The sequence below is a fragment of the Elephas maximus genome, chromosome 4, assembly GCF_024166365.1.
Source record: "Elephas maximus indicus isolate mEleMax1 chromosome 4, mEleMax1 primary haplotype, whole genome shotgun sequence".
NCBI classification, from domain to species: domain Eukaryota; kingdom Metazoa; phylum Chordata; class Mammalia; order Proboscidea; family Elephantidae; genus Elephas; species Elephas maximus.
In genome coordinates, this window is record NC_064822.1 from 112,736,331 (window position 1) to 112,880,509 (window position 144,179).

Genomic DNA, 144,179 nt, shown 5'->3' on the forward strand with positions numbered 1-144,179 from the left:
GAGGGAATATTTTAAAGCAATTTTAAATCTTCCATATAATAAACTAATTGGATACTCCAAGGAAAATTTCCTTTTTGGGAATTACTGATGCAATTTTGAAAATGTTTGAGTAGCTGGTGTAATATTTAATTTGTGTTCGTCACAAAAACATCTATACAGAAAACATTGCCACAAATTTAGAATGGTAAAGGACATAAGTTCTGGTGTTAATATGCTACTGAGAGATGACTCAGGGAGGCAAAGGCAGCATCAATGAACATACAACATTTCCTCTGTTTGGCAGATAAGGCAAGGAGAAATCAGTTATCACTTTTGTCAGGAGTGAAGGTAATAGATATAATCAAAGGAGTGCTTCTTCTGGGTAAGACTTACTTCAATAGACCAAAATAAAAAAGTCAAAATGTTAAACTCAGATGTAGAGTAAGTTCAATATCCCAGCAGTTTTTAGATACATCCCAAATAAAAAATAATACATACAGATTTGGGTGGGAAAATTGACTTAGATTTTTTTGCCAGTTCATTTTTTTTAAGCTTCGAATATATGTCTGGAACTGTGTTACTTATGGATGCAACTCTAGCAAAAAAAAAGTCTCAATCTCAAACAATGTACATTCTCCGAGTGGTGCTAAGATAGCAGTATGAATTGCTTGCTATAAACAATACCCATCCCATATATTACTTTCATCAGTTTCCCAGAAGAATGATACTTAAACTAAAAACCATTCACGGAGTATTTGCATCGCAGATGAGACTGAGTTTGGGGTACAGCTGTAAGTGAGGAAACAGAAAGTATCAGAAGAAAGTCTACTCCAGATAGATAATATGTTCAATGTGATTAATTCAATACCTGGCAGAACACAGTCATCTGATTTTAAGAAACTGAGGGGAGCAAGTAAGTTGGAGGTGTAGACTTTGATATTTGAGTTGTATTTGACCATATTCCCAAGATTGTGGGGAACGACCATATTCCCAAGATTGTGGGGAACGACCATATTCCCAAGATTGTGGGGAACAACCATTTTGGGAGATTAAATATCAAGTGTTCAAGAAAATATACACTGAGAGTATATTTGTTGAGAGAAGACTGAGAAGTATAAACATAAGGAGACTAGCAAGAAAGGAAACACTCAGAAATTATAAATTGATAAGGTGAGAGGAAAAACGTGTGTGATGATAGGTAAGTTATGAAAGAATGTCATGAATAGTGTATGGTCAAAGGATACATTCCACATAAAAGTCTGGTATTGAATACTGAAAAAGGAGGTCTTTGATAGCCATTCACGAAAGCTGTTGCATTTGAATGGTGGGGGCAAAGTGTAACTACATGTGATGAAGAGAGAATGGATGGTGACTAACAAAAGGAAAACCAATGTGGATCAGGTCACCGAGATCGTTAATATGTATTTATTAGTCATTATGAGCCAGGCACTTTTCTAAGTTCTATCTACAGTAAGGAAAACCTGATGGTGTAGCAGTTGAGAGCTACGGCAGCTAAGAAAAAGGCCTGCAGTTCGAATCCACCAGGCAGTCTTTGGAAACCCTACGCGGAAGTTCTACTATGTCCTATATGTCGCTATGAATCAGAATCGACTCGACAGCAATGGGTTTGGTTTTTTGGTATATGTCAGTAAAATCTATGGAAAGCTAAAGCCTGTGTAAGGTGGAAACTTGTCAAAGAAAAACTAAGATATTTTCCACCAATAGAGAGTGGTAGAAAGTGGTAAGACTGCACCCTGTCAAAGGCTAAAAATTTGTGAAACCCGGAAAAACAAGGCAGTCCTGTTGATTTCCGGCTATCACAGGTTTCAGTGTGTATGTATTCACTGGTTAAATTTTCAACAATAGTACATGAAGGATACTATTAGTAATTCCATTTTGTAGATGACTGAACAACAGAGAAAGCAAACAGTGTTTGGAAAATGTGATTACTATTTTAAATTTGATATATATAGATACAGATATGTGGTACTTAATGACATTAATACTCAGATGTTGAGGTGTGTTTCAATCTTAGCTAAACAGATGGAAAATATAAAACTACTGTGATGATGTTGTACAACCATATTCCTGTTACACCCAACATAGTTGAGCATTCTGTACAATATTCTGCACAACAGGAGGCAATGAGAATAAATTTTAAACGGAAAGTCACGAGGGAAAGAAATGGGACGGAGCAAATGAGAATAAAGTTGGTTAGAGAAGAAATCACAAATTCGAAAAATTGTAATAAGTGTACATATTTCTTGACTAAAATTGCTTAAGTTTTTTTTTTGATTCATCTTCATTTTGCAATCCAATATAACCGTATGGGTATTTCTCATCTAACATGTGTAAAAAAATGAAATAGAAATTAGGCAAAAAAGTAGTGAAAAAACTCAGAAAGTGTTGGAATGTGATATGCATAAAGTAATCTGATTTTTAAGAAATATGCATTGAAATTGCAAAAACATACAACTGTAGAACCTATCCTACTAGTGTGATATTATTTATAAATAAATTAGTAGAAAAATTGCATGTGACATGGTTTGCATAGTTTGTTGAGCCATAAATTATTCCTATATGGTGTTAACACCATTCTCCTCATATCGCATATCTCCCCATTATAAATGCAGGTAGATTAGAACTCAGAAGCCAATGATGAGAAACCAGACAATAACAATTTTTCTCCTGCTGGGACTGACCGATGACCCCCAACTGAAGGTTGTGATTTTTTTTTTTAATTAACTTTTATTAAGCTTCAAGTGAACATTTACAAATCCAATCAGTCTGTCACATGTAAGTTTACATACATCTTACCCCCTTCTCCCACTTGTTCTCCCCCTATTGAGTTAGCCCTTTCAGTCTCTCGTTTCGTGACAATTTTGCCTGCTTCCCTCTCTCTCTGTCTTCCCATCCCCCCCTCCAGTCAAGAGTTGCCAACACACTCTCCCGTGTCCACTTGATTTAATTAGCTCACTCTTCATCAGCAGCTTTCTCCCCCCCGCTGACCAGTGCTTTTCATGTCTGATGAGTTGTCTTCGGGGATGGTTCCTGTCCTGTGCCAACAGAAGGTCTGGGGAGGATTGCTGTCGGGATTCCGCTAGTCTCAGTCAGACCATTAAGTATGGTCTTTTTATGAGAATTTGGGATCTGCATCCCACTGATCTCCAGCTCCCTCAGGAGTTCTCTGTTTTGCTCCCTGACAGGGCAGTCATCGATTGTGGCCGGGCACCAACTAGTTCTTCTGGTCTCAGGATGATGTAGGTCTCTGGTTCATGTGGCCCTTTCTGTCTCTTGGGCTCTTAGTTGTTGTGTGACCTTGGTGTTCTTCATTTTCCTTTGCTCCAGGTGGGTTGAGACCAATTAATGCGTCTTAGATGGCCGCTTGTTAGCATTTAGGACCCCAGATGCCACATTTCAAAGTGGGATGCAGAATGATTTCATAATAGAATTATTTTGCCAATTGACTTAGAAGTCCCCTCAAACCATGTTCCCCAGACCCCCGCCCCTGCTCCGCTGACCTTTGAAGCATTCATTTTATCCCGGAAACCTCTTTGCTTTTAGTCCAGTCCAATTGGGCTGACCTTCCTTGTATTGAGTGTTGTCTTTCCCTTCACCCAAAGCAGTTCTTATCTACTGATCGATCAATAAAAAACCCTCTCCCTCCCTCCCTCCCTCCCCCCTTCGTAACCACAAAAGTATGTGTTCTTCTCAGTTTTTTCTATTTCTCCAGCTCTTATAATAGTGGTCTTACACAATATTTGTCCTTTTGCCTCTGACTCATTTCACTCAGCATAATGCCTTCCGGGTTCCTCCATGTTATGAAATGTTTCAGAGATTCGTCACTGTTCTTTATCGATGCGTAGTATTCCATTGTGTGAATATACCACAATTTATTTAGCCATTCATCCATTGATGGACACATTGGTTGCTTCCAGCTTTTTGCTCTTGTAAACAGAGCTGCAATAAACATGGGTGTGCATATATCTGTTGGTGTGAAGGCTCTTGTATCTCTAGGGTATATTCCGAGGAGTGGGATTTCTGGGTTGTATGGTAGTTCTATTTCTAACTGTTTAAGATGACGCCAGATAGATTTCCAAAGTGGTTGTACCATTTTACATTCCCACCAGCAGTGTATGAGAGTTCCAATCTCTCCGCAGCCTCTCCAACATTTATTATTTTGTGTTTTTTGGATTAATGCCAGCCTAGTTGGTGTGAGATGGAATCTCATCGTAGTTTTAATTTGCGTTTCTCTAATGCCTAATGATCGGGAGCATTTTCTCATGTATCTGTTGGCTGCCTGAATATCTTCTTTAGTGAAATGTGTGTTCATACCCTTTGCCCACTTCTTGATTGGGTTGTTTGTCTTTTTGTGGTTGAGTTTTGACAGAATCATGTAGATTTTAGAGATCAGGCGCTGGTCTGGGATGTCATAGCTGAAAATTCTTTCCCAGTCTGTAGGTGGTCTTTTTACTCTTTTGGTGAAGTCTTTAGATGAGCATAGGTGTTTGATTTTTAGGAGCTCCCAGTTATCTGGTTTCTCTTCATCATTTTTGGTAATGTTTTGTATTCTGTTTATGCCCTGTATTAGGGCTCCTAGGGTTGTCCCTATTTTTTCTTCCATGATCTTTATCGTTTTAGTCTTTGTGTTTAGGTCTTTGATCCACTTGGAGTTAGTTTTTGTGCATGGTGTGAAGTATGGGTCCTGTTTCATTTTTTTGCAAATGGATATCCAGTTATGCCAGCACCATTTGTTAAAAAGACCGTCTTTTCCCCAATTAACTGACACTGGTCCTTTGTCAAATATCAGCTGCTCATACATGGATGGATTTATATCTGGATTCTCAATTCTGTTCCATTGGTCTATGTGCCTGTTGTTGTACCAGTACCAGGCTGTTTTGACTACTGTGGCTGTATAATAGCTTCTGAAATCAGTAGAGTGAGGCCTCTCACTTTCTTCTTCTTTTTCAGTAATGCTTTGCTTATCCGGGGCTTCTTTCCCTTCCATATGAAATTAGTGATTTGTTTCTCTATCCCCTTAAAATATGACATTGGAATTTGGATCGGAAGTGCGTTATATGTATAGATGGCTTTTGGTAGAATAGACATTTTTACTATGTTAAGTCTTCCTATCCATGAGCAGGGTATGTTTTTCCACTTAAGTATGTCCTTTTGAATTTCTTGTAGTAGAGCTTTGTAGTTTTCTTTGTATAGGTCTTTTACATCCTTGGTAAGATTTATTCCTCAGTATTTTATCTTCTTGGGGGCTACTGTGAATGGTATTGATTTGGTTATTTCCTCTTCGGTGTTCTTTTTGTTGATGTAGAGGAATCCAAGTGATTTTTGTATGTTTATTTTATAACCTGAGACTCTGCCAAACTCTTCTATTACTTTCAGTAGTTTTCTGGAGGATTCCTTAGGGTTTTCCATGTATACGATCATGTCATCTGCAAATAGTGATAGCTTTACTTCCTCCTTGCCAATCCGGATACCCTTTGTTTCTTTGTCTAGCCTAATTGCCCTGGCTAGGACTTCAAGTACCATGTTGAATAAGAGCGGTGATCAAGGGCATCCTTGACTGGTTCCCGTTCTCAAGGGAAATGCTTTCAGGTTCTCTCCATTTCGAGTGATACTGGCTGTTGGCTTTGCATAGATGCCCTTTATTATGTTGAGGAATTTTCCTTCAATTCCTATTTTGGTAAGAGTTTTTATCATAAATGGGTGTTGAACTTTGTCGAATGCCTCTTCTGCATCAATTGATAAGATCATGTGGTTTTTATCTTTTGTTTTATTTATGTGATGGATTACATTAATGGTTTTTCTGATATTAAACCAGCCTTGCATACCTGGTATAAATCCCACTTGATCAGGGTGAATTATTTTTTTGATGTGTTGTTGGATTCTATTGGCTAGAATTTTGCTGAGGATTTTTGCATCTATGTTCATGAGGGATATAGGTCTATAATTTTCTTTTTTTGTAATGTCTTTACCTGGTTTTGGTATCAGGGAGATGGTAGCTTCATAGAATGAGTTGGGTAGTATTCCGTCTTTTTCTATGCTTTGAAATACCTTCAGTAGTAGTGGTGTTAAATCTTCTCTGAAGGTTTGGTAGAACTCTGCAGTGAAGCCGTCTGGGCCAGGACTTTTTTTTGTTGGAAGTTTTTGGATTACCATTTCAATCTCTTTTTTTGTTGTGAGTCTATTTAGTTGTTCTACTTCTGAATGTGTTAGTTTAGGTAGGTAGTGTTTTTCCAAGAATTTATCCATTTCTTCTAGGTTTTCAAATTTGTTAGAGTACAATTTTTCGTAGTAATCTGAAATGATTCTTTTAATTTCATTTGGTTCTGTTGTGATGTGGTCCTTCTCGTTTCTTATTCGGGTTATTTGTTTCCTTTCCTGTATTTCTTTAGTCAGTCTAGCCAATGGTTTATCAATTTTGTTAATTTTTTCAAAGAACCAGCTTTTGGCTTTGTTAATTCTTTCAATTGTTTTTCTGTTCTCTAATTCATTTAGTTCAGCTCTAATTTTTATTATTTGTTTTCTTCTGGTGCCTGATGGGTTCTTTTGTTGCTCACTTTCTATTTGTTCAAGTTGTCGGGACAGTTCTCTGATTTTGGCTCTTTCTTCTTTTTGTATGTGTGCATTTATCGATATAAATTGGCCTCTGAGCACTGCTTTTGCTGTGTCCCAGAGGTTTTGATAGGAAGTGTTTTCATTCTCGTTGCATTCTATGAATATCCTTATTCCCTCCTTGATGTCTTCTATAACCCAGTCTTTTTTCAGGAGGGTATTGTTCGTTTTCCAAGTATTTGATTTCTTTTCCCTAGTTTTTCTGTTATTGATTTCTAGTTTCATTGCCTTGTGGTCTGAGAAGATGCTTTGTAATATTTCGATGTTTTGGACTCTGCAAAGGTTTGTTTTATGACCTAATATGTGGTCTATTCTAGAGAATGTTCCATGTGCATTAGAAAAAAAAGTATACTTTGGAGCAGTTAGGTGGAGAGTTCTGTATAAGTCAATGAGGTCAAGTTGGTTGATTGTTGTAAGTAGGTCTTCCGTGTCTCTATTGAGCTTCTTACTGGATGTCCTGTCCTTCTCCGAATGTGGTGTGTTGAAGTCTCCTACTATAAATGTGGAGGTGTCTATCTCACTTTTCAATTCCGTTCAAATTTGATTTGTGTATCTTGCAGCCCTGTCATTGGGTGCATAAATATTTAATATGGTTATGTCTTCCTGATCAATTGTCCCTTTTATCATTATATAGTGTCCTTCTTTATCCTTTGTGGTGGATTTAAGTCTAAAGTCTATTTTGTCAGAAATTAATATTGCTACTCCTCTTCTTTTTTGCTTATTGTTTGCTTGATATATTTTTTTCCATCCTTTGAGTTTTAGTTTGTGTCTCTAAGTCTAAGGTGTGTCTCTTGTAGGCAGCATATAGATAGATGGTGTTTCTTTATCCAGTCCGTGACTCTCTGTCTTTTTATTGGTGCATTTAGTCCATTTACATTCAGCTTAATTATAAGTAAATAAGTTTTTAGTGCTGTCATTTTGATGCCTTTTCATGTGTGTTGTTGGCCATTTCATTTTTCCATATACTTTTTTGTGCTGAGATGTTTTTCTTAGTCAAGTGTAAGATCCTCATTTTCATAATGTTTAACTTTATGTTAGTTGAGTCATCACGTGTTTTCTTGGCTTTTTTCTTGAGTTATGGAGTTGTTATACCTTTTTGTGGTTACCTTATTATTTACCCCTATTTTTCTAAGTAAAAACCTAACTTGTATCGTTCTATATCGCCTTGTATCACTCTCCATCTGGCAGTTCAATGCCTCCTGTATTTAGTCCCTCTTTTTGATTATTGTGATCTTTTGCCTATTGACTTCCATGATTCCCTGTTATGTGCATTATTTTATTTATTTATTTATTTTTTAGAATTAATCTTAATTTGTTTGTTTTTGTGCTTTCCCTATTTGAGTTGATATCAGGACGTTCTGTTTTGTGACATTGTATTGTGCTGGAACCTGATATTATTGGTCATCTGACCAAACAATCTCCTTTAGCATTTCTTGTAGCCTTGGTTTGGTGTTTGCAAATTCTCTAAACTTGTGTTTATCTGTAAATATCTTAATTTCTTCTTCATATTTCAGAGAGAGTTTTGCTGGATAGATGATCCTTGGCTGGCAGTTTTTCTCCTTCAGTGTTCTGTATACGTCGTCCCATTCCCTTCTTGCCTCCATGGTTTCTGCTGAGTAGTCTGAACTTATTCTTATTGATTCTCCCTTGAAGGAAACCTTTCTTTTCTCCCTGGCTGCTTTTAAAATTTTGTTTATCTTTGGTTTTGGCAAGTTTGATGATAATATGTCTTGGTGTTTTTCTTTTTAAATCAATCTTAAATGGGATTCGATGAGCATCCTGGATAGATATCCTTTCATCTTTCATGATGTCAGGGAAGTTTTGTGTCAGGAGTTCTTCAGCTATTTTCTCTGTGTTTTCTGTCCCCCCTCCCTGTTCTGGGACTCCAATCACCTGCAAGTTATCCTTCTTGACAGAGCCCCACATGATTCTTAGGGTTTCTTCATTTTTTTTAATTCTTTTATCTGATTTTTTTTCAGCTATGTTGGTGTTGATTCCCTCGTCCTCCAGATGTCCCAGTCTACATTCTAATTGCTCGAGTCTTCTCCTCTGACTACCTATTGCGTTGTCTAATTCTGTAATTTTATTGTTAATCTTTTAGATTCCTACATGCTGTCTCTCTATGGATTCTTGCAACTTGTTAATTTTTCCACTATGTTCTTGAATAATCTTTTTGAGTTCTTCAACAGTTTTATCAGTGTGTTCCTTGACTTTTTCTGCAGTTTGCCTTATTTCGTTTGTGATGTCTGAAAGCATTCTGTAAATTAGTTTTTTATATTCTGTATCTGATAATTCCAGGATTGTATCTTCATTTGGGAAAGGTTTTGATTCTTTTGTTTGGGGGGTTGTAGAAGCTGTCATGGTCTGCTTCTTTATGTGGTTTGATGTGGACTGCTGTCTCCGAGCCATCACTGGGAAACTAGTTTTTCCAGAAAATCCGCTGACTGGTATGCTGGCTCCTGGCTCTGAAAACAATCGCTGTCTCCCCGTATTTGTTCGTTCTCCGTCTCTAAATCTGTGTTTGTTGTTCAGAGTTCATAGATTGTTATGTATGTGGTCGATTCACTTGTTTTTCCGAGTCTTTGTTGCAAGAGGGATCTGCGGTAGCGTCCACCTAGTCCGCCATCTTGGCCCCGCCTCTGTACTTGCTACTTTCATTTCATCTGCGTATAGATCTTGCCCTTTGAAGATTTTCTGCAATTATTCTGCCTTGGAGAACCTGCATGTCATTTGCCAAGTTCACCTTCTTCAGATGATGATGGGTGGTCCTCAGCACAAGAGCTGCCTTCAGAATCTTCTCTAGAGAAAGAGCTCTGGGAGGAAGGGATATGCAGAGAAGCAGAGATAAGGTGGCAGCGGGCGAAGGTAGTGATTTTTATCTTTTTATTTCTCACCTACATATTGAGTGTAACTGGGAACCTGACAATCATCTCCCTCACCTTCATGTATTCTCACCTTAAAACTGCCATGTACTTTTTCTTGCAAAATTTCTCCTTCTTAGAAATCTCCTTTACATCTGCTTGCATTTACAGATACCTCTACAACATATCAACGGGTGACAGGACAATCACATATGATAATTGTGCTATTCAATTTTTTTTACTGACCTCTTCGGTGTAACAGAATTTTTTCTTCTGGCCACCATGTCCTATGACCGATATGTAGCCATCTGCAAACCCCTACATTATGTGACCATCATCAACAACAAGGTCTGTAGAAGACTCATCTTGTATTGCTGGACAGCTGGCTTGTTAATCATACTCCCACCACTTAGCCTGGGCCTAAATCTAGAATTTTGTGACTCTAAGGTCATTGACCATTTTGCTTGTGATACATCCCCTCTCCTAAAGATCTCATGCTCAGAAACATGGCTCATAGAGCAGGTGGTCATAGTTTGTGCTGTGTTGACCTTTATCATGACCCTTATATGTGTTGTCCTGTCCTATGTATATATCATCAAGACCATTCTTCAATTCCCTTCTGCCCAGCAAAGGAAAAAGGCATTTTCTACCTGCTCTTCCCACCTGATTGTGGTTTCCATCACCTATGGCAGCTGCATCTTCATCTATGTCAAACCTTCAGCAAAGAATTCAGTGGCCATTAATAAGGGTGTGATGGTGCTCACTACGTCCATTGCCCCCGTGCTGAACCCCTTCATTTATACCCTGAGGAACAAGCAAGTAAAAGAAGCCTTCAATGACTCAATCAAAAGGATTGCATTGTTCTTAAAGAAATAAATTTGCTGATGTAGAGCGATCACATTTTTAACTAAAAGGTGACTAGTCCTTAAAAGTGTGTGTGTGTATATATATATATTTTTAAGGTTTTGGTTCTTTGCTTTCCTGGAAAGGAATCTGTTTCAGGATATTTCTCAATAAGAGAATATAATGCATTTTTAAGAAGCAAAATAATGACTTCACATTTAAATAAGCCTTGGCAAAGCTGCAAACAAAACAAAATTATATAAACAGATTCAGTGAGTTTATTATATATTTTGGATCCACTCATTGTGCTCATTGCCTTTCCAATTCTAAATTCTGAGGGCTTTTTTCTTTTTTTATGCCAGCTACCATTTTAGACACTGGGGATGCAATAGACAACAACACTCTCAAATTTCTTATCCTTTCGTGACATATTTTATCAAGTAGAATGATCAGAAATCAAAATGATTAAGGGGTTGCAAACACATCTAGATGCTTGTCTTTGTCATCTGCTGCTGACCTATCCCTTATCAGCCAGCTAAAATCCACTAATTTGTTCACCATTTATATACTATTATCACTTCAAGAAGGACATCATGTGGAATTATCTAAAACATAATTTTTTTTAACCCTCTGAGATTATATTTTTTCATGCAGCAAAATTTACTGGATATTCATTTGAGTTGTTACATGTTTCGACTGTCTATTCCTTTTTATGTCTGAGTGATATTCCATGGTATAGATGTATCACAGTTTGTTTAATGATTTTTTCATTGTACGATAGCTGCATCGTTTCCAGAAATTTGCAAAAGTAGATCAAGTACATTTTTATAAAAAGATCAGAAGTTTCTATGCTGTAACTTTAAATGTTTATTCATTTCCCCTGTAATAAGGGAGCAGCTTTATCAGGATAGCATTTCTCAATAAGAGAATATATTATATTTTCAGGTAAATAAATGATGTCTCAGACCAGCCCTAGTCTTAATAAAACAAAACGAATAGAATCTATAAGCTCATCTTAATAAATGTTTTGAACTGAGTGTGCTTATTGCCCACCACAATTCCAGCGTTTTAGGGACTTTGTGACTACAGGCACCATTCCAGGTTATTTTACTTCTGACTTTAAACAATAAGCTAGGAAAGAAGAACTGTTTAGGGCCAGTGGGTTTAATATTAGAGATAAACTTTAAATCCTGAAGTAATGATACTATTAAAGTAGTAATGACTACTATGATTACTGCAGCTACCACTAGACAAATTGCTAGAGATTTATATATTTTTATTACTTGTAATAATATATTTAAAGAGATACTTTATCTTCACATTTTATCTTTACTTCCCAGATAGGTAAATTAAAGCTCAGTAAAGTTAAATATTGCTACTCAAGGGTGAAATTGTGATGCAAATCCATTTTTGTCTGACTCGAAGCCTGTGTTTTTACAGTGTGTGAAGTTTCAGTGACACACATTTCTGCATTAAGACCTCCTCAACGGACACATTATAAAAGTCTACACATAAATCAAATAAAGTGTAATTTAATTAGTACAGAGTGAAAAATTATATGATTTTTAAGAGACAAAATATTCAAAATACTGCATGTCATTTTAATTCATAATGTAAAAAGAAGAATGGGAAATATTTATCATCTGAGAAAATATTTCAAACTTAACAAAATATTTACCAAAAGAAAGCTTATACTTTAACATAGACCCATGAAGAACAAAAAGGCTGGACTAAAAAGCGAGGTCAACAGCATATACACGCTTTTGCTGAGAATGTTGCTGCAAGCGGAATTGGTATTGAGTACATGAATATAATGATTGAGTACCTTACCACTGACCATGATAAATAACCTTTAAAGGATGCAGGAATGAGTATTAAACACAGGCCACCTTGAGCCACAGATGTTCCTCCACGTCTTATGTACATGCTCTACCTACTGGCTCATCAAGCTTGTTCCCTGAATTAGGCTCCTTTGATCAGTTTTTTTTTTTTAATTTTTATTGTGCTTTAAGTGAAAGTTTACAAATCAAGTCAGTCTCTCATGCAAAAACTTATATACACCTTGCTATCTATGCTCCTAGTTGCTCTCCCTCTAATGAGACAGCACACTCGTTTCCTCCTCTCTCTATTTCCGTCTCCATTCAGCCAGCTTCTGACCACTTTCTGCCCTCTCATCTCTTCTCCAGACAGGAGCTGCCCACATAGTCTCATGTGTCTACTTGACCCAAGAAGCCCACTCTTCACCACTATCATTTTCTATCCTATACTCCAGTCCAATCCCTACCTGAAGAGTTGGCTTTGAGAATGGTTCATATCTTAGGCCAACAGAAGATCTGGGGACCATGACCTCCAGGGTCCTTCTAGTCTCACGCAGACAATTAAGTCTGGTCTTTTTACAAGAATTTGGGTCTGCATCCCACTGCTCTCCTGTTCCGTAAGGGGTTCTCAGTTATGTTCCCTGGTAGGGCTGTCATCGGTTGTAGCTGGGCACCATCTAATTCTTCTGGTCTCAGGCTGATGTAGTCTCTGGTTTATGTGGTCCTTTCTGTTTCTTGGACTCATAATTACCTTGTGTCTTTGGTGTTCTTCATTCTCCTTTGCTCCAGGTGGGCTGAGACCCATTGATGCATCTTAGATGGCCACTTGCTATCGTTTAAGACCCCAGACACCACTCTCCAAATTGGGATGCAGAATGTTTTCTTAATAGATTTTATTATGCCGATTGACTTGAGATGTCCCCTGAAAACATGATCCCCGAACCCTGCCCTACTAGGCTGGCCTTTGAAGTGTTCCGTTTATTCAGGAAACTTTTTGCTTTTAGTTTAGTCCAATTGTGCTGACCTCTCCTATATTGTGTGTTGTCTTTCCCTTCACCTAAAATAATTCTTGTCTACTATCTAATTAGTGAAGACCCCTCTTCTTCCCTCCCTCCCTCCCTCTCCCGCTCCTAACCATCAGGAATATTTTCTTCTCTGTTTAAACTATTTTTCAAATTCTTATAATAGTTGTGTTATATAATATTTGTCCTTTTGCAACTGACTAATTTCATTCAGCATAATGCCTTCCAGATTCCCCCATGTTATGTAATGTTTCATGGATTCATCGTTGTTCTTTATAGATGCATAGTATTCCATTGTGTGAATATACCATAGTTTATTTATCCATTCATCCATTGATGGGTACCTTGGTTGCTTCCTTCTTTTTGCTATTGTAAACAGTGCTGCAATGAACATGGATGTGCATATATCTGTTCACGTAGAGGCTCTTAATTCGCTAGGATATATTTCAAAGAGTAGGATTGCTGGATTGTATGGTATTTCTATTTCTAGTTTTCTAAGGAAGCTCCAGATCAATTTCCAAAATGGTTGTACCATTCTACATTCCCACCAGCAGTGTATAAGTGTTCCACTCTCCACAACCTCTCCAACATTTATTATTTTGTTTTTTTGGATTACTACCAGCCTCATTGGAGTAAGATGGAATCTCATTGTACTTTTGATTTGCATTTCTCTAATGGATAATGATGGTGAGCATTTCCTCAGGTATCTGTTAGCTGCTTGAATGTCTTTGTGAAGTGTCTCTTCATATCCTTTGACCATTTTTTAATTGGGTTGTATTTTTGTAGTTGAGTTTTTGCAGTATCATGTAGATTTTAGAGATTAGCTGCTGACGGGAAATGTCATAGCTAAAAACTTTTTCCCGGTCTGTAGATAATCTTTTTACTCTTTTGGTGAAGTCTTTGGATGGACATAGGTGTTTGATTTTTAGGAGCTCCCAGTTACCTAGTTTCTCTTTTACATTGTTAGTAATGTTTTATATACTGTTTATGCCATGTATTAGGGCTTCTAGCAATGTCCCTATTTTTTCTTCCATGATCTTTATCGTTTAAGATTTTATATTTAGGTCTTTGATCCATTTTGAGTTAGTTTTTTTGCGTAGTGTGGGGTATGGATCTTGTTTAATTTTTTTACAGATGGGTATCCAGTTATGCCAGCATGATTTGTTAAACAGACTGCCTTTTCCCCATTTAACAGACTTTGGTCCTTTGTTAAATATCAGTTGCTCATATGTGGTTAGATTTATGTTGGGATTCTCAATTCTGTTCCATTGATCTATGTATCTATTGTACCAGTACCAGGCTGTTTTGACTACTGCGGCAGCATAATACGTTCTAAAATCAGGTGGAGTGGGGCCTCCCACTTTGTTCTTCTTTTTCAGTAATGCTTTGCTTATCTGGGGCCTCATTCCCTTCCATATGAAGTTGGTGATTTGTTTCTCCAACTCATTAAAAAATGTCGTTGGAATTCGGATCAGAATTGCATTGTATCTATAGATCGCTTTTGGTAGAATAGATATGTTTACAATGTTAAGTCTTCCTATCCACAAGGAAGGATATCCATTTATGTAGGCCTCTTTTGGTTGCTTACAGTACTGTATCATAGTTTTCTTTGTGTAAGTCTTTTACATCTCTGGTAAGATTTATTCCATAGTATTTTATCTTTGTGGGCTACTGTAAATGGTATTGATTTGGTGATTTCCTCTTTGATGTTCTCATTGTTTGTTTAGGGGAATCCAACTGATTTGTGTATGTTTATCTTGTATCCTGATACTCTGCTGAACACTTCTATTAGTTTCAGTAGTCTTCTTGAGGATTCTTTAGGGTTTTCTGTGTATAAGATCATGCCATCTTCAAACAGAGATACTTTTACTTCTTCCTTGCCAATCTGCTGTTGATTTTGTTTCTGCCGAGTCCCTTCTTTTTTCTCGTATTTTATTTTAATGAGTGGGATAGTTACCCTCTTTGTGGTTACCTTATATTTGCCTGTATCTTTCTAAATTTAAACTTAACTTACATTTCTTTATATTGCCTTGTTTTCCTCTCCATATGAAAGATCTATGGCTAATTTCTTAGTCCTTCATTATTGTTTTAATGTTGTCTTCTTTTACATAATAACATCACTGTTTCCCTGTTTTGAGCATTTTTTTAATCTCATTTTTTTTTTTTTTTTTTTTTGTGATTTCATTGCCTGGGTTGACCTCTGATTGCTCTGTCTGGTGCTCTAGTCTTGGGTTGATACCCGATATCACTGATCCTCTAGCCAAAGAACACCCTTTAGTATTTCTTGTAGTTTTGGTTTGGTTTTTATGAATTCCCTAACCTTCTGTTTACCTGGAAATGTCCTAATTTCACCTTCATATTTGAGAGACAGTTTTGCCGGATATATGATTCTTGGCTGGCAATTTTTTTTTTCTTTCAGTGCTTTATATAAGTCATCCCATTGCCTTCTTGTCTGCCTGGTTTCTGCCGAGTAGTCCAAGCTTATTCTTGTTGACTCTCCCTTGAAGGTGACTTTCCATTTATCCCTAGCTGCTCTTAAAATTATCTCTTTATCTTTCATTTTAGCAAGTATGATTTTAATATATCTTGGAGACTTTGTTTTAAAATCTACCTCATGTGGAGTTCGATGATAATCTTGGATAGATAACTTCTTGTCTTTCATGATATCAGGGAAGTTTTCTGCCAACAAATCTTCAACAATTCTCTCTATATTTTCTGTTATCCCTTCCTGTTCTTATACTCCAATCACTCATAGGTTATTTCTCTTGATAGAGTCCCACATGCTTCTTAAGTTTTCTTCATTTTTTTAAATTCTATTACCTGATTTTTCTTCAAATATATTGGTGCCAAGTGCTTTATCTTCAATCTCCTCAATCCTGCCTTCCACTTACTGAATGCTGCTCCTCTGACTTTCTACTGAGTTGTCTACATCTGTAATTTTATCATTAATCTTCTGAATTTCTAATTGCTGTCTCCCTATGCATTCTTATAGCTTATTAAATTTTTCATTTTGTTCTTGAATAACCTTCTTAATTTCTTCAACTACTTTATATGTGTCTTCCTTGGCTTGTTGTGCATATTGCTTGATCTCCTTCCTAATATGGTTCCTGATGTCTTGAAGCATTCTGTATATTAATCTTTTGAATTCTGCACCTGGTAATTCCAAGAAGGCACCTTCATCCAGAAGATCCACTGATTCTTTGTTTTGAGAGGTTGTTGAAGCGATCATGGTCTGTTTCTTTATGTGACTTGGTAGAGACTGTTGTCTCTGAGCCATTTATAAATTATTGTAATAGTTTATTTTATGTTTGCTTATTGTATCCTGGCTTGTTGCTTTGTTTTGTCGTGATATGCCCCAATGAGTTGCTTGAGTGAGCTGGCTTGATTATTTTTGCCTTTGAAACTCTGATGTCCTGTCACCAAATGGCTAGAGCTCTTATCAGGTATATCAGTCTAGGAGTCCATTCACTTTCTTGTATGAATTCAGCTCAGGTGTCCAGGTAGCTGACCATCAAGTGTGTGGTACAGGTTCTGTTCTATAGTCTTAGAGGAGCAGGGGTGATTGGTGTACATACCAGTATTTGGTTGCAGCACGGGATCACACTCTGAACAAGGCAAGGGCCTGAGAACCATCCCCCAAGTGTCTGTGAGGAAAGCGCATTCCTGTTCCCTAGAGTATACAGGTGGGTCGGTTCTGCAGGCAGACCATGGGCACCCAATCTTTTTAGCTGTGAGGATTGAGAGGTACCAGTTATCCTTGGACCCCTCTCATGGGTAGCTGGGTAACTCGAGTGGAGCCATCAGTCCTTAGGCTCCTGATGTGGGTAGGTGAGGACCCTGTTTAGTAGGCAAAATGGTATCAAACATCAAACACCCACCTCTCCACTGCACAGCTGAAATGGTTGGAGTCTGCCAACAAGGGCCTATTCTCCTGAAATCGGCCCACACAGGTCCATGCAGGGGAAAAAGGTATTCAAAGTCCATGGACTATTTATGCCTGGACAAGAGCCGCTTCTGTCCTCAGTTCCCACGGTTAGTGGAGCTGGCAAATTATTTTTCCCACATTTGTGAATTTATTCCTATTCCAAGGCCAGGAGGTAGCTCCAGGTGCTCAACAGGGCCTATCTCAGGCCCAGGGAAATCAACAGCCACTGACGCCAGCTTGAGGGGTGGGCATGGGAAAATATATGGAAGTGCTTAGCTTTTGCCCAGAGCACCATTCTTCTCTAGTTCCGGAGGTGAGAGTAGGCTGTGTAGCTGGCTGCTTCTCGCTGAGGAAATTGTTCTGAACACTACCACCAGTCTGCCACCACTGTTCCCAGGAGTGGTGCCTGAGGGATCCCAGTGATTCAAGTCTGGTAACTCCTTTTTGCTTCTGAACCATCTCTCCCACCCACTGCCAGTTAGTCTATTTTCTAACTTTGCCTCTGATGTTCAGGGCTCCTAGCTTGTCATAAATATAATCAATTCACTTGCTTTTTTGGGTCTTTGTTGTAAAAGGGATAGCAGAAAGCATCTGGCTGTTCTGCCCTCTTGGCCCCGCCTCCCTCCTTTGATCGATTTAAGTCCTGAGATCACTAGCTCATCCTTTTTTCATGAAATTATATGAGCCTTCATTTAATGAAGTCGATTTCTTTTCGTATTGACACAACTAGTGAAATTGATCAAACATGCAGTCAAGATGCATTGATAATTACTGGTGTTGTAATGCAAATGTTGGAAACAAAGAAGGATCAGTAATTGTAAAATATGGCCTTGGTGATAGAGACAATGCCAGAGGTTGAATGATAGAATTTTGCAAGACCAATGACTTCTTCATTGCAAATGCCTTCTTTCACCAATATAAATGGTGACTATACACATGGACCTCGCCAGATGGAACACATGGAAATCAAATTGACTACATCTGTGGAAAGAGACCATGGAAAAGCTCAATATCATCAGTCAGAACAAGGAGCCGACTGTGGAACAGACCATCAATTGCTCATATGCAAGTTCAAGCTGAAATGGAAGAAAATCAGAGCAAGTCCATGAAAGCCAAAGTATGACCTTGAGTATATCCCACGTGAATTTAGAGACCATCTGAAGAATAGATTTGAAGCATTCAGTACTAGTGACCGAAGACCAGACGAGTTGTGGAATGACATCAAGGATATCATACATGAAGAAAGCAAGAGGTCATAGAAAAAACAGGAAAGAAAGAAAAGACCAAGATGAATGTCAGAGGGGACTCTGACTCATATTAGTCCATGATTTAATTAAGGCAATAATTATATAAAGGAAAAAAAGGTACACATTCCTAATGACCATTTGTACAGACACTCATATACACTTCACTTGAAGGAACCTATTAATTACTACATATTTTAGTATTAACATACCACCCATCTTTCACTTTGTGATACTGCAGTGGCTTGTGTGTTGCTATGAGACTGGAAGCTGTGTCACTCATATTTCGAACAGCTGCAGGGTCACCATGGTGGACAAGATTAAGTGGAGATTTCAGACTAAGACAGACTAGGAAGAAAGGCCTGGCAATCTACTTCCAAAAATTAGCCAATGAAAACTTTAAGAATCACAACAAAATATTATGCAACTCATTTACTTTGGACATGTCGTCTGGAAGGATCAATTGCTAGAGGAGCACATCATATTTGGTGAAATAGAAGGTCAATGAAGGCAACAGACACCTTCAGTGAGGGAGACTGTCAGTGAGATGAATTGACACAGTAGCTACAACAAAGGACTCAAGCATGCCAGTGATTGTGAGGATGAGGCAGGACCAGGCAACCTTCTGTTCTGTTGTACGTAAGGTCACCATGAGTTGGAGTCAACTCGACAGCAGCTGTCTATCTATTTATAATAATAATGTTATTGTTCTAAATATGAACACCAATTTTTTAAAGAAATTTCACTTCTAGCAATTATTCTGACAATGTGCAAAAAATGTTTTCATAAGGATTCGTCCTGCAGGTTTTTCTATAATTGTGGAAATTGTAAAATAATCTAAAAAGATTTTAGGTAGTGATTGAATAAATAATTGGATATCCATAGAGTGATATTTTAAATGGTGAAACATTGAGGACAGCATAAATTTACAACAATAAATTCTGGTTTAAACTCTGAAGTTATATTGATACAATGGACTGAGATTAAACAGAATTAAAATGACACATATTAATAGTTTAATTGTATAAATAAAAACCAAAAAAAAAAACCTTTTGCCATCGAGTCGATTCCAACTCATATTGACCCTACAGGACAGAGTAGAACAGCCCCACAGAGTTTCCAAGGAGTGGCCGGTAGGTGCAAACTGGCGACCTTTTGGTTAGCAGCCATAGTATTTAATGACTATGCACCAGAGCACCAATTATACAAATAGGTTCATATATATTTAAGGTTAAAAAGCTCTATATCACAATATGTAAATATTTTTTGATTTAATGTTCATTTACTTGTAAATATTATATATAACATGTGTGGGTGCATTTGCAGCAAGAAAATTATGGAAAGATATGTTCAGAAACACCAGTTTTTGGTACATCTACTTTAAACCATTTTCCTAGTTGTTTTCCCTTCATTTTTTCTATTTTTACTTATCTAATCAAATGCCTTAAGAATATATAATTTATACATTTTATGAAAAATCGGTAAATAAAAAATAAAGGTTTATGATCTGTTAGCTACCTTACATGATAGGAATGAATTTAAAAAAGAAAAAAAAAAAACACTGGACGAGGTTTTTTTTGTTTTTGTTTTTTTCAAGCTACGTTCTTACTCTTTTCCTACCAACCCGTTTTAAATGCCTTTGATGCCATATCCTGCCTCTAAAGGGTATGTCTCCAAGTAATCATGCTAAGTTTGTTTCCCCAAAGTTCATTACACAGATGATTCATTAGTGATTTTCAAATCTCATCACTAAGGACATTTTTTGTTTATTAACTTGTCACAGATTTAACAATTAAAAAAAGATCAGACTTGAGACTGGAAAACCCTTCTCTGAGCAAAGATAGTTCAGAACATCTGCCCTTCCAAAGGAACTAGCTTTTCTTTTCAGTGATGAGGAATAAAAGAAAATATTTTCTGAGCCTGTGATAGTGAGATATCTATTGTAAGGGACTTCATGCAATTGAGTGCATTTTGTCAGTCATTCTACATACACCATACTTTGCAATTGATAGCAAATTCAAGGGGATTATGCACTCCCAGGCTGTTGTGATTTGGAAAGTGACCAGATTCAATGAGTAGTGACCAGAAACCCTCATGCTAGCTTCCAATATTACATTCATTTTTAAATTCTAACTGTAAATATGGCTATAATTAAATAACTCATAGAATAAGACAATGATTAGCTGCCAGAAGGGTAAGTATGATAAATTCTGTCATTACAGTTACATTTTCTCTTTTGAGACTTGGGTCATATTTGTTGCTAATAAATGCTTTCTTTCCCAACTGTATAAAATTTAGAAATGTGAGTTCTAATGTGAATATTAATGAAATATCATTTTTTAGAGTGCTTTAAACTTGAATAGTGAGTAGTCATTAAGATTATTTTAAGCGACAATGATTAGGAGGTCATTCAGAAGTGGTATAACTTCTTAATATGAAGAAGTAACTCCCACACACAAATTTATGACTGGATACTGGACACAGGGATGGAGTGGGAAAACAGAGTTGGAGAGGAGACAGATAATTCATGTAAAGAGTTTATTTGAATATCTACCGTAACAACATTTATCCTTTAAAGTCTCAGTAAGTATTACTTATGACTTTTATTATAGAGAACACAGAAGAAATAGGATGAGTTCCAATTCAGACTTTAAATGTTTGGATTTCACACTTTGCACTTCATAATGTTTGGCTATATGACTGAGATTCTAAAGAGCAAACATTTTTTGGAGATCAAGGGTTCAAGAAAATGCCCCAAGACAGTGAGTATTGTTAGGAAGTGAAGAAGTACTAAGAAAAGAGCCTGACGACTATCAACTCAATTAAGGCAAGAAAGAAAATAAATGTCTAGAAATTGTTGCTGTTGTTGTTGTTAGGTGTCATCGAGTTGGTTCCGATTTACAACGAACCTGTGTACAACAGAATGGAACGCTCTCCAGCCCTGCACCATCCTCACAATTGTTGCTATGTTTGAGCCCACTGTCTCAGCCGCTATGTCAACCCATCTTATTCAAGGTCTTCCTCTTTTTTGCTGAGCCCCTACTTTACTATGCATAATGTCTTTCTCCAGAGACTAGTCTCTCCTGATAACATGTCCAAAGTAAGTAAGGCTAGAAAGCAAATAGGTGACAGAAAATACTGTATGTTGTGTTAAGGTAAATTATGAGAGAATGTTATGAATAGTGTGTGATAAAAAGTACATATTCCACTTAGAAATTTCCTAAACTTATATAGCAAAAAGGAAGTCTTTGATAAACTTTGGTGTAAACTGTTTTATTACAGTGTTTGGGATACAAAGATGATGACAATATGCTGAAGACTGAATGTATGATGACTGAAAATCAAAAATCATTATCAGACAGGAAAGTTTATAAGTGCCTTATATAGAAAACATTTTAATCTTTAAACATTTTTTAAATGACAAAAATGAATCACAGTGAAAGCAAGTATGCTGGGAAAAATCTAATTTTTAGGCTTAGTAGTATTAGTAATAAGCTGTTGGAAGTGTTTTTCAGTCTTGACTAAACAGATTAAAAGCTAGAAATATTTGTGATGATGTCATATATCTGCATGAATTTTGGATTCCACATATGTTAACGTTCTATACAATACATTTCTCATAAAAAAAGATCCTTATCTTCTGCAGCAGAGTAGGATAGAAGTTTAAAAGTTTAAATTGTAAACTGGAAATCATAAGGGAGAGTCAGGGGAAGTGGTGACAAAAGGAAGTTGTTTAAAGAAAACCTGATTTTTAAAATTGCACTAATGCTAGATCTCAAAATCTTATGCAATGGATGTGGAGAGCCCCTACATAAAAAAAAAAAAAAAAAAAAAATCCTCAAAGCTGTTGCCATCGAGTTGATTCCAAGTCATAGAGACCATATAGGACAGAGTAGAACTGCCCTGTAGGGAGAGTATGCAAGGAACACCATGTGGATTTGAACTGCCAACATTTTGTTAGCAGCCATAGCTCTTGACCACTACGCCACCTGGGTCAGAACCTCTATAGTGAGCGCCAAACTACTTGTGTTATATTTGCACCTTATCAACAACAAAACTTTAAACACATAAAGGTGATCATGAAGCTTTACAATTCAGCTTTATAACTCAGTCTATGAGTGTGGAAGAGCACTTGATTTTACAAATATTAGCAGTCAGTTCTAACTATATGGAAAATTCAAATGCAAGATGTAGATAAAATATAAATTGCAAAGGAAATATGATGACATGGATGAACCAGTAATATGATGGACTGTGGAGTAGATAAAGCAATTTGATTTTTTTAATCTATTCTGAAATAACCAAAAATACATAATTATAGAGCTTATACAACCAGTGTATTGATAATATTTGTAATCAAATTTTTAATATATGTGAGATAATTTACATATTATTTTACACCATTAATTACCACTGTACTTCTATCAAAAATCTTTAATGTCAAATGCAGATTGATTAGAAGTCAGAAGCCAATGATGAGAAACAACACAATAACATTTATCCTGCTGGGACTGACTGATGACCCACAACTGAAGGTTGTGATTTTCAACTTTCTCTTTCTCACCTACATGTTGAGTGTAACTGGGAACCTAATAATCATTTTTCTCACCCTCAACAATTCTCACCTTAAAACTGCCATGTACTTTTTCCTACAAAATTTCTCCTTCTTAGAAATTTCTTTTACATCTGCTTGTATTCCCAGATACCTCTACAACATGTCAGTTGGTGACAGGACAATCACATACAACGATTGTATCATTCAAATGTTTTTTACTGACCTCTTTGGTGTAACAGAATTTTTTCTTCTGGCCACCATGTCCTATGACCGATATGTAGCCATCTGCAAACCCCTACATTACGTGACCATCATCAACAACAAGGTCTGTAGAAGACTCATCTTGTATTGCTGGACAGCTGGCTTGTTAATCATACTCCCACCACTTAGCCTGGGCCTAAATCTAGAATTTTGTGACTCTAATGTCATTGACCATTTTGCTTGTGATGCATTTCCTCTCCTAAAGATCTCATGCTCAGAAACATGGCTCATAGAGCAGGTGGTCATAGTTTGTGCTGTGTTGACCTTTATCATGACCCTTATATGTGTTGTCCTGTCCTATGTATACATCATCAAGACCATTCTTCAATTCCCTTCTGCCCAGCAAAGGAAAAAGGCATTTTCTACCTGCTCTTCCCACCTGATTGTGGTTTCCATCACCTATGGCAGCTGCATCTTCATCTATGTCAAACCTTCAGCAAAGAATTCAGTGGCCGTTAATAAGGGTGTGATGGTGCTCACTACGTCCATTGCCCCCGTGCTGAACCCCTTCATTTATACCCTGAGGAATAAGCAGGTAAAACAAGCCTTCAATGACTCAATCAAAAGGATTGCATTGTTCTTAAAGAAAAAAATAAATTTGCTGATGTAGAGCAATCACATTTTTACTAAAAGATGACTAGTCCTTAAACGTGTGCTTGTGTGTGTGTGTATATATATATATATACACACACATATATATATATTTTTTGAGATTTTTGTTCTTTGCTTTCCTGGAAAAGAATCTGTTTCAGGATAACATTTCTCAATAAGAGAATATAATGCATTTTTAAGAAGCAAAATAATGACTTCACATTTAAATAAGCCTTGGCAAAACTGCAAACAAAGCAAAATTACATAAACAGATTCAGTGAGTTTATCATATATTTTGGATCCACTCATTGTGCTCATTGCCTTTCCAATTCTAAATTCTGAGGGCTTTTTTCTTTTTTTATGCCAGCTACCATTTTGGACATTGGGGATAGAATAGAAAACAATACTCTCAAATTTCTTATCCTTTCATGACGTATTTTATCAAGTAGAATGGTCAGAAATCAAAATGACTAAGGGGTTCCAAACACATCTAGATGCTTGTTTTAGTCATCTCATGCTGGCCTATCTGTTATCAGCCAGCTAAAATCCACTAATTTGTTCACCATTTATATACTATTATCACTTTAAGAAGGACATCATATGGAATTATCTAATACGTAACCCTCCGAGATTATATTTTTTCACTCAGCAAAATTTACTGGATATTCATTTGAGTTGTTACATGTTTCAACTGTCTATTCCTTTTTATTTCTGAGTAATATTCCATGGTATAGATGTATCACAGTTTGTTTAATGATTTATTCATTGTACAATAGCTGCATCGTTTCCAGGTTTGGGCTATTATAGGTAAGCTTCTATCAACATCCATATACAAATTTTTATGTAATATACATTTCCTTATCTCTGGAATAATATTCAAAAGTGCAATTGCTGGGTTGGATTGTAGAAGCCCTGACAGCACAAAAATTAAGTGCTCAGCTGCTAACCAAAAGCTCAGTGGTTTGAAACCACAGCCACTCTGGGAGAGAAAGATTTGGCGGTCTTGGAAAGATTACAGCATTGGAAACCCTATGGGGCATTTCTACGCTGTCTTATAAGGCTACTATTGGTCAAATCCATTCGATGGCAATGGGTTTTTATGACGTGGCTAGTTTTGTTTTGTTTTTAGGCAACTAACAATTGAAACTCATTTATTTAATTGCATAGTTAATTGTTTTTTAGTTTGTTAGCTTGGTTTTGCTTTTTAAAGCCCCATAAAAGTAAGTTCTTTAATCCTATCTACACTTCACAGATAGGTAAATTGAAACTCAGGAGAATGAAATAATTCTAGTAAGTGATGCGGTTTGGATGGAAATCCATTTTTTTTTAATAATTTTTATTGTGCTTTAAGTGAAAGTTTACAAATCAAGTAAGTCAGTCACATATAAGCTTATATACACCTTACTCCATACTCCCACTTCCTCTCCCCCTAATGAGTCAGCCCGCTCCCTCCTTCCAGTCTCTCCTTTCGTGACCGTTTTGCCAGTTTCTAACCCTGTGTACCCTCCCATCTCCCCTCCAGACAGGAGATGCCAACATAGTCTCAAGTGTCTACCTGATACAAGTAGCTCACTCTTCATCAGCATCTCTCTCCAACCCATTGTCCAGTCCCTTCCATGTCTGATGAGTAGTCTTCAGGAATGCTTCCTGTCCTGGGCCAACAGAAGGTTTGGGGACCATGACTGCCAGGATTCTTCTAGTCTCAGTCAGACCATTAAGTCTGGTCTTTTTATGAGAATTTGGGGTCTTCATCCTACTGTTCTCCTGCTCCCTTAGGGGTTCTCTGTTGTGCTCCCTGTCAGGGTAGTCATCGGTTGTGGCCGGACACCATCTAGTTCTTCTGGTCTCAGGATGATGTAAGTCCCTAGTTCATGAGGCCCTTTCTGTCTCTTAGGCTCATAGTTATCATGTGACCTTGGTGTTCTTCATTCTCTTTGATCCAGGTGGGTTGAGACCAATTGATGCATCTTAGATGGCCGCTTGGTAGCACTTAAGACCCCAGACGCCACATTTCAAAGTGGGATGCAGAATGTTTTCATAATAGAATTATTTTACCAATTGACTTAGAAGTCCCCTAAGCCATAGTCCCCAAACTCCTACCATTGCTCTGCTGACCTTCAAAGCATTCAGTTTATCCCGGAAACTGCTATTGGTCTAGTCCAGTTGAGCTGATCTTCCCTGTATTGAGTATTGTCCTTCCCTTCACCTAAAGTAGTTCTTATCTACTAACTAATCAGTAAATAACCCTCTCCCACCCTCCCTTCCTCCCCCTCCTCGTAACCACAAGAGTATGTGTTCTTCTCAGTTTATACTATTTCTCAAGATCTTATAATAGTGCTCTTATACAATTTTTGTCCGTTTGCCTCTAATTTCACTCAGCATAATACCTTCCAGGTTCCTCCATGTCATGAAATGTTTCACAGATTCGTCACTGTTCTTTATCGATGCATAGTATTCCATTGTGTAAATATACCACAATTTATTTAACCATTCATCCGTTGATAGACACGTTGGTTGCTTCCAGCTTTTTGCTATTGTAAACAGAGCTGCAATAAACATGGGTGTACATATACCTGTTGGTGTAAAGGCTCTTATTTCTCTAGGGTATATTCCAAGGAGTGGGATTTCTGGGTTGTACGGTAGTTCTATTTCTAACATTTTAAGAAAACGCCAGCTAGATTTCCAAAGTGGTTGTACCATTTTACATTCCCACCAGCAGTGTATAAGAGTTCCAATCTCTCCGCAGCCTCTCCAACATTTATTGTTTTGTGTTTTTTGGATTAATGCCAGCCTTGTTGGAGTGAGATGGAATCTCATCGTAGTTTTAATTTACATTTCTCTAATGGCTAATGATCAAGAGCATTTTCAAATGTACCTGTTAGCTGTCTGAATATCTTCTTTATTGAAGTGCGTGTTCATCTCCTTTGCCCACTTTTTGATTGGGTTGTTTGTCTTTTTGTGGTTGAGTTTTAACAGAATCATATAGACTTTAGAGATGAGGCACTGGTCGGAGATGTCATAGCTGAAAATTCTTTCCCAATCTGTAGGTGGTCTTTTTACTCTTCTGGTGAAGTCGTTAGATGAGCATAGGTGTTTGATTTTTAGGAGCTCCCAGTTATCTGGTTTCTCTTCGTCATTTTTGGTAATGTTTTGTATTCTGTTTTTGCCTTGTATTAGGGCTCCTAACGTTGTCCCTATTTTTTCTTCCATGATCTTTATTCTTTTAGTCTTTACGTTTAGGTCTTTGATCCACTTAGAGTTAGTTTTTGTGCACGGTGTGAGGTATGGGTCCTGTTTCATTTTTTTGCAAATGGATATCCAGTTCTGCCAGCACGATTTGTTAAAAGGACTATCTTTTCCCCAATTAATTGACATATGTGGATGGATTTATATCTGGGTTCTCAATTCTGTTCCATTGGTCTATGTGCCTGTTGTTGTACCAGTACGAAGCTCTTTTGACTACTCTGGCTGTATAATGTGTTCTATAATCAGGTAGAGTGAGGCCTCCCACTTTCTTCTTTTTCAGTAATGCTTTACTTATCCGGGGCTTTTTCCCTTCCATATGAAGTTGGGTGATTTGTTTCTCCATCACATTAAAAAATGTCATTGGAATTTGGATCAGAAGTGCATTGTATGTATAGATGGCTTTTGGTAGAATAGACCTATTTATTATGTTAAGTCTTCCTATCCATGAGCAAGGTATGTTTTTACACTTATGTAGGTCCTTTTTCGTTTCTTGCACTAGTACTTTGTAGTTTTCTTTGTATAGGTGTTTTACATCTTTGGTAAGATTTATTCCTAAGTATTTTATCTTCTTGGGGGCTACTGTGAATGGCACTGATTTGGTGATTTCCTCTTCGATGTTCTTTTTGTTGATGTAGAGGAATCCAAGTGATTTTTGTACGTTTATCTTATAACCTGAGACTCTGCCAAACTCTTCTATTAGTTTCAGTAGTTTTCTGGAGGATTCCTTAGAGTTTTCTGTCATCTGCAAATAGAGAAAATTTTACTTCTTCGTTGCCAATACGGATGCCCTTTGTATCTTTGTCTAGCCTAATTGACGTAGCTAGGACCTCTAGCACAATGTTGAATAAGAGCGGTGATAAAGGGCATCCTTGTCTGGTTCCCGTTCTCAAGGGAAATGCTTTCAGGCTCTCTCCATTTAGAGTGATGTTGGCTGTTGGCTTTGTGTTTTTTTTTTTTTTTTTTTGTATAGACGCCCTTTATTATGTTGAGGGATTTTCCCTCAATTCCCATTTTGCTGAGAGTTTTTATCATAAATGGGTGTTGGACTTTGTCAAATGCCTTTTCTGCATCAATTGATAAGATCACGTGGTTTTTGTCTTTTGTTTTATTTATATGGTGGATTACATTAATGGTTTTTCTAATATTAAACCAGCCTTGCATTGCATATGGGGTATAAATCCCACTTGGTCGTAGCGGATTATTTTTTTGATATATTGTTGAATACTATTGGCTAGAATTTTGTTGAGGATTTTTGCATCTATGTTCATGAGGGATATAGGTCTGTAATTTTCTTTTTTTTGTGGTGTCTTTACCTGGTTTTGGTATCAGGGATATGGTGGCTTCATAGAATGAGTTAGGCAGTATTCCATCATTTTCTATGCTTTGAAATACCTTTAGTAGTAGTGGTGTTAACTCTTTTCTGATAGTTTGGTAGAAGTCTGCAGTAAAGCCGTCCGGGCCAGGGCTTTTTTTTGTTGGGAGTTTTTTGATTACCATTTCAATCTCTTTTTTTGTTATGGGTCTATTTAGTTGTTCTACTTCTGATTGTGTTAGTTTAGGTAGGTAGCGTTTTTCGAGGAATTCATCCATTTCTTCTAGGTTTGCAAATTTGTTAGAGTACAATTTTTCATAACAATCTGATATAATGCTTTTAATTTCAGTTGGGTCTGTTGTGATGTGGCCCATCTCGTTTCTTATTCGGGTTATTTGTTGCCTTTCCTATATTTCTTTAGTCAGTCTGGCCAATGGTTTATCAATTTTGTTAATTTTTTCCAAGAACCAGCTTTTGGCTTTGTTAATTTTTTCAATTGTTTTTCTGTTCTCTAATTCATTTAGTTCAGCTCTAATTTTTATTATTTGTTTTCTTCTGGTGCCGGATGGATTCTTTTGTTGCTCACTTTCTATTTGTTCAAGTTGTAGGGACAGTTCTCTGATTTTGGCTCTTTCTTCTTTTTGTATGTGTGCATTTATCGATATAAATTGGCCTCTGAGCACTGCTTTTGCTGTGTCCCAGAGGTTTTGATAGGAAGTGTTTTCATTCTCATTGCATTCTATGAATTTCTTTATTCCATCTTTAATGTCTTCTATAACCCAGTCTTTTTTCAGGAGGGTATTGTACAGTTTCCAAGTATTTGATTTCTTTTCCCTAATTTTTCTGTTATTGATTTCCACTTTTATGGCCATATGGTCTGAGAAAATGCTTTGTAATATTTCAATGTTTTGGATTCTGCAAAGGTTTGTTTTATGACCTAATATGTGGTCTATTCTACAGAATGTTCCATGTGTGCTAGAAAAAAAAGTATACTTTGCAGCAGTTGGGTAGAGTGTTCTGTATAAGTCAATGAGGTCAAGTTGGTTGATTGTAGCAATTAGGTCTTCCGTGTCTCTATTGAGCTTCTTATTGGAAGTCCTATCCTTCTCTGAAAGTGGTGTGTTGAAGTCTCCTACTATAATTGTGGAGGTGTCTATCTCCCTTTTCAGTTCTGTTAAAGTTTGTTTTATGTATCTTGCAGCCCTGTCATTCATTGCATAAATATTTAATATGGTTATATCTTCCTGGTCAATTGTCCCTTTAATCATTATGTAGTGTCCTTCTTTATCCTTTGTGGTGGATTTAACTTCAAAGTCTATTTTGTCAGAAATTAATATCGCTACACCTGCTCTTTTTCGCTTGTTGTTTGCTTGATATATTTTTTCCATCCTTTGAGTTTTAGTTTTTTGTGTGTCTAAGTCTAAGGTGTGTCTGTTGTAGGCAGCATATAGACGAATCGTGTTTCTTTTTCCAGTCTGAGACTCTGTTTATTGGTGCATTTAGTCCGTTTACACTCAGCGTAATTACAGACAAGTATGTGTTTAGCGTTGTCATTTTGATGCCTTTTTGTGTGTGTTGTTGACAATTTCGTTTTTCCACTTACTTTTTTGTGCTGAGACATTTTTCTTTGTAAATTGTGTGTTCCTCATTTTCATAGCACTTGAACTTATATTTGCTGAGCCATTATTTTTTTCTTGAGTTATGGAATTGTTATACCTCTTTGTGGTTACCTTAATATTTACCCCTATTTTCCTAAGTAAAAACCTAACTTGTATTGTCCTATATCGCCTTGTTTTCCTCTCCATATGGCAGTTCTATGCCACCTGTATTTAGTCCCTCTTTTTGATTATTGTGATCTTTTACATATTGACTTCAATGATTCCCTGTTTTGAGCATTTTTTTTTCTTTTTAAAATTAATCTTAAATTGTTTTTGTGATTTCCCTATTTGAGTTGATATCAAGATGTTCTCTTCTGTGACCTTGTGTTGTGCCGGTATCTGATATTATTGGTTTTCTGACCAATTTCCTTTAGTATTTCTTGTAGCTTTGGTTTGGTTTTTGCATATTCTCTAAGCTTGTGTTTATCTGTAAATGTTTTAATTTCACCTTCGTATTCAAGAGAGAGTTTTGCTGGATATATGATCCTTGGCTGGCAGTTTTTCTCCTTCAGTGCTCTATATATGTCATCCCATTGCCTTCTTGACTGCATGGTTTCCACTGAGTAGTCTGAACTTATTCTCATTGATTCTCCTTTGTAGGAGACCTTTCTTTTATCCCTGGCTGCTTTCAAAATTTTCTCTTTATCTTTGGTTTTGGCAAGTTTGATGATAATATGTCTTGGTGATTTTGTTTTTGGATCAATGTTATGTGGGGTTCGATGAGCATCTTGGATAGATATTTTTTCATCTTTCGTGATGTCAGGGAAGTTTTCTGCCAACAGATCTTCAGCTATTCTCTCTGTATTTTCTGTTATCCCTCCCTGTTCTGGGACTCCAGTCACACACAAGTTATTCTTCTTGATAGAGTCCCACATGATTCTTAGGGTTTTTTCATTTTTTAAAATTCTTTTACCTGATTTTTCCTTAACTATTATATTGGTGTCAATTGCCCTTTTCCTCCATCTCTCCCACTCTGCATTCCAATTGCTCAAGTCTGCTCCTCTGACTTCCTATTGAGTCGTCTAATTCTGTAATTTTACTGTTAATCTTTTGGATTTCTGAATGCTGTCTCTATGGATTCTTGCAACTTATTAATTTTTCCACTATGTTCTTGAATAATCTTTTTGAGTTCTTCAACTGCTTTATCAGTGTGTTCCTTGGCTTTTTTCTGTAGATTGCCTTATTTCATTTATGAGGTCATCCCTGATGTCTTGAAGCATTTTAAAATTAGTTTTTTGTATTTTGCATCTGGCAATTCCAGGATTGTGTCTTCATTTGGGAAAGATTTTGATTCTTTAGTTTGGGGGAGTTGTAGAACCAATCATGGTCTGCTTCTTTATGTGGTTTGATATCGACTGCTGTCTCTGAGCCATCTCTAAGATGTTGTAGTGATTTATTCTATATTTGCTCATTGAGTCTTATCTTTTCTTTCAATATGCGTCGAGGGGCTACTAGATTGCGCTGTCTTGATTGTTGTAGCCCTTGAATCACTTATGTCCTTTTACTAGCTGGTTTGGGCCGTTACCAGATATATAAGCCTAAGAATCCATTCACTGTTCTTGAGTAGAAACTGATTTTGGGTCACCAAATGTGTGGTGCAGACTGTCACCTATCCACCTAGAGGAGTAGTGGTGCTAGTTGTGTGCACCAGATTCTAGTAGCAGTAGGGGGTCACACTCCAGGGGAGGCAGGATGCTGACAGGCTTCCCCTAAGTGCCAGTGAGGTAGATGTGTCTCTATTCCTAAAGCACTTTGGGGGGTGGGCTCTGCAGCTGTACCTTAGGCACCCAGTGCATGTATCTCTATAGATTGGTAGGTGTCACCCTCCTCAGACCCCTAAGGCAAGAGGCTAGGTGGTCTGGGGGTAGGTTCAGCCCTCAGTTTCCCATTGTGGGTCAGTGAGGGCTCTGTTGAATATGCAGAGGTATCAGACCTGGGAAACTTGTCTTTCCAGTAATCCACTAAAACCATTACAGTCAGATCCCTATCAGAATTGCCTTTGCATTATAATAGCCACCTTGTTCTCTGTAGGGATGAAAGCCCAAGACTGTGGATCTCATATTCTTGGCTGGAGCTGGTTCTGTATTTTTAGTCCAATTTTGGGAAGTCAGGGAAGGATTTTTGGTCCCTGGGTTTTTTGTAGTTGCTTCTCTCAGGCCAGGAGAATGGGTTAGAAAAAGACCAAAAAAAAAAAAGGAAAAAAGCCGCAGAGCACTTCACTCTCTGGCTCAGGAAATTCCAATGTTAATGAAGCCGCCTGGGAAGGGGAAGGGAGGGATCAGAGAGATAGGAGAGAGTAGCGCCCCGGAATATAGACAAAGTTACCTATCTTGTTTGGTGATGACTGTTTTATCTGAGATTCCCGAGGGGTGTGTAGCCTGTGCGCGTTGGCTGGGTCAAGATTGCCCCCGAGAGTCAGGCCCACTTCCTGTGTTTGTGCTGTCTCAGAAGCCATGGTCAGTTCCTCTGCTCCCAGTCCAAAGCCCAGTGCCCAGGTTCCCTGGCTGGGATGCTGCACTCCAGGCTCCAAAACCAGTGACCACCTTCCAGTGACTTCTCCTCCAGTCAGCTGCGTCACTGCGCTGACTGTGTGCACTGGCTGGGCTTCCCCCGAGGTCATTTTTGGGGGCTAGGGCTGCGTCCCATGTTTTCATCATCTCAGGATGTTGTGCTCAGGTCCCCTGGGCCCAGTCCAAAGCCTGGCGCCAAGGTTTTCTGACCAGGACACTGGCTCCTGGCTCTGAAAACAGTTGTTGGTTCCCTGTGGTTGTTTGTTCTCAGTCTCTGTCACTAAGGTCAACTCTTTAGATCTGTGTTTGATGGTCACGGTTCGTAGATTGTCACGTATGTGATTGATTCACTTGTTTTTCTGAGTCTTTGTTGCAAGAGGGATCTGAGGTAGCTTCTACCTAGTCAGCCATCTTGGCCGGGCCTCCTACAAATCCATTTTTATCTGACTTCTCCACTTGTCCTTTCTGGGACACTACAGTGATACATTCTTCAGCATTAAGATGTCCTTAACAGGCACCTTAGAAATGTGTACATATTCAAAATGCAGGCATTGTTTAAATCATGAAAACTGCAAAATAGGCATGTGATTTTTTGAGGAAAAACTGTAATTAGATGAAATATAGCCCATCAGACAATGTCTAGAAAGGTGGCATGAGGAACTTTGCAAGTCTTCTCCCTAATGAAACATCCACAACTTGTAAAAATTATTTTTTAATTGACCATTTAAGTCTCAGGAAGTGTATAAGCAAATGAAATATTAATTCAAGAAAACCTATTAAGTCTTAGTAAGAAGCATGAGAGCCTATGGCATTAGAGGCACACTGTGCTACTTCCCTACTCACACCATCCAATTTAGCTGCCGGTTGGAAGCTCCATTCCAGAGTGGCCAATAAGATGGGGCTCCCTCCCCCAACAGTTCCGGTATTGTAACTCCTAAGAGGGACAGGCAGCCGGAGTTTCTCATCCTCCTCAGCTCCATGTTACAGAAAATGTAATCCAGGAAAGGGCAAGGGAAACGTATGAGGCATTCTTTTTCTACCGAATCCTGACTTGTAGAATGAGAAGCTCTACCCATATTAAAAAAAAAAAAAAACCTGTTGAGTCTATTCCAACTCACAGTGACCTGATAGGACAGAGTAGAACTGCCCCATAAGGTTTCCAAATAGTGGCTGGTGGATTGGAACTTTCAACATTTTGGTTAGCAGCTATCTTAGTTATTTTTTATCTAGTGCTGCTATAAAAGAAATACCACAAGTGGACAGCTTTAACAAAGAGAAATTTATTTTCTCACAGTCTAGGAGGCTAGAAATCCGAATTCAGGGTGCCAGCTCCAGGACAAAGGTATCTTTCTCTGTCAGCTCTGGAGGAATGTCCTTCTCATCAATCTTCCCCTGGTCTAGGAGCTTCTCAGGCCAGGGACTTTGGGTCCAAATGATGTACTCCACTCCTGGTGCTGCTTTCTTGGTGGTATGAGGTCCGTCTCTCTCTCTGCTTGCTTCTCTCTTTTGTATCTCAAAAGAGGTTGACTTAAGACACAACCTAATCGTGTAGATTGAGTCCCGCCACAGATCCAGCCTCATTAACATCATAGAAGTAGGATTTACAACACACAAGAAAATCACATCAGATGGCAAAATGGTGGACAGTCACACAATACTGGGAATCATGGCCTAGCCAACTTGACACACATTTCTGGGGGACTCAATTCAATCCATAACAGCAACAGTAGCTCTTAACCACTGAGCAACCCGGGCTCCTGTGCATAGCAAAGCAGGTCAGAAACACCAGGGTCCCAACTGCCCTCTCTCCAAATAATTTATATGGCAGAAATTCTATGCCAGGGGAGGAAAGTCAAGAAGGACAGAAGCTACTGCCTCTACCCAGCACACTAACAATAAAGTAAGGGTGTTTCTCTGAGATAAATGGGTCATTGTCCTTGCCCCCAAAGTCAGAGCAATGGGATAGAGATTCTCCCTAAGGAGAAGCAGACCATGGGTACAGAGAGCTCTGAAGCTTTCCTCAAGGGAATTGGCTTTATTTGAAACAGGAAGTTCAAGTCTAAGGACACTCTTGAGAATAATGCAATTAAGAAGAGACTGGTGTCTCCATGAGAGTAAAAGCCTAAATCAAAGACCAGCTATAATTTTACCAGATGGAACCAGGGAAAGAGACAACTAGGAAGTGCCTTCCTAGGATCAGAACAAACCTCAAAGACTGACTTCAAAGGCTCCCCTGCAATAGGAACCCATTTCAATTGGTTAAGGCTGTGGAGCAATTAACATCCCAGGGCAATATCAAAAGCAATAGCTCAATCAGCAGGCATTGAATGATCTGAGTATGATACCTACAGAGACAGACAGCTTAACAAAGATATCAGGGAAAGAGACCATCAAACGAGCCCTGCAAAAACCCCTGTGATCCCAAGGTGACTGCACATGTCCAAGACTGTACTCTATAAGGAACTACAACAGAGCCTGTTCACTGCAGAGAAGATAGACATTATGAGAATATTCCATTCAAGTCACTAAACAAATAAAACAACAGCAAGCCTTACTGGGGAATGAGGGGTTCTCATATTCATAGTAACTACAATATATTATCTAAAATGTTTAGCTTTCAAAAAAATATTATGAGACACGCAAAGAAACAAGAAGGCTTAACGCATACACAGAAAGAAAAAATAAAAGCAAGCAAGAGAAACTACCTTTGAAAGGGTCCGTAAATTGGATTTCGAAGCAGTTATTACGACTGTTTTTAAAGAACTAAAAAGGAAAAGAGACTTAAAGAATTAAAAGAAGTAGGCAGGGTGACAAGGTCTTATCAAATAGAGAATATCAATAAAGAGAAATCATTTCAAAAAGAACCCATTGCAAATTCTGGAGTTTAAAAGTTTAATAAGAAAAATTCACAGGAAGAAATAGAAAAATTCGATCAACCCATAACAGTCAAAGAGGTTGAAACGCCAAAGCCCAGATGACTTTATAGAGTTCTACCAAATACTTATTCATCATAAGAATTCTTCTATTTATTTTGAGAGAAATAATAATGTATTTTACTTTCTTGCTAAGTCCTTTCCAATTTTGGTATCAAAGTTATACTCACCATATAAGCAAATTAATAATTTTTCTTTTTTCTCTTCCCTGGATGAGTTTATGTAAAAATGTGTATTTTTTCTTATCTTTAAGTGTTTGGAAGAATTTACTAGTGAAATCACCTGAGTCTTAATTCTCTTTGTGAGAATGATATTGATTCAATGACTTAAACAGATTGAAATACTCATATTTTCTGTTTAGTTTTCTCTCAGTTTTGCTTTTCAATGATTATTTACGTAACTGGTCAAATTCTTTAGCCTGATGTTTTTATGACGTTCCCTTAAGATTCTTTTAATACTTATTCTGTCTATTGCAATGACTCCTTTTATGACTAGGAAAATTTCTGGTTTTTCTCTTTTATTTTCTTGACTACATCTACGAAAATAGTTTATCAATTTAATCCCTTTCCAAAAAATATTTATTTTATTTTATTTTATATTTTTTCTATATAATTGCTTTCTGCTTTTCATCCTTCCATTTTATGTGGTTCAACTCACTCATTTTTCAGCCTCTTAAAATGAAAATTTAAGTCTCTGATTGTTTTCAACACCTCATATTTCTAAAATGTAAATTTTCTTCTAAGCACTGCTTTATCTAAATTCCACAAATTTTAATAGGTCATATTTTATTATAATTAAGTTCAAAATACAATCCGACATACAATGTGATTTTTTTTCTTTGGCCCAAGTTATTTAGAGCTTGTTAATTAGTTTCCATATTTGTCTTTCTGCTGTAGAACGCTAGTTGCACAATAGTCAAGCACTTAGCTGCTACCTGAAAGGTTGGTAGTTGGAACCTACCCAGTGGCTCTGCAGTAGGAAGGCCTGGTGATGTGTTTTGGTAAAGATTACAGCCAAGAAAACGCTATGGGGCAGTTCTGTTCCGTCACGTGGGGTTGCTGTGAGTCAGAATCCACTTGACAGCACCCAACAACAGCAACGTCTTTCTGCTATTGATTTCTAGTTTGATTCCACCCTGGTCAGAAACCATGCTCTGTAACACTTCAATTCTTTTTTTATTATTTTGAAAATGTTGAGATTTTTGTTCTTGCCTTGCCTATGGATTCTTTTAATAAATGTCCCATGTGTATTGGAAAAGATATATATTCAGCATTTGTTAAGATTAGTGCTCTAAACATGGCTATAATGTCAAGTTATTCAAATCATCTGTATCCTAGCTGATTTTTGCTTTTCTTCTCTTGCCTTTTACTAAGAAAGCTGTGATCCAATATCCAGCAATGCTAGTGAATTGGTTTTTCTTCTTTTAGTTCTGACAACTTTGGCTTTATATGCTTTGAATCTATAAGATGCTTACAAAATTACATTTGTTATGTCTTCTTGTTAGATTGATCCTTTGACATTACAAAATGTATCTCTTAACCTCTAGTAGAATTTAGTGCTTAAAGTTTCCTTTGCCTGATAATGGTATAGCAACCAAAGACTTCTTTTGATTAGTGTTTGCACAATACATCTTGCCATAATTTTTTATCATTTTAGTCCTCTTGTGTGCTTACGGAAAATGTCCTTATGAACCACAAATTGTTACCTGGGGCCTCTTATAAACATTATACAGCTGGGTTTCGCTTTCTTTCTAGTCTGGCAATCTTTAATACATCATTACCTGTAATTACTACTATAAATATGTTTAAAACTACACTCTTACTATTTTTTTTTCTTGATCTATTTCTTATTTGTTATCTCTTATGTGTTTCTCTCTCTTTCTCTCTCTCTTTTTTCCTCTCTCCTCAAACTTTTAATTCTTTGGAAAATGTATTTTGGACAAGGCAAACAAAGCAAAAAATTATTCATATTTGAGACAAAATAAAAAGAATTTCCAAGATGAATGAATAGTCACTATTCACAACCAGTCTCATGAAATCACTAAGCGTATACCACAATTTTATAAAAGGCATAGTGAATCCAAGAAAAGCGGAAGTGATCACGGAGGCCAGTGTTTATTCTGAAAAGAAAGTACAAATATCTTGATATCAATCTCTGTACAATAGCATCCAAAATTAAGTTTATTATTAAAAAAAAAGTTTATAACTATCTTGATGTGAAGCCCTATATAACCATATCTTAAAAAGTGGTGAAAGGGGAAGAAGAGGATGGCAACAATAAGGTGTACAAAAAAATATGCTAAGCATCTTTCTTCTTTGGGAGGAGGGTAAAAACAGTGACTATTTCAACAAACCGATATTTTAAAAAGTCTTAAATATTTGGGTCAAATATTCAGGGTAACACTAAAAAAATACAGCAGTGAAATAGGTAAATTCTGTAGAAGGAATTTTAGATAGGTAGAAAATTATAAAATTAATATTAACAATAATATCTTTCTTATTAAAAAGCAAGATCTTATTAAAATAGTAATGACATAAAATTCAGAGAAATTAACATGAAAATATATGTCTTTTTAGAAAAAGGTAAAAAAAAAAATTCCTAAAGGAAGTACCAGTTTCCGTATATCAAAAACAGCATAATACAAAGTTAAAATATACGACAAACTGATGAAAAAAATTCACATCATACACACCCATAAAACTTATGGATATAAGTATATTAAAAAAAAAGTATAGACCCATAAAAAAATTTAGCTTTGTATTTTGGTATGATCTTTCTGAAGGTATTTAGGTAACTTAATCTAAAATCTTTGAAATGTGAATATATTTTGATCCTGATACACCGCTTCTAGAATTTCATCTAAATGTTGTTTCTCTAGAAATTGTTAGTTGTGAAAAAGACATAGTAAACAAAATATATGAGAATGTGATGTTGTTTTTAATTGCCATCAAGTTGATTCCCTCTCAAAGCAACCCCATACCCCATAGGCTTTTCAAGGCTGTGAAATTTCCAAAGCCCAACCCAGGCCTGTCTCCCAAGGCACCTCTGGGTGGGTTTGAACACCAACCTTCCAGCTAGAAGTAGAGCATTTAACCCATTGTACTACCCGGGGATTTCTATGAGAATACAATAGAATCGTGCAATTGAATACTATGAAACTCTTTTTAAATAATAAGGAAAACTGCACATATGCTTAATATTAATAAGATTGGTTTAAAAAGACAAACGGGATACCCCAAAACACATATTATATATGGTGCAACACTTCTATGATTATTGATATAATTCCAGGTTACAAATGTAATGAGTATTGTTGTTTTATAAATATTTGTTTACAAAACACATATATTTCCTTAAATTCTAAAAAGAACTATCACTTGCTTTGAGTTTTCTAATATTATCCAGTTTTGTTATCTTTTCTAATATTTGAGAAAAAAAAATGGCAGATGAGGAAGTCAACAAATCTACCTTTCCTGCATTTTTTTATACCACTTATCAGTCACCATAGGTGATATAAAAAAAAAAAAAAAAAAAACAGGAAAGAAAGACTTGTTCTTTACCACCCAATTTTTTTGTTGTAGTATCTTGGCCAGTCTGTTGCTATTGTTGCCTCTTTGTGTCTCTCAGGACACTGCCCCCTCTGATGCACCTTGCAAGATATTTGCCCAAATTCATTATAAACAGGACTCATTAGTGACTTCTGAGCTTGAGTCACCAAGGACCCATTTGTTTATTATTTACTTTCAGGTTTACCAAATAAATCCAATGTAAATCTTGTGTAAAAGTCCGTCACCCTATCCAGGGAGGTCATAGAATCAACTCTTTCAAAACCAGAGAGGTAAATGTTTGAACAATGTTTTATTTTCAAACAAAAGAGCTCAAAAATATTTCCTAGACATAAAAGGAACCAAAGTCCTTATTTAGACAGTCTTCTTTTTTTCTCAATTGTGTTGGAGAAGAAGAAACTCAGAGTTGTAGGTCCGTCCAGAGCACCAGTGAGTGTAAGTAGGGTTCCTAAGCAGAAAGACAAGTAGATCCCACACAAGTCTTTTCTAAGGGGGTCCTCTTCATCAGATCAGCCTTTAGAAATATTGACTTTAAAGAATTACCCAAAGCTATTACTAACTCTCAGAAGAGTAAGGACAGTGGTTATGATTTTGCTTACTTTCAACTTTGGGAGATATATGTAGTAATTTTCTCTGAGAAACAAACTGATATAATTTACCAAAATCAGATGTAACTAGCTATATGAATTATTACATAAAGATCCACAGATCTTTCTGAGTTTTTTTTTTTTTTTTTTTAATGCTGGTTTGAATATCTTACTAGCAGAATCTTCAAGCAAACACAAACAGCAATCAACAAAGATTCAACTATCTACCAGCTTGGCACTAAAGCAAGGAGCGATGCCAGTTAACAGTTTGGTCAGCAAAGAAGGTAATCAACATAAGCAGAGAGGGTAATAGTTGGTATGGCTTTATTCATGGTATGGCTTTATTCACTAGCAAAGTCCTGATTCAAATGCAAAATAAAACCTCAATATTAAAGATAGAACATTAAAAATTTAAGTAATAAAATCATTGACAAAGCAGTTGTAAAATGGAATCCAAAAATGACAGAAAATAGCATTGATTATGTCTGCAAATGAATTAGATAAGTATTTTTATACAAGAACTATTTCTTAGGCATTGAATATAAGTCTGAGATTGTGTTAGTTATGGTAGTTCTCCCAGTAAAAAAAACCATTAGTCATCTGATTTCAACAAACTTTCTCAGAGGAAGCACTCAGATAAAAGTGACAGCTATATGATAGGAGCACAAATGAGGGGTAGTCGACACAGATAGTAGCATTTTAGAAGACAGTCTACTGGGAGTTATGCTCAGACTGAAAATTACAAATAAGTGGTTGTGTCCACACAACTTGTGAGAGTGAGGAATAAAAATGAGTGGAGAAGGGGAAAGAATAGGAAGGGAGTTTTTTTTGTCTGTTTTTTTTCAGACAGATAATCCATGTGAAGTGCTTACTACAAGATCTATCACATGGTAAGTTTTCAATAAATATAATCTATTAGTTTTATTATAAGGGACCTAAAGTCAGAGGAGGAAGATATGGGATACACAGAGCATAAGATTTACTTTGGGTTTTATGATTTTGAGTTCAGATTACATGAATTATCTGTGATAAACCAGAAAATAGTAAGAGCTGACATACATGAAGTAATTCCTATGTACCAGATTGTTTTATAAACGTGTTATCTGTATTACCCTTTTTAATCACTTTAACTGTATGTTGTAGATACTATTATTATCCCCCTTTTTCTGTACAAAAACTGGGGGCCTGAGAGGTTGAAAGCTTGCCCAAGATCTTACAGATGTAAGTGGAAAGCCGGGTATTGAACTGTAGAGATTTGGCTGCAGAAGGTCTGCCCTTAATCACCGGTGCAGGTAAGACCCAGGAAGTGAGTGAAGACAGGCAGTGCTTGGAGAGCATATGTACTATTCTGCTTGATTTTGAACTTGGTGATACTGATAACAAGGTATGAGACTGTGTGCCATACTTAACTAAATATACTAAAAACATAAGAGAAACATGTTTTTTGTTTTTTTCCAATTGTATATCCTTGGACCAAACATTTCTTCATTACACCAAATGAATTGTGCATTAAAATATTTTCTGCACTGTGTATACCAGAGGACATTGAGTGTGAAATACAGACTATCAGGGAATCATAGAAAGAGTCAAAGGAGTAATCCAATGATGTAGAATTTTCATTAAAACATAAAATAAAGCAACATAAGCACATGCTTTGTCATAGTGATGGATTAGAAAACACAAGTTGCAGAGGGATTAACAAAGGCTATGTAAGGACACCAAATTCTTTGTTACACACTCACATTTTATCAAACACCGAGTCTTAAAGGAATGACATGAAACAAATGATTAGGTTTAAATATTCACCTTAAAATCGAGAATAATACTTATATGTAAAAAAAAAAAAAAAAAGTGTAATTTTGTTGAATCACACTGTACTGTGCACCAAATCTAATCATGTGGGAAACTCCAATCCTAAGTGTTGATTAAAATATGAAATAAAAGGATTGTTAGAATGGTAAATTGATTTTTTTAAATATTTTTAAAAATCTATCACAGAAATACAAAAAAGTAAAATCAACTACACAATTGAGAAGCCAAGCCCATCAGAGTATTGACAATATTAATTACCAATAAATAGAAGGTACTACATATGAATTAGCAACCACAAGCATGTAGCACCCCCCTAGCCACCACAATACAACAAATTGACAAATGTGTCATCCCTTGTAGTCATCGTTTATCACTCTCTGACTTTGATAGCATCCTATTCAATTAAAATATCTCTAAACTTAACATGAATATTGGATAAAATTTAGAAGTCAGTTATGAAAAACCACACAATAACAACCTTTATCCTGCTGGGACTGACAGATGACCCAAAACTTCAGATTCCAATTTTTATTTTTCTATTTCTTGCTTATATGTTGAGTATAACTGGAAATCTGACCATCATATCCCTCATTTTAATGGACTCCCACTTCAAAACACCCACGTACTTTTTCCTACAAAACGTCTTTTTAGAAATTTCATTCACATCTGCTTGTATTCCTAGATATTTGTACAACATAGCAACAGATGACAGATCAATTACTTATCATATTTGTGCGATTCAACTATTTTTCACTAATGTCTTTGGAGTGACAGAATTTTTTCTTCTCACTATCATGTCCTATGCCCGCTACGTGGCCATCTGCAAACCACTGAATTACGTGACCATCATGAGCACCAGAATCTGCAAGACACTTGTCCTCTGCTGTTGGATGGCTGGTTTATTGATCGTATTCCCACCACTTACTTTTTTCAAAACCTTGAAATTCTGTGACTCAAATCTCATTGATTATTTTTATTTTGATGCGTCTCCTATCCTGAAGATTTCCTGCTCAGACACATGGTTCATAGAGCAATTAGTTATTGTCTATGCTGTGCTCACTTTCATTCTGACGCTTATATGTGTTGTTCTGTCCTACATATACATTGTGAAGACCATTCTAAGGTTCCCCTCTGCCCAGCAAAGAAAAAGGGCCTTTTCTACCTGTTCTTCCCACATGATTGTGGTTTCCATCACCTATGGCAGCTGTATCTTTATCTATGTCAATCCTTCAGTGAAGCAATCAGTGGCTATTAACAAAGGTGTGACAGTGCTAATGACATCCATTGTTCCCATGTTGAACCCAATCATTTACACTCTGAGAAAAAAACAAGTGAGACAAGCCTTCAGTGATTCCTTCAAAAGAATTGCATTTGGAGGCGGGGCCAAGATGGCGGACTAGGTAGACACTACCTTGGATCCCTCTTGCAACAAAGACTCGGAAAAACAAGTGAATCAATCACATACATAACAATCTGCGAACCCTGAACAACAAACACAGATTTAGAGACGGAGAACGAACAAATATGGGGAAACAGCGATTGTTTTCAGAGCCTGAAGCCAGTGTACTAGTCAGATAACCTTTGGCGCCCGATTTGGGGCAGAGCCCAGGGGAGCAGACGGCACAAACAAGGGGCCCAGCCCTAGCCCCCAAACTCACTCCAGGAGGGGGCCCAGCCAGTTCATGAGGGTGGTGTGGCGACGCAGCCGGTGGGAGAAGTCCCCGGGAGGCAGCGACTGGTCTTGGAGCGGGCAGAGCAGCGTCTCAGCCGGGACATGCGGTTATGGCACAAGCATGGGGAGCTGCTCCACTCAACTGAACTAACCCTGGGAGGGGGCCCAGTCGGTTTTCGGGGGCGGCACGGCAACGCGGCTGGCGGGACGAGAAGTCCCCGGGAGGCAGGGACGGATTTTGGAGTCGAGAGTGCACCGTCCCAGCAGGGGAACCTTAACGTTGGGCGTGGGGCTGGCAGCGGAGGATCTGACCGTGACTCCAGCGGGCCAGACCCCCCGGGGGCACTCTCCACACAGCCAGCACACATAGGCGACGCGCCCCTCAGGAATCTCAGGTATAATAGTCATTCCAAGCAAGACAAGCAACTCTGGCTATATTCTGAGGTGCTACTCTCCTATCTCTCTGATCCCTCCCCCACCCTCCCCAGGCAGCTTCATTAACATCCGAATAGCCTGAGCCAGAGGGAGAACTCTGATAGGGATCTGACTGCATTTTTTTTTTTTAGCGGATTTTCTGGAAAAACTAGTTTCCCAGTGATGGCTCGGAGACAGCAGTCCATATCAAACCACATAAAGCAGCAGACCATGACAGCTTCTCCAACCCCCCAAACAAAAGAATCAAAATCTTTCCCAAATGAAGATACAATCCTGGAATTATCAGATACAGAATATAAAAAACTAATTTACAGAATGCTTCAAGACATCACAAACGAAATAAGGCAAACTGCAGAAGTCAAGGAACACACTGATAAAACTGTTGAAGAACTCAAAAAGATTATTCAAGAACATAGTGGAAAAATTAATAAGTTGCAAGAATCCATAGAGAGACAGCATGTAGAAATCCAAAAGATTAACAATAAAATTACAGAATTAGACAATGCAATAGGAAGTCAGAGGAGCAGACTCGAGCAATTAGAATGCAGACTGGGACATCGGGAGGACCAGGGAATCAACACCAACATAGCTGAAAAAAAATCAGATAAAAGAATTAAAAAAAATGAAGAAACCCTAAGAATCATGTGGGACTCTATCAAGAAGGATAACTTGCGGGTGATTGGAGTCCCAGAACAGAGAGGCGGGACAGAAAACACAGAGAAAATAGTTGAATATCTGCTGACAGAAAACTTCCCTGACATCATGAAAGACAAAAGGATATCTATCCAAGATGCTCATTGAACCCCATTTAAGATTGATCTAAAAAGAAAAACACCAAGACATATTATCATCAAACTCGCCAAACCAAAGATAAACAGAAAATTTTAAAAAAAGCCAGGGAGAAAAGAAAGGTATCCTTCAAGGGAGAATCAATACGAATAAGTTCAGACTACTCAGCAGAAACCATGGAGGCAAGAAGGGAATGGGACGACGTATACAGAGCACTGAAGGAGAAAAACTGCCAACCAAGGATCATATATCCAGCAAAACTCTCTCTGAAATATGAAGGCGAAATTAAGATATTTACAGATAAACACAAGTTTAGAGAATTTGCAAAAACCAAACCAAAGCTACAAGAAATACTAAAGGATATTGCTTGGTCAGAAAACCAATAATATCAGATACCAGCACAACACAAGATCACAAAACAGAACATCCTGATATCAACTCAAATAGGGAAATCACAAAAACAAATTAAGATTAATTAAAAAAAAAAAAAATACACATAACAGGGAATCATGGAAGTCAATAGGTAAAAGATCACAATAATCAAAAAGAGGGACTAAATACAGGAGGCGTTGAACTGCCAGATGAAGAGTGATACAAGGCGATATAGAACAATACAAGTTAGGTTTTACTTAGAAAAATAGGGGTAAATAATAAGGTAACCACAAAAAGGTATAACAACTCCATAATTCAAGATAAAAGCCAAGAAAAACGTAACGACTCAACAAACGTAAAGTCAAACACTATGAAAATGAGGATCTCACAATTTACTAAGAAAAATGTCTCAGCACAAAAAACTATGTGGAAAAATGAAATTGTCAACAACACACATGAAAAGGCATCAAAATGACAGCACTAAAAACTTATTTATCTATAATTACACTGAATGTAAATGGACTAAATGCACCAATAAAGAGACAGAGAGTTACGGACTGGATAAAGAAACACGATCCATCTCTATGCTGCCTACCAGAGACACACCTTAGACTTAGAGACACAAACAAACTAAAACTCAAAGGATGGAAAAAAATATATCAAGCAAACAATAAGCAAAAAAGAAGAGGAGTAGCAATATTAATTTCTGACAAAATAGACTTTAGACTTAAATCCACCACAAAGGATAAAGAAGGACACTATATAATGATAAAGGGACAATTGATCAGGAGGGCATAACCATATTAAATATTTATGCACCCAATGACAGGGCTGCAAGATACACAAATCAAATTTGAACGGAATTGAAAAGTGAGATAGACACCTCCACAATTATAGTAGGAGACTTCAACACACCACTTTCAGAGAAGGACAAGACATCCAGTAACAAACTCAATAGAGACACGGAAGACGTACTTACAACAATCAACCAACTTGACCTCATTGACTTATACAGAACTCTCCACCCAACTGCTCCAAAGTATACTTTTTTTTCTAGTGCACATGGAACATTCTCTAGAATAGAACACATATTAGGTCATAAAACAAACCTTTGCAGAGTCCAAAACATCGAAATATTACAAAGCATCTTCTCAGACCACAAGGCAATAAAACTAGAAATCAATAACAGAAAAACTAGGGAAAAGAAATCAAATACTTGGAAAATGAACAATACCCTCCTGAAAAAAGACTGGGTTATAGAAGACATCAAGGAGGGAATAAGGAAATTCACAGAATGCAACGAGAATGAAAATACTTCCTATCAAAACCTCTGGGACACAGCAAAAGCAGTGCTCAGAGGCCAATTTATATCGATAAATGCACACATACAAAAAGAAGAAAGAGCCAAAATCAGAGAACTGTCCCTACAACTTGAACAAATAGAAAGTGAGCAACAAAAGAATCCATCTGGCACCAGAAGAAAACAAATAATAAAAATTAGAGCTGAACTAAATGAATTAGAGAACAGAAAAACAGTTGAAAGAATTAACAAAGCCAAAAGCTGGTTCTTTGAAAAAATTAACAAAATTAATAAACCATTGGCTAGACTGACTAAAGAAATACAGGAAAGGAAACAAATAACCCGAATAAGAAACGAGAAGGACCACATCACAACAGAACCAAATGAAATTAAAAGAATCATTTCAGATTACTATGAAAAATTGTACTCTAACAAATTCGAAAACCTAGAAGAAATGGATGAATTCCTGGAAAAACCCTACCTACCTAAACTAACACATTCAGAAGTGGAACAACTAAATAGACCCATAACAAAAAAAGAGATTGAAATGGTAATCCAAAAACTCCCAACAAAAAAAAGCCCTGGCCCAGACGGCTTCACTGCAGAGTTCTACCACACTTTCAGAGAAGAGTTAACCCCACTACTACTGAAGGTATTTCAAAGCATAGAAAAGGACGGAATACTATCCAACTCATTCTATGAAGCCACCATCTCCCTGATACCAAAACCAGGTAAAAGACATTACAAAAAAAGAAAATTATAGATCGATATCCCTCATGAACATAGATGCAAAAGTCCTCAACAAAATTCTAGCCAATAGAATCCAACAACACATCAAAAAAATAATCCACCATGATCAAGTGGGATTTACACCAGGTATGCAAGGCTGGTTTAATATCAGAAAAACTATTAATGTAATCCATCACATAAATAAAACAAAAGACAAAAACCACATGATCTTATCAATTGATGCAGAAAAGGCATTTGACAAAGTCCAACACCCATTTATGATAAAAACTCTTACCAAAATAGGAATCGAAGGAAAATTCCTCAACATAATAAAGGGCATCTATGCAAAGCCAACAGCCAATATCACTCTAAATGGAGAGAACCTGAAAGCATTTCCCTTGAGAACGGGAACCAGTCAAGGATGCCGTTTATCACCGCTCTTATTCAACATCATGCTTGAAGTCCTAGCCAGGGCAGTTAGGCTAGACAAAGAAATAAAAGGTATCCGGATTGGCAAGGAGGAAGTAAAGTTATCACCATTTGCAGATGACATGATCTTATATACAGAAAACCCTAAGGAATCCTCCAGAAAACTACTGAAACTAATAGAAGAGTTTGGCAGAGTCTCAGGTTATAAAATAAACATACAAAAATCACTTGGATTCCTCTACATCAACAAAAAGAACACCGAAGAGGAAATAACCAAATCAATACCATTCACAGTAGCCCCCAAGAAGATAAAATACTTAGGAATAAATCTTACCAAGGATGTAAAAGACCTATACAAAGAAAACTACAAACCTCTACTACAAGAAATTCAAAAGGACCTACTTAAGTAGAAAAACTTACCTTGCTCATGGATAGGAAGACTTAACATAGTAAAAATGTCTATTCTACCAAAAGCCATCTATACATATAACGCACTTCCGATCCAAATTCCAATGTCATATTTTAAGGGGATAGAGAAACAAATCACCAATTTCATATGGAAAGGAAAGAAGCCCCGGATAAGCAAAGCATTACTGAAAAAGAAGAAGAAAGTGGGAGGCCTCACTCTACCTGATTTCAGAACCTATTATACAGCCACAGTAGTCAAAACAGCCTGGTACTGGTACAACAACAGGCACATAGACCAATGGAACAGAATTGAGAATCCAGATATAAATCCATCCACGTATGAGCAGCTGATATTTGACAAAGGACCAGTGTCAGTTAATTGGGGAAAAGATAGTCTTTTTAACAAATGGTGCTGGCAGAACTGGATATCCATTTGCAAAAAAATGAAACAGGACCCATACCTCACACCATGCACAAAAACTAACTCCAAGTGGATCAAAGACCTAAACATAAAGACTAAAATGATAAAGATCATGGAAGAAAAAATAGGGACAACGTTACGAGCCCTAATACAAGGCATAAACAGAATGCAAAATATTACCAAAAATGACGAAAAGAAACCCGATAACTGAGAGCTCCTAAAAATCAAACACCTATGCTCATCTAAAGACTTCACCAAAAGTGTAAAAAGACCACCTACAGACTGGGAAAGAATTTTCAGCTATGACATCTCCGACCAGCGCCTGATCTCTAAAATCTATATGATTCTGTCAAAACTCAACCACAAAAAGACAAACAACCCAATCAAGAAGTGGGCAAAGGATGTGAACACACACTTCACTAAAGAAGATATTCAGGCAGCTAACAGATACATGAGTAAATGCTCTCGATCATTAGCCATTAGAGAAATGCAAATTAAAACTATGATGAGATTCCATCTCACTCATTAAACCAAAAAGGACAAAATAATAAATGTTGGAGAGGCTGCAGAGAGATTGGAACTCTCATATACTGCTGGTGGGAATGTAAAATGGTACAACCACTTTGGAAATCTATCTGGTGTTATCTTGAACAGTTAGAAATAGAACTACCATACAACCCAGAAATCCCACCCCTCGGAATATACCCTAGAGATACAAGAGCCTTCACACCAACACATATATGCACACCCATGTTTATTGCAGCTCTGTTTACAATAGCAAAAAGCTGGAAGCAACCAAGATGTCCATCAACGGATGAATGGCTAAATAAATTGTGGTATATTAACACAATGGAATACTAAGCATTGATAAAGAACAGTGACGAATCTGTGAAACATTTCATAACATGGAGGAACCTGGAAGGCATTATGCTGAGCGAAATGAGTCAGAGGCAAAAGGACAAATATTGTATAAGACCACTATTATAAGATCTTGAGTAATAGTAAACCTAAGAAGAACACATACTTTTGTGGTTACGAAGGGGAGAGGGAGGGAGGGAGGGAGAGGGTTTTTTTTATTGATTAATCAGTAGATAAGAACTGCTTTAGGTGAAAGGAAATACAACACTCAATACATGGAAGGTCAGCTCAATTGGACTGGACCAAAAGCAAAGAAGCTTCCGGGATAAAATGAATGCTTCAAAGGTCAGTGGGAGCAAGGGCGGGGGTCTGGGGAACATGGTTTGAGGGGACTTCTAAGTCAATTGGCAAAATAATTCTATTATGAAAACATTCTGCATCCCACTTTGAAAGGTGGCGTCTGGGGTCTTAAATGCTAACAAGCGGCCATCTAAGATGCATCAATTGGTCTCAACCCACCTGGATCAAAGGAGAATGAAGAACACCAAGGTCACATGACAACCAAGAGCCCAAGAGACAGAAAGGACCACATGAACCAGAGACCTACATCATCCTGAGACCAGAAGAACTAGTTGGTGCCCGGCCACAATCGATGACTGCCCTGTCAGGGAGCACAACAGAGAACCCCTGAGGGAGCTGGAGATCAGTGGGATGCAGACCCTAAATTCTCATAAAAGGACCAGACTTAATGGTCTGACCGAGACTGGAGGAATCCCGGCGGCCATGGTCCCCAGACATTCTGTCGGCACAGGACAGGAACCATCCCCAAAGACAACTCATCAGACATGAAAGGGACTGGTCAGTGGGTGGGAGAGAGATGCTGATGAACAGTGAGCTAATTATATCAGGTGGACACTTGAGATTGTGTTGGCATCTCCTGTCTGGAGGGGGGATGGCAGGATAGAGAGAGAGGGAAGCTGGCAAAATTGTCACGAAAGGAGAGACTGAAAGGGTTGACTCAATAGGGGGAGAGCAAGTGGGAGTACGGAGTAAGATGCATGTACACTTATATGTGACAGACTGATTGGATTTGTAAACGTTCACTTGAATCTTAATAAAAGTTAATAATAAAAAAAAAAAAAAGAATTGCATTTGTTACAAAGAAGTAAGAGGATAGTCAAGTCCAGGAATAAATTATCAAGCTAGGAATAAAATATCAAGCTAAGAATAAACAATGGCATTCCAAATCTGTTTGTCTCTTCTTATTCTATTCACGGTAACCTTCCCAAACACTTATTACACCCAGGAGAAACACCCAGCACCACATAAGTGCCCTCCTTTTTGCTTCTCACAAAGCCTTTCAGGATAATATCCCTAATCAGAAGACATGATAATTTTTTTTTTAGTAAATGTAAGCCTGATTTTATTTCCAATCTAGCAAACAAAAATTGAAAATGAAACAAAATATAAAAAATGCAAACCAAATAGGAAAATAGCTTACCTTGAATTTTCTTGTACTCCCAGGAAAATACTTTATTTAAAATGTTTATTACCTCTTCTAATCTAAAATTGCCGAAATTTTTAATAATTGATTAAAACTTTTGAATGTCTAGTTGTTGGTAGGCCTTGTTCCAAGCAGAGACTAAAAATTGATAATATCCCTGAATTTCGTCAGCTCCTTAATAATTCTGTATAACTAAAATTTTAAAAGCATGCCACTTCCACTAAAAAGTAACAGTATATACTGTAAAAATAAATATAACAAAAATAAATGTATGTCCAAATAAATGTATGTGTTTTGAATAGAAGCAGAATTTAAGTGTTCATACACATATACATATAAACATAAAATACTGAAATTTTAAAATTAAAAAATTCATAGATCATACAGAAAATATCTTAAATAAGGTAAGTAAAAGCTTTTCCAAAAAAGCCATGAAAGTAAAAGCATAATGTCAAAATGATGATTACAGTTGAGAAAATAAAGTTATTAAGATTGGAAAAAATATCGAATTGCTCAAATAGAGTATAAATATCTGTTACAGGTTTGAGTCTCCAGAAACATATGTTCAAGCCCCAATCCCTGGTACCAGTAAATGTGACCTTATTTGGAAATAAGGCCTTAGCAGATGTAATTAGTTGGGTTAACACGAGGTCCTGCTGGAGCAGGGTGGGCCCTAATGCAATATGGCCACATTCTTATAAGACAAGGAGCCAGAAAGATGCAGAAGGAAAATGGAGGAGGGCATTGGAATTATACTCCCACAACCCAGAACAGTGACAAACTATTTGAAAATTTCTGTTGTTTTAAACCATCCAATTTTATGGTACTTTGTTAAGGCAGTCCTAGGGAGGAAATACAATGCCCAAACTCAAAATGTAACTAAATTAAGCAGTAATTATTTGTACATCATGGAAACTTACCATTTAAAAGAAATCAGGGAAACCAAACCAACAATATACATGGCTGTCTCAGGCAATTGGTTTAAAGCGCTTGACTGCTAACCAAACGTTGGTAGTTTGAAACCACCAGTGGGTCTGAGGGAGAAAGATGTAGCAGCCTGCCCCCATAAAGATTTACAGCCGTGGAAACCCTATGGGTTCAATAGGAGTCAGAATCGCCTCAATAGCAGTTGATAACAAAATTAATAGGTGCCCTGGTGGCACAATGGTTAAGCACTCAGCTGTTAACTGAAAGACTGGTGGTTCAAACCCACCTAGTGGCTCCACAGAAGAAAGGCCTGACAATTTGTGAAAAGACTACAGACCTCTTAAAGTTTACCTCCTAAAAAACATCCTATGGAGCAGTTCTACTGTGTCACATGCAATCCCTAGAGTTGCAATCAACTCCACGGCACCTGACAACAATAAGAAAAAGATAATTAGAAAAGAAAGTCCACATGAAAGTTATACTTAATTTTTGTCAATGAAATAAATGGCTTATAGATTAGAAGAACACAAAAAGTCCATTAATTTTCCTCAGAGAAAAGAACTCAAACAACTACTTAATAAAATTTCTTATGGATAAGATATCTTCCATCTTTCTGGTTTACAGACCTATAGCCATCCTTTCATGACACTCTTGGTATTTCCAGGATTTTGAATTTGGGGCTGTTCTACTCTGTCCCATACTGTTGCTATGGGTTTAAAAAAAATTTTTTTTTTTAATGTAAAAAATACTTTCCCCCTCATTCTTCAATTTACTTCTATTCTTCATTTAGGTCTCAGTTTAAATGTTACACCTACGGCTGTTTTGTTTCTTCATCACCCACCACACAAACACACACACCAAGTCTGGAGAAATTTCTGTCCTACCTGCTGTTTTGACCTAAGCGTTTTCTTCTATAACACCAATCTCACTAAAATTTGCTGTTTATATGGTTTATCTAAAATCTACCATAAAGGCAAAAACTTCATTTGTTATGCACGCTTGATTTTGCATAAAACACTAGGTTTTATGCAAAATATTTTTAAAGAATTTTGAATCAAGATTTAACTGGCTATATTTGATTTATGTTTAGATATGACAAGGATTAAAAACTGTTATTTAATTTACAAAGAGATAATTTAGGCAAACTATATTTATAACCTTATCAATTATATGTATTTACATCTATATGTGTGTGTGTAAATACATACCGTACCCATTGTCATTGAGTTATTTCGATGCATAGCAACCCTACAGGACAGGGTAGAACTGCCTTGTAGGGTTTTCAAGGAGTGGCTGATAGATTAGAACTGTTGACCTTTTGGTTAGCAGCCAAATTCTTTACCACTGCACCACCAGGCCTCTGTGTAAATATATAAATATAAGTATGTACATAATATTTATATTATAATGGATAATCTTCCAAAAATACTTGGGATGATTGTTAATTCTTTGTCTCATAGGTGGGTAAAGTGTTGGAAACAGAGTTCAAATCCTGTTTCATATGATTACAGGGTCTATGATTGCTATAGGGCATGGCATTGCTTCTGCAGGATTGCACACATAATTACCAAGATTATCTCAAGGAAAACCTAAAGAAAATTTATTTTTATTTAAACACCCAATGTTTAGATCATGAAAATGGCACAACATTTAACAAGTATAGGTAAATAATTTTATAATAAAACAAAATTAATTACTCAAAATATTTCATTATTTGATATGAAAATTTATTATGTTAAAAATTGCAATGTCATATTGAAATAACTTATTGTATTTACTTATATCCTATAAGGTCCCTATGATTTGGAATTGACTCAATGGAAATAGGTTTGGTTTTGGTTTATATCCTGCAAAAATATATTATTTAAAAAATATGTAATGGAATAAAGAAAAGCTAATGCTCTAATGTATAGCAATAAGGAAAAGAAAGGTTTGGTAAAAGTCAGTGAGCCAAAAGTCCTTTACAAATACAGTTTAAAGTAAAAAAAGTTAAAATTTTATTGGAAGGAAGAAACGAGAACTATGAGTATCATAATTTTCCTAGTTATCAAGACAAGGCCCACTAAACATTAACCCACAAAGAATGAAAGAGAATGATATTCTGGAAAAAAAAAAAACTCAGCCTCTAAAGAAAAAAAAAAATTTGTTTTTTTTTTCTAAAGAGGGAGGAAAAATTGAGGGCTGGACTCTAGACTGCTCCTCAGTGTCAGGATTCTGGCTTTTCTATCCCTGTCCCTCCCAAAGTCAGATGTCTTTTCTACTGGAAAAGATCTTACCTAGGATTTTCAAATTCATGACTATTTGAAAATTGAATTGTTTATCAGATGCCAAAATAAATTCACCCATGTGTTGAGCCAAAAGTCATTGATTTGGCCATTCTGAGGAATCTGTGGGGCAAAAGAGAACTACCATGGGGAATCTGCATAAAAAAATATTAAGTCAGCCAAGTTTTGTACCCAAAGGAGAGAATATTACTATAGCTTAGTCCAGAAATCTGGCAACTATTGCTCTGGGATTTTTAGGTCTATGAATACCATTTCTAACAGGAAATTTCAATTGAATTTTTTCCTTTTTTATCATTTATAGAAATATCCTTGACTCTATTTTGAAAATCCAGTGCCTCACAGGCCTTCGAAGCTCTGTGTCTTAGTTATCTAGTGCTGCTATGACAGAAATACAAGTAGATGACTTCAACAAAGAGAAGCTTATTCTCTCTCACAGTCTAGTAGGCTAGAAGTCTGAGTTCAGGGCATCATCTTCAGGGGAATGTTTTCTCTCCCTGTCAATTCTGGAGGAAGGTCCTTGTTATCAATCTTCCGTTGGTCTAGGAGCTTCTCCACACAGGAAAACCAGATACAAAGGACCTGCTCTGCTCCAGGTGCTGCTCTCTTGGTGGTATGAGGTCCCAACTCTCTGCTCACTCTCGCCATCCTGGCTTTCAAGGAGCACACTAACTGTACTTCTTGCGAGACAGACTTCTTCATTCTTGTGGAAATCCAGGGTATATTCAGTATTCTGCTCCAACACCATAAATCAAAGGCATCAATTCTTCTTCAGTCTTCCTTATTCATTGACCAGCTTTCACATGCATATGAGGTGATTGAAAATATCATGGCTGGGTCAAGCACATCGTAGCCCTTCAAAGTGATATCTTTGCTTTTTAACACTTTTAAAGAGGTCTTTTGCAGCAGATTTGCCAGTGCAATACTTTGGTTTACTGACTGCTGCTTCCATGGCCATTGATTGTGAATCCAAGTAAAATGAAATCCTTGACAGTATGAGTCTTCTCTCCATTTATCACAATGTTGTGTATTGGTCCAGTTGTGGGATTTTTGTTTTCTTTATGGTGAGGTGTAGTCTACACTGAGGACTGTGGTCTTTGATCTTATTAAGTAAGGGTTTCAAGCCCTCCTCACTTCCAAGCAAGCAAGGTTGTGTCAGGGGTATATCACAGGTTGTTAATGAGTCATCCACAAATCCTGATGCCACATTCTTCTTTATATAGTCCCGCTTCTTAGATTATCTACTCAACACACAGGTTGAATAAGTATGGTGAAAGGATGCAACCCTGACTCATACGTTTCTTGATTTCAAACCATGCAGTATGACCTTGTAAATTTCGAATGACTACCTCTTGGCATAGGTAGCGGTTCCTCATTGAGCCCAGTTAAGTGTCCTGAAATTCCTAATACATTATCCATAATTTGTTATGATCTACAAAGCCTAATGCCTTTATATAGTCAATAAAATACAGGCAAACATCTTTCTGGTATTTTCTTTCATCCAAGATCCTTCCGACACGGGCAATTATATCCCTTATTTCACAACCTCTTCTGAATTTCTGTCTATTCCTGTCAGTGTGCCCCTACAACCATTTTTAAATGATCTTCAGCAAAATTTTTCTTGTGTGTGATATTAGTGATGTTGTTCAATAATTTCCGCATTCTATTGGATCATCTTTCTTTGGAATGAGTAATAATGTGGATCTCTTCCAGTCAGTTGGCCAGGTAGCTGTCATCCAAACTTCTTGGCATAGACGAGTGAGCACTTTCAGAGCTGCATTTATTTGCTATACCATCTCAACTGGTATTCCTTCAGTTCCTGGAGCCTTGTTCTTCATCAATGCCTTCAGTGCCGCTTGGCCTTCTTCTTTCAGTACCATTGGTTCTTTCTTATATGCTACCTACTGAAATGATTGAACATCCAAATGATTGGTACAGTGACTGTGTATTCCTTCCATTTGCTTTTGATGCTCCTTGGGTCATTCAATATTTTGACCATAGAATCGTACAATATTAGAATCAAGGCTTGAATTTTTTAGCTTGAGAAATGCAGAGCGTGTTCTTCCATTTTGGTTTTCTAACTCCAAGTCTTTGTACATCTCATTAAAATATTTTCTTGGTCTTCTTGAGTTACTTTTTGAAATCTTTGGTTCAGCCCTTCTATTTCATCATTTCTTCCATTGGTTTTAGCTACTCTCCTTTCAAGAGCAAGTTTCAGAGTATCTTCTGACTTCCATTTTGGTCTTTTTTCTCTTTCCTGTCTTTCTAATGACCTCTTGCTTTCTTCATGTATAATATCCTTGATGTGGTGCCACAACTCATTTGGTCTTCCTGTGTACAACAGAACAAAACATTACCAATCCTGCGCCATCCTTACAATCATTGCTATGTTTGAGCCCATTGTTACAGCCATTGTGTCAATCCATCTTGGTATAGGTCTTAGTCTTTCACAGACCCCCTACCTTACCAAGCATAATGTTCTTCTCTAGGGACTAGTCCTTCCTGATAACATGTCAAAAGTATGTGAGACAGAGTCTGGCTATCCTACCTTCTAAGGAACATTCATACTCTACTTCATTCAAGACAGCTTTTGTTTGTTCTTCTGGTAGTCCATGGTATATTCAATATTCTTGTGCAGTCCATAATTCAAATACATCAATTCTTCTTTGGTCTTCCTTATTCATTGCCCAGCTTTCACATGTATATGAGGTGATTGAAAATACCTTGGCTTGAGTCAAGCATACCTTAGTCAGCAAAGTGACATCTTTTTTTTCAACGCTTTAAAGAGATCTTTTGGAGCACATTTGGCCAATTCAATATGTCCTTCAATTTCTTGACTGCTGCTTCCATGGGCATTGATTGTGGACACAACTAAAATCAAATCCTCAACAACTTCAATCTTTTCTGTTTAGTTTGCCAAAATATTACATTTTAATGGATATCCAGGATAAAACCAAAACAAACAAACCCTTTGTTGCCAAGTCAGTTCTGACTCATAGCAAAAGTAAAGGACAGACTAGAGTGTTCCAAATGATTTCCAAGGAACCACTAGTGGATTCAAGCTGCTGGCCTTTTGTTTACCACCTGAACTCTTAATCACTGCCCCACCAGGACTCTATCCATTATGTAGATCCAAAATTTAACATATTACCTAATTTTCATTGATATATTTACCATTATTTACTATGATTGATTTATTTAGTGACCCATGAATTCTTTTACAATGCGAAAATCTCTGAAATCCAAAAGAGCAGTAAGGACTCAAGCAGTCACACTTTACGTAGGTTATTTCACCAAATCTTGCCTCTTAGTAGTTTGGGAATAAAGGATATTACACTGTCTGGAGAGCCCTAGTGGTACAGTGGTTAAAGTGTTTGTTGCTAACCTAAAGCTCAGCTGTAAAAACTCACTAGCAGCTCTGTGAGAGAAAGGTGTTGAAGTCTAATTCCATAAAGATTTACAACCTTGGAAAACTTATGGTGCAGTTCTACCCTGTCCTATAGGGTTGCTATGAGTCAGAATTGATACAGCTGCAAAGGATTTGGTTTTGGTATCAGTGACTGGAGGAAAAGAAAGATTTTTGGAACAAGAACCCTGCCCAGGCCATTCAAGTGTGGGGACATTACCAACTGATGCTCTAAGTGTTTTTAGGTTGGGGAGCAGAAGATGGAAAGGAATTGGTGGCTTGTAGAGTTAGTGCCTTCAAGTACATCATGCAGAGTGGCATGGTAAGTGTGATACTAAGGAGAAAATCATGATATTACTTAGTCAGGCCTCCTTCCCTAGCACGATAATCATTTAACTATGGGAATTGGTCACAGAGTGGAAATTGACAGAGCCCTTATCCACAGAAAGGCAATATTTTACAGAAAACACATGAAACCATTGACATGACAAATTAATTGGGTCTCCAGGAAAAATTCCTTTTCACTCACCAATTTCATAAAGCTATGAACCTGAAAATACTTATTCAAGACTGAAATTTTTGCTTAGACACTATTATAAATAATTGGTCATAGTTTAGGAAGTGTTATGAAGCAGCTATTGTCCAAAACTTAGATTAAGAAACCCCTGAGCTTTTTACAAAAATATCTTACTGAAGAATGTCTTGACAAGATATAATTATCTGCTTCTAAAGTAAAATGGTTGAAGAGGTACAAGGTAGGCATTTCCATTAAAAATGGGAAAAATTGGAGGGAAATGAGGAATAATAGGCACCAAGCAAGTCAGCAGAACACTTTACATTACTTCTCAAGGCTTGAAAATAATCCTCTCTGCTCTGAAACCATTTACGCGATGACTCTGCCCTCCAGACTCTGATGATGGCTACATTCTCTGTATTCTAGTGGAAGCCTCTTGGCCTTAGGCTTCAGCTTAGCCTTCCAGGTCAAGTGGAATGGCAACTCTGTTCACTAAGATTTTGGCAGCCCTATTCTTCTAGTTCATCTCAGTAGCAACTCCAGCCCCTTGGCTCCAGGAAGCCCCATTCTGCACCTAGGGCATAGCAGCCCCACCCCCTCACCTTTGGGCACTGGTTCTAGCCCAATCGCGCTGTCACTTGTGAAAGGAAGCCTCATACCTCTGAACCGAGTTGGTGAAGTTCTGACTTTTTGAAACCTAGGAGACTGTGGCCCCACCCTTTAAAATTCCAGAGGCCATGGCACCCCCTTTGAAACTCCAGAGGTTATGGCCCTACCCTTTGAGACTGTGGCAGCTCTGCTTCCTGTGTTTCTTGTCTCTTCACCTTCTGCTTCCTAATTCCTTGCCTGTCAGTGTTTTGGGCTTTTTGGCCAGCCTGACATCTGCCCTGCTGGGTAAGTGTTTCAATGCTCTTAAGGTCTAACGATGAGTGCCTGGAGGCACCACACTCTGCCAGTAACTTCACCGAAAAGCACTCAACTCTCTCTCTCAGTGGGTCAGATCTTGCACTGACTCCTGCTGCCCTCCTGGTTCTGCTGCTGCATTTTCTCTGCTGCCATTTCTCACAGTCTGCTCTATCTCTGGCGTTACTGCTCTCCTCGCTTCTTTCTGAGCCCTCACCAGAATTGTCTTTGATATCCATAATTCCACTAGCAGTCTCTTCAAGGCAATCTAAGTTTTTACTATTAGGCATTTTAAAACTCTTCCAGCTTCTTCTACCCATTACTCAATTCCAAAACTGCTTCCACATTGTAGGTATCTGTTAGAGCATCACCCCACTCTCAGTTCTAAACCCTGTCTTAGCTATCTAGTGCTGCTCTAACAGAAATAACAAGTGGATTACTTGAACAAAAACAAATTTATTATCTCACAGTATTGGAAGCTATACTTTTTTTTTTTTTTTTTTATAGGAAGCTAGAGTTCCAAACTCAGGGTGTCAACTTCAGGGAAAGGTTTTCTCTGTCTGTCTGTCAGTTCTAAGGGAAGGTCCTTGTCATCAACCTTCCCCTGGTCTACAAGCTTCTCAGTACAGGAATCCAGAGCCCCAAAATTGCACCCCATTCCCAACACTCCTTTCTTGGTAGTATGAGGTTCCCCTGCCTCTCTGTTGTTTCTTTTTTCTATATCTCTAAAGAGATTGACTCAAGATAAAACTTAATCCTATAGATGGAGTCCTGCCTCATTAACATAACCGCCTCTAATGCAGCCTCATTAACACCATAGAGGTTAGGATTTACAACATCAGATCACAAAATTGTGGGCAACCACACAATACTGGGAATCCTGGCCTAGCTAAGTTGACACACATTTTTGAGGAACACAATTCAATCCACAGGAGTGGGCTGGGTGACCCAAATGGATAACTGCTCAACTACTAGCCAAAATTTGACTTTGAACCCACCCAGAGGTGTCTCAGAAGAAAGGCCTGGTGACCTGCTTCATAGACGTCGCAGCCTTGAAAACCCTATGGAGCAGCTCTGTTCTGCACACATGGGCTCCCATGAGTCGGAATCGACTCTACAGCAACTAACAACAACGGTGAATGTCATGTAACCAAAATCAAAGTCATACAGTTGACTTGAAACATAATGTTGATAGAAACAATACTACAGATTCCTGTACTCAGTTTAAAAAACACTGAAAGGTAGAAATAACATAAATATGGATCACACAATTATTTTTTAAAAGCCTGTTTTATAATACCTAGTGAAACAGAGTTTCAAGGTTGTATGCTATTTTTTTTTTTAATATGCTATTAATAATTGGGAAAAATGTTTTCAGAACACGAAATACTTCCTAAAGTGTGCAAGGCTGACTAAGGCATGAGAGCGAACCACAAGGGCCTGTAGGTTGAGGAAAAGGGGACTGAGTAAAGGTGGGCAGGCTGCAGGGCTGGTCCTTTGTTCCAACTGAATGTGATCTCTTGTGATTGAGCCCCGTGTGAATCAACACTCTTGGGAGGATTCCAGCTCTCAAACTAGGAGCCTAAGTCAGTGGCCCTTTTGTATGATGGTGACTGTAATATCTGAGGACATAACTATGGAAACTGTTGTATGATTAGAATGAACCTGCTTCTATCTGACTAAAAAAGGAATATTTTAAAAGCTTTGTGTAAAATACACCTATGTAAAATCACGACAGGTTTGATTTAAAACATTTGATTATCTGCTGTTGAGAGTAGTTTGATAGCTAAGGAATAGTCTACAGAGTTGCTATTGACAGAACTCAGAAAGACAAGGTTTTTTATCTCTGGTTTTACTATTTTACTGTTAGGTGCTTGGGGAGGAAAAAGTAGCAAAAACAAAGCTTGTTGTTGGTCAATAAGGCAGAGAGAAACAGGCAGTTATTTGCTCTGCAGTAAGGTACTGCATTCAGTGTTTCATCATTGGAAATGAATTTTGCCCTGAAACACTCTCTGTGTATATTATATATTGCCAGAAAAATATCAGAGAGAGAGTCAGAGGATGGACCAGAAAAGTTAAAGTTCCTTTAAAAGCAAAACAAAACAAAAATAGAAACAAAACCCACCTTTGGTCATAGTGGCGAAACAGAAACACTTCACAGATAGATCTAGAAAGCCTGCATAATGACAAATAATGCAACTACTTGTCGTGAAGTTTTATTTTATCAAGTTCTAAAATCTAGCAAAAACATTAACTTGATTGTGAAGCTTTAGTACAGACTAGTGAATAGAGGCCCTGATGGCACAGTGGTTACAGTACTCAGTTGCTAACCCAAAGGCCAGTGGTTCAAACCCGCCAGTCACTCTGTGGGAGAAAGATGTGGCAGTCTGCTTCTCTAAATACTTATAGCCTTGGAAACCCTAAGAGGTGGTACTACTCTGTCCTGTAGGGTCGCTGTAAGTTGGAATCAACTCTATGGCAGAGGGTTTGGGTTTCTGGTTTTTAGCAAATAGATTATTGAGTGCAAAAGGTATTGTAAAATAAGCAATATTACAGCAATTTTATGAGTCAATTATAATTTTATAGACATCCAGTAAGTATACAGAATAAGACTGTAAATAATTTGGAAGAAATATAGTGAAGAAAAGAGCCTATACTTTTAATATTATAGTAGTTACAAATATTCATAATACTTAAAAATCTATAAGGATCACTTCTTGTAACTAAAAAAATTACACAATTGGGGTCAGGTCAAAAAGTGCATGGACAATATTCATTAAAATTTTAAAGAGAGGCAGAGCCAACATGGTGCCATAGACAGACGTATCACAACATCCCTCTGCATCAAAGATTCAAAAAGCTAATAAAAACGTCAATCCTGGAACCTTAAGCATCAAATAAAGGGATAAGAACTAGATCAAACACCAAACGGAAGAAGAAACTAATAGAACACAGAGAACAAGAAGAGATATGGAGTGGAGGTCCTCTGCCAGCTAACACAGCACAACCTCATCATCTTGGAACAAAATCAGCAGTGACCCCAGACAGGAAGTATGTGAAGGCAACTTCACAACAGGAGACAGGGCACCCAGTAAGGAGAGGGACACACTTTTCCACCACTGATCCTTCTGCCCTGTATGCCACCACCCCTTCCCAATGGGCCACGCCATACCTCTCGATTAGAGAGCCACCAGCCCACTGACACCTAGGGCCCGCCCTGCCTGCACCTACCAGCTCCCAGTGCATCATTTCTCCCCCCCCCTTTCTTCCTTTTCTTTCTCTCTCCCATCAAGCCCCGTATACCGTCTCCACCCCTTCTCATTGGGCAAAGTTGCCCATCAGTGCCCGGGGTCTTCCCAGTCCCCATCCACAAGCTCCCATTGCTCTGCAAGTTTCTTTTCTTTTTTTTTTTTTTTTGGTTTTTCTTCTTTCTCTCCTTTCTCACTCCCACCTAACCCAGTGCTTAACCTCGTTTCCCTTCTAGCTGACCCTCAGGTATGCCCGTTCCCACCTGCCAGCTGCAAAAGACCTCTTTAAAGTGTTGAAAAGCAAAGATATCATCTTGAAGACTAAGGTGTGCCTGACCCAAGCCATGATGTTTCAATCCCCTCATAAGCATAAGAAAGCTGGACAATAAATAAGGAAGATTGAAGAATTGATGCTTTTAAATTCTTGTGTCGGTGATGAATATTGAATATGCCATGGACTGCAACTGAACAAATCTGTCTTGGAAGATGTACAACCAGAATGTTCCTTAGAGGCAAGGATAGCGAGACTATGTCTTACACACTTTGGACATGTTATCGAGAGGGATCAGTCCCTGAAGAAGGACGTCATGCTTGGTGAAGTAGCTCAAGCTAAGCCCATTGCTTTCAAGTCGACTGCAACTCCTAGTGACCCTATAGGACAGAGTAGAACTGAGCGTGGCAAATAAAAGAGGAACACCCTCAAAGAGATAGATTGACACAGTGGCTGTAACAATGGACTCAGCAAAACAACGATTGTGAGGATGGAGTAAGACCAGGCAGTGTTTCATTTTGTTATATATAGTGTCGCTATGAGTGAAACTGACTCGACGGCACCTAACAACAACTAACAACTGCTATGAAATATATTCTTTCTCCTTCTTTTAGCTAAGTCCTATTCACCATTCAGGTGTTAGCTCAATAGTCACTTCCGTCTTAAAGCTGTCCCCCACATTCCCTGCCACATCAAAACACTTCAATTACTGTGCAGAGGTTATCTCTCAGAAGCCAAGAAAAAACACCAAATGTTTGGGTTGAGTTCATTCTAAACTCTCACTTGGTTTTTGAAGTTTGGAGATGCCAGAGCTCACATCCTAGAGGAAGTGTGCTGAGCCCTCCTCATGGCAGGGAGGCAACCCTGAATCTGACTGCTGATTTGAGAATGTGGTTGAATAACTGCAAGCCACTGTCTTTGTTGTTTTCATTCTTTTTAAATTTGCAACAAAAGAACGTTGGACCTTCCTCTAAGATGAACCACAGTAAATTTTGTAACAGTTTTCAGGAGCAACAGGCAAAGGAAAAGTATCATTCCTCCTCCAAGAATGGAATGGAGGCATCATCAGTAGATTCCACATGTGAATTGCAGTTCTGCAGAGTGACAACCACAGGAAGCCATCAGAAATACTTGCAGCAACATTATTTAATGATAGGTGTTAAAGCTGGGTGGGTAAACAGGAGTTCACTATATTATTCTGTGAACTTTTACATATATTTGAAATATTCTGTAATAAAAATTTTAAAATGTATCTATATTTATATCTGGAAACCCTGTTGGTGTAGTGGTTAAGTGCTATGGCTGCTAACCGAAGGGATGGCAGTTCGAATCCACCAGGTGCTCCCTGGAAACTCTATGGGGCAGTTCTACTCTGTCTTACAGGGTCGCTGTGAGTCAGAATCGACTCAACAGCACTGGGTTTGGTTTGGTTTTATATTTATATCTATGCAGCAGAATGGTGTTAAAAAAACAGGTATTTTTTTTTCTTTGTGAGGTGCTGGTTCATGTCCACTGTTAGCCAGGTAATCTTTAACGGATATTATTCTGCTTCATAAATGCCAAAATGTGACTATTTTAAAGAGTCCTCATTTTATATATAGTTTTAGAGCATCTTATTTTTTCTCTTTCATTGAAAAGTTGCTAATTCTTGGGACCATGATCTCACTCACCACAAACCTACTCAAACAGATGGGAAAGAGAATAACTGAAGAAGACCTTTTAGAGATAAAGGTCATCCTTCAGCTGCAACACTTCTAGAGACCAGGTGGGCTATTTAGGCTCAGACTTTTGGACCTCCTGAAAAGGTATTTCTCATATAGGCCTGGAGTAGCAGATGTATATTTAAAAAATTGCTGCAGAATTATGTCCCATCCTACATATTCTTCTACAAATTACTCTTGCCACAATGTCATCAAGATGTGGAGTCTAATTTCCTTCCCTTTGGATTTGGCTGGCCTTATTGCCATATCTCTGAGTTGTGAACACAAATCTCAATATCTTGTTTTGTCTTAAGGTTGCTGGAGCTTACAGAGAAGAGCACAAAAGAAAAGAGAGCTGGACAGTGCAACGACTCCAGGGATCTTCAGAGGAGCTTCTTTGCATTTCAGCCGCATACTGACCAGTGCTTGTGTGTGGAAAAACATCCAAGGAAAAGAACCACCCAAAAGGATTAAAGAAAATAAATCTCCATGCTGACAAAGGGATGGGATTAATGCCTCTTCCCAACAGCTAGAATGGAAAACCACATAAGTCATGGGACTTTGGGCAGAGTATTTAGGAATGTTTTACCTCTGTAATGGAAAAAAATTATTCCTAAACCAAAATTCTCTATTCCTAGTTAACAAAGTTAAAATGAAGACCAAAATGGATCAGATTGTTTCCCAGTAATATAATCACATTCCAGAACAAAACTGAAGATTAAGATATCTAATACCCAACAAGATAAAATTTAAAAGGTCTGACATCAAGCTAAAATCACCATACATGCAGTGAAACAAAACAAACAAAGATCTATAATTAGGAGAAAAATGAATAATTGAAACTCACCTGGAAATGACCAATGGCTTCACTAGTGAATTTTACCAAGTATTTAAAGAAATGTTACCAATTCTACACAATTTCTTCCAGAATACTGAAGAGGAGGGAACACTTCCCTTGCTCATTCTATGAGATTAGCACTACTCTGATAAATATACTACACATAAAGAAAACTACAGACCAATATACTCCATGAATGTTGTGTTGTCGTTAGGTGCTATTGAGTCAATTCCAACTCCTAGTGACCTTATGTACAACATGACAAAAAACTGCCTCGTCCTGTGGTACCCTCACAATCTTTATTATGCTGGAGCCCATTGTTTCAGCCTCACCCCATGAATACAATTGCTAAAAATATATATTTTTTTTAATTTAGCTAATCCAATCCAATAATATATAAAATGGACAATTCGTCTTGACAAAATGAGGGTTATTCCAGGAATACAAGGTTGGTTTAACATTTGAATAACAAACAATGTAATTTACCATAGTAACCTACTAAAAAAGCAAAAACATAATCATCTCAATAATTTCAGGAAAAACATTTAACAAAATTCAATATCCATTCTCGATTTTTAAAACTCTCAGCAAATTAAGAATAGAATAAAACATTCTCAAACTGATAGAGGATAATTATGTACAAATGAAAAACTTATATTTAATATTGAAAAATAGAATACTTTCTTCTAAGGTCAGAGAAGACAGTGATGTCCTTAATTACCAGTTCTTTCTAACCTTGAATTGCAGAAACAGACATCCGGAATGGAAAGGGAAAAAGTGGATCTGTCTTTACTTGCACACCACAAATACCTTGGAACCCGTAAAAAAGCTACTAGATGTAATAAGTGAATTCAGCAAGTTTGTGGGATACTAGATCAATAAAGAAAAATCAATTTTATTTCCGTACACTGGCAACAAGCAATCAAAAATTGTATTAAAAAAATACCACTTACAATTTTTTTCAAATAATATGAAATATTTAGGAATGAATCTTCCAAAAGATATACAAAATCTGTACACAGAAAACTATGAAATATGACTAAAAAAATTAAAGAGGACCTAAATAAATGGAAAAATAGACCATGTTCATAGATTGGAAGACTCAGTATTGTAAGATGTCAGTTCTCCCCAGATTTTTCTACAGATTCAATACAAGCCCTAAAAATCTCAATAGGTTTTTTTGGTAAAAATTTACAGGCTGAATCTAAAAGTCACACAGAAATGGAAAGGATATAAAAATACCCAGTACAGTTTTCAGAAAGAATACCACTTTGGTATTTTTTGGTACTTTATTTTTTCTTGTCTTTTTAATGACTTTTTACTTATGATGTCCTTGATGTCATTCCACAACTCATCTGGTTTTCCTTCACTAATGTTCAATGCCTCAAATCTATTCTTGATGTGGTCTCCAAATTCAGATGGGATACCCTCAAAGTTGTATTTTGGTTCTCATGGACTTGTTTTAATTTCTTCCTCTTCAGCCTGAACTTGCATAGGAACAACTGATGGTCGGGTCTAGAGTTGTCTCAGTGGCCTTGCTCTGATTGATGGTATTGAGCCTCTCTATTGTCTCTTTCCACAGATGTAGCTGATTTGATTCCTGTGTAATCCATCTGCTAAAGTTCACGTTCATAGTTGCCATTTATGTTTTTGAAAAAGGTATTTACAATGAAAAGAGCGTCAGTCTTGTAAAATTCCATCATTAGATCTCTGGAGCCATTTCTATTTCCAAGGCCATATTTTCCAACTACTAGTTCTTTGTTTCCACCTTTTGAATTCTAATCACCAGAAATTATCAATGCATATTAAGAGTGCAAAGTTGGTAAAAATCTTCATCTTTGGCATTAGTAGTTGCAGCATAAATTTGAGCAATAGTCGTATTAACTGGTCTTCCTCATAGACATTCTCATTATTCTGTCACTGACAGCATTGCACATCAGGACAGATCTTAAAATGTTCTTTTTGGCAATGAATGTGATGCCGTTCCTCTTCAATTTTTCATTCTTAACATATGATTGTCTGACTTGAAATGGCCAATACTAGTCCATGTAAGCTCACTAATGCTAGGATATCAATTTCAAGAGTTCTGTTTCATTTTTGACAACTTCCAATTTTCCTAAATTCATAATTCGTCCATTCCACATTCTGATTGTTCAAGAATATTTGCAGTTGTTTCTTCTTATTTTGAGTTGTGCCATATCAGCTAATGAAAGACCCAAAAGATTTACTCAATCCACATCATTAGGGTTGACTCTACTTTGAGGAGGCAGCTGTTTCCCAGTAATACTTTGAGTGCCTTCCGCCTTGAGGGACTCATCTTCTGACCCTATATCAGAACATTTTCATTGGTCAATTTTTTTTAGAAGTAGATTGCCATGTCCTTCTTCCTAGTCTGTCTCAGTCTGGTAACTCCATTGAAACCTGTCCACCATACTGGACCCTGCTTGTACCTGAAATAACAGTGGCATAGCTTCCAGCATCACAGCAACATGCAAGCCACCACAGTATGACAAACTGACAGATGAGTAGTAGAAATTGAGAATGAAAATTAGTAAGAAAAAAAGAATTCAGAATGTGTTGGCATATAATATGGATAAAGTAACCTGATTTTAAAGAAATATTCATTGAAATTGCAAAATTTTACAACTTTGGAACCTATGCTACTGTTATAAAATTTTTATAAATCAATTAATAAGAACTTGCATGTGAGATGGTTTTCACAGTGTGTTGAGCCATAAATTACTGCTACCTGTTGCAAAGACCATTTTCCTCGTATCATGTGTATCTGAATTATAAATGCAGGTTGAGTAGAAATAAGGAGTCAACTATGAGAAATTCACACAATAACAACTGACCAATGACCACAACTAAAATTGTGATTTTTATCTTTCTATTCCATGCCTGCATGTTGAGTGTAACTGGGAACCTAACAATCACCTTTGTTGATTCTCAACTTAAAAATGCCATGTACTTTTTCTCGCAAAATTTGTCTTTCTTAGAAATCTTGTTTATATCTGCTTATATTCCCAGAGACTTGTGAAGGTATCAACAGGTGACAAGATATATATGACAACTGTGTCATTCTATTTATTATTATTATTTTTTACTGACTTCTTTGCTGTTACAGATTTTTTTCCCCCAGCCATCATGTCCTATGACTAATACATAGCCAGCTGCAAACCTCTACATTACATGACCATCATGAACAACAAGGTCAGAAGTTGACTCGTCCTTTGTTGCTGGACAGCTGGCTTGTTGATCATACTCCCACTACGAAGCCTGGGCCTAAATCTGGAATTCTCTGACTCTAATGTCATTGACCATTTTGTCTGTGATGCAGCCCCTCTCCTAAACATCTCATGCTCAGAAACATGGTTCATAGAGCAGTGGTCATAGTTTGTGCTCTGTTGACCTTTGTCATGACCCTTATATGTGTTGTCCTGTTCTATGTGTACATCATCAAGACCATTCTTCAATTCCTTTCTGCCCAGCAAAGGAAAAGGGCATTTTCTACCAGCTTTTCCCACATGATTGTGGTTTCCATCACCTATGGAAGCTGCATCTTAATCTATGTCAAACCTTCAGCAACGAATTCAATGGCCATTAATAAGGGTGAGATGGTGCTCATTACTTCCATCACCCCCATGCTGAACGCCTTCATTTACACCCTGGGAAACAAGCAGGTAAAACAAGCCTTCAATGATTCAATCAAAAGGATTGCATTGTTCTTAAAGAAGTAAGAAAATTTGCTAATGTAGAGCATTCACATTTATGTAAAAAGATTTAAAGTGCCTATGCTGTGTTTTGTTTTTTTTTTTTTATGCTGTGTCTTTAAACATTTGTTCCTTTCCTTTCTAGCAAGACAGAATTATCAGGATAGCATTTCTTGATAAAAAAATATATTACATTTCCAGATAGCTAAAATATGACTTCATACCAAGCCAAACCTTAATAGAGCTGCAAACAAAATGAAACAAAACAGAACCAGTAAGTTCATCTTATTAAATGTTTTGCCCCAAGTGTGCTTATTGCCCATTCCAGTTGCAGCTTTTTAGGGCCTTTTTGACTCCTGGCAACATTCCAGGTTATTTTTCTTTTGGCTTTAAACTATAAGCTAAAGAAGGAGAATGGCGTCAGGCCAGTAGGTTTAATATTAATGATGAACTTTAATCTTGAAGTATTAGTATTATTAAAGGGGTTAATCTTGGTGTTATGATCACAATGAATACAGTAGCTACCACTTAGATAATCATTAGAGATTTGTAATTGTTGTTTACATGAAATAATAAACTTAAAAAATATATTTTATTTTCACTTCATATTTTATCTTCACTCCACAAATATGTAAACTGAAGCTCAGGAGAGTTAAGTGATGAAACGCAGGGTGAAATCAGGATGCAAATTAATTTTTATTAGACTTAAACCCTGAGTTTTTACAGCTTGTGAAGCTCCAGTGACACACATTTGAGCATTAAGATCTCCTCAGGGGACACCTTAGGAAAGCCTACATATACCAAATAGAGGTATTATTTAATTTATAAAACTAAAAAATCAAGAGATCTTGAATAGGAAAATAATTACGTGAAATACAGCATGTCATTTTAATATAAGCATTTGTAATGTATGAAGAAAGGAAAATATTTATCATATGAGAAAATATTTTGATCTTAACTTTTATATTTACCAACAGAAAACTACTAGCCAAAAGGTTCTTGATTTGAACTTCCACAGGCACCTTGGAAGACAGGCCTGACAATCTGCTTCTGAAGGGTCACAGCCTTGGAAACTCTATAGAGCAGTTCTACTCTACACACACAGTTTCCCATGATTTGGAATTCACTCCACGGCAACTAACAAAAACAAGGATTTGTGTATACTGGTAATCGGTGGCATAGTGGTTAAGCACTACCACTGCTGACCATAAGGTCAGCAGTTTGAATCTGCCAGGTGCTCCTTGGAAATTCTATGGGGCAGTCCTACTCTGCCCTATAGGGTCGCTATGGGTCGGAATCGACTCGATGGCATTGGTTTTTGGGGGGGGGGTATCTCATTGTGGCTTTAATTTGCATTCCCATGTTTTTTTTTTTTATGTACCACTGAGTTGGTTCCAACTCATAGTAACCCTCTGTACTACAAAACAAAACACTGCCTGGTCCTGTGCCATCCTCACCATCATTGCTATGTCAGAGCCCATTTTTAGCCACTGCGTCAATCAATCTTGTTGAATGTCACCTCTTCTTCATTGACCCTCTACTTTATCACACAATATTCTGCTGCTATTGATAAGGTTTTCTTTGGCCAATCGTTTCAAGTAGATACCCAGGTCCTTCCACCTAGTTTGTCTTATTCCGCTAGCTCCACTTAAACCTGTCCACAATGGGTGACTCTGCTGGTGTTTGAAATATCGGTGGCATAGCTTCCAGCACCACAGCCACACACAAACCACCACAGTATGACAAACCAATAGACAAACAGTTTTGACCATCTTTTTATACAGTTATTTGCTATCCATATATTTTCTTTGGTGAAATTGCTGTTTAGATATTTTGCCTCATTGAAATTGGGTTTTGTTCTTTTTGCTATTATTGTTGAGTCTGAGTTTTATTTATACATCTGAATAAAAGCCTTTTTGATAAAAATGTGAACTGCAAGTGTTTTTTGATAGATTTTAAAGAAAACCATTCTTACTCAGAGTGCAACATGCAGGGTCAAAAACTATGTTTGAGGTTGATTGGATGTACCTAGTAGATGTATTAAGTATGGAAACAGATTTTCCAGAAAACGAAATAAATTCTGTATTATAAAAAGTAAAGATTCGATGACATGACTGTAACAATAGGTGACGTGGAAAGGAAAGTAATTACTCTGTTAATGGGACATCAAATGTTACATGAAGGGAAATTGTCATGATTAGCACGCCTTAAAGACAGAATTTCTATTCCTCTGTGGATGATACAATCTGAGTGATCTTGGAGTACTAGTAGCCTCCTTAGTTTTGTATAAAATATTGCAGTAGTTGATGTGAGACAAATATGAAAGCTACCTGTGAAATTATGACCAAGGTACTTGTGCAACATATGACACAATCCAGACATAACACTTAAAAATCCATATATTTCTTGGCACAGAGTGCACAACTGATGTGCCAAGAAAGATCTTCAGAAGTTCCGTTTTTGGTTCCAAGCTCTTTCTGGTTCTCCTATGTCTCACAACTATTTATACCCTTCAAATTAACTAGTATATCTTCACACTGTGAAAGATTTCTGATTATGTGAATGAGGACACAGGCCTTTTTTTTTTTTAACCTCACATATTAACAGAATAAAGAGAACATATTATTTGATATCAGTAATCAATGTAGAAAATTTTTCTGACAATTTCAAAAATCTGTTATGACAAAGAACTCTTAGATGACAAGGAATAGAAGGGCACCTTCTGCATGTGAAGAAAAAATCTGCAAATCTCTACAACTAACAATGTAGTTAATGAAGAAATATTGTACAATTGAAGTTCAAAAAAGACAAACATGTTCACTATCACTACTTGTTTTCAATATTGAATGGAAGGTCTAGCGAAAACAAAAAGCTGGAAAAGAAATAAAATCTATAAAAATTCAAAAAGAAGAACTTAAATCACCGTAATTCACTGATGACATAAATAACTATGTAGAAAATCCAAAATATCTACCCCAAAATTATTAAAATCAATAAGTGAATTTTTCAAAATTGATAGATACAAAACCCATGTGCAAAATATTAAACAATGCAGGAAGCAACAAGAGTAGGTGGAAGGAATACACAGAGTCACTATAGCAAAAAGAATTGGTCAATAGTCAAACATTCCAAGAGGTAGCATATATCAAGAACTAATGGTACTGAAGGAAGAAGTCCAAGCGGCACTGAAGTCATTGGCAAAAAACAAGGCTCCAGGAATTTAAGGACCAGCAATTGAGGTGCTTCAATAAACAGATGCAGCACTTGAAGAGTTCGCTTTTCTATGCCAAGAAATTTGGAAGACAGCTACCTGGCCAGCTGACTGAAAGACATCCATATTTGTGCCCATTCCAAAGAAAGGTGATGCAACAGATAGCAGAAATTATCAAAGAATATCGTTAATATCACATGCAAGTATAACTTTGCTGAAGATCATTTAAAAACAGTTACAGCAGTACATCCACAGGGAACTGCCAGAAATTCACCCTGGATTCAAAGAGAACGTGGAATGAAGGTTATCATTGCTGATGTCAGATGGATCCTGGCTGAGAGCAGAGAATACCAGAAAGATGCAAACCTGTTTTTACTGACTCTGCAAAAGCATTTGACTCTGTAAATCATAACAAATTATGGATAACATTATGAAGAATGGGAATTCCAGAACACTTAATTGTGCTCACAGGGAACCTGTACATAGACAAAGAAGCAGTCCTTCAAACACAATAAGGTGGTAGTGCATGGTTTAAAATAAAAAATGGTGTGTGTCACGGTTGCATCTTTTCGCCACGCTTATTATAGCTTTACACTGAGTAAATCATTCAAGAAGCTGGAGTACATGAAGAACAAAAGGGCATAAGAATTAGTGGAGGACTCATTAATTACCTCCTATATGAAGATGAGGTGTAGTGGTTAAGTGCTGCGGCTGTTAACCAAGAGGTCGGCAGTTCAAATCTGCCAAGCGCTCCCTGGAAACTCTATGGTGCAGTTCTACTGTGTCCTATAAGGTCGCTATGAGTCAGAATCGACTGAGCGGTAGTGGATTTGGTTTGGTTTTTGGATATGCAGACAACAAAACTTTGCTTGCTGGAAGTGAAGAGGATTTGAAACACTCACTGATGAAGATCAAATCCAGCTTTCAGTATGAATTACACCTCAACATAAAGAGAACAAAAATCCTCACAACTGGACCAATGAGCAGCATCATGATACACAGAGAAGAGACTGAAGTTGTCAAGTACTTTGTTTTATTTGGATTCGTAATCAATGCCTGCGGAAACAGTAGTCAAGAAATCAAATGATGCATTGCATTGGGCAAATCTGCAGCAAAAGACCTCTTTAAAATGTTAAAAAGCAAAGATGTCACTTTAAGGACTGAGGTGCACCTGACCCAAGCCTTTGGGTTTTTTCATTTGCTCATATTCATGGAAAAGCTCCACAATAAATACAAAAGACTGAAGAACTGATGCCTTTGAATTTTAGCGTTGCCAATGGATATTGGAAATATCATGGAATTCCCAAAGAATGAACAAGTCTGCCTTGGAAGTAGAGCCAGAATGCTCCTTTGAAGCAAAGATGGTGAGAATTTGTCTCACATACTTTGGATGCTTCATCAGGAAGGACCATTTCCTGGAGAAGGATATCACATGCTTGGTAAAGTAGGTGGTCAGTGAAAAAAAAGAAAACCCTCAACGAGATGGCTTAGCACGGTGGCTGTAATAATGAGCTCAAGCATATCCATGGTGAGGTTGGCTCAGGACCAGGAAGTGTTTCATTCTGTTGTACATAGGGTAGGTGTGATGGCACCTAACAACAACAATATCAACAAAGAGTTGTAAAGGAAATTTATGAAACGATATCTTTTAATGTTAAAAAAAATTATTTCATAAGAAAAATTCAAACAAAATGTAAAAGCTCTACACTAAAAACATTGCTAAGAGGAATCAAAGAGAACTGAACAAATAAAGAGATATCTCATATATATGAATTTGCTTTTATTTTTAATGGCAATTACAGGCTTGGTAAAGAAGTAAAAAAAAATTACATTTCTGGTTAACTACCCACAGGAAGACTTTACATTGTTAAAATATCAATCTTCTCCAACTGACCTATTGATTCAATAAAATCCCAACCAAACTCCTGGAAAATATTAACTTTTGTGCAATTGGGCAAGTTCATCATAAAATTTATATAAAACCATTGGTGATAAAAGTTCAAAAGTGGTTATTTATGTGGGATTATTCCAGTGGCACTTGTGAGAGGGTAGCAAAGGAACCTTTTGAAGTGATGAAAATGTTTTTTTCTCACGACTCCTGATGTACATGGTAATTATACCAGTATATAGTAGTATACACAAGGAAAATTCATTGAGATTTATACTTAGTATTCTTGTGCTTACTGTAAACCTTACCAAAATTTAAAAAAAAAAAAATTTACAATAACAACATAAGAGCCATGAATACTTCACATGAAATGTTCAGAACAAAAATATCTAGAATTTCAGAATGAAAAAAACTATATAACTTTATTATTTAGTCATTAAAAGAACAAATAGCATTTTGACCCAGTGTGTATACTTCTGGCAATAATTCTAACAAATATGCAAGTTTTTCTTATTAGATATCTTTTTCAGAATTTGTTTTGGTTGTAGAAATGGATGTAAGTCTACATTTGTTTTACGTATTGGTAAAACAATGGGGATACATAAAGAAAAAATTTTAATACTAGTGAAAATTTATAGAAAAACATGGATTTATAACAACAGAAAATAATCTAAAAATCTCATGAACTTTTAAGGTACTGGAAAAATAATTGCAATAAAATATTCATATATAATTACATGTATATGAATTTACAATAGGTGTAGAGGTTGAAGAATACTTGACAAGTTATGTATCTAACTATACAAATTGTTGTTAATGTGGAAACGAAAACCGAACATGTTGCCACGAAGTCTGTTAGGACTCATAGCTACCCAACAGAATAGAGTAGAAGTGTCTCATAGGGTTTCCAAAAAGCGGCTGGTGAGTTTGAACTTCTGACCTTTTGGTTATCGGGCAAGCTCTTAATCACTTTGCCTCCAGGGCTCCTATTAATGTATACTTACATTTATTAATTTTAATTTTTCATTGTGCATTAGGTGAAAGTTTACAGAGCATATTAGTTTCCCTGTTTATTACTTTTAAATAATAACTATAAAATAATTGGACGTATTTGTATAAATAAATGTCAGGAACATATACATTCTAATGTAAGCTGTATAGTTCATGGCATTTCACGTATTTCTCCTATTTTTTGTTCTCTAGTTTAAATTTCCCAAATACAATAAATAATTCATGTAACAAACCAGTAATCAAGAAGTATGGTCTCTAATGGAACAGAATTGAGAATCCAGGCATAAATCCATCTACATATGAGCAGATGATATTTGACAAAGTCCCAAAGTCTGTTAAACAGGGAAAAGGCAGTCTCTTTAACAAATGGTGCTGGCATAACTGAATATCTATCAGCAAAAAAAATGAAACAAGACCCATACCTCACACCATGCACAAAAACAAACTCAAAATGGGTCAAAGACCTAAATATAAAATCTAAAACAATACAGATCATGGAAGAAAAAATAAAGACAACTCTTGGAGCCCTAATACCTGTCATAATAGTATAAAAAACATTATAAACAATGCACAAACACCAGAAGAGAAACTGGATAACTGGGAGCTCCAAAAAAATCAACACTTATGTTCATCCAAAGACTTCATCAAAAGAGTAAAAAGATTACCTACTGACTGGGAAAAAGTTTTTGGCTATGACAAATCTGATCAGTGTCTGCTCTCTAAAACCTACATGATACTACAAAAACTCAACTACAAAAAGACAAACAATCCGATTCAAAAAACGGGCAAAGGATATGAACACTTCACCAAAGAAATATCAAAGAAGACATTCAGGCAGCTAACAGATACATGAGGAAATGCTCATGATAATACCATTAGAGAAATGCAAATCAAAACTACCATGAGATTCCATCTCACCCCAACAAGGCTGGCATTAATCCAAAAAACACAAAATAATAAATGTTGGAGAGGGTGTAGAGAGACTAGAACACTTATACACTGCTGGTGGGAATGTAAAATGGTGCCACCACTTTGGAAACAAATTTGGCACTTCCTTAAAAAGTTAGAAACAGAACTACCCTATGATCCAGCAATCCCACTCCTTGGAATATATCCTGGAGAAATTAGAGCCCTCACACGAACAGATACATGCACACCTATGTTCATTGAGGCACTGTTTACAATAGCAAAAAGATCAAAGCAACCAAGGCCCCCATCAATGGATGAATAGATAAATAAATTACGGTATATTCACATAATGGAATACTACCCAACGATTAAGAACAAAGATGAATCCGTGAAACATTTCATAACATGGAGGAATCTGGAAGGCATTATGCTGAGTGAAATTAGTCAGTTGCAAAAGGACAAATATTGTATGAGACCACTATTATAAGAACTCAAGAAAAAGTTTAAACAGAGAAGAAAATATTCTTTGATGCTTATGAGGGTGGGAAAGGAGGGAGAGGGGTATTCACTAATTGGATAGTAGACAAGAGCTATTTTAGATGAAGGGAAAGACAACAGACAATACAGGGGCGGTCAACACAACTGTACTAAACCAAAAACTAAGAAGTTTCCTGAATACAACCAAATGCTTCAAAGGCCAGAGTAGCAGGGATGGGGGTCTGTGGACCTTGGTTTCAGGGGATATCTAGGTCAATTGGCATAACAAAATGTCTTAAGAAAACGTTCTGTGTTCCACTTTGGTGAGCGGCATCTAGGGTCCTAAATGCTAGCAAGCAGCCATCTAAGATGCATCATTTGGTCTCAACCCACCTGGAGCAAAGGAGAATGAAGAACACCAAAGACACAAGGTAAATATAAGCCCAAGAGACAGAAAGGGTCATATAAACCAGAAACTACATCAGTCTGAGACCAGAAGAATTATATGGTGCCTGACTACCCTGATAGGGAACACAGTAGAGAACCCCTGATGCAGCAGGAGAACAGCAGGATGCAGACTTCCAATTCTCTTAAAAACACCAGACTTAATGTTCTGAATGAGACTAGAGGGACCCTGGAAGTCATGGTCCCCAGACCCAATGTTAGCCCAAGACTGGAACCGTTCACGAAGCCAACTCTGCAGAGAGGGATTGGGCTGGACTATAAGAAGATGATACTGGGGAGGAGCGAGCTTCTTGTCTCAAGTAGACACATGAGACTATGCGGGCAGCTCCTGTCTGGAGGAGAGATGAGAAGGCAGAGGGGAACAGGAACTGGTTGAATGGTCACAAGGAATACAGGGTAGAGAGGAGTGTGCTGTCTCATTAGGGGGAAAGCAGCTAGGAGTGCATAGGAAGGTGTGCATACGTTTTTGTATAAGAGACTGGCTTGATTTTTAAACTTTCACTTAAAGGACAATAAATTGAAAAAAAAAAAAAAGAAATGTGGCCTCTTTAGTCTTCTCCCTTATGATACGTATCAGATTAAGCAATGTGACAGTAAAATGAAGCTAAGCTTATGTTTCATGATCTGATTCCTCTGTTGTTCTACTGTTGAGTATGACTGGAAACACTCAATTGGAGAATGTGATTTGTACTTTAAATGTGGTACATATACATATTTGATACGTAATGACATTGATACGAAGATGTTGAGGTGTGCTTCAAGCTTGGTTAAACAGATTGATAGTATAAAACTATCACAATGTGGTTGTACAGCAATATTCATGCTGTTCCCAAAATAGCTCACATACAACAAATTTTTCATCAAAACATGGTGTCTGATGCTGCATCCTTTTGTCTCCAAGGACAATGTCTCCAATGGTGTCTTTGTTACCATACTTTTTTTCCTCCAAATTTTATTACTCAGAAGATTCTTTAGTGATCTTGTCTGTTGGTCACGAAAGACTCTTTGTTCATTCACTTAGTTGCATTTTTATTAAATAAAGCAATTGTGAAGTCAGATGTAGTAAACTCACTTGCTGCCCTGAGAGGTCAGAATGGCAGCTCTCCTGAAACACAGACGATTCCTGAGTTTCCATAACCCTCATATTGCTGCCACTTTTTTTTTCTCTTTCTTGTGGAAATTATAATAGTCCAACAAGGAAGTCCATGTAATTGGTTAAAGATGGGTACCTCAGAGAGCTCTATGCATTCCAGAGTTGTCATAAATGTGACAGTGGATTCATAAGCAAAAATCAGCAGAAGTTCACATGAAAATCTTCATCCCAAGTACCATTTTCAACCTAGAATTTTTAAGACTTGATATGTTTCAACAGCCAACACAAACTATGACTGACAGTCATAATAGTAAGTTGTGAGATTAAGTTTGTCATCTTAATTGTATTTGCTTCTGTGTAATCTGAGTCTTATTATTCTTTGGAGGAAAAATATATTTTATAAATCTTTTAAAAATCAAAGATGTAAGTGATAATTTTTATATTTGGGAAAATGCCCATTTTTTATTCTTTAGAATGTACTTTCTTTGGATATGTAAATGTCATTTTGGGGAAGATTTTATGGATAAGAATATATTGGCATTTAAAGTGATTTAGAAGTGTATTATGTATATTGCCAACATCATATAAAAAAAGATCTATATATGCATATAATGGTATAATCATACTTCACAATCCCCCAAAAGAATGACATATTGTCTGAAGTTGCATCACCTCAGTACCTTCCCTGCTCAGATTTCAAACATATATTTTGAAAGTAAAATAAACAAAAACCAGTTGGTCACATTTCACTGTCAGTCACCTATTAAATCTTGCTTCATTATACTTTTAGTATCTTGGGAAAAATAAAATTAAGTTTTTCTAGAGCATTGGATATTGCCCAGTGTTGATAGGGCTGAGGAAGTTTACTCAGTGATATACACGTTATCTGAGGTCTAGAAGGAGGGATGGAGAAAGGTAGGAGAGGCTACTTCAGTGACATATCAACTCAATCAACATAGTTGTTCAACGTGTCCGTAAATTCCATGAGAGTGATCTAGTGTCAGGAAAACCTTGAGCCATATCAGTTCTTCCTTATGTTGTAAACTGTACCCATGAAGCCGTAACTGTACTCACAGCTCAGGTGGACAGAGTGAATCTGCCTAACATTCATAAAATAACACATTAATTTACACAATGAAGTGAGTTCACATGCAAATAAATTTGGGTCTCCTGGAAAACATTTCGCTGTTCTCTGAAGAAGAAAAATTTCAAGCCTAGAGACACTAATTTTAAAATGAAACCACAGGAATTGATGAAAACACAGAGGGATGTAAGTATGATGACAGGTGAAGTGGGATGAAGACTACATTAGGAAATAACAACAGATAAAAGGTTAAGGGGAAAAAATAGCGCCTGTAGATCTGTAGTGTATTTGAAGCTAATTTATAAGAGTACTTCATGCAAGGATGAATGGAAAGCCTTTAATTAGGCAATAAGACATGCTGCATTCTGCACCACCATAGAACATAAGAATTACATAGGGGCAGAGGGCACTAAGTAAGAGTCAGGAGGGGAGCTGGTGTTGCTGTGTGTGTGTGTGTGTGTGTGTATGCATGTGGGCGGGTAGGGTTTAGACATGTCCATGGAAGGAAATACATGTGTGTCATGAACAAAACCAGAAAACAAAATTCTTTAAACATAAGAGCTAGGACAGAGACTACAAGAATGTGCATCATGAGTCCAAGTTATCTGACATACTTTATTGCTTTAAGAAGGAACAAAGTGCCAAGAAAATACATCAAACAAATAATTTTGGGGTTGAATGATGTCTGTGCTCCTTATGAAGTGGGAGACTAATAACAGTCAAAACCAATTCTTTTCAGAGTGTGGATTCAAAATGTAAAAACTGTTGATTATATATTTTAAAGAATAAAAACAGTCTGAACAGGATAGATGTAGTACTGTTAAAATGATCTATAATAAAATATCTCTGAATATGACATGCAGATTGGACAGAAGTCAGGAGTCAGTGATGACAAACCACACAGTAATGACATTCATCCTGCTGGGACTGACAGATGACCCACAGCTGCAGGTTTTGATTTTTATCTTTCTCTTTCTCACCTACATGTTGAGTGTAACTGGGAACCTGACAGTCATCACGCTCATCTTACTGGATTCTCACCTTAAAACAGCCATGTACTTCTTTCTACAAAACTTCTCCTTCTTAGAGATCTCATTCACATCTGCCTGTATTCCCAGGTACTTGTACAACATAAGAACAGGTGACAAGCTCATTACGTATAGTGCCTGTGCCACTGAAGTATTTTTTACTGACCTCTTTGGTGTAACAGAATTTTTCCTCCTAGCTGCCATGCCCTATGACCGCTGTATGGCCATCTGCAAACCTCTACACTATGTGACCATCATGAACAGCACAGTCTGCAGAAGACTTGAATTTTGCTGTTGGGCGGCTGGTCTGTTTATAATTATAATTATAATCCCCCCACTCGTCCTGGGCTTGAATCTGGAATTTTGCAATTATCTGTGATGCAACTCCCCTCCTGAAGATCTCTTGATCTAATACTTGGTTCATGAATAGATGGTATAATCTGTGCTGTGCTGACTCTCATTATGACACTTATGTGTGTCTTCCTGTCCTACATTTGTATCCTCAGGACAATTCTAGAATTTCCATCTGCTCAGCAAAAGAAAAAAGCCTTTTCTACTTGTTCTTCCCACATGATTCTGGTTTCTATCACCTATGGCAGCTGCATCTTCATCTACATTAAACCTTCAGCAAAATAATTCAGTGGCCATTAATAAGGGTGTGACAGTGCTCACCACTTCCATTGCCCCCATGCTGATCCCCTTCATTTACACCCTGAGGAACAAGCAAGTAAAATAGGCCTTCAATGACTCAATCAAAACAATTGTAATATTTTCCAAAAAATAGGGGGATGTCAAGTACAGTTTACACGTGTATACTGACCTTTCCAAACTCTGTCATCAGGTCAGCTTTCTCAAAACACTGTCTCACTTATCCTGGTCTAGGCAATCATTTTCTCATAAATATTCCCCCTTAAAAGGCATGTTAGTAATACTCTCCCTTAATGGACACATTAATAGCATTCTAAAATTTAAATTTTGGCTTCATCTTCAAATCAGTAATACCAAAAAGTAAAACACAACAAAATAAAATGAAAGCATATCTCCAAATTGGGAACATCAAAACAGAAAAAAAAAAATGTAGGTTAATGAATTTTCCAGTAAAACAATAAGCTATGATAACCATTGCTTCTTCCAAGTAAACCTTCTCAAGTGATACACTCGTTGATTCCCTTAACAAATATTTACTGGTATGTTCCTTGGACCAGTTATTCTTTCAGGCACAGAGGAGTGAATAAATCACCAAAAACCTCCTCCATGTGCCCTCAGAGGTAAAAAGGAAACAATCATGTATTAAAGAAAGAAAAAGTTAACGTGCACTCAAATAAATACTTTTGTCTTGAAGATGAATTATAAGAAGACTTACAATTCTGGAAAAACCTCTGAAATATTAAAACTGTAAAATTATAAAATTTATAATGTATCTTGAATTAATAATAATCAAAAACTTTAACTTCCTCACCTTTGTATTGATCAGGCCTTCAGTAACTTGCAATCTTTCATGGGAAACACAGATATTTATCTCAGTGGCCTTTATTCCAATAATGGTGTGCTAGCCCACTAACCCAAGCCCAGTGCCGTCGAGTTGATTCCCAATAGGGCTCTATTTTCCTATATTCTTCTTTAATCTTTTTAAGGAAGATTAATTTAGTTTGATTTTGTTTCAACATGCAAAATTTTCAAGTCTCCTTTTTTCGCTTTCCCATGTTTAGGTCGACCTTTGTTAGCTCAACCACAGGTTGGTTAATTTTCCTAACGGATTCATCCAGATGTTAGGGGTATATCCCATACTAAACTACATGAAGTCAAGGAGTTTGGGATTTTTTTTTAAACTACCCACTGTTTAAAAAATTAACCTTCAACCCATGGTTTCTAAATTTAGATTCTGTATCTGCTCTTACTGTGAGATTTTTAGTATATTAAAAAAAAAAAATTTTTTTTTTTTTTTTTTTTTTTTTAACCTAGCGTTAAATCTTTTCCTTTTGACGGGATCATTTAGTCCATAAAAAAAAAAAAAATTAATATAAAATTCAGATACTATAAAGTTCACCAATTCAAAGTATATGATTCAGTGATTTTCAGTCTGTATAAAAAGTGGTACATCCATCATCATAATGTGATTTTGGAACATTTTATAACCCCAAGAGGAGCCTTGTGCCTATCAGCAGTCATTCTGTCCATCCCTTTCTTCCCAGCCTTGATGTTTTCATTGTTGTTAGCTGCCGTCCAGTCAGCCCCTGACTCCATGGTGATCCCAAGCACAAGTGAATGAAATGCTGCCCGATACTGTTCTATCCCCATGACCAGCTGTGAATCGGTCCATTATGATCCATGGGTTCTCACTGGCTGAAGTTTGGCAGTAGATCTCCAGGCCTTTCTTCTTAATCCATCTTACAGTTGTGTGGTGGCTGCACATGAGTGCACTGGCCAGGAATGAGCCCTGGTCTTCACATGGAAGGTGAGAATTCTGCTTTACCACTAAAGCGTTATTTCCAGCCTTAGGCAACGACTAATGTTCTCTCTTTCTCTATAGATTTGCTCATTCTGGACCTTTCATATAAATGAATTGGAACAGCAGTTGGCATTTTATGGCTGGCTTCTTTGAAGTCCATTTATTTTAATGTAAAGTCTTTTTTTTTTTTTTTTTTAATCTGCCCTGTTCTTAGGTGCTTTCAGCTTAGCCAGATTTTTCTGTTTCTTTTTTAACCTTTGAAATTTCTACATTAGTTGTAAGTTATACACTGTACTCTTTTTACACACTCTTTGTGATTTCACTAGAATTAAAACTATTTGCTTATTTTTTTTCCTAATCTACCATGCCACCTTTCAGAGTTTCCTGTAATTTTTTTTAACCGTGGGTTTCTTTGAACATAGTTTTTTTAGCAGTCTGTCTTATATCTTCATTATCTAAAATAGCATGTGTCTGTTTCTGTTGTCCATTTCTCCCAGATGGTGTCTTTTCTTTTAATATGTCTGTTCATACATAACTACGGCCTAGACACTGTAGTTGCAGAATTATTAAAAAATTTAAGCTGGAATAATATTATCTTTCTATGGAAAGGATTTCTGTTTCTTTTTTTCCAAGACCCTGGTCAGTAATCTGAACATACCTCAAACCAAGCTGAAAACTTGATGCACAATTGGCTTCAATTCTACATTAGGATTCTTTGACTTCTGGTTCACCTTTATCCCTTAGAATTATATTTATTCATGTCACAGCCCAAATTTCATAGGCAGTGGTTACATGAGACAGGAACTCCATACATTCCAAAGTCAAAACTTAGATATGTTGCACTTCTGTAAACATTTCATGTTTACATGTTTTCCATCTTTGTTATCTTGTACCCAATCTGATTGGCAAGTCTGATTTGATAATTTTACATAACCAATTTAGAGTTCTTATATTTTGTGGTCACATACTCATCTCCATCATCTCGTTTTTGTGTTTCTTTTATTGATATTTTCCATTCTTTCCTGAATTTTTCTATTCTTTCCCAAATTTTGTTTCAGTGATTAAATTGTCATTAAACCATTTTAACCTAGCTGCATGTATGATGTTCACTATATTTTTATTAGACATTGTAAAAAAGTTCTCCTTACTGACATAGCAATAAATGTAAGATTGATACTGAGTGAGATAATCAGCTATAGAAAAACATATACTAAAAAAAAAAAAAGGTGCCATCAAGTTGATTACAACTCATAGTGACCATATAGGACACAGTATATCTGCCCCATAGGGTTTCCAAGGAGCAGATAGATTCAAACAGCCAACATTTTGGTTAGCAGCTGAGCTCTTAGGATCTAACATATGAATATATATATATATATATATATATATATATATATGCTTTAAGCCTATCATGCAAATAGATAGTATATAATCTAGAAGCATACTTATCAAACTAGTAACAGCTGGTTACTCTACAAAGAGGCTTTGGTTTGGGTGGAGAATAAGAGAGATTTTAGCATTCCGTATCTCTTTGGGAAGTCAGGACATAATAAAACCACCTACTGGTTCATGAAACAAGTTTGGAATCAACTAAAAAATAAGACAAAAATTCAGAAAGATGGGGATAAAACATTCAGTGTTAGTGGTAAAAAAGTGCAATGAAAAACACTGCTTGATTCATGGCAACTATTATCTCCTTTAACATACACTATGACTGTATTTTACCACACCGATTGAAGGCAGGGCAGAAATTTTTAGTATTTTCTGCAGAGGAAGATTACTTAAGACATGGCAAGGAAGAAATACATATGTTATTGAAGACTGACAACTTCACAAAGCAATTGATAAGGCATACCAGAATTTTAAGTCAAGTATGATGAAGATTTCCCCAAAATCACTGATCAGATGAGTCACTATAAGATAAAATGGAGTAAATGAGGGCACTGAAAATTTACTGCATTAAGCAGAGATTGGAGTTCCAGGGGGCTGACATGACTGGAGAAAGGAGCTATACACCAAAAGTGCACCAGAACCCACATTGTGGCCTCCTTGTGTCTTTGCTGACTACTCAGCCATATATGTGTAGGATAAAAGTCTATAAGGCTGTGCAAGGAACGATGAATGAGCTTTAACTGGAACATATTTCAAAGACCAAATAGGGTTGGAAGATAGTAAAGTTTCAATAAACCAGATTGAAGTATCCTTGCTGAAAACTCAGGGCATTAGGTAGAAACTCCAGGTGGGTCCTTCCTTGAAAGCAAGCCTAAATTATTCTCATAATACAAATTATTCTAGCTGCTGAAAAATAAACTTAAAAAGAAGTGTAAAATGGATCAAGCAAGGGTACTGCTGTATGAACAAAATATAGTACTCAAAAAGTACTTACAACAACAAAATCCAGATACTCATCAACATAGCAGTCACAATTTTCAACATTAAATAAAACAAACTATATATATGCATATATATATATTAGATTAGTCAATGACCATGAAAATATGGCATAAATCAGGAATAAATTCTTTCATTTGAAAGAGCTCCAGAAATGACAGCCCAAAGGATTTAAAACAAATATTATAAATATGCTCAATGTAATCAAGTATCTAAAAGGAAAACTGAATAGAGAAATGGGAGATATGAAAAAGAATCAAATGGAATTTACAGAGATGAAATATACAACATTTAAAATGAAGAGTTGCCTGGATGGGAGTAACAGTGGATTATATAATGGATAATAAAGACTAATGATATTGAAAATATAGCAACATAAATGTCCTAAATCAAAGCATACAGGAAGAAAAGAACTGAAAGAAATCAACAGTGTCTCTATGACACGTCGAAAAAAACAAGCAATCATTGTACACGTGTAAATGCAGGTCTAAAATGAAAGGATGAACGGGGGGCAAAAGGTATTTTAAGATCAGAAACTCTTACAGATTTAGTGAAAAGTAAAACCCTACAGGTTCAAAAAGCTCAATGAACTCCCAGCAAAATAAACACACAGCCAGATTAAAGCTTCTCATAATAAAATGACTGAACGCCAGTAAAAGAGAAAAAAAACAAATCTCAAAAAAAAAACAATCAGCAGAAAAGACACATTATGTACACAGGGGCAAATATAAGAATGTCAGTACGCTTTTCATAAAATACGTTGTCAAACAGGAGACAAAGGAGTAAAATCATTCCCCTAAGCAGAAGGAAAAATCCAGATGACAACATGGATCTGACACAAGAATGAAGAAGAGAAGTGAAAAACATGTGGGTATATATAAAAGATGTTTTTCCCCTTCTAAAAAGATTTTTCAATGATAATTGACTATAAATAAAAAAATAAAAATGTTACTGTTGGGATTATAACATATGCAGAATTAAGACAAAAGACAAAAATAGCACAAAGGCCAAGGGGGGAAAATGGAAGGATATAATTACAAAATTATTCTATAACATATGAAATGGCATGATATTATTTGCAGATAGACTGAAATACGTTAGCCATATATATTGTAAACCCTAAAGCAACCACACGAAAAAGCGCATTATTAATGAAAAATAATGGAGATTAAAAAAAGAAACCCACTGTCATTGAGTCGATTCCAACATGTAGCGACCCTGTAGGACAGAGTAAAGTGGAATCATAAAAGTACTTAGTCCAAAAGAAGTTAGGAGAAGAGACAATCAACAAAGAACAGATAGGAGAGAAAACAAATAGTAGGATTGTAAATTTAAAACCAACCATAACCAATAATCACATATCCTTATTAAAAGGAAGAATTTGTCAAATAGGCTGAAAAAAAGAAACAATATGTTATATTTAAAATAATACTTTGAATATAAATAAATATATAGGTTAGAGAAAAGTTTTTTTTTTTTTTTTTTTAAAGATTTACCTTGGAAACATTAGCCAAAACAAAGCTGGAGTGGTTGTATTAGTATCAGACAATTTTAGATTTCAGAACAGAGACTAAAGTGGGATATTGGATATAGTAATAAATTATGCAACCAGTCGATAGGGCATAATGACCCTAAGTGTATAAGAAGTTAATAATAGAACTTCTAAGTACCTAAATCATAAACTGATATAATGAAAAGAAGAAATAGACAAATGCCTAATCATAGATTAGAGATTGCGTTACCCCTCTCTCAGCAAATGATAGAAAACCTAGACAAATACCTTCATAAAAGACTGGAAATACACAATCAACCAACCTGACCAAACTGATATTTGTAGAACCCACCATTTGAGAACAGCAGAATGTACAATCTTTTCAAGGGCCCACAGAATATTCACCAAGATAGACAATAAAACAAGTCCCAATAAATTTAAAAGGATTGAAATCATATCCGATATGTTCTCTGACCAGAATAAAATAAAATTTACAACAATAACATAAAGGTATATGGAGAAAAATCACAAATATTTTGATACTAAATAACCTCAATCTGAACCATGTCTCACACCATACACACACATTAACTCAAAATGGATCACACCCCAAAAGGTAATAACTACAAGAAAACAGAAAATACTTGGAACCTTGTGGCAGGCAAAGATCTTCTAGGAAGGACACAAAAAAACACAAAACATAAAAAGAACTCTATGGATAAATTTGACTTCATCAAAACCAAACACTCTTACATTTCTAAAGACTCCAAGAAAAAAAACAAAAATGCAGGCCTGAAATTGGGAGAATATATTGACACTTCAAATATATGCACAGTATAAAAAAGAATGGAGCCCTGGTGGCAAAGTGGTTAAGAGCCCGGGTGCTAGCCAAAAGGTCGGCAGTTTGAATCCACCAGGGACACCTTGGGGCAGTTCTACTCTGTCCTATAGGTTCTCTGTGAGGCTGAATCAACTCAATGGCAATGCTTTTTTTATTTTTTTTGTGTGTAAAAAGAATATTTACAAGCTCATAATAAGAAAACATGACCTAATAAAAATGGACAAAATATTTGAATGTACGTTTCATAAAAGAAGAGAGATAAATAGCAAGAAATCATACAAAAAGATTTTCAACATTAGTCATTAGAAAAATGCAAATAAAAACCACAAAGACACTTCAAAATGCATTCATTAGAATGACTAAAACGAAAAAGACTGGAAAAAATGTCAATGATATATATCAACTAAAAATCTCACACATTGTGATTCAAGAGTCACAACTACTTTGGAAAACCGAGACATAACTGTTAAACAGTTAAATATATACTTGCCACCTGATCCAAAAATTGCACACCCAGATATTTACCTGAGAGAAATAAAAATGCATACCCGTACAAAAACTTGTACATGAATGTTTAAAGCAGTTTTAAACACAGTAGCCAAATTCCAGAGATAGTCAAAATGTCTATCTTGTGTTGAACAAGTAAGCAAATTGTGATGTCTAAACCATGAAATATTCCGGGTAAACAAATGAACTGCTTATACACACAGTCATAAGAATGAATCTCAAAAGCGTTATAGGAGAAAGATGCCATGTATGATTCCATTCATATGAAACATAAGACAAATCTAGTCTCATTTGAACTGTCTTCAGCAAACCACTGGTTCCTTGAGAATGGGGTCAGGGTTAATCAGGAAGGGACAAAAAGAAACCTTTGGGGGAGATGGAAATGCTCTCTGTCTCCTGTGGTGGTAGGGATTAGTTAGGTGTATATATTTGTCAAAATTCATCAAACTGAAAAATTAAAGATGGTGCATTTTATTGTATGTAAATCATATGCCAATAAATCTGTAAGCCGACCTTGACTGGTATTAGTCCTTGATTTAATTAAGGCAATAATTATACAAAGGAAAAAAAAAAAAAAAACACATCCCTGACGAGCATATGTGCAGACACATACACACTTGACTTGAAGGAACCTATTAATTATTACAGGTTTTAATAGTAATCTACCATCCATCTGTCACTTCTTTATACTGTGGTGACTTGTGTGTTACTATGATGCTGGAAGCTACGCCGCTGATATTTCAAATACCTGCAGGGTCACCATGGTGGCAGGATTAAGTGGAGATTAAAGACTAAGACAGACAAGGAAGGGAGGTCTGGCGATCTGCTTCCAAAAATTAGCCAATGAAAACTTTATGAATCACAACAAAGTATTATGCAACTCATTTACTTTGGGCATGTCATCTGGAAGGATCAATTGCTAGAGGAGGACATTATATTTGGTGAAATAGAGAGCCAATGAAAGCAAGAGACACCCTCAGTGTGGAAGACCCTCAGTGAGATGAATTGGCACAGTAGCTGCAACAAAGGACTCAAGCATGACAGCGATTGTGAAGATGATGCAGGACCAGGCAACCTTTCATTCTGTTGTACATAAGGTCACCATGAATTGGAGTCAACTCGACAGCAGCTGTCTATTTCTCTATTTATAATACTAACATGTTATTGTTCTAAATATGAACATCAATTTTTTAAAGGGATTTCACTTCTATACTTATTCTGGCAACGCACAAAAAATGTTTTCATAAGGATTCATCTTGCAGATTTTTCTATAATTGTGAAAAATGTGAAATAATCTAAAAAGATTTTAGGTAGTGATTGAATAAATCATAGGATAGCAACAAAGTGATATTTTAAAATGATGAAATGTTGCAGACAGCATAAATTTACAATAAATTTTCATTTAAACTCCAAGGTTATGTTAGTACAATGGACTGAGATTAAACGGAATTAAAATGACACATATTAATAATTTAATTGCAGAAACAAAAACAAACAAAAAAAACCCTTTTTCCATCTAGTCCATTCCGACTCATAGTGACTCTATAGGAAAGGGTATAGCTGCCCCACAGAGTTTCCAAGGAGCGGTTGGAGGGTTCAAACTGCCGACCTTTTGGTTAGCAGTCATAGCACTTAATCACTATGCCCTAGAGCTCCAATTATATAAATAGGTTCATATAAATTTAAGGTTAACATAGCTTAATATATAAGTATTTTTTAATTTAATATTTGTTCATTTGTAAATATTATATGTTACATGCGTGGGTATATTTCCAGCAAGAGAATTATGGAAAGATATGCTCAAAAACACCAGATTTTATGACATCTACTTTAAACTATTTTCCTAGTTGTTTTCCCTTTATTTTTTCTGTTTTTGCTTATCTAATCAAATGTCTAAAGAATATATAATTCATACCTTTATGAAAAATTGGTAAAAAAATTAAGACCTATGATCTTCGTTTAATTCATACCTTACATGATCACACCCAGTTAAAACAAACGACAAACTAGAAAAGGTTTTTCTGTTTTTGTTTTTTTCAAGCTACATTCTTACTGTTTTAAATGCTTTTGATTCCATATCCTGCCCCTAAAGGATATGTCCCCACCGTTTCCCCAAAGTTCATTACACAGGTGATTCATTTGTGATTTTTAAACCTGGTCACTAAGGACATTTTTGTTTATTAGTTTTGTCCCAGATTTGACAAATAAAAAAAATCAGACTAGAGACTAGAAAACCCGTCTCTGAGCAAAGGTAGTTCAGAACATCAACCCTTCCAAAGCTACTTCAAAGGAACTAGCTTTTCTTTTCAGGGATGAGGAGTGAAAGAAAATATTTTCTGAGCCTGTGATAGTGACCATCTATTGTAAGGGATTTTATGCAATTGAGTGCATTTTATCAGTCACTCCATACACACCATTCTTTGAAATTGAGAGAAAACTCAACAAAATCCCAGGCTGTTGTGATTTGGGAAGTGACCAGATTCAATGAGTAGTGACCAAAAATCCTCATGCTGGCTTCCAACATTACATTCATTTTCAAATTGTAGCTATAAATATGGCTGTAATTAAATAACTCATAGAATAAGACAATGATTAGCTGCCAGAAGGGTGAGTATGATAAATTCTGTCATTACAGTTACATTTTCTCTTTTGAAACTTGGGTCATGTTTGTCTTTAATAAATGAACCTTTCCCAACTGTATAAAATTTAGAAATGTGAGTTCTAATGTGAATTTTAATGAAATATCAATTTTAGAGTGCTTTAAACTCGAATAGTGTGTTGTCATTAAGAAGGTTATTTTAAGCAACATCGATCAGGGGTTCATTTAGAAGTAGTGTAACTTGGTAATATGAAGAAATAAGTCCCACACACAAATTTCTGGAAACTCAAACTAAAAACCAGTAAACATGTGTATCCCAAGTTAGGACTGGATATTAGACACAGGGATGGAGTGGGAAAACAGAGTTTGAGGGCAGATGGATAATTCAGGTAAAGAGTTTATTTGAATATCTAGCATAACAACATTAATCCTTTAAAGTCTTAATAACAACATTAATCCTTTAAAGTCTTAATAAATATCACGTATGACTTTTATTATAAAGAACACAGAGAAGAAATAAGACGGAAGCTTTGAAAATCAAGAGTTCCATTGTGGACTTTAAATGTTTGGATTTCACATTTTGCACTTCATAGTGTTTGGCTATATGACTGAGATTCTGAAGAGCAATCATTTTTTGGAGATCAACAGTTCAAGAAAATGCCCAAAGAGAGTGAGTATGTTAGGAATTAAAAAGTACTAAGGAAGAAAACTGACAACTATCAAGTTAATTAAGGCACAAAAGGAAATAAATGTCTAGAAATTGTTGCTGTTGTTGTTGATAGGTGTCATCGAGTCACTTCTGATTTACAGCGACTCTATGTACAACAGAATGGAACACTCTCCAGTCCGGCACCATCCTCACAATTGTTGCTGTGTTTGAGCCCACAGTCTCAGCCACTGTGTCAACCCATCTTGTTGAGGGTCTTCCTCTTTTTTGCTCACCCTCTACCATGCATGATGTCATTCTTCAGAGACTAGTCTCTCTTGACAACATGTCCAAAGTAAGTAAGACTAGAAAGCAAACAGATGACAGAAAATAGTGTGTGTTGTGTTAAGGTAAAATATGAGAGAATGTTATGAATAGTGTGTGGTAAAAAGAACACATTCCACTTAGAAATTTCTTAAACTTATATAGCAAAAAGGAAGTTTGATAAACTTTGCTGTAAACTGTTTTATTATAATGTTGGGGATGAAAAGGTGATTACAGTATTCTGAAGACTGTATGATGACTGAAAAATAAAAATCATCATCAGTCAGGTAATTTTATAAGTGCTTTATATAGAAAATATTTTTTACATGACAAAACTGAGTCACAGTGAAAGCAAGTAGGCTTGGAGAAATCTAATAATTTTTTGTTTTAGTGGTATCAATAATAATATGTCGGGAGTGTTTTTCAATCTTGGCTAAACAGATTAAAAGCTGAAACTACTTGTGATGATGTCACGCATCGACATGCATTTTGGATTCCACATATGTTAACGTTGTATAGAAATACAATACATTTCTTATAAAAAGATCCTTATCTTCTGCAGCAGAGTAGGAAAGAAGTTTAAATTTTAAACTGAAAATCATGAGAGAGAGTCAGGGGAAGTGGTGACAAAAGGAAGCTGTATAAAGAAAACATGATTTTTAAAATTGCATTAATGCTAGATGGCAAAATGTCATGCAATGGATGTGAAGAGCCTCTATGCAAAGAAACTCAAACACATTGCAACCGAGTTGATTCCGGCTCATAGCAACCCTATAGGACAGAGTAGACCTGCCCTATAGGGTTTCCAAGGAGCACCAGGTGGATTTGAACTGCCAACCTTTCGGTTAGTAGCTGTAGCTCTTAACCATACGCCACCAGGGTTAGAGCCTCTATAGTGAGCTCCTCACTACTTGTGTTATATTTTCACTTTATAAAGAACAAAACTTTAAGGAAATACATGAAGGTGATCAAGAAGCTTTACTATTCAGCTTTATAACTCAGTCTATGAGTGTGGAAGAGCACTTGATCTTACAAAATATTAGCAGTCAGTTCTAGCTATATGGAAAAATCAAATGCAAGGCATAGATAAAATATAAATTGCAAACGAAATATGGTGAGAAGGAAGAACCAGTAATACGATGTTGTATGGTGTAGATAAAGCTATACGTTTTTTTTTCTCTCCCCTGACAATTCAATCCATGACAATGCTGAAATAAAAATTGAAGGAAAAAACATAGAGTCTATAAAAATTAGACATACAAATGACTATAACAAAACGGAAAACATGAAAGCGCCAGAAAGAGAAACCCAGAAGTAATTCTGGAAAATGCATGGTGATCAGACAAGAGAGATAGAGATGAAGAAAAAAAAAATTACAACCAAAATAATAATTGATTTTTTATGAATGAAGAGGGAAAATCAGTGCCAAACTAATTATCCTCAAAAAAAAAAAAAAATAATAACTCTACATAACAATTCGTTAAATGACTCATGCTCTTTTTGCCTCTGCTTAAAATTTTCTTCCCCTCATTTTTTATCTGGGTAATATAATCACATAACACATCACAAAACTCAATACATTGAACATTTTCGTTTTTCTTGTTCATGTTCCTCAGTAGGTAGCATAGGGCTATGAAGGCAGAAAACTTGTCTGTTTTTCACTTGTGTCTTTAAGCCAGTCAGCAAAATATCTGGTACGTAGTAGGCAAACCTCGAATATGTTGAAAGAACATCTCCCACAAAAGGAGACCAATTTAAAAAAAAATGCAAATAAATTAATTCAGACTTTAAAAAATAAACCAGAGAATAAAATGGCATGAAGAAAGTAGGATTAATATTACAGGTGATCTTCAAATATCGAGTTAAGAGTATTGGTAAAGATGTTTATGTTGGTTTTGTAAGAAAAATGATTATAGCAGCTGCCTTTCACTACAGACCTATCACTTTTTTTAAGTAATTGAGCACACAAAATCATACTTTCTATTTTGAGATTATTGTAGATTCACATGCAGTTGTAAGTAATAAATCAGAGAAATGCCCCAGATGGTTTACTCCGTCTCACTAAACGTTAACATTCTGCATAACCATAGTACAGTATGACAAACAGGAAATTTTCATTAATACCATATGTACCCTAATTCAGACTTTACCAGTTTTAATGCAACTCTTTGAATTTGTGCATGTTCAGTTCTATGCAATTTTACCACATACGTACATTTATGTAGCCAGTACACAGTCAAGACACAAAATGGTGCTGTCACCTAAATGATCTGTTTTGCCCTTTTATAACGACACTAATTTCCCCCTTCCACTGCCTGACCTATCTCTTATCAGCTAGCTAAAATCCACTAATCTGTTCACCAGGTTAATAATACTGTTATTTCAAGAAGGAAATCATGTGCAATCATCTACTATATACCCCTTTCAGATTATATTTTTTCACTCAGCAAAATTTACTGGAGATTCATTTGAGTTGTTACACATTTTGACTGTCTGTTCCTTTTTATTTCTGAGTGATATTCCATGTATAGATGTATCACAGTTTGTTTAACCGTTTCTTTATTGTAGGATAGCTGCATCGTTTCCAGGTTTTGGCTATTAAAAGTAAGCTTTTATCAAATTCCATATATAAACTTTTATGTAATGTAAGTTTCCTTAATTCTGGGATAAATATTCAAAAGTGCAATTGCTGGGTTGGATTGTAGACCCCTGGTGGCACAAACATTAAGTGCTCAGCTGCTAACCAAAAGGTCACAGATTTAAAACCACAGCTGCTCTGGGAGGGAAAGATTTGGCGGTCTTGGAAAGATTACAGCATTGGAAACCCTAGGGGGCATTTCTACCCTCTGCAATAGGGTTACTATTGGTCGAAATCCATTCAATGGCAATGGGCTTTTATGATGTGACTAGTTTTGTTTTGAGGAAACTAACAATTGAAAACTGTTTCTTTAATTGCATAATTTGTTATTTTTTAGTTTGCTTTGTTTTGCTTTTTAAACCCCTGTAAAAGTAAGTTGTTTAATTCTGTCTGTACTTCACAGGTAGGTAAATTGAAACTCAGGAGAACAAAATAATTCTAGTGAGTGGTGCATTTAGGATGCAAATCCATTTTTATCCGACTTCACCACTCATGCTTCTTATATTTTGTGACACTCCAGCAATACGTACTTCAGCTCCAAGATGTCCTCAAGAGGCATCTTAGAAATGTGTACATATTCAGAATGCAGGCATTGTTTAACTCATGAAAACTGCAAAATAGGCATGTGATTTTATTAAGGTAATTTTTTTTTTTTATAACTAGGTGAAATACAGCATGCCAGACAATGCTGTAGACCCCTACTGGCGCAATGGTTAAGCACTTGGCTACTAACTGTAAGGTTGGTATTTGGAACCAGCCCAGCAGCTCTGCAGTAGGAAGGCCTGGTGATGTGTTTCGGTAAAGATTACAGCCAGGAAAACCCTATGGGGCAGTTCTGTTCTGTCACATGGAGTTGCTGTGAGTCGGAAATGACTCGACAGCACCCAACAGCAGCAACGTCTTTCTGCTATTGATTTCTAGTTTGATTGCACCCTGGTCAGAAACCATGCCCTGTAACACTTCAATTCTTTTTTATTATTTTGAAATTGTTGAGATTTTTGTTATTGCCTTGCCTACGGATTCTTTTAATAAATGCTACATGTGTATTGGAAAAGATATATATTCAGCATTTGTTAAGATTACTGCTCTAAACATGACTTTAATTTCAAGTTATTCAAATCATCTGTATCCTAGCTGATTTTTCCTGTTCTACTCTTTTACTAAGAAACGTGTATTCCAATATCCAGCAATGGTAGTGAATTGGGTTTTCTTCTTTTAGATCTGACAATTTTGGCTTTATATGCTGTGAATCTATAAGATGCTTACAAAAGTACAATTGTTATGTCTTCTTGTTAGATTGATCCTTTGTCATTATGAAATGGATCTCTTTACCTCTAGTAGAATTTGGTGCTTAAAGTCTCCTTTGCCTGATTATGGTATAGTAACTGAAGCCTTCTTTTGGTTAGTTTTTGCACAATATGTGTTGCCATAATTTTTTATCCTTTTAGTCATCTTGTGTGCTTACACAAAATGCTCTTACAAATAACAAATGGTTATCTGGGGTCTCTCGTGAACATTTTATGGTTGAGTTTTGCGTTCGCTGTAGTCTGGCATCTCTAATACATCATTACCTGTAATTACTAGCATAAATATATTTAAAACCACACTCTTACTATTTTTTTCTTGATCTATTTCTTATTCGTTATCTGTTACTCTTTCGTTCTTCCCGCTCTCCTCTAATTTCAAATTACTTCGAAACAGTGTTTCAGACAAGGCAAATAAAGCCAAAAATTATTCATAAATGAGGCAAAAAAAAAAAAATTCCCAAGATGAACAGAAACTCACTATTCACAAACAATCTCAAGAAATCACTACTCATGAAAAGCAGAAGTGAACAGGGAAGGAAGTGTTTATTCTGGAAAGGAAGTACACATGTCTTGACATTAAACTATATACAACATCCATAATTAAGTTTATTGTTTAAAAAAAAGTGTGTAACTCTCTTGATGTGAAGCCCTGTATAACCATATCTTAAAAAGTGGTGAAAGGGGAAGAAGAGGAAGGTAACAATAAAGTGTACAAAAAAATATGCTAAGCATCTTTCTTCTTTGGGAGGAGGATAAAAAGAGGGACTATCTCTACAAACTGATATTTTAAAAAGTCTTAAATATTTGTGTCAAATATTCAGGGTAACCACTAGAAAAAATACAACAGTGAAATAGGTAAATTCTGAAGAAGCAAATAAATTTTAGATAGGTAGAAAAGTATAAAATTAAGATTAACAAAAAAATCTTTCTTATTAAAAAGCAAGATCTTATTAAAATAGCAATAATATATAAAATTCATAGAAATTAACATGAAAATATACAACTTTTTAGAAAAAGGTAAAAATACAAAATTTCAAAAGGTAGTACCAGTTTTACCAGGTTCCATATATCAAAACTGTAATAACACAAAATTAAAACAAATGACAAACTGATGAAAAAAATTCACATCATACACAGCCATAAAACATGGGCATACATTTCAAACTAGGTATGGATATAAGTATAGACCCATAGAAACACTCTAGCTATGTAATTTGGTATTATCTTTCTGAAGGTATTTAGGTAACTTAATCTAAAATCTTTGAAATGTGAATATATTTCAATGATGATAGACCACTTCTAGAATTTCATCTGAATGTGCTTTCTCTAGAAACTATTAGTTGTGAAAAAGACATAGTAAGGAAAATATATGAGAATATGATGTTGTTTTTAATTGCTATCAAGTCGATTCCTTCTCTAAGCGACCCCACACCCCATAGGACTTTCAAGGCCGTGGCCTTTCCAAAGCAGAACCCAGGCCTGTCTCCCAAGGCACCTCTGGGTGGGTTTGAACACCAATCTTCCAGCTAGAAGTAGAGCACTAAACCCATTGTACTACCCGGGGGATTCCTATGAGAATACGATAGAATCATGCAATTGAATACTATGAAGCTATTTTTAATAATAAGGAAAACTGCACATATGCTTATAACTAATAAGATTGGTTTAAAAATACAAATGGAATACACCAGAACACATATTTTGTATGGTGCAACACTTCTCTGATTATTGATATGATTACAGGTTACAAATGTAAAGCATATTGTTGTTTTATAATATTCATATACAAAACACATGTTTCCTTAAATTTTAAAAAGAATTACCACTAACTTTGAGTTTTCTAATATTATCCATTTTTTTAATCTTTTTTAATATTTGAGAAAAAAAATGGCAGATGAGGAAGTCAAGATCTGCCTTTCCTGCATTTTTTCTACCACTTATCAGACAGCTTAGGTGGTACAAGAAAAAAAAAACGGGAAAGCCAGACTTGTTCTTTACAACCTAATATTTTTTCTGTAGTATCTTGGCCAGTCTGTTGCTATTCTTGCCTCTTTGTGTCTCTCAGAACACCGTCCCCACTGGTGCACCTAGCTGGATTTTTGCCCAAATTCATTATAAAAAGGACTCATTAGTGACTTCTGAGCTTGAGTCACCAAGGACCCATTTTGTTTATTATTTAGCTTAAGGTTTAGCAAACAAATCAAATGTAAATCTTGTGTTAAAGTCCCTTACCCTATCCGGAGAGGTCATAGAATCAACTCTTTCAAAACCAGAGGTAAATGTTTGAACAATGTTTTATTTTCAACCAAAGGAGCTAGGACATATTTCCTAGGCATAAAAGGGACAAAGTCCTTGTTTAGACAGTCTTCTCCATTGTGCTGGAAATGAAAAAACACAGAGTTGTAGGTCTGTCCAGAGAACCAGTGAGGGTAAGTGGGGTTTCTAAGCAGAAAGACAAGCAGATCCCACAGAAGTCCTTTCTAAGGGGGTCCTCTTCATCAGATCAGCCTTTAGAAATATTGCCTTTAAACAATCAGCCAAAGCTATTACTATCCCTCAGAAGAGTAAACACAGTGGTTATGATTTCACTTACTTTCAACTTTGGGAGCTATGCATAGTAATTTTCTCTGAGAAGCAAACTGCTGTGATTTACCAAAATCAGATGTAACTAGATCCACAAATCTTTCTGAGTTTTTTTTTTTTTTTTACACTGGTTTGAATATCTTACTAACAGAATCTTCAAGCAAACACAAATAGCAATCGACAAAGATTCAGCTATTTATCAGCTTGGCAGTAAAGCAAGGAGGGATGCCAATTAACAGTTCGGTCAGCAAAGAAGGTAATAACATAAGCAGAGAGGGTAATGGTTGCTATGGCTTTATTCATGGTATGGCTTTATTCACTAGCAAAAGTCCTGATTCAAATACAAAATAAAAGCTCAATGTTAAAGATAGAACCTTAAAAATTTAAATAATTAAAACCAGTGGCAAAGCAGTTACAAAATGGAATTCAAATAGGACAGAAAACAGCTTCGAATATGTCTGCAAATGAACTAGATAAGTGAATTTATACAACAAATATTTCTTAGGCACTCACTGTTAGTATAAGATTGTGTTAGTTGTGGTAGCTTTCCCAGTAAAAAAAAATGATAGTCACCTGATTCAACAAACTTACTTTCTCAGAGGAAGCGCTCAGATAAAAGTGACAGCTATATGATAGGACAAATGCGGGCCAGTCGACACAGATAATAGCATTTTAGAAGATTGTCTACTGGGAGTGAAGCTCAGACTGAAAATCATGAATAAGTAGATGTGTCCACACAATTTGGGAGAATAGGAGTAAAAACGAGTGGAGAAGGGGAAAGAATAGGAAGGGAGTTGTTGTGGTGGTTGTTGTTGTTGTTTTTTCAGACAGTTAATCCATGTGAAGTGCTTACTATAAGACTTATCAGATGGTAAGTTTTCTATAATCTATTAGTTTTATTATAAGAGACATAAAGTCAGAGGAGGAAGATATGGGATACACAGAGCATAAAATTTACTTTAGGTTTGTAATTTTGAGATCACATTACATGAATTATCTGTGAGAAACCAGAAAATAGTAAGAGCTGACATGTATGTAGTACTTGCTATGTACCGTATTGTTTTATATATGTGTTATCTGTATTACCCTTTTTAATCACTTTAACTGTATGTTGTAGATACTATTATTATCCCCCTTTTTCTGTACAAAAACTGGGGGCCTGAGAGGTTGAAAGCTTGCCCAAGATCTTACAGATGTAAGTGGAAAGCCGGGTATTGAACTGTAGAGATTTGGCTGCAGAAGGTCTGCCCTTAATCACTGGTGCAGGTAAGACCCAGGAAGTGAGTGAAGACAGGCAGTGCTTGGAGAGCATATGTAGTATTCTGCTTGATTTTGAACTTGGTGATACTGATAACAAGGTATTAAAGTGTGTGCCATACTTAACTAAACATACTAAAAACATAAGAGAAACATGTTTTTGTTTTGGTTTTTTTTCCAGTTGTCTATCCTTGGACCAAATATTTCTTCATTACACCAAACGAATTGGCATTAAAATACTCTCTGCATTGTATATACCAGTGGATATTGAGGGTAAAGAATAAGAGCCAAAGGAGTAATCCAGTGATGTGACACTTGCATTAAAACACAGAACAAAGCAACATAAGCATGCTTTGTCATAGTGAGGGATTAGAAAACACAAGTTGCAGAGGTATTAACAAAGGCTATGTAAGGACACCAAATTCTTTGTTACACACTCACATTTTATCAAGCTCAAGTCTTAAAGGAAAGACATGAAACAAATGATTAGGCTTAAATACTCACCTTTAAATTGGGACTAATTCCTGGAAGTAAAAAGAAAGTATAATTTTGTTGACTCACATCATATTGTGGGTCAAATCTAATTACTTGGGAAAATCCAATCCTGACTATTGATTAAAAATGTGAAATAAAAATGGTTGTTGGAATGGTAGATTGATTTTTTTGAATATTTTTAAAAATCTATCATAAAAATAAAAAAATTAAAACAGTTGAGTAGCCAAGCCCATCAGAGTATTGACAACATTAATTACCAATAAATAGAAGAAGCTACATATGAATTAGTTTGCAGTCCCTAGTTTTTGTTGTAATTAGCTGCCATCGAGTTGACTCTGACTCATGGCGATCTTACAGGCAATGGAGCAAAATGTCCAGACCTGCATCACCCTCACAGTTGCTGGTGTATTCTAGTCCATCTTTGTGGCTGCCATGCTAATGCATTCAACCAAAGGTCTCCCTTGCATTCATTTCTGCTCTAACAATTGGTCCCTCCTGATAACAAGTGATTTGGACAATATTCTGTCATGATCCAAAGGTTTTCACTGACTAATTTCTGAAGAAAATCACAAGGCCTTTCTTCCTAGCCTATCTTACTCTGGAAGCTCCACTGAAACCTCTCCACCGTGGGTGACCCTGCTGGTATGTGAAATACTGGTGGCATAGCAACCACAAGCATGATAGCAACACCCAAGCCACCACAATGCAACAAATTGTCAGACAAGTGTGCTGTCCTTAGTAGTCATTGTTTATCACTCTCTGACTTTGATACCATTCTATTCAATTAAAATATCTCTAAACCTAATACGAATATTGAATAAAATTTAGAAGTCAGTGATGAAAAACCACACAATAACAACCTTTATCCTGCTGGGACTGACAGATGACCCAAAACTTCAGATTCCAATTTTCATTTTTCTACTTCTCACGTATATGTTGAGTATAAGTGGAAATCTGACCATCATATCCCTCACTTTAGTGGACTCCCACCTCAAAACACCCATGTACTTTTTCCTACAAAATTTTGCCTTTTTAGAAATTTCATTCACATCTGCTTGTATTCCTAGATATTTGTGCAATATAGCAACAGGTGACAGATCAATTACTTATAATATTTGTGTGATTCAAGTATTTTTCATTGATGTCTTTGGAGTGACAGAATTTTTCCTTCTGGCTATCATGTCCTATGACCGCTATGTGGCCATCTGCAAACCACTGCATTACGTGACCATCATGAGCAGCAGAGTCTGCAAGACACTTGTCTTCTGCTGTTGGATGGCTGGCTTACTGATCATATTCCCACCACTTACTTTGTTCCTAAACTTGAAATTCTGTGACTCAAATGTGATTGATTATTTTGTCTGTGATGCACCTCCTATCCTGAAGATTTCTTGCTCAGACACATGGCTCATAGAGCAATTAGTTATTGTCTGTGCTGTGCTCACTTTCATTCTGACCCTTATATGTGTTGTTCTGTCCTACATATACATTGTCAAGACCATTCTAAGGTTCCCTTCTGCCCATCAGAGAAGAAGGGCCTTTTCCACCTGTTCTTCCCACATGATTGTGGTTTCCATCACCTATGGAAGCTGTATCTTTATCTACATCAATCCTTCAGGAAAGCAATCATTGGGTAGTAATAAAGGTGTGTCAGTGCTAGTGACATCCATTGCTCCCATGTTGAACCCATTCATTTACACTCTGAGAAACAAACAAGTGAGACAAGCCTTCAGTGACTCCTTCAAAAGAATTGCATTTGTTACAAAGACGTAAGAGGATGGTCAAATCGAGGAATAAAATATCAAGCTAAGAATAAACCATGGTGTTCCAAATCTGTTTGTCTCTTCTTGATCTGTGTTCTATTGAGGCTAACCTTCTCAAACACTTATTGCACCCAGAAAAAACGCCCACCACCACTTAAGTGTTCTCTTTATTTCTTTCACAAACAAACCCTTTCAGGACAATGTCCCTAATCAGAAGAAACGACACTATTTTTTTTAGTAAATGTAAGCCTGATTTTACTTCGCATCTAGGAAACAAAAACTGAAAATGAAACAAAACATAAAAATTATAAAACAAAAAAGGAAGTACCTTACCTTGATTTTTCTGTGACATGCAGGAAAAAACTTAATTTAAAGTGCTCATTACCTCTTCTAATCTAAAAATTGCTGAAATCTTTGATAATTGATTAAAACTTTTTGAATACCTAGTTGTTGGTAGACCTAGTCCCAAGCAGAGACTAAAAACTCATAATATCCCTGAATTTATATAAAAAAATAGCTCATTAATAATTATATGCGAGTAAAATTTTAAAAGCCTGCCACTACTAAAAAGTAACATTATATAATACAAAAGTAAATATAACAAAAATAAATGCACGTCCAAATGTGTTTTCAATAGAATTTAAATATTTGTACACATATACATACAAACATAAAATGCAGAAATTTTAAAACTAAAAAATTCAGAGATTATACAGAAAATAAATAAGGTAAGTAAAAGCTCTTTTCAAAAAAAGCCATGCAATTAAAAGCATAATGTCAAAATAATAATTACAGTTGAGGAAATAAAGTTATTAAGGTTGGAAAAAATATCTAACTGCTCAAATAGAGTATAAATATCTGTTATAGGTTTGTGTCCCCAAAAAAGATATGTTAAAGACCTAACCACTGGTACCTGTAAATGTGACCTTATTTGGAGATAGGGTCTTTGCAGATGTAATTAGCTGGGTTAACACGAGGTCCTACTGGAGTAGGGTGGGCCCTAATTCAATTTGAGCCATGTCCATATAAGAAAAGGAGAAGACACAAGGAGCCAGACAGATGCAGAAGGAAAATGGAGGCAGACATTGGAGTTATACTGCCACAACCCAGAACAGTGATAAACTATTTAAAAACGTCTGTTGTTTAAAGAATCCAATTTTATGGTAGTTTGTTAAGTCAGTCCTAGGAACGAAACACAACACCCAAACTCAAAACAACTAAATTAAGCAATAATTCTTTGTACATCATAGAAACTTACTTTTTAAAAAAATCAGGGAAACCAAACCAGCAATATATATGGCTGTCTAAGGCAATTGATTTAAAGCAATTGACTGCTAACCAAAAGGTCAGTGGTTCGAAACCACTAGTGGCTCCACGGAGGAAAGATGTAGCAAACTACCTCCATAAAGATTTACAGCCTTGGAAACCCAATGAGGTCAATAGGAGTAGGAATCGCCTCAATGGCAGTTGATAACACAATTAGTAGGGGGCACAATGGTTAAGCACTCAGCTGTTAACTGAGAGACTGGAGGTTTGAACCCACCCAGAGGCTCCACAGAAGAAAGACCCAGCGATTTGTAAAGACCTCTTCAAAGATCTTAAAGATTACCTCCTAAAAATCCCATGGAGTAGTTCAATTCTGTCACATGTGATTCCTATAAGGTGAAATCAACTCCACAGCACCTGCCAACAAAAAGAGAAAGATAATTGAAAAGAAAGTCCAAATGAAAGTTATATTTAATTTTTTTCTTGAAATAAATGGCTTATGGATTAGAAGAACACAAAAAGTCCATTAATTTTCCTCAAAGAAAAGAACTCAAACAGCTACTTAATAAATTTTCTTATGGATAAGCTATCTTCCATCTTTCTGGGGTACAGGCCTAATAGCCATCCTTTGGTGACTCTCTTGGTATTTTCAGGATTTTGCATTTGGGGCAGTTCTACTCTGTCCTACAGGGTTGCTATGAGTTGGAATCGACTCAACAACAATGGATTTTGTTTTGTTTTGTTTTGTTTTTTAATGTAGAAAGTACTTTCCCCCTCAGTCTTCAATTTACTTCTATTCTTCATTTGGGTCTCAGTTTAAATGTCACTCACGCCTACGGCTGTTTTGTTTCTTCATCACCCACCACACAAACACACAAGCCAAGTCAGGAGAAATTCTGTCCTACCTGCTGTTTTGACCTAAGCCTTTTCTTCTATAGCACCAATCTCACTAATATTTCCTGTCTATATTGGGTATCTAAAATCTGCCATAAAGGCAAAAACTTCATTTGTTATGCACTCTTGAGTTTGCCTAAAACCTAGCATATAAATGACACTAAACACATTACCTCTGAATATATTGAATAAAAAGTCTCACAACACCCCATAAAGAAGAATCATAGTTTAATAAAGAAAAATTGAAAACCTAGTTTTTTACTTGAAAACTTAATTGTAAAAGAAACAAATGGGTAAAATATGCTGTATATTATTAAAGAATTTTGAATCAAGATTTAACTATCTGGCTACATTTGATTTATGTTTAGATATGACAAAGATTAAAAGTTATATAATTTACAGAGAGATAATTTAGGCACACTTAATATTCATAACCTTATCAATTACATAGATTTACTTATACATATATGTATATATGTGTGTATGTAAATATATACCATACTCATTGTCATCAAGTTGATTTCAACTCATAGTGACCCTACAGGACAGAATAGAACTGCTTTATAGGGTTTCCAAGGAGTGGCTGATAGATTAGAACTCCTGACCTTTTGGTTAGCAGCCGAATTCTTAACCGCTGCACTACCAGGCCTCCGTGTAAGTATATTAAAAAAAAGTATATAAACATATGTATATACATAATATGTATATTATAATGGATAATCTTCCAAAAAGCCCTGGGCTAATTGTTAATTTTTGTTTCATAGGTGGGTAAAGTATTGGAGACAGGGTTCATACCCTGCTTCATGTGATTACAGGGTCTAGGATTGCTATAGGAAATGGCACTGCTTCTGCAGGATTGCACACAATTACAAAGATTATCTCAAGGAAAACCTAAAGAAAATTTATTTTCATTTCAAACACCCAGTGTTTACATCAGGAAAATGCCACAATAATATTTAACAAGTATAGGTAGACAATTTTATAATGAAATGAAATTACCCAAAATATATCATTATTTGATATGAAAATTTATTATGTTAAAAATTGCAATGTCATATTGAAATAACTTATTGTATTTACTTATACTCTATAGGGTCCTTATGATTTGGAATTGACTCAGTGCCAGTGGGTTTGGCTTTGGTTTATATCCTGTAAATATATATCTTTTAAAAAATATGTAATGGAATAAAGAAAAGCTAATGCTCTAATGTATATAGTAAGAAAAAGAAGGGTTTGGTGAAAGTTAGTGAGCCAAAAGTCCTTTACAAATACAGTTTAAAGTAAAATAAGTTAAAATTTTATTGGGGGGAAGAAATGAGGACAATGGGTATCATAATTTTCCTGGTTATCAAGACAAGGCCCACCAAACATTAACCCACAAAGAATGAAGGAGAACGATATTCTGGAAAAAAAAAAAAAAAACTTAGCTTCTAACGAGGGAGAAAAATTGAGGCCTGGACTCTAGACGACTGCTCGGTGTCAGGATTCTGGCTTTTCTATCCCTGCCCCTCTCAATGTCAGGCGTCTTTTCTGCTGGAAAAGACCTTACCTGGGATCTCAAATTCATTACTATTTGATAATTGAATTGTTTATCAGATGCCAAAATGAAATCCACCCATGTGTTGAGCCAAAAGTCATTGATTTGGCCACTTGAGAAATCTGTGGGGCAAAAGAGGAATACCAAGGAGGATCTGCATAAAAAATATTAAGTCAGCCAAGCTTTGTATCCAAAGGAGAGAGTATTACAATAGCTTAGTCCAGAAATCTGGCGACTATTGCTCTGGGATTTTTAGGTCTATGAATGCCAATTCTAACAGGAAATTTCAATTGAAATTTTCCCATTTTTACCACTTATAGAATTATCCTTGACTCTGTTTTGAAAATCCAGTGCCTTACAGGTCTTGTGAAGCTCTGTGTCTTAGTTATTTAGTGCTGGTATAACAGAAATACCACAAGTAAATGACTTTAACAAAGAGAATTTTATTCTCTCTCACAGTCTTAATAGGTTAAAAATCTGAATTCAGGGCGTCATCTCCAGGGGAAGGCTTTCTCTCTCTGTAGGCTCTGCAGGAAGGTCCTTGTCCTCAATCTTTCCTTGGCCTAGGAGCTTCTCCACACAGGAACACCAGATCCAAAGGACCTGCTCTGCTCTGGGTGCTGATCTCTTGGTGGTATGAGGTTCCCAACTCTCTGCTCACTTCCCTTTCCTTTTATCTCTTGTAAGGTAAAAGGTGGTGCAGGCCACACCCCATGGAAACTCCCTTTACCAGGGACATGAACATAGTAAGAGTGTTACAATCCCACCCTAATCTTCTTTAACATAGTCTAATCTTGCCTCATTAGCCACAGGCAGAGATTAGGATTTAGAGCACATGGTAAAATTACAATCAAAATGGAGGACACTCACACAATACTGGGAATCATGGCCTAAACATGTTGACACATATTTGGGGGACACAATTCAATCCATGACACTCTGTGTGTTCTCTGTAATGTGTGCACTCCAAATGATTGATTTCCCTCACTGTCTGCTGTTAGCAGGCCTTGAGTGCCTTGTGATGTTCCACTGTCAGCAAAAATATTCCTGTATTTACCTTCATTTCTGAAAGCAGTGCAATGTGCATAAAGATTCAATTGCTCACTGCTGTTTCTCTAATCCTTTCAAGTAGGTCTGTTGAGTGTTTTTCACAGCTGTACCCAGGTATATATTATAAAATGAGATAAATATTGACACACGAAAACTTCCATGAAACCATCACTCAAATCAAACAGTGAACATATCCATCACTGCAAAAGTTTCGTAATGCCCATCTGTAATTCCTCCTTCCCATCTCTCCTCACCCACCTCTCCCCATGCAACCACTGATCTGCTTTCTGCCTGATTACACATTAGTTTATATTTTCTAGAGTTTTATATAAATGGAATCACACAGCATGTATTTTTTGTTGTCTGACTTCCTTCACTAGGCATAAATATTTTGAGATTTATTCATCTTGTTTTGTGTATCATTACTTTATTCCTTTGTGTTGGTTTGTAGTATCCCATTGTGTTTCTAGTATCCCATTTTATATATATTACAGCAAAATTTGTTTACCAATTCACCAGTTAATGGACCTTTGAGTTGCTTCCAATTTGGGGCTAAAATATTGCAGAAGTTGATGTGAGACAAATATGAAAGATACCTGTGAAATTGTGGCCTAAGTAGTTGTGCAACATATGACACAATCCAAACATAACACTGAAAACCCCATATATTTCTTGACACGGGACGCACATTGATGTGTCAATAAAGGTCTTCAGAAGTTCTGTTTTTGGTTCCAAGCTTTTTCTGGTTCTCCTGTGTCTCACAATTATTTATATCCTTCAAATTAATTAGCATATCTTCACAATGTGAAAGATTTTTGATTATGTGAATGACACAGGCCTTTTTTTTTTTTTTACCTCACGTATTAACAGAATAAAGAGAACATATTATTTGATATCGGTTATCAATGCAGAAAATTTTTCTGACAATTTCAAAAATCTGTTATGACAAAGAACTCTTAGATGACAAGGAATAGAAGGGCACCTTCTGCATATGAAAAAAAAATCTGCAAATCTCTACAACTAACAATATAGTTAATGAAGAAATATTGTACACTTGAAGTTCAAAAAAGACAAAGATGTTCACTATCACTAATTGTTTTCAATATGGAATGGAGGGTCTAGCCAGAATGAAAAGGTGGAAAATGAAATAAACAAAAGGTACAAAAATTCAAAAAGAACTTAAATCACCATAATTCACTGATGACATAAATAACTATGTAGAAAATCCAAAATATCTACCAAAAAATTATTAAAATCAATAAATGAATTTTTCAAAATTGAATGATACAAAACTCATGTGCAAAATATTAAACAATGTAGGAAGCATCAAACCTAGATGGAAGGAATACACAGAGTCACTATACCAAAAAGAATTGGTCAATATTCAAACATTCCAGGAGGTAGCATATATCAAGAACTGATGGTACTGAAGGAAGAAGTCCAAGCGGCACTGAAGGCATTAGCGAAAAACAAGGCTCCAGGAATTTAAGGACCAGCAATTGAGATGCTTCAACAAACGGATACAACACTTGAAGTGTTCGCTTTTCTATGCCAAGAAATTTGGAAGACAGCTACCTGGCCAACTGACTGAAAGACATCCATATTTGTGCCCATTCCAAAGAAAGGTGATGCAACAGAAAGCAGAAATTATCGAACTATATTATTAATATTGCATGCAAGTATAACTTTGCTGAAGATCATTTAAAAACAGTTACAGCAGTACATCCACAGGGAACTGCCAGAAATTCATCCTGGAATCAAAGAGAACATGGGATGAACGTTATCATTGCTGATGTCAGATGGATCCTGGCTGAGAGCAGAGAATACCAGAAAGATGAAAACCTGTTTTTACTGACTACGCAAAAGCATTTGACTCTGTAAATCATAACAAATTATGGATAACATTATGAAGAATGGGAATTCCAGAACACTTAATAGTGCTCATAGGGAACACAATAAGGTGGTAGTGCATGGTTTAACATCAAAAATGGTGCGTGTCACGATTGCATCTTTTCGCCACGCTTATTATAGCTTTATACTGAGCAAATCATTCAAGAAGCTGGAGTATATGAAGAAGAAAAGGGCATAAGAATTAGTGGAAGACTCATTACCTCCTATTTGCAGGTGAGGTGTAGTGGTTATGTGCTGTGGCTGCTAACCAAGACGTCGGCAGTTCAAATCCTCCAGCTGCTCCTTGGAAACTCTATGGTGCAGTTCTACTGTGTCCTATAGGGTCGCTATGAGTCAGAATCAACTGAACAGCAGTGGGTTTGGTTTGGTTTTTGGATATGCAGATGACAAAACTTCGCTTGCTGAAAGTGAAGAGGACTTGAAACACTCACTGATGAAGATCAAATCCAGCTTTCAGTATGAATTACACCTCAACATAAAGAAAACAAAAATCCTCACAACTGGACCAATGAGCAACATCATGATACACAGAGAAGAGATTGACGTTGTCAAGTACTTTGTTTTACTTGGATTCGTAATCAATGCCTGTGGAAACAGTAGTCAAGAAATCAATTGATGCATTGCACTGGCAAATCTGCAGCAAAAGCACCCTTTAAAATGTTAAAAAGTAATGATGTCACTTTAAGGACTGAGGTGCACCTGACCCAAGCCTTTGGGTTTTTTCATTTGCTCATATTCATGGAAAAGCTCAATAATAGATACAAAAGACTGAAGAAGAACTGATGCCTTTAAATTTTAGTGTTGTTGAAGGATATTGGAAATATCATGGAATTCCCAAAGAATAAACAAGTCTGCCTTGGAAGTAGAGCCAGAATGCTCCTTTGAAGCAAAGATGGTGAGAATTTGTCTCACATACTTTGGATGCTTCATCAGGAAGGACCATTTCCTGGAGAAGGATATCACATGCTTGGTAAAGTAGGTGGTCAGTGAAAAAAAAGAAAACCCTCAACGAGATGGCTTAGCACGGTGGCTGTAATAATGAGCTCAAGCATATCCATGGTGAGGTTGGCTCAGGACCAGGAAGTGTTTTATTCTGTTGTACACAGGGTAGGTGTGATGGCACCTAACAACAAAAATATCAACAAAGAGTTGAAAAGGAAATTTATGAAATGATATCTTTTAAAGTTAAAAAAATTATTACATAAGAAAATTCAAACAAAATGTAAAAGCTCTACACTAGAAACATTGCTAAGAGGAATCAAAGAGAACCGAACAAATAAAGAGATATCTTGTATATATGAATTTGCTTTTATTTTTAATGGCAATTACAGGCTTGGTAAAGAAGTAAAGCAACTACATTTCTGGTTAACTGACCATAGGAAGACTTTACATTGTTAAAATAGAAATCCTCTCCAACTGACCTATTGATTCAATAAAATCCCAACCAAACTCCTGGAAAATATTAACTTTTGTGCAATTGGGCAAGTTCATCATAAAATTTATATAAAAGCATTGGTGATAAAAGTTCAAAAGTGGTTATTTATGTGGGATTATTCCAGTGGCACTTATGAAAGGGGAACAAAGGAACCTTCTGAAGTGATGAAAATGTTTTTTTCTCTCAATTCTTGATGTACATGGTAATTGTACCAGTATATAAAAGAAAAACCAGTATATACACAAGGAAAATTCATTGAGATTTATACTTAGTATTGTTGTGCTTACTGTGAACCTTGCCAAAATTAAAAAAAAAGGGCGGGGGGCGGAGCTCGGGGAATGGTATTTACAATAACAACATAAGAACCAGGAGTACTTCACATGAAATGTTCAGAACAAAAACATTCAGAATTTCAGGATGAAAAAAACCATATAACTTTATTATTTAGTCATTAAAAGAACAAATACCATTTTGACCCAGCATGTATACTTCTGGTAATAATTCTAACAAATATGCCAGTTTTTCTTAGTAGATGTCTTTTTCAGAATTTGTTTTGGTTGTAGAAATGGAGGTAAGTCTACCTTTGTTTTAGGTATTGGTAAAACAATGGGGATACATAAAGAAAAAAATTTAATACTAGTGAAAATTTATAGAAAAACATGGATTTATAACAATAGAAAATAAAAATCTCATGAACCTTTAAGATACTGAAAATAAATAATTGCAATAAAATATTCATATATAATTACATGTATATGAATTTACAATAGGTGTAGAGGTTGAAGAATACTTGGCAAGTTATGTATCTAACTATACAATTTGTTGTTAATGTAAAAACGAAAACCGAACATGTTGCCACCAAGTCGATTAGGACTCTTAACTACCCAACAGAATAGAGTAGAAGTGTCCCATAGGGTTTCCAAGAAGCGGCTGGGGAATTTGACCTGCTGACCTTTTGGTTATTGGACAAGCTCTTAATCACTTTGCCTCCAGGGCTCCTATTAATGTATACTTACTTTTATTTATTTTAATTTTTCATTGTGCATTAGGTAAAAGTTTACAGAGCATATTAGTTTCCCTGTTTATTACTTTTAAATAATAACTATAAAATAATTGGACATATTTGTATAAACAAATGGGAATGCATACATTGTAATGTAGGCTGTAGAGTTTATGGCATTTCACATATTTCTCCTATTTTTTTGTTCTCTAGTTTAAATTTCCCAAATACAATAAATAATTCCTGTAACAAATCAGTAATCAAGAAGTATGGTCTCCAATGGAACAGAATTGAGAATCCAGGCATAAATCCATCTACATATAAGCAGACGATATTTGACAAAGTCCCAAAGTCTGCTAAATGGGGAAAAAGCAGTCTCTTTAACAAATGGTGCTGGCATAACTGGGTATCTATCAGCAAAAAAAAAAGAAACAGGACCCATACCTCACACCATGCACAAAAACTAACTCAAAATGGGTCAAAGACCTAAATATAAAATCTAAAACAATACAGATCATGGAAGAAAAAATAGGGACAACTCTTGGAGCCCTAATACCTGTCATAATAGTATATAAAACATTACAAACAATACACAAACACCAAGAAGAGAAACTAGATAACTGGGACCTCCAAAAAATCAACACTTATGCTCATCCAAAGACTTCATCAAAAGAGTAAAAAGATTACCTACTGACTGGGAAAAAGCTTTTGGCTATGACAAATCTGATCAGTGTTTGATCTCTAAAACCTACGTGATACTGCAAAAACTCAACTATAAAAAGACAAACAATCCAATTTAAAAATTGGGCAAAGGATATGAACAGACACTTCACCAAAGAAGACATTCAGGCAGCTAACAGATACGTGAGCATATACTCATGATCATTGCCATTAAAGAAATGCAAATCAAAACTACCATGAGATCTCATCTCACCCCAACAAAACAAGAAATTTTTTTTTTTTTTTTAACAAAAGACTGGCATTAATCCAAAAAACACAAACTAATAAATGTTGGAGAGGGTGTAGAGAGACTAGAACACTTATACACTGCTGGTGGGAATGTAAAATGGCACAACCACTTTGGAAACCAATTTGGCACTTCCTTAAAAAGCTAGAAATAGAACTACCATATGATCCAACAATCCCACTCCTTGGAATATATCCTGGAGAAATTAGAGCCCTCACACGAACAGATACATGCACACCTATGTTCATTGCAGCACTGTTTACAATAGCAAAAACATGAAATAAGCCAAGTCCCCCATCAATGGATGAATAGATAAATTATGGTATATTCACATAATGGAATCGTACCCAAAGATTAAGAACAAAGATGAATCTGTGAAACATTTCATAGCATGGAGGAATCTGGAAGGCATTATGCTGCGTGAAATTAGTCAGTTGCAAAAGGACAAATATTGTATGAGACCACTATTATAAGAACTCAAGAAAAAGTTTAAACAGAGAAGAAAATATTCTTTGATGCTTATGAGGGTGGGAAAGGAGGGAGAGGGGTATTCACTAATTAGATAGTAGACAAGAGCTATTTTAGGTGAAGGGAAAGACAACAGACAATACAAGGGCGGTCAACACAACTGTACTAAACCAAAAGCTAAGAAATTTCCTGAATACAACCAAATGCTTCGAAGGCCAGAGTAGCAGGAACGGGAGTCTGTGGACCATGGTTTCAGGGGATATCTAGGTCAATTGGCATAACAAAATGTCTTAAGAAAATGTTTTGCATCTCACTTTGGTGAGTGGCATCTAGGGTTGTAAGCGCTAGCAAGCGGCCATCTAAGATGCATCATTTGGTCTTAACCCACCTGGAGCAAAGGAGAATGAAGAACACCAAAGACACAAGGTAAATATGAGCCCAAGAGACAGAAAGGGTCATATAAACGAGAGACTATATCAGCCTGAGACCAGAAGAAATATATGGTGCCTGACTACCCTAATAGGGAACACAATAGAGAACCCCTGATGTAACAGGAGAACAGCAGACTTCCAATTCTCTTAAAAAGGTCAGATTTAACATTCTGAATGAGACTAGAGAGACCCTGGAAGTCATGGTCCCCAGACCCAATGTTAGCCCAAGACTGGAACCATTCATGAAGCCAACTCTGCAGAGAAGGATTGGGCTGGACTATAAGACAGAAGATGATACTGGCGAAGAGAGTGAGCTTCTTGGCTCAAGTAGACACATGAGACTATGTGGGCAGCTCCTGTCTGGAGGAGAGATGAGAAGGCAGAGGGGAACAGGAGCTGGTTGAATGGTCACGAGGAATACAGGGTAGAGAGGAGTGTGCTGTCTCATTAGGGGGAAAGCAGCTAGGACTACATAGGAAGGTGTTTATAAGTTTTTGTATGAGAGACTGACTTGATTTTTAAACTTTCACTTAAAGGACAATAAATTAAAAAAAAAAAAAAGAAATGTGCTCTCTTTATTCTCCTCCGTTATGATACGTATCAGATTAAGCAATGTGACAGTAAAATGAAGCTAAGCTTGTGTTTCATAATCTGATTCTTCTGTTGTCCTACTGTTGAGTATGAATGGGGACACTCAATTGGAGAATGTGATTTGTATTTTAAATGTGGTATACGTACATATTTGATACTTAGTGACATTGATACCAAGACGTTGAGGTGTGCTTCAAGCTTGGTTAAGCAGATTGAAAATATAAAACTATCACAATGTGGTTGTACACCAATATTCATGCTGTACCCAAAATAGCTCACATACAACAAATTTTTCATCAAAACACAGCATCTGATGCTGCATCCTTCTGTCTCCAAGGACTATGTCTCCAATGGTGTCTTTGTTACCATACTTTCATTCCACCAAATTTTATTACTCAGAAGATTCATTAGTGATCTTGTCTGTTGGTCACGAAGGACTCTTTGTTCATTCACTTAGTTGCATTTTTATCAAATGAAGCAATTGTGAAGTCAGATGTAGTAAACTCACTTGCTGCTCTGAGAGGTCAGAATGGCAGCTCTCCTGAAACACAAGACGATTCCTCAGATTCCATAACCCTCATATTGCTGCCACTTTTTTTTTTTCTCTTTCTTGTGGAATTTATAATAGTCCAACAAGGAAGTCCATGTAATTGGTTAAAAATGGGTACTTCAGAGAGCTCTATGCATTCCAGAGTTGTCATAAATGTGACAGTGGATTCATAAGCAAAAATCAGCAGAAGTTCACATGAAAATCTTCAACCAAAGTACCATTTTCAACCTAGAAGTTTTAAGACTTGGTATGTTTCAACAGCCAACACAAACTATGACTGACAGTTGTAATAGTAAGTTGTGAGATTAAGTTTGTCATCTGAATTATATTTGCTTCCGTGTTATCTGAGCCTTACTATTCTTTGGAAGCAAAATTTATTTTATAAATCTTTTAAAAATCAAAGATGTAAGTGATAATTTTTATATTTGGGAAAATGCCCATTTTCTCGTTCTTTAGAATGCAATTTCTTTGGATATATAAATGTCATTTGGGGGAGATTTTATGCATAAGTATATTTGGCATTTAAAGTGATTTAGAACTTTATTATGTATATTGTCAACATCATATAAAAAAAGATCTATATATGCATATAATGATATAAGCATACTTCACAATCCCCCAAAAGAATGACATACTGTCTGAAGATGCATCACCTCAGTACCTTCCCTGCTCAAATTTTGAAAATAAAATAAAGAAAAACCAGTTGGTCACATTTCACTGTCAGTCACCTGTTAAATCTTGCTTCATTATACTTTGCAGTATCTTGGGAAAAATAAAATAAAATTTTTCTAGAGCATTGAATATTGCCCAGTGTTAACAGGGCTGAGGAAGTTTACTCAGTGATATACGCATTACCTGAGGTCTTAGAAGGAAGGATGGAGAAAGGTAGGAGAGGCTACTTCAGTGACATAGCAATTCAATCAACATAGTTGTTCAACGTGTCCGTAAATTCCCTGGGAGTGTTCTAGTGTCAGGAAAACCTTGAGCCATATCAGTTCTTCCTTATGTTGTAAACTGTACCCATGAAGCCATAACTGCACTCACAGCTCAGGTGGACAGAGTGAATCTGCCTAACATTCATAAAAGAACACATTAATTAACACAACGAAGTGAGTTCATGCACAAATAAATTTGAGTCTCCAGGAAAACATTTCGCTATTCTCAGAAGAAGAAAAATTTCAGGGCTAGAGACACTAATTTTAAAATGAACCCAAAGGAATTGATGAAAACTCAGAGGGATGTCAGTTATGATGAGAGGTGAAGCGGGATGAAGACTACATTAGGAAATAACAACAGATAAAAGACTAAGGGGAAAAAATAACGCCTGTAGACCTGTAGGGTATTTGAAGCTAATTTATGAGAGTATTTCATGCAAGGATGAATGGAAAACCTTTAATTAACCAATAAGATTTGCTGCATTCTGCGACACCGTAGAATATAAGAATTACTTAGGGGCGGATGGAGCTAAGAAGGAGTCAGGAGGGGAGCTGGAGCTCCTGTGTGTGTGTGTATACGTGCATGTGTGTGTGTAGAGTTTAGCCATGTTCGTTGAAGAAAATCCATGTGTGCTATGAACAAAACCAGAAAACAAAACTCTCTGAGCTTAAGAGCTAGAACGGAGATGTCAAGAGACTATAGAATGTGCAACATGAACCCGTTAGCTGACTTACTTTAGCATTTTAAGAAGGAACAAAGTGCCAAGAAAATATACCAAACAAATAATTTTTGAGCTGAATGACATCTGTGCTCCTTATGAAGTGGGAGACTAATAACAGTCAAAAGCAATTCTTTTCAGAGTGTGGATTCAAGATGCAAAAACTGTTGATCATATACTTTGATGAATAAGAAAAGTCTGAACAGAATAAATGTACTACAGTTAAAATGATCTATAATAAAATATCTCTGAATATGACATGCAGATTGGACAGAAGTCAGGAGTCAGTGATGACAAACCGCACAGTAACGACATTCATCCTGTTGGGACTGACAGATGACCCACAGCTGCAGGTTTTGTGTTTTATCTTTCTCTTTCTCACCTATATGTTGAGTGTAACTGGGAACCTGACAATCATCACACTCGTCTTATTGGATTCTCACCTCAAAAGAGCCATGTACTTCTTTCTACAAAATTTCTCCTTCTTAGAGATCTCATTCACATCTGCCTGTATTCCCAGGTACTTGTACAACATAGGAACAGGTGACAAGCTCATTACCTACAGTGCCTGTGCCAGTCAAATATTTTTTACTGACCTCTTTTTGTGACAGAATTTTTCCTTCTGGCTGCCATGTCCTATGACTGCTATGTGGCCATCTGCAAACCTCTACACTATGTGACCATCATGAACAGCACAGTCTGCAGAAGACTTGTATTTTGCTGTTGGGCGGCTGGTCTGTTTATAATTATAATTATAATCCCCCCACTCATCCTGGACTTGAATCTGGAATATTGCAATTATCTGTGATGCAACTCCCCTCCTGAAGATCTCTTGATCAAATACTTGGTTCATGGTATAGACTGTTATAATCTGTACCGTGCTGACTCTCATTATGACGCTTATGTGTGTCTTTCTGTCCTACATTTATATTACCAAGGCAATTCTAGTATTTCCATCTGCTCAGCAAAAGAAAAAAGGCTTTTCTAATTGTTCTTCCCACATGATTGTGGTTTCTATCACCTATGGCAGCTGCATCTTCATCTACATTAAACCTTCATCAAAGAATTCAGTGGCCATTAATGAGGCCGTGACAGTGCTCACCACTTCCATTGCCCCCATGCTGATCCCCTTGTTTTACACCCTGAGAAACAAGCAAGTAAAACAGGCCTTCAATGACTCAATCAAAAGAGTTGTAATATTTTCCAAAAAATAGGGGAATGGGAAGTACAGTTTACACGTTAGAGTGAACTTTCCAAACTCTGTCATCAGGTCAGCTTTCTCAAAACACTGTCTCACTTATCCTGGTCTAGGCATTCATTTTCTCATAAACATTACCCCTTAATAGGCATGTTAGTAATATTCTCCCTTAATAGACACATCAATGGCATTCTAAAATTTAAATTTTGGCTTCATCTTCAAATCAGTAATACCAAAAAGTAAAACACAACAAAATTAAAATGAAAGCATATCTCCAAAACAGAAAAAAAAAAAAAAATTGTAGGTTAATGAATTTTCCAGTAAAACAATAAGTTATGATCACTATTGCTTCTTCCAAGTAAACCTTCTCAAGTGATACACTCGTTGATTCCCTTAACAAATATTTACTGGTATGTTCCTTAGGCCAGTTATCCTTTCAGGCACTACAAACAGAGGAGTGAATAAAATCACCAAAAACCTGCTCCATGTGCCCTCAGAGGTAAAAAGGAAACAATCATGTATTAAAGAAAGAAAAAAGTTAACGTGCACTCAAATAAATACTTTTGTCTTAAAGGTGAATTATAAGAAGACTTACAATTCTGGAAAAACCTCTGAAATGTTAAAACTGTAAAATTATAAAATTTGTAATGTATCTTGAATTAATAATAATAAAAAACTTTAACTTCCTCACCTTTGTATTGATCAGGCCTTCAGTAACTTGCAATCTTTCATGGGAAGCACAGATATTTATCTCAGTGGCTTTTATTCCTATAATGGTATTTTAGGGCACTAACCCAACCCCAGTGCTGTCGAGTCGATTCCCATTAGGGCTCTAATTTCCTATGTTCTTCTTTAATCTTTTAAGGAAGATTAATTTAGTTTAATTTCTTTTTAAACATGTTAAGTTTTTAAGTCTCCTTTTTTAGTTTATCATGTTTAGGTCGACCTTTGTTAGTTCAACCATAGGTTGGTTAATTTTCCTGACAGATTCATCCAGATTCTGTCATGTTAGGGGTGTGTCCCATAGTAAACTATATGAAGTCCAGGAGTTTGGGATTTTTTTAAAACTACCCACTGTTCAAAAAATTAACCTTGAACTCATGATTTCTAAATTCAGATTCTGTATCTGTTCTTACTGTAAGATTTTTAGTATATTACCTAGCCTTAAATCTTTTCCTTTTGACTGGATCATTTAGTCCATTTAAAAAAAAAAAAAATTAATATAAAATTCAGATACTATAAAGTTCACCAATTTGAAGTATATGGTTCAGTGATTTTAAGTCTGTCATAAAAAGTGGTACATCCATCATCATAACGTAACTTTAGAACATTTTTATAACCCCAAGAGGAGCCTTGTGCCCATCAGCAGTCATTCTGTCCATCCCTTTCTTCCCAGCCTTGATGTTTTCATTGTTGTTAGCTGCCGTCCAGTCAGCCCCTGACTCCATGGTGATCCCAAGCACAAGTGAATGAAATGCTGCCCGATACTGTTCTATCCCCATGACCAGCTGTGAATCGGTCCATTATGATCCATGGGTTCTCACTGGCTGATGTTTGGCAGTAGATCTCCAGGCCTTTCTTCTTAATCCATCTTACAGTTGTGTGGTGGCTGCACATGAGTGCACTGGCCAGGAATGAGCCCTGGTCTTCACATGGAAGGTGAGAATTCTGCTTTACCACTAACGCGTTATTTCCAGCCTTAGGCAACGACTAATGTTCTCTCTTTCTCTATAGATTTGCTCATTCTGGACTTTTCATATAAATGAATTGGAACAGCAGTTGGCATTTTATGGCTGGCTTCTTTGAAGTCCATTTATCTTAATGTAAAAACTTTTTTTTTTTTCACACCTGCCCTGTTCTTAGAAAGCACCTTTCGGTGCTTTCAGCTTACTGAAATTTTTCTGTTTTTTTTTTAACCTTTGAAATTTCTACATTAGTTTGTAAGTTATACACTATACTCTTTTTTATATACTCTTTGTGATTTCACTAGAATTAAAACTATTTGGTTATTTTTTTTTTTCCTAATCTATCATGCCACCTTTCAGAGTTTTTTGTAATTTTTTTTAATCTTGGGTTTTTTGAACATAGTTTTTTTAGCAGTCTGTCTTATATCTTCATTATCTAAAGTAGCATGTATCTATTTCTGTTGTCCATTTTTCCCAGATGGTGTCTTTTCTTTTAATACGTCTGTTAATACGTAACTGCGGCCTAGACACCGTAGTTGCAGTTATTAAAAAATTTAAGCTGGAATAATATTATCTTTCTACGGAAAGGATTTCTGTTTGTTTTTTTCCAAGACCCTGGTTCGTAACCTGAACATACCTCAAACCAAGCTCAAACCCTGATGCAAAATTGGCTTTAATTCTACATGAGGGTTCTTTGACTTCTGGTTCATATTTATCCCTTAGAATTATATTTAGTCATGTCATAGCCCAAATTTCATAGGCAGCCGTTACATGAGACAGGAACTACATATATTTCAAAATCAAGACTTAGATATGTTGCACTTCTGTAAACATCTCATGTTTATGTGTTTTCCATCTTTGTTTGTACCCAATCTGATTGGCAAATCTGATTTAATAATTTTACATAACCTATTTAGAGTTCTTGTGTTTTGTGGTCACATACTCATTTCCATCATCTCGTTTTTTTTTTTTTTTTAATAATTTTTATTGTGCTTTAAGTGAAAGTTTACAAATCAAGTTAGTCTGTCACATATAAGCTTATGTACACCTTACTCCATACTCCCACTTACTCTCCCCCTAATGAGTCAGCCCGCTCCGTCCTTCCAGTCTCTCCTTTTGTGACCACTTTGCAAGTTTCTAACCCTCTCTATCCTCCCATCTCCCCTCCAGACAGGAGATACCAACACAGTTTCAAGTGTCCATCTGATACAAGTAGCTCACTCTTCATCAGAATCTCTCTCCAACCCATTGTCCAGTCCCTTCCATGTCTGATAAGTTGTCTTCAGGAATGGTTCCTGTCCTGGGCCAACAGATGGTTTGGGGACCATGACTACCGGGATTCTTCTAGTCTCAGTCAGACCATTAAGTATGGTCTTCTTGTGAGAATTTGGGGTCTGCATCCCACTGATCTCCTGCTCCCTCAGGGGTTCTCTGTTGTGCTCCCTGTCAGGGCAGTCATCGGTTGTGGCAGGGCACCATCTAGTTCTTCTGGTCGCAGGATAATGTAAGTCTCTGGTTCATGTGGTCCTTTCTGTCTCTTCAGCTCATAGTTATCGTGTGACCTCGGTGTTCTTCATTCTCCTTTGATACAATGGGTTGAGACCAATTGATGCATCTTAGATGGCTGCTTGTTAGCATTTAAGACCCCAGACACCACACTTCAAAGTAGGATGCAGAATGTTTTCATAATAGAATTTATTTTGCCAATTGACTTAGAAGTCCCCTTAAGCCATAGTCCCCAAACCCCTGCCATTGCTCTGCTGACCTTTGAAGCATTCAGTTTATCCCAGAAACTTCTTTGCTTTTGGTCCAGCCCAGTTGAGCTGACCTTTCCTGTATTGAGTATTGTCCTTCCCGTCACCTAAAGTAGTTCTTATCTACTAACTAATCAGGAAATCCCCCTCTCCCACCCTCCCTCCCTCCTCCCTCTCATAACCACAAAAGAATGTGTTCTTCTCAGTTTATACTATTTCTTAAGATCTGATAATAGTGGTCTCATACAATATTTGTCCTTTTTCATCTGACTAATTTCTCTCAGCATAATGCCTTCCAGGTTCCGCCATGTTATGAAATGTTTCACAGATTCCTCACTGTTCTTTATCGATGTGGAGTATTCCATTGTGTGAATATACCACAATTTATTTAACCATTCATCTGTTGATGGACACCTTGGTTGCTTTCAGCTTTTTGCTATTGTCAACAGTGCTGCAATAAACATGGGTGTGCACATATCTGTTCATGTGAAGGCTCTTATTTCTCTAGGGTATATTCCCAGGAGTGGGATTTCTGGGTTGTATGGTAGTTCTATTTCTAACTTTTTAAGAAAACGCCAGATAGATTTCCAAAGTGATTGTACCATTTTACATTCCCACCAGCAGTGTATAAGAGTTCCAATCTCTCCGCAGCCTCTCCAACATTTATTATTTTGTGTTTTTTGGATTAATGCCAGCCTTGTTGGAGTGAGATGGAATCTCATCATAGTTTTAGTTTGCATTTCTCGAATGGCTAATGATCGAGAGCATTTTCTCATGTATCCGTTAGCTGCCTGAATATCTTCTTTAGTGAAGAGCGTGTTCCTATCCTTTGCCCACTTCTTGATTGGGTTTTTTGTCTTTTTGTGGTTGAGTTTTAACAGATTCATATAGATTTTAGAGATCAGGGGCTGGTCGGAGATGTCATAGCTGAAAATTTTTTCCCAGTCTATAGGTGGTTTTTTACTCTTTTGGTGAAGTCTTTAGATGAGCATAGGTGTTTGATTTTTGGAGCTCCCGGTTATCCGGTTTCTCTTCCCATCATCTCGTTTTTGTGTTTCTTTTATGGATATTTTCCATTCTTTCCTGAATTTTTCTATTCTTTCCCAAATTTTGTTTCAGTGATTAAATTTTCCTTAAAACACTTTAATCTAGCTACATATATGATGTTCACTATATTTTTATTAGATATTGTAAAAAGTTCTCCTTACTGATATAGCAATAAATGTAAGATTTATACTGAGAGAGATAATCAGCTATAGAAAAATATATAATTAAAAAAAATGGTGCCATCAAGTTGATTCCAACTCATAGTGACCATATAGGACAGAGCAGATCTGTCCCATAGGGTTTCCAAGGAGTGGGTAGATTCAAACAGCCAACCTTTTGGTTAGCAGCTGAACTCTTAGGATCTAACATAAGAATATATATATGCTTTAAGCCTATCATGCAAACAGATAGTATATAATCTAGAAGCATACTTATCAAACTAGTAACAGCTGGTTATTCTACAAAAAGGTTTAGGTTTGGGTGGAGAATAAAAGAGATATTAGCATTCTCTATCTCTTTGGGAAGTCATGACATAATAATACCACTTATCGGTTCATGAAACAAGTTTGGAATCAACCAAAAAATAAGACAAAAGTGCAGAAAATGCGGATAAAACATTCAGTGTTAATGATTAAAAAAGTGCAATGAAAAACACCGCTTGATTCATGGCAACTATTATCTCCTTTAACATACACTATGACTGTATTTTACCACACAGATTGAAGGCAAAGCAGAAATTTTTAGTATTTTCTGCAGAGGAAGATTACTGAAGACATGGCAAGGAAGAAATATCCACGTCATTGAAGATAGACAAATTCACAAAGCAATTGATAAGGCATACCAGAATTCTAAGTCAAGTATGATGAAGATTTTTCTCAAAGTCACCAATCAGATGAGTCACTATAAGATAAAATTGAGTAAGTGAGGACACTGAAAATTTACTGAATTAAGCAGAGATTGGAGTTCCAGGGGGCTGACATAACTGGAGAATGGAGCTATACAACAAAAGTGTGTCAAAGCCCACTTTGTGGGCCCCTTGTGTCTTTGCTGACCACTAAACCATATATGTATAGGATAAAAGTCTATGAAGCTACACAAGGAATGATGAAGGAGCTTTAACTAGAACATATTTCAAAGATCAAATAGGGTTGGAAGATACTAAACTTTCAATAAACCAGATTGAAATACCCTCACTGAAAACTCAGGGCATTAGGTAGAGACTCCAGGTGGGTCCTTCCTTAAAAGTAAGCCTAAATTAATCTCATAATACAAATTATTCTAGCTGCTGAAAAATAAATCTTAAAAAGAAGTGTAAATGGATCAAGCAAGGGTACTGCTGCATGAACAAAATATAGTACTCAAAAAATACCTACAACAACAAAATCCAGATATTCATCAACATAGCAGTCATAATTTTCAACATTAAATAAAACAAACTATATATATATACACACATATATTTTTTATATTAGATTAGCCAATATCCATGAAAATACAGCACAAATCAGGAATAAATTCAGTCATTTGAAAGAGCTCCAGAAATGACAGCCCAAAGGATTTAAAACAAATATTATAAATATGCTCAATATAATCAAGCATCTTAAAGGAAAACTGAAGAGAGAAATGGAAGATATGAAAAAGAATCAAATGAAATTTACAGAGATGAATTATACAATATTTGAAATGAAGAGTTCACTGGATGGGCGTAACAGCAGATTATATAGTGAATAATAAAGACTAATGAAATTGAAAATGTAACAAAGTAAATGTCCTAAATAAAAGCATGCAGGAAGAAAAGCACTGAAAGAAATCAATGGTGTCTCTATGACATGTGGAAAAAACAAGCAATCATTTTATATGTGTAAATGGAGGCCTAGAATGAAAGGATGAAGAGGGGGCAAAAGGTATTTTAAGAACAGAAACTTTTACACATTTAATAAAAACTAAAACCCTACAGGTTCAAAAAGCTCAATGAACTCCCAGCAAAATAAACACACAGCCAGATTAAAGCATGTCATAACAAAATGACTGAACACCAGTAAAAAAGAAAAAAAAAATTTCCAAAGAAAACAAACAGGGGAAAAGACACATTATGTACACAGGAGCAAATATAAGAATGTCAGTATGTTTTTCGTCAAAAACATTGCCAGCGGGTGGGGCCAAGATGGCGGACTAGGGAGATGCTACCTCGGATCCCTCTTGCAACAAAGACTTGGAAAAACAAGTGCATCGATCAAGTACATAACAATCTACGAACCCTGGACAACAAACACAGATTTAGAGACAGAAAACGAACAAATACGGGGAAGCAGCGATTGTTTTCGGAGCCTGGAGCCAGCGTCCCAGTCAGGTAACCTTTGGTGCCCGATTTAGGGCAGAGCTCAGGGGAGCTGACGGCGCAAACAAGGGGCACAGCCCTACCCCCCTGAACTCACCCCAGGAGGGGGCCCAGCCAGTTCGCGCTGGTGGCGTGACGACGCAGCCGGTGGGAGAAGTCCCCGGGAGGCAGTGACTGGTCTTGGAGCTGGGAGAGCAGCGTCCCAGCCGGTGAACCGTCCCGTCAGGATTTTGACTGGGAGCTGGCACGGAACAAGCAAGGAGAGCTGCTCCACTCCACTGAACTAACCCCGGGAGGGGGCCCAGCCGGTCCGCGGGGGCGGCGCGGCGACGGCTGGCGGGACGAGAAGTACCCGGGAGGCAGCGACTGATTTTGGAGTCGGGAGTAAAGCATCCCAGCAGGGGAACCTTCACGCTAAGATTTGGATTGGCAGCGGGTGGCTTCAGAGGGCCAGACCCCCGGGGGCAATCTCCACACAGCCAGCACACATAGGCGACACGCCCCATGGGAATCTCAGATGTAATAGTCATTCCAAGCAAGACAAGCAACTCTGGCTATATTCTGAGGTGCTACTCTCCTATCTCTCTGGTCCCTCCTCCACCCTTCCCAGGCTGCTTCATTAACATTGGAATTGCCTGAGCCAGAGGGAGAAAGGCTCCGGCTCCGCGGCGGCTTTGCTTTCTCCCCCCCCTTTTTTTTTTTGGTCTTTTCCTAACCCACTCTTTCGGCCTGAGAGAAGGAACAAAAAAAAAAAAATCCAGGGACCAAAAATCCACCCCTAATTGGGCTAAAAACACAGAACCAGCTACAGCCAAGCATATATAATCCAAATCTCAGACTTTCGTCCTTACAGGGAACAAGGTGGCGGTTATAACCCAAAGGCAATTCTGATAGGGATCTGACTGCATTTTTTTTTAGTGGATTTTCTGGAAAAACTAGTTTCCCAGTGATGGCTCGGAGACAGCAGTCCATATCAAACCACATAAAGAAGCACACCATGACAGCTTCTCCAACTCCCCAAAAAAAAGAATCAAAATCTTTCCCAAAAGAAGATACAATCCTGGAATTATCAGATACAGAATATAAAAAACTAATTTACAGAATGCTTCAAGACATCAGAAACGAAATAAGGCAAACTGCAGAAAAAGCCAAGGAACACACTGATAAAAGTGTTGAAGAACTCACAAAGATTATTCAAGAACATAGTGGAAAAATTAATAAGTTGCAAGAATCCATAGAGAGACAGCATGTAGAAATCCTAAAGATTAACAATAAAATTACAGAATTAGACAATGCAATAGGAAGTCAGAGGAGCAGACCCGAGCAATTAGAATGCAGACTGGGAAATCTGGAGGACCAGGGAATTAACACCAACATAGCTGAAAAAAAATCAGATAAAACAATTTAAAAAAATGAAGAAACGCTAAGAATCACGTGGGACTCTATCAAGAAGGATAAATTGCATGTGATTGGAGTCCCAGAACAGGGAGGGAGGACAGAAAACACAGAGAAAATAGTTGAAGAACTCCTGACAGAAAACTTCCCTGACATCATGAAAGACGAAAGAATATCTATCCAAGATGCTCATCGAACCCCATTTAAGATTGATCCAAAAAGAAAAACACCAAGATATATTATCATCAAACTTGCCAAAACCAAAGATAAACAGAAATTTTAAAAGCAGCCAGGGAGAAAAGAAAGGTTTCCTTCGAGGGAGAATCAATAAGAATAAGTTCAGACTACTCAGCAGAAACCATGCAGGCAAGAAGGCAATGGGACAACATATACAGAGCACTGAAGGAGAAAAACTGCCAGCCAAGGATCATATATCCAGCAAAACTCTCTCTCAAATATAAAGGCGAAATTAAGATATTTACAAATAAACACAAGTTTAGAGAATTTGCAAAAACCAAACCAAGGCTACAAGAAATACTAAAGGATATTGCTTGGTCAGAAAACCAATAATATCAGATACCAGCACAACACAAGGTCACAAAACAGAACATCCTGATATCAACTCAAATAGAGAAATCACAAAAACAAATTAAGATTAATTAAAAAAAAAATACTCTTAACAGGGAATCACGGAAGTCAATATGTAAAAGATCACAATAATCAAAAAGAGGGACTAAATACAGGAGGCATAGAACTGCCATATGGAAAGTGATACAAGGCGATATAGAACAATACAAGTTAGGTTTTACTTAGAAAAATAGGGGTAAATAATAAAGTAACCACAAAGAGGTATAACAACTCCATAACTCAAGATAAAAGCCAAGAAAAACGTAACGACTCAACAAACATAAAGTCAAACACTACGAAAATGAGGATCTCACAATTTACTAAGAAAAACGTCTCAGCACAAAAAAGTATGTGGAAAAATGAAATTGTCAACAACACACATAAAAAGGCATCAAAATGACAACAAGAAACACTTATTTATCTATAATTACACTGAATGTAAATGGCCTAAATGCACCAATTAAGAGACAGAGAGCCTCGGACTGGGTAAAGAAACACGATCCGTCTATATGCTGCCTACAGGAGACACACCTTAGACTTAGAGACACAAACAAACTAAAACTCACAGGATGGAAAAAAATATATCAAGCAAACAATAAGCAAAAAAGAAGAGGAGTAGCAATATTAATTTCGGACAAAATAGACTTTAGACTTAAATCCACCATAAAGGATAAAGAAGGACACTACTCACTGCCATCGACACTACATAATGATAAAAGGGACAATTGATCAGGAAGACATAACCATATTAAATATTTATGAACCCAATGACAGGGCTGCAAGATACATAAAACAAATTTTAACAGAACTGAAAATGAGATAGACACCTCCACAATTATAGTAGGAGACTTCAACACAGCACTTTCGGAGAAGGACAGAACATCCAGTAAGAAGCTCAATAGAGACACGGAAGACCTAATTGCAACAATCAACCAACTTGACCTCATTGACTTATACAGAACTCTCCACCCAACTGCTGCAAAGTATACTTTTTTTTCTAGCGCACATGGAACATTCTCTAGAATAGACCACATATTAGGTCATAAAACAAACCTTTGCAGAGTCCAAAACATTGAAATATTACAAAGCATCTTCTCAGACCACAAGGCTATAAAACTAGAAATCAATAACAGAAAAACTAGGGAAAAGAAATCAAATACTTGGAAACTGAACAATACCCTCCTGAAAAAAGACTGGGTTATAGAAGACATCAAGGAGGGAATAAGGAAATTCAAATAATGCAAAGAGAATGAAAATACTTCCTATCAAAACCTCTGGGACACAGCAAAAGCAGTGCTCAGAGGCCAGTTTATATCGATAAATGCACACATACAAAAAGAAGAAAGAGCCAAAATCAGAGAACTGTCCTGACACCTTGAACAAATTTAAAGTGAGCAACAAAAGAATCCATCAGGCACCAGAAGAAAACAAATAATAAAAATTAGAGCTGAACTAAATGAATTAGAGAACAGAAAAACAATTGAAAGAATTAACAAAGCCAAAAGCTGGTTCTTTGAAAAATTAATAAAATTGATAAACCATTGGCTAGACTGACTAAAGAAATTCAGGAAAGGAAACAAATAACCCGAATAAGAAACGAAAAGGACCACATCACAACAGAACCAACTGAAATTAAAAGAATCATATGAGATTATTACAAAAAATTGTACTCTAACAAATTTGCAAACCTAGAAGAAATGGATGAATTCCTGGAAAAACACTACCTACCTAAACTAACACATTCAGAAGTAGAACAACTAAATAGACCCATAACAAAAAAAGAGATTAAAACGGTAATCAAAAAACTCCCAACAAAAAAGCCCTGGCCCAGACAGCTTCACTGCAGAGTTCTACCAAACTTTCAGAGAAGAGTTAACCCCACTACTACTGAAGGTATTTCAAAGCATAGAAAATGATGGAATACTACCCAACTCATTCTATGAAGCCACCATCTCCCTGATACCAAAACCAGGTAAAGACATTACAAAAAAAGAAAATTACAGACCTATATCCCTCATGAACATAGATGCAAAAATCCTCAACAAAATTCTAGCCAATAGAATACAACAACATATCAAAAAAAATAATTCACCACAATCAAGTGGGATTTATACCAGGTATGCAAGGCTGGTTTAATATCAGAAAAACCATTAATGTAATCCATCACATAAATAAGACAAAAACCACATGATCTTATCAATTGATGCAGAAAAGTCATTTGACAAAGTCCAACACTCATTCATGATGAAAACTCTCACCAAAATAAGAATTGAAGGAAAATTCCTCAACATAATAAAGGGCATCTCTAAAAAAAAAAAAAAAAAAAAAAAATTTTTTTTTTTTTTTATGCAAAGCGAACAGCCAATATAACTCTAAATGGAGAGAACTTGAAAGCATTTCCCTTGAGAATGGGCACCAGACAAGGATGCCCTTTATCACCGCTCTTATTCAACATCGTGCTAGAAGTCCTAGCCAGGGCAATTAGGCTAGACAAAGAAATAAAAGGTATCCGGATTGGCAAGGAGGAAGTAAAATTAGCGCTATTTGCAGATGACATGATCTTATACACAGAAAACCCTAAGGAATCCTCCAGAAAACTACTGAAACTAATAGAAGAGTTTGGCAGAGTCTCAGGTTATAAAATAAACATACAAAAATCACTTGGATTCCTCTACTTCAACAAAAAGATCACCGAAGAGGAAATAACCAAATCAGTACCATTCACAGTAGCCCCCAAAAAGATAAAATACTTAGGAATAAATCTTACCAAGGATGTAAAAGACCTATACAAAGAAAACTACAAAGCTCTACTACAAGAAATTAAAAAGGACATACTTAAGTGGAAAAACATACCTTTCTCACGGATAGGAAGACTTAACATAGTAAAAATGTCTATTCTACCAAAAGCCATCTATACATACAATGCACTTCCGATCCAAATTCCAATGTCATTTTTTAAGGTGATAGAGAAACAAATCACCAATTTCATATGGAAGGAAAAGAAGCCCCGGATAAGCAAAGCATTACTGAAAAAGAAGAAGAAAGTGGGAGGCCTCACTCTACCTGATTTCAGAAGCTATTATATAGCCACAGTAGTCAAAACAGCCTGGTACTGGTACAACAACAGGCACATAGACCAATGGAACAGAATTGAGAACCCAGATATAAATCCAACCACATATGAGCAGCTGATATTTGACAAAGGACCAGTGTCAGTTAATTGGGAAAAAGACAGTCTTTTTAACAAATGGTGCTGGCATAACTGGATATCCCTTTGCAAAAAAATGAAACAGGACCCATACCTCACACCATGCACAAAAACTAACTCCAAGTGGATCAAAGACCTAAACATAAAGACTAAAATGATAAAGATCAGGGAAGAAAAAATAGGGACAAAGTTAGGAGCCCTAATACAAAGCATAAACAGAATACAAAACATCACCAAAAATGATGAAGAGAAACCCGATAACTGGGAGCTCCTAAAAATCAAACACCTATGCTCATCTAAAGACTTCACCAAAAGAGTAAAAAGACCACCTACAGACTGGGAAAGAATTTCAGCTATGACATCTCCGAGCAGCGCCAGATCTCTAAAATCTATATGATTCTGGTAAAACTCAACCACAAAAAGACAAACAACCCAATCAAGAAGTGGCCAAAGGATATGAACACACACTTCACTAAAGAAGATATTCAGGCAGCTAACAGATACATGAGAAAATGCTCTCGATCATTAGCCATTAGAGAAATGCAAATTAAAACTACGATGAGATTCCATCTCACTCCAACAAGGCTGGCATTAATCCAAAAAACACAAACTAATAAATGTTGGAGAGGCTGCGGAGAGATTGGAACTCTTATACACTGCTGGTGGGAACGTAAAATGGTACAACCACTTTGGAAATCTATCTGGCGTTATCTTAAACAGTTAGAAATAGAACTACCATACAACCCAGAAATCCCACTCCTCCGAATATACCCTAGAGAAACAAGAGCCTTCACACCAACAGATATATGCACACCCATGTTTATTGCAGCGTTGTTCACAATAGCAAAAAGCTGGAAGCAACCAAGGTGTCCATCAACGGATGAATGGTTAAATAAATTGTGGTATAGTCACACAATGGAATACTACGCATCGATAAAGAACAGTGAGGAATCTGTGAAACATTTCATAACATGGAGGAACCTGGAAGGCATTATGCTGAGTGAAATTAGTCAGAGGCAAAAGGACAAATATTGTATAAGACCACTATTATAAGATGTTGAGAAATAGTAAAAACTCAGAAGAACACATAGTTTTGTGGTTACGAGGGGGGAAGGGAGGGAGAGGGTTTTTTATTGATTAATTAGTAGATAAGAACTGCTTTAGGTGAAGGGAAGGACAACACTCAATACATGGAAGGTCAGCTCAATTGGACTGGACCAAAAGCAAAGAAGTTTCCGGGATAAAAGGAATGCTTCAAAGGTCAGCAGAGCAAGGGCAAGGGTTTGGGGACCACGGTTTAAGGGGACTTCTAAGTCAATTGGCAAAATAATTCTATTATGAAAACATTCTGCATCCCATTTTGAAATGTGGCGTCTGGGGTCTTAAATGCTAACAAGTGGCCATCTAAGATGCATCAATTGATCTCAACCCACCTGGAGCAAAGGAGAATGAAGGACACCAAGGTCACACGACAACTAAGAGCCCAAGAGACAGAAAGGGCCACATGAACTAGAGACCTACATCATCCTGAGACCAGAAGAACTATTTGGTGCCAGGTCACAATAGATGACTGCCCTGACAGGGAGCACAACAGAGAACCCCTGAGGGAGCAGGAGATCAGGGGGATGCAGACCCCAAATTCTCACAAAAAGACCAGACTTAATGGTCTGACTGAGACTGGAGGAATCCCGGCGGCCATGGTCCCCAGACCTTCTGTTGGCACAGGACAGTAACCAACCCCGAAGACAACTCATCAGACATGAAAGGAACTGGACAGTGGGTGAGAGAGAGATGCTGATGAAGAGTGAGCTAATTATATCAGGTGGACACTTGAGATTGTGTTGGCATCTCCTGTCTGGAGGGGGAATGGGAGGATAGAGAGAGTGGGAAGCTGGCAAAATTGTCAGGAAAGGAGAGACTGGAAGGGCTGACTCATTAGGGGGAGAGCAAGTGGGAGTACGGAGTAAGGTGTATATAAACTTATATGTGACAGTCTGACTTGATTTGTAAATGTTCACTTGAAGCTCAATAAAAGTTAAAAAAAAAAAAAAAATTGCCAGCCAGAAGGCAAAGGAGTATAATCATTCCCCTAAGCAGAAGGAAAAATCCAGAGGACAACGTTTATCTGATACAAGTACAAAGAAGAGAAGTGAAAAACACATGGGTATATATAAAAGTTTTTTTTTTTGCCTTCTAAAAAGATTTTTCAATGATAACTGACTATAAATAAAAAAATAAAAATGTTACTGTTGGGACTATAACATATGCAGAATTAAGACAAAAGGCAAAAATAGCACAAAGGCCAAGAGGGGGGAAATGAAAGGATATAATTATAAAATTAGTCTATAACATATGAAATGGTAAGATATTATTTGCAGATAGACTACAATAAGTTAACAGTGTATATTGTAAACCCTAAAGCAACCACACGAAAAAGGGCATTATTAATGAAAAATAATGGAGATTAAAAAACAAAACCCACTGTCATTGAGTTGACTCCTTCTCGTAGTGACCCTGTAGGACAAAGTAAAGTGGAATCATAAAATACTTAGTCCAAAAGAAGTTAGGAAAAGAGGCAAAAAACAACAAAGAACAGACAGGAGAGAAAAAAAAGTAGTAAGATGATGAATTTAAAACCAAACATAACCAATAATCACATATCCTTATTAAAAGGAAGAATTTGTCAAATAGGTCGAAAAAAAGAAACAACATGTCATGTATAAGATAATACTTTGAATATAAATAAATACATAGGTTAGAGAAAAGTTTTTTTTTTTTTTTTAAAGATTGACCTTGGAAACATTAGCCAAAACAAAGCTGGAGTGGTTATATTAGTATCAGACAATTTTAGATTTCAGAACAAGACTAAAGTGGGATATTGGGTATAATAATAATTTGTGCAACCAATCGATAGGGCATAAAAAAAATAGTGACCCTAAATCTGTAAGAAGTTAATAACAGAACTTCTAAGTACCTAAATCATAAACTGATATAATGAAAAGAAGAAATAGACAAATGCCTAATCATAGATTAGAGATTGCATTACCCCTCTCTCAGCAAATGATAGAAAACCTAGACAAATACCTTCATAAAAGACTGGAAATACACAATCAACCAACCTTACCAAATTGGTATTTGTAGAACTCACCATTCAAGAACAGCAGGATGCACAATCTTTTCAAGGGCCCACAGAATATTCACCTGGGTAGATAATAAAACAAGTCTCAATAAATTTAAAAGCATTGAAATCATACCCAGTATGTTCTCTGACGAGAATAAAATAAAATTTACAACAATAACATAAAGATATATGGAGAAAAATCACAAATATTTCGATATTAATTAACCTCAATCTAAACCATTTCTCACACCATACACACAATTAACTTAAAATGATCATAGCCCAAAACGCAAAAACTACAAGATAACAGAAAATACTTGGAACCTTGTGGCAGACAAAGATCTTCTAGAAAGGACACAGAAAGCACAAAACATAAAAAGAACTACATGGATAAATTTGACTTCATCAAAACTGAAAACTCTTACACTTCTAAAGACTGCAAGAAAAAAACAAAAATGCAGGCCTGAAATTGGGAGACTATTGTGACACTTCAAATACATGTGCAGTGTAAAAAACAATGGAGATAGGGGGCCAAGATGGCTGAGTAGGTAGACGCTACCTTGGATCCCTCTTGTAACAAAGACTCGGAAAAACAAGTGAATCGATCACATACGTGACAATCTATGAACCCTGATCAACAAGCACAGATTTAAAGAGTTGACCTGAGTGACAGAGATTGAGAACGAACAACCACGGGGAAGCAGCGACTGTTTTCGGAGCCTGGAGCCAGCATCCCAGTCAGGAAACCTTGGTGCTGGGCTTTGGACTGGGCGCAGCGGAGCTGAGCACAGCATCCTGAGACGGCACAATCAGGGGGCGCAGCCCTAACCCCCTGAACTGACCTCAGGGGAAGCCCAGCCAGTGCACGCAGGCAGCGCAGTGACGCAGCTGACAGGAGGAGAAGTCACCGGGAGGCAGCGACTGGTTTCGGAGCCGGGAGTGTGGCGTCCCTTCCGGGGAACCTTGGCGCTGGACTTTGGACTGGGAGTGGAGGAAATGACCGGGGCTTCTGAGACAGCGCAAGCATGGGACGCAGCCTGACACTCGGGGGCAATCTCTACCTAGCCAGTGCACACAGTTGACGCGCCCCTCGGGAATCTCAGATAAAACAGTCATCCCAAGCAAGATAAGTAACTTTGTCTATATTCTGGGGTGCTACTCTCTCCTACTCTCTCCTATTTATCTGAACCCTCCCCTCACCTTCCCAGGCAGCTGCATTAACATTGGAATTTCCTGAGCCAGAAAGTAAAATGCTCTGTGGTTATTCTTTCTTTCGTTTTGTTTTTGTCTTTTCCTAACCCATTCTCCTGGCCTGAGAGAAGCAACTACAAAAAACCTAGGGACCAAAAATCCTTCCCTAATTAGACTAAAAACACAGAACCAGCTCTAGCCAAGCATATGTGATCCACAGTATCCAGCTTTCATCACTACAGGGAACAAAGTGGCTAGTATATTGCAAAGGCATTTCTGATAGGGATCTGACTGCAATTGTTTTAGCAGATTTACTGGAAAGACAAGTTTCCCAGGTCTGATATCTCTGCATATTCAACAGAGCCTCACTGACCCAAAACAGGGAACTGAGGGCTGAAGCTCCCCCCAGACCACCTAGCCTCCTGCCTTAGGGGTCTAAGGACACCTACCAATCCGTAGAGGTACTTGCACTGGGGGCCTAAGGTACAGCTGCAGAGCCCACCCACCAAGGTGCTTTAGGAATAGAGGCACACCTACCTTACTGACACTTGGGGAAAGCCTGTCAGCATCCTGCCCCCCGGAGTGTGAAGCCCAGCTGCTACTAGAATCTGGTGCACACAACTATCACCACTACTTCTCGAGGTGGATAGGTGACAGTCTGCACCACACACTTGATGACCCAAAATCAGATTCTACTCAAGAATAGTGAATGGACTCAGGCTTATATATCTGGTAACAGCCCAAACCAGCTGGTAATAGGACATAAGTGAGTCCAGGGCTACAACACTCAAGACAGCACAATCTAGTAGCCCATCTACGTATATTGAAATAAAACAAAACAAGATAAGACTCAGTGAGCAAATATAGAATAAATCACTACAATATCTTAGTGATGGCTCGGAGACAGCAGTCGATATAAGACCATGGCTGCTTCTACAACTCCCCAAACTAAAGAATCAAAATCTTTCCAAACGAACATACAATCCTGGAATTGCCAGATACAGAATATAAAAAACTAATTTACAGAATGCTTAAAGACGTCAGGGATGACCTCAGAAATGAAATAAGGCAATCTACAGAAAAAGCCAAGGAACACACTGATAAAGCAGTTGAAGAACTCAAAAAGATTATTCAAGAACATAGTGGAAAAATTAATAAGTTGCAAGAATCTACAGAGAGACAGCATTCAGAAATCCGAAAGATTAACAATAAAATTACAGAATTAGATGACCCAATAGGAAGTCAGAGGAGCAGAATTGAGCAATTGGAATGCAGGGTGGGGGAGATGGAGGAAAAGGGAATTGACACCAATATAGTTGAATAAAAATCAGATAAAACAATTTAAAAAATGAAGAAACCATAAGAATCATGTGGGACTCTATCAAGAAGAAAAACTTGCATGTGATTGGAGTTCCAGAACAGGGAGGGATAACAGAAAATACAGAGAGAATGGTTGAAGATCTGTTGGCAGAAAACTTCCCTGACATCATGAAAGACGAAAGGATATCTTTCCAACATGCTCATCTAACCCCACATAAGATTAATCCAAAAAGAAAATCACCAAGACATATTATCATCAAACTTGCCAAAACCAAATATAAAGAGAAAATTTTGAAAGCAGCCAGGGATAAAAGAAAGGTCTCCTACAAAGGAGAATCAATGAGAATAAGTTCAGACTACTCAGCAGAAACCATGCAGGCAAGAAGGCAATGGGATGACATATATAGAGCACTGAAGGAGAAAAACTGCCAGCCAAGGATCATATATCCAGCAAAACTCTCTCTCAAATATGAAAGTGAAATTAAAACATTTACAGATAAACACAAGCTTAGAGAATTTGCAAAAACCAAACCAAAGCTACAAGAAATACTAAAGGAAATTGGTCAGAAAATCAATAATATCAGATACCAGCACAACACAAGGTCACAGAACAGAACATCCTGATATCAACTCAAATAGGGAAATCATAAAAGCAAATTAAGATTAATTAAAAAAAAAATTTTTAAAAACTCTCAAAACAGGGAATCATTGAAGTAAATATGTAAAAGATCACAATAATCAAAAAGAGGGACTAAATACAGGTAGCATAGAACTGCCATATGGAGAGGGATACAAGGCGATATAGGACAATACAAGTTAGATTTTTACTTAGAAAAATAGGGGTAAATATTGAGGTAACCACAAAGAGGTACAACAACCCCATAACTCAAAATAAAAACCAAGAAAAACGTAACGACTCAGCAAACATAAAGTCAAATATATGAAAATGAGGAACACACAAGTTACAAAGTAAAATGTCTCAGCACAAAAAAGTAAGTGGAAAAATGAAATTGTCAACAACACACATAAAAAGGCATCAAAATGACAGCACTAAACACGTACTTATCTATAATTACACTGAATGTAAATGGACTAAAGGCACCAATAAAGAGACAGAGAGTCTCAGACTGGATAAAGAAACACAATCCGTCTATATGCTGCCTACAAGAGACACACCTTAGACTTAGAGACACAAACAAACTAAAACACAAAGCATGGAAAAAAATATATCAAGCAAACAATAAGCAAAAAAGAGCAGGAGTAGCAATATTAATTTCTGACAAAATAGACTTTAAAGTTAAATCCACCATAAAGGATAAAGAAGGACACTACATAATGATTAAAGGGACAATTGATCAGGAAGATATAACCATATTAAATATTTATGCACCCAATGATAGGGCTGCAAGATACATAAATCAAATTTTAACAGAACTGAAAATGAGATAGACACCTCCACAATTATAGTAGGAGACTTCAACACACCACTTTCGCAGAAGGACAGGACATCCAGTAAGAAGCTCAATAGAGACACGGAAGACCTACTTACAACAATCAACCAACTTGACCACATTGACTTATACAGAAGTCTGCACCCAACTGCTGCAAAATATACTTTTTTTTCTTGCGCATATGGAACATTCTCTAGAATAGACCACATATTAGGTCATAAAACAAACTTTTGCAGAATCCAAAACATCGAAATATTACAAAGTATCTTCTCAGACCACAAGGCCATAAAAGTGGAAATCAATAATAGAAAAATTAGGGAAAGGAAATCAAACACTTGGAAACTAAACATTACCCTGCTGAGAAAAGACTGGGTTATAGAAGACATTAAGTAGGGAATAAAGAAATTCATAGAATGCAAAGAGAATGAAAATACTTCCTATCAAAACCTCTGGGACACAGCAAAAGCAGTGCTCAGAGGCTGGTTTATATCGATAAATGCACACATACAAAAAGAAGAAAGAGCCAAAATCAGAGAACTGTCCCGACAACTTGAACAAATAGAAAGTGAGCAACAAAAGAATCCATCAGGCACCAGAAGAAAACAAATAATAAAAATTAGAGCTGAACTAAATGAATTAGAGAACAGAAAAACAGTTGAAAGAATTAACAAAGCCAAAAGCTGGTTCCTGGAAAAAATTAACAAAATTGATAAACCATTGGCTAGACTGACTAAAGAAATTCAGGAAAGGAAAACAAATAACCCGAACAAGAAACAAGAAGGGCCACATCACAACAGACCCAACTGAAATTAAAAGAATCATATCAGATTATTATGAAAAATTGTACTCTAAAAAATTTGCAAACCTGGAAGAAATGGATGAATTCCTGGAAAAACACTACCTACCTAAACTAACACAATCAGAAGTAGAACAACTAAATAGACCCATAACAAAAAAAGAGATTGAAATGGTAACCAAAAAACTCCCCACACACAAAAAAAAACCCTGGCCTGGATGGCTGTACTGCAGAGTTCTACCAAACTCTCAGAGAAGAGTTAACACCACTACCACTAAAGGTATTTTAAAGCATAGAAAATGACGGAATACTGCCTAACTCATTCTATGAAGCCACCATATCCCTGATACCAAAACCAGGTAAAGACATCACAAAAAAAGAAAATTACAGACCTACATCCCTCATGAACATAGATGCAAAAATCCTCAACAAAATTCTAGCCCATAGAATTCAACAACACATCAAAAAAATAATCCACCAAGACCAAGTGGGATTTATACCACGTATGCAAGGCTGGTTTAATATTAGAAAAACCATTAATGTAATCCACCATATAAATAAAACAGAAAACAAAACCTCATGATCTTATCAATTGATGCAGAAAAGGCATTTGACAAAGTCCAACACCCATTTATGATAAAAACTCTCAGCAAAATAGGAATCAAAGGAAAATTCCTCAACATAATAAATGGCATCTATACAAAGCCAACAGCCAACATCTCTCTAAATGGAGAGAGCCTGAAAGCATTTCCCTTGAGAACGGGAACCAGACAAGGATGCCCTTTATCACTGCTCTTAGTCAACATTGGGCTAGAGGTCCTAGCCAGAGCAATTAGGCTAGACGAAGAAATAAAGGGCATCCGGATTGGCAAGGAGGAAGTAAAATTATCTCTATTTGCAGATGACATGATCTTATACACAGAAAACCCTAAGGAATCCTCCAGAAAACTACTGAAACTAACAGAAGAGTTTAGCAGAGTCTCAGGTTATAAGATAAACATACAAAAATCACTTGGATTCCTCTACATCAACAAAAAGAACATCGAAGAGGAAATCTCCAAATCAGTACCATTCACAGTAGCCCCCAAGAACATAAAATACTTAGGAATAATTCTTACCAAAGATGTAAAAGACGTATATAAAGAAAACTACAAAGTACTACTGCAAGAAACTAAAAAGGACCTACTTAAGTGGAAAAACATATCTTGCTCATGGATAGGAAGAATTAACATAGTAAAAATGTCTATTCTACCAAAAGCCACTTCCAATCCAAATTCCAATGGCATTTTTTAATGTGATGGAGAAACAAATCACCAACTTCATATGGAAGGGAACGAGGCCCCTGATAAGTAAAGCATTACTGAAAAAGAAGAAGAAAATGGGAGGCCTCACTCTACCTGATTTTAGAACCCATTATACAGCCACAGCAGTCAAAACAGCCTGGTACATGGTACAACAACAGGCACATAGACCAATGAAACAGAATTGAGAACCCAGATATAAATTCATCCATATATGAGCAGCTGATATTTGACAAAGGCCCAGTGTCAGTTAATTGGGGAAAAGATAATCTTTTTAACAAGTGGTGCTGGCATAACTGGATATCCATTTGCAAAAAAATGAAACAGGACCCATACCTCACACCATGCACAAAAACTAACTCCAAGTGGATCAAAGACCTAAACATAAAGACTAAAACGGTAAAAATCATGGAAGAAAAAATAGGGACAACCTTAGGAGCCCTAATACAAGGCATAAACAGAATACAAAACATTACCAAAAATGATGAAGAGAAACCCGATAACTGGGAGCTCCTAAAAATCAAACACCTATGCTCATCTAAAGACTTCACCAAAAGAGTAAAAAGACCACCTACAGACTGGGAAAGAATATTCAGCTATGACATCTCCGACCAGTGCCTGATATCTAAAATCTATATGACTCTGTCAAAACTCAACCACAAAAAGACAAACAACCCAATCAAGAAGTGGGCAAAGGATATGAACACGCACTTCACTAAAGAAGATATTCAGGCAGCTAACAGATACATGAGAAAATGCTCTCGATCATTAGCCACTAGAGAAATGCAAATTAAAACTACGATGAGATTCCATCTCACTCCAACAAGGCTGGCATTAATCCAAAAAACACAAAATAATAAATGTTGAAGAGGCTGCGGAGAGATTGGAACTCTTATACGCTGCTGGTGGGAATGTAAAATGGTACAACCACTTTGGAAATCTATCTGGCGTTTTCTTAAAAAGTTAGAAATAGAACTACCATACAAGCCAGAAATCCCATGCCTCGGAATATACCCTAGAGAAATAAGAGCCTTCACACCAACAGATATATGCACACCCATGTTTATTGCAGCTCTGTTTACAACAGAAAAAAGCTGGAAGCAACCAAGGTGTCCATCAATGGATGAATGGTTAAATAAATTGTGGTATATTCACACAATGGAATACTACGCATCGATAAAGAACAGTGAGGAATCTGTGAAACATTTCATGACATGGCAGAACCTGGAAGGCATTATGCTGAGCGAAATGAGTCAGAGGCAAAAGGACAAATATTGTATAAGACCACTATTATAAGATCTTGAGAAATAGTATAAACTGAGAAGAAGACATACTTTTGTGGTTATGAGGGGGGGAAGGAGGGAGGGTTGGAGAGGGTTATTTACTGATTAGTTAGTAGATAAGAACTACTTTAGGTGAAGGGAAGGACTATACTCAATACACGGAAGGTCAGCTCAAATGGACTGGACCAAAAGCAAAGAATTTTCTGGTCTAAACTGAATGCTTCAAAGGTCAGCGGAGCAAGGGCGGGTGTTTGGGGACTATGGCTTAAGGGGACTTCTAAGTCAACTGGCAAAATAAATTCTATTATGAAAACATTCTGCATCGCACTTTGAAATGTGGCGTCTGGGGTCTTAAATGCTAACAAGCGGCCATCTAAGATGCATCAATTGGTCTCAACCCAACTGGATCAAAGGAGAATGAAGAACACCAAGGTCACACGATAACTATGAGCCGAAGAGATAGAAAAGGGCACAGGAACCAGAGACTTACATCATCCTGAGACCAGAAGAACTAGATGGTGCCTGGCCACAACCAATGACTGCCCTGACAGGGAGCACAACGGAGAACCACTGAGGGAGCAGAAGATCAGTAGGATGCAGTCCCCAAATTCTCATAGAAAGACAAGACTTAATGGTCTGACTGAGACTAGAGGAATCCCGGTGATCATGGTCCCCAAACCTTCTGTTGGCCCAGGAAAGGAACCATTCCCAAAGACAACTTATCAGACATGGAAGGGACTGGACAATGGGTTGGAGAGAGATGCTGATGAAGAGTGAGCTACTTGTATCAGGTGGACACTTGAGACTGTGTTGGGATCTCCTGTCTGGAGGGGAGATGGGAGGGTAGAGAGGGTTAGAAACTGGCAAAATTGTAACTAAAGGAGAGACTGGAAGGGCTGACTCATTAGGGGGAGAGTAAGTGGGAGTATGGAGTAAGGTGTATATAAGCTTATATGTGACAGACTGACGTGATTTGTAAACGTTCTCTTAAAGCTCGATAAAAATTATAAAAAAAAAAAAAAATGGAGCCCTCGTGGCGAAGTGGTTAAGAGCCCGGGTGCTAGCCAAAAGGTCGGCAGTTTGAATCCACCAGGGACACCTTGGGGCAGTTCTACTCTGCCCTATAGGTTCCCTGTGAGGCTGAATCAACCCAATGGCAATGCTTTTTTTTTGTATAAAAATAATATTTACAAGCTCAATAATAAGAAAACATGACCTAATAAAAATGGGCAAAATATTTGAATGTACGTTTCATAAAAGAAAGTCGATGAATAGCAAGAAATCATACAAAAAGATTTTCAACATTAGTCATCAGAAAAATGCAATTAAAAACGACAAAGTCACTTCAAAATGCATTCATTAGAATGACTAAAATGAAAAAGACTGAAAAAATTGTCAATGATATATACCAAAAACCAAAACCAAAACTTGTGCCGTCGAGTCGATTCCGACTCATAGCGACCCTATAGGACAGAGCAGAACTGCCCCATAGAGTTTCCAAGAAGCACCTGGGGATTTGAACTGCCTACCCTTTGGTTAGCAGCCATAGCACTTAACCACTAAGCCACCAGGGTTTCCAAATGATAACTATCAATTAAAAATCTCACATGTTGTTGCTGGGAAATTCAAGAGTCAGAGCTACTTTGGAAAACTGTGAGACATAACTGTTAAACAGTTAAATATATACTTGCCACCTGATCCAAAAATTGCACACCCAGATATTTACCTGAGAGAAATAAAAATGCATACCCGTACAAAAACTTGTACATGAATGTTTAAAGCAGTTTTAAACACAGTAGCCAAATCCCAGAGACAGCCAAAATGTCTATCTTGTGTTGAACAAGTAAGCAAATTGTGATGTCTAAACCGTGAAATATTTCCGGTAAACAGATGAACTGCTTATACTCACAGTCATAAGAATGAATCTCAAAAGCGTTATAGGAGAAAGATGCCATGTATGATTCCATTCATATGAAACATAAGACAAATCTAGTCTCATTTGTACTGTCTTCAGCAAACCACTGGTTCCTTGAGAATGGGGTCAGGGTTAACCAGGAAGGGACAAAAAGAAACCTTTGGGGGAGATGGAAATGGTCTCTGTCTCCTGTGGTGGTAGGGATTAGTTAGGTGTATATATTTGTCAAAATTCATCAAACTGAAAAATTAAAGATGGTGCATTTTATTGTATGTAAATCATATGCCAATAAATCTGTAAGCCAACCTTGACTGGTATTAGTCCTTGATTTAATTAAGGCAATAATTATACAAAGGAAAAAAAAAAAAAAACACATCCCTGACGAGCATATGTGCTGACACATACACACTTGACTTGAAGGAACCTATTAATTATTACAGGTTTTAATAGTAATCTACCATCCATCTGTCACTTCTTTATACTGTGGTGACTTGTGTGTTACTATGATGCTGGAAGCTATGCCGCTGATATTTCAAATACCTGCAGGGTCACCATGGTGGCAGGATTAAGTGGAGATTAAAGACTAAGACAAGGAAGGGAGGTCTGGCGATCTGCTTCCAAAAATTAGCCAATGAAAACTTTATGAATCACAACGAAGTATTATGCAACTCATTTACTTTGGGCATGTCATCTGGAAGGATCAATTGCTAGAGGAGGACATTATATTTGGTGAAATAGAGAGCCAATGAAAGCAAGAGACACCCTCAGTGTGGAAGACCCTCAGTGAGATGAATTGGCACAGTAGCTGCAACAAAGGACTCAAGCATGACAGCGATTGTGAAGATGATGCAGGACCAGGCAACCTTTCATTCTGTTGTACATAAGGTCACCATGAATTGGAGTCAACTCGACAGCAGCTGTCTATTTCTCTATTTATAATACTAACATGTTATTGTTCTAAATATGAACATCAATTTTTTAAAGGGATTTCACTTCTATACTTATTCTGGCAACGCACAAAAGATGTTTTCATAAGGATTCATCTTGCAGATTTTTCTATAATTGTGAAAAATGTGAAATAATCTAAAAAGATTTTAGGTAGTGATTGAATAAATCATAGGATAGCAACAAAGTGATATTTTAAAATGATGAAATGTTGCAGACAGCATAAATTTACAATAAATTTTCATTTAAACTCCAAGGTTATGTTAGTACAATGGACTGAGATTAAACGGAATTAAAATGACACATATTAATAATTTAATTGCAGAAACAAAAACAAACAAAAAAAAACCCTTTTTCCATCTAGTCCATTCCGACTCATAGTGACTCTATAGGAAAGGGTATAGCTGCCCCACAGAGTTTCCAAGGAGCGGTTGGAGGGTTCAAACTGCCGACCTTTTGGTTAGCAGTCATAGCACTTAATCACTATGCCCTAGAGCTCCAATTATATAAATAGGTTCATATAAATTTAAGGTTAACATAGCTTAATATATAAGTATTTTTTAATTTAATATTTGTTCATTTGCAAATATTATATGTTACATGCGTGGGTATATTTCCAGCAAGAGAATTATGGGAAGATATGCTCAAAAACACCAGATTTTATGACATCTACTTTAAACTATTTTCCTAGTTGTTTTCCCTTTATTTTTTCTGTTTTTGCTTATCTAATCAAATGTCTAAAGAATACATAATTCATACCTTTATGAAAAATTGGTAAAAAAATTAAGACCTATGATCTTCATTTAATTCATACCTTACATGATCACACCCAGTTAAAACAAACGACAAACTAGAAAAGGTTTTTCTGTTTTTGTTTTTTTCAAGCTACATTCTTACTGTTTTAAATGCTTTTGATTCCATACCCTGCCCCTAAAGGTTATGTCCCCACCGTTTCCCCAAAGTTCATTACACAGGTGATTCATTTGTGATTTTTAAACCTGGTCACTAAGGACATTTTTGTTTATTAGTTTTGTCACAGATTTGACAAATAAAAAAAATCAGACTAGAGACTGGAAAACCCTTCTCTGAGCAAAGGTAGTTCAGAACATCAACCCTTCCAAAGCTACTTCAAAGGAACTAGCTTTTCTTTTCAGGGATGAGGAGTGAAAGAAAATATTTTCTGAGCCTGTGATAGTGACACATCTATTGTAAGGGATTTTATGCAATTGAGTGCATTTTATCAGTCACTCCATACACACCATTCTTTGAAATTGAGAGAAAACTCAACAAAATCCCAGGCTGTTGTGATTTGGGAAGTGACCAGATTCAATGAGTAGTGACCAAAAATCCTCATGCTGGCTTCCAACATTACATTCATTTTCAAATTGTAGCTATAAATATGGCTGTAATTAAATAACTCATAGAATAAGACAATGATTAGCTGCCAGAAGGGTGAGTATGATAAATTCTGTCATCACAGTTACATTTTCTCTTTTGAAACTTGGGTCATATTTGTCTTTAATAAATGAACCTTTCCCAACTGTATAAAATTTAGAAATGTGAGTTCTAATGTGAATTTTAATGAAATATCATTTCTTAGAGTGCTTTAAATTTGAATAGTGTGTTGTCATTAAGAAGGTTATTTTAAGCAACATTGACCAGGGGTCATTAGAAGTAGTATAACTTGGTAATATGAAGAAATAAGTCCCACACACAAATTTCTGGAAACTCAAACTAAAAACCAGTAAACATGTGTATCCCAAGTTAGGACTGGATACTTGGCACAGGGATGGAGTGGGAAAACAGAGAGTTGAGGGCAGATGGATAATTCATGTAAAGAGTTTATTTGAATACCTAGCATAACATCTATCCTTTAAAGTCTCAATAAATATCACATATGACTTTTATTATAAAGAACACACTGAAGAAATTGGATGAGAGCTTTGAAAATCAAGAGTTCCATTTTGGACTTTAAATGTTTGGCTTTCACGTTTTGCACTTCACAGTGTTTGGCTATATGACTGAGATTCTGAAGAGCAATCATTTTTTGGAGATCAAGAGTTCAAGAAAATGCCCAAAGAGAGTGAGTATGTTAGGAAGTAAAGAAGTACTAAGGAGGAAAACTGACAACTATCAAGTTAATTAAGGCAACAAAGAAAATAAATGTCTAGACATTGTTGCTGTTGTTGTTGTTAGGTGTCATTGAGTCGGGCCCAGTTTCCAGTGACCCTGTGTACAACAGAATGGAACGCTCTCCAGCCCTGCACCATCCTCACAATTGTTGCTATGTTTGAGCCCACTGTCTCAGCCGCTGTGTTAACCCATCTTGTTGAGGGCCTTCCTCTTTTTTTGCTGACCCTCTACTTCACCAAGCATGATGTCATTCTCCAGAGACTAGTCTCTGCTGATAACATGTCCAAAGTGAGTACGACTAGAAAGCAAACAGGTGTCAGAAAATAGTGTATGTTATGTTAAGGTAAATTATGAGAAAATGTTATGAATAGTGTGTGGTAAAAAGTACACGTTCCACTTAGAAATTTCCTAAACTTATGTAGCAAAAAGGAAGTCTTTGATAAACTTTGCTGTAAAGTGTTTTATTATAATGTTGGAGATAAAAAGATGATTACAATATGCTGCAGACTGAATGTATGATGACTGAAAAATAAAAATCATTACCAGTCAGGTAATTTTAAAAGTGCTTTACATAGAAAACATTTAATTTTTATACATTTTTTACATGACAAAACTGAGTCACAGTGAAAGCAAGTAGGCTTGGAGAAATCTAATAATTTTCAGGTTTAGTAGTATCAATAATAAGATGTCAGAAGTGTTTTTCAAACTTGGCTAAATAGATTAAAAGCTACAAATACTTGTGATGAAGTCATGCATCGACATGCATTTTGGATTCCACATATGTTAACGTTGTATAGAAATACAATATATTTCCTATAAAAAGATCTTTATCTTCTGCAGCAGGGTAGGAAAGAAGTTTAAAAGTTTAAATTTTAAACTGAAAATCATGACAGAGAGTCAGTGGAAGTGGTAACAAAAGGAAGTTGTATAAAGAAAGCATGATATTTAAATTGAACAAATGCTAGATCTCAAAACGTTATGCAATGGATGTGAAGAGCCTCTATGCCAAAAAACTCAAACGCATTGCGATCAAGTTTATTCCAACTTATAGCAACCCTATAGGACAGAGTAACCTACCCTATAGGACAGAGTAACCTGCCCTATAGGGTTTCCAAGGAGAGCCGGGTGGATTTGAACTGCCAACCTTTTGATTAGTAGATGTAGCTCTTAACCACTACACCGCCAGGG

The 144,179-nt window shown here is 36.7% G+C and overlaps 3 protein-coding genes and 1 pseudogene across 3 annotated transcripts; all 4 read left to right on the forward strand.

Moving 5' to 3' along the window:
* Positions 1 to 2,637: 2,637 nt before the first annotated feature.
* Positions 2,638 to 10,346, forward strand: LOC126074747 (olfactory receptor 6C2-like; annotated as a pseudogene).
* A 12,450-nt stretch (positions 10,347 to 22,796) lies between these two features.
* On the forward strand, positions 22,797 to 23,747 carry LOC126074748 (olfactory receptor 6C2-like). Its single transcript, XM_049881569.1, has one exon. It carries the CDS (start codon positions 22,797 to 22,799, stop codon positions 23,745 to 23,747), a length of 951 nt encoding a protein of 316 aa, XP_049737526.1.
* An 18,060-nt stretch (positions 23,748 to 41,807) lies between these two features.
* Positions 41,808 to 79,616, forward strand: LOC126076388 (olfactory receptor 6C2-like). The gene is made up of 3 exons (XM_049884921.1): positions 41,808 to 42,743; positions 67,850 to 68,094; positions 79,073 to 79,616. The coding sequence occupies exons 1-3, from the start codon at positions 41,808 to 41,810 to the stop codon at positions 79,614 to 79,616; spliced, it is 1,725 nt and encodes a 574-aa protein (XP_049740878.1).
* Positions 79,617 to 99,603: 19,987 nt separating this feature from the next.
* Positions 99,604 to 100,539, forward strand: LOC126076389 (olfactory receptor 6C2-like). The gene has a single exon (XM_049884922.1). The coding sequence runs from the start codon at positions 99,604 to 99,606 to the stop codon at positions 100,537 to 100,539; it is 936 nt and encodes a 311-aa protein (XP_049740879.1).
* Positions 100,540 to 144,179: the final 43,640 nt, after the last annotated feature.

Coding starts and splice junctions, on each gene's coding strand:
- LOC126074748 (XM_049881569.1), top strand. CDS start 22,797: ATGAGAAACAACACAATAACATTTATCCTGCTGGGACTGACTGATGAC.
- LOC126076388 (XM_049884921.1), top strand. CDS start 41,808: ATGAAAAACCACACAATAACAACCTTTATCCTGCTGGGACTGACAGAT. Junction 42,744..67,849: donor TTGGAGGCGGGGCCAAGATG/GCGGACTAGGTA, acceptor CTTTCTGCCCAG/CAAAGGAAAAGGGCATTTTC. Junction 68,095..79,072: donor ATTGCATTGTTCTTAAAGAA/GTAAGAAAATTT, acceptor TATGACATGCAG/ATTGGACAGAAGTCAGGAGT.
- LOC126076389 (XM_049884922.1), top strand. CDS start 99,604: ATGAAAAACCACACAATAACAACCTTTATCCTGCTGGGACTGACAGAT.